Source organism: Oncorhynchus keta, chromosome 10, assembly GCF_023373465.1.
Source record: "Oncorhynchus keta strain PuntledgeMale-10-30-2019 chromosome 10, Oket_V2, whole genome shotgun sequence".
In the NCBI taxonomy this organism is placed as follows: Eukaryota; Metazoa; Chordata; class Actinopteri; order Salmoniformes; family Salmonidae; genus Oncorhynchus; species Oncorhynchus keta.
Genome location: NC_068430.1, coordinates 82,028,341 through 82,156,939, shown reverse-complemented (window position 1 = coordinate 82,156,939; position 128,599 = coordinate 82,028,341). Strand labels below are relative to the sequence as shown.

The window sequence follows — 128,599 nt, the reverse complement described above, 5'->3', positions numbered from 1 at the left end:
TCAGGCCCCCAGACAGCATACGAACACATAAGTCTTTCCTTCAATCATTATTTATGACAAGAAACAGTAGCTACTCAGCCTCATGGCAAAATGTGTAGAACATGGATTCTTGAAAGTTGAGACAAACTGAAAACGTGTGAAATGTTATAAAGGCAAAACATTTGCTTTGGGAATGTTCCTATTACTTTCAATATTATTCATTTCCATTTTGGTTCTTATTCCTGGAAATTATATTTTTTGGTGCAAAGGATCTCAATTTCAAATGCTCCCAATAAAATGTTTAAAATTCAAAAAAACAGGCAATAATGAATATTAACTGATAAAATATTGTATGTAGTTTCTTGCAATAGCCCTAAAATAATATTTCTCTTAAAACTGATTCCTAAAAGATTTGTCCAGAGACTTAGTCAACTCCGTCAGATTATTCTAAAATCGAAAAATGAGTCAGGAATACGCAGGGCAGCTATACTATAAGGACCCTGTTTTTAACCTCTTCAACCTATGGGGGCGCTATGTCATTATTGGATAAAAAACGTGTCCGTTTTAAGCGCAATATTTTGTCACAAAAAGATGCTCGACTATGCATATAATTGGCAGCTTTGGAAAGAAAACACTCTTGACGTTTCCAAAACTGCAAAGATATTATCTGTGAGTGCCCCAGAACTGATGCTACAGGCGAAACCAAGATCAAACTTCAAACAGGAAATGAGCAGGATTTGACGCTCTGTTTTTCATTGTCTCCTTATATGGCTGTGAAAGCACCACGAATTAGCCTGCCCTTTCTATCGTTTCTCCAAGTTGTCTGCAGCATTGTGACGTATGTGTAGGCATATCATTGGAAGATTGGCCATAAGAGACTACATTTACCAGGGGTCCGCCCGGTGTCCTTTGTTGAAATTGTTGCGTAATCTCCAAGCTGCTCGCATTCATCCATGTGATTGAGACAGAGAGAGACTTCCAGGAATGATATATCATGAAGAGATATGTGAAAAACACCTTGAGGATTGATTCTAAACAATGTTTACCATGTTTCAGTCGATATTATGGAGTTAATGTGGAAGAAAGTTTGACGTTTGGATGAATGAATTTTCGGTTTTTTTTGGTAGCCAAACATGACGCAGAAAACGGACCGATTTCTCCTGCACAAATAATCTTTCAGGAAAAACTGAACATTTGCTATCTAACTGAGAGTCTCCTCATTGAAAACATCCGAAGTTCTTCAAAGGTAAATTATTTTATTTGAATGGTTTCCTGGTTTTTGTGAAAATGTTGCCTGCTGAATGCTAACGCTAAATGCTAACGCTAAATGCTAACGCTAGCTATCAATATTGTTACACAAATGCTTGTTTTGCTATGGTTGAGAAGCATATTTTTGAAAATCTGAGATGACAGTGTTGTTAACAAAAGGCTAAGCTTGAGAGCTAGCATATTGATTTCATTTCATTTGCGATTTTCATGAATAGTTAACGTTGTGTTATGGTAATGAGCTTGAGGCTGTATTCACGATCCCGGATGGCTCGACGCAAGAAGTTAACGACCTCAGTACATGCAGAGCAGCAAGACCACTCATGGTCTGTAAAGTTCATCATGTTCTGTACACTCAGTGTGTGTATGTATGTATGTATGTATATATATATATATATCCAATTAATATTCAGACAAATATTTGTGGGGAAAAAGTTGACATTGCCCCATCTTTCAAGAATCTCCGAGCTCTAAAACGGCAAAATTCTCTCCCAGCCTCATGTCAAAATGTGTAAAATAGCCATGAGACTAGCGTATAAAACGACAGTTCTTCCTGCACCATGGCAACAACCCCCCTCCCAGGGGACTGCACTACCCCACTGTGTTGTATTGAAGGGAGGTAAATACTGCTGACCGAGTCTTTAGTGAGTGTCTTGTCTGTCTTCAGCTGGGTCAAGACGCTGTCCTGGTCTCCATACGACCTTACATTGACTCTACAGAAGAGAGGAGGACACAAACAGTTTGTTTTTGACACACACACACACACACACACACACACACACACACACACACACAGCTAATTTGATCTCTCTCAGACAACCGTACCTGAGGTTGTTGGTGTCAATGAGGAAGAGGAAGAAGGGCTCCACACCGCTGTGTTTGCTGAGCGGACACACCGCAGTCTCCTCCGCCTGGAGAACAAACATTAAAACACAACCTTGCCACAACCTTTGAGAAACATTACATTAGGCCTATATGAATCCTACCCTGAAAGAACATCTCAAGAACAGCAGACCCTTTTCCTTTCTTCCTGAGCCAATCAAAATTCACCTAGACCTATCGTCAAGTTGCTAGGTAACATGACTGAACAACATTGTTTGTTATCAAAACAATAACAAGCGACCCGGGGAAAGGTTTAAAACGCCCCGTGACACGGTTTGTGAAATTATATCAAATGTGAGCAAAAATCACACAGTAATAGAAGTCATTTAGTCCTTTTCCGTTTCATCTCGAAAAGCTGTTTTCTTTGCTGTAAAACTGTTCTCTCTCTGGTATTGCTGCTCGACAGCAAACGTGCAAAGCCTATCAGACTGGCGTGTGTGGCCTGTGTGCTCTTGGTTATACCAGGGATTAAATGTTAACCAACTTTACTCACTCTGCTCCAATGTATCAAATGTATCAAGTGTAAGAGCAGAAGACTGATCAGGGTCTGCATCCCTCACTCGCCATCACGGCTACAAACTGATGGAGGAATAGATGAGCAGGAAGAGCTGACGGAGAGGAGCAGGTGAGTGAGGTCAGGTACGGGATGAGACCGGCGGATGACAGCACACGTGATATGAAAGTGAAGTGAACATTGTTGGACCGGCGCATATAAGAGACTAGTTGCTGTTCCTCCCCCCTCGTGTAATACCTCGCGCTGCTCCTCCCCCCTCGTGTAATACCTCGCGCTGCTCCTCCCCCCTCGTGTAATACCTCGCGCTGCTCCTCCCCCCTCGTGTAATACCTCGCGCTGCTCCTCCCCCCTCGTGTAATACCTCGCGCTGCTCCTCCCCCCTCGTGTAATACCTCGCGCTGCTCCTCCCCCCTCGTGTAATACCTCACGCTGCTCCTCCCCCCTCGTGTAATACCTCACGTTTCTCTTCCCCGTTCACTGAACCTTCTCCCAGCCAGGACAATGGCAACAATAGAAACCAAACAACATATATACAAAGCAAAAGTCTTACTTCCTAATTATCCGCTAGCTATATGTGAAACGTAATAATGTAGTTAGCTAGTTTAACAGGCAAAAATGACCTAAGACTAATGTTAAGTAAGGTAGATTCAAGTCTTTGTGGCTAGCTAGCCAACAGTAGTAGCTAGCTAGCCAACAGTAGAAGCTAGCTAGCCAACAGTAGTAGCTAGCTAGCCAACAGTAGTAGCTAGCTAGCCAACAGTAGTAGCTAGCTAGCCAACAGTAGTAGCTAGCTAGCCAACAGTAGTAGCTAGCTAGCCAACAGTAGTAGCTAGCTAGCCAACAGTAGTAGCTAGTTAGCCAACAGTAGTAGCTAGCTAGCCAACAGTAGTAGTTAATTAGCTACAGTAGTAGCTAGCTAACAGTAGTAGCTAAAGTTAGCCCTATTGAATAACTATGGGCTTGCGATCTACGCTCACTACAGTGGGTATCGTGGGCCGGCAAACATGCCAAAAAGAACACATGTATTTATTAAACGTATTAAGACAAAATATTGTATTCTGGGAACATAGAGGTGAATAGGCAACATTTGCTTCAGATCAAATCATTTTTATACTTTTTTTTTTTTACCAACGTTTTTTTCATGGGTTACTTCATATTTCTGTTCATACTTTCCATCGACGCGTGATATTTTGATATGTCAAAATACGAACAAAAAATATGGAACAAATGGAATACACATCGGAGAAGTGCCCTTCACGCCCTGTTTCACTTTGATTTGGACTCATGCTTGACCCTCCAGTGCTCGGAGCGCAGTAGATTGCATTTTGAGAAACACCAAATGTCTCACATAGTAGTCTATATCTCACCTTATCTACTTGATAGTGAAACCAATACCATGGTATTGTTGAACAGTCGATTTTGATTGGCTGGCGGGTCGTTCTAGAGAGTGCATTCATTTCAGATAACGGAAGAGTTGCAAAAGAGATTTGGTTTGATGAGATCTACTCACTGTGTAGGACAGCACTCCATTAACACGAGACTTGGAGAGACTGAATCCCACCTATATGGAGAGAGAAAACAATGATACAATTCACTAACTGGAGACAATATAGCCAGAGATGAAGCTGCACACACATCAGATGTTCTTACAGGGTGCTTGCTGTTGTCCTCGGGCAGTCTCAGGGAGAGAACCTTGACGTCCAGGGTTCCGTTGGCAAAGAAACCAAAGGTGTTGAGATGAACCACAAACCTAGAGTCATTCTGAGAGAGAGAGGTGGAGGGAGAGAGAGGAGGAGGGGAGGGAGAGAGTGGGAGGTGGAGGGGAGAGAGAAAGAGGTGGAGGGGAGAGAGAAAGAGGTGGAGGGGAGAGAGAAAGAGGTGGAGGGGAGAGAGAAAGAGGTGGAGGGGAGAGAGAAAGAGGTGGAGGGAAGGATGGGGGAGAGACAGGTTGGAGGGAGGAAGAGAGGGAGGTGGAGGGAGAGATGAAGGGGAGAAATGAAGGGGAGAAATGAAGGGGAGAGACGGGTTGGAGGGAGGAAGAGAGTTGGGGGAGGGAGAGATGGAGGGGAGAGATGAAGGGGAGAGACGGGTTGGAGGGAGGAAGAGAGTTGGGGGGAGGCCGATGAGGGGAGAAAGAATGAGGGTGAGAGGGGGCATTTGTTATCCAAGTATGACAAATATCAATGTGAAAAATGTATCAATTTATTTTTTTACCTTTATTTAACTAGGCATGTCAGTTAAGAACTATTTCTTATTTTCAGGGGCAGGATGACAGATTTGTACCTAGTCCACTAGGCTACCCTGCCTCCCCATCACGGGAACATCGAGGGTGTAGACAGTGTATCTAGCTGAAGGCGTTAACATCTCAGCTGATGTAACGTTAGCCAGCCAGCTAACTAACCAACCATTTTCTAGTTGTTTAGCTGCAACGTTTCTTTGACAGTCAAGTGGAAAAATCAGAGACACATTAAAAGGTTGCCTAGTTAGCCAGCCAACTAAATAGCTGGCTAAGTTAAGTGATTAGTAGCAAACAGTTGCAGAAATCCCCTGACGTAGGTGCTACACGTTAGCCAGCTAGCTTAGCTATGGCTGAAAAGGGAAAAAAACATTGCTACCACTATCCCAAGTTTGCATATTATTGGCTATAAGTGCACATTACCTGAGAACACACAGTATATGAAGTAACGTTAAAGCAAGGTTGGTGTTTATTTTACCTTTAGGGCGAGTTTGTGTCTTCTTGCTTCGCAAAAGACCAGCACGAGTACGAAAACCGCTAAACCAACGCCCCCATGTCCTCCCATGGTAGCTCACTAGACGGCTGGTAACGAATAAAGAATAAAGAATAAATTATATTCCTTGATAACGAGTGAAAAATATTCAATTTACCCAAACTATTTTGCTTCCCTAGTTCACACTTCCTGGTATCATCGCTACCTACACGTCACCAGAGTAACCGGTGCCCACTCTGCTGCGGTGCTCCCAGGCGGAGGGAGGGTGCAGGACAACACAAAACACCAGCTAAGGTTTTAAACAAGTCTTCTCCAAAGACTGAATATCGTTTCCTGAGAAATAACTACTGTTGTAAATGTTTGTGCTCAATGCATCAGTCAGGTTTAGACTAAAATAAGTCAGTCCAATATGATTATGATGGTGACTGCACTTTGTGACCTGTGACCACAATAATCTCCTAATAACAGTTTTTCTTAATTCAATTAAATATTTGATGAATGAATCAGATAAATGTGTTTGTGTAGGGATAATGACATAGAAATATTAAAAGCTTAAAAATATATACAAATACCTTTATATACAGTGTAGTCTACTATTAATCAAATCAAACGTTTATTAATCACATGCACAGAATACAGCGGGTGTAAATGGCACAGTGAAATGCAAGCTCCTATACACAAAACATATCTCCCTTAAAGCTCTGAGGAAGGCCGTGAGGCCGAAATGTAAAGCTTACTAAAGAGCAGTGATACTATCAAGAGCAGTGATACTATCAAGAGCAGTGATTCTATCAAGAGCAGTGATTCTATCAAGAGCAGTGATTCTATCAAGAGCAGTGATTCTATCGAGAGCAGTGATTCTATCGAGAGCAGTGATTCTATCAAGAGCAGTGATTCTATCAAGAGCAGTGATTCTATCAAGAGCAGTGATTCTATCGAGAGCAGTGATTCTATCGAGAGTGATTCTATCGAGAGCAGTGATTCTATCGAGAGCAGTGATTCTATCAAGAGCAGTGATACTATCAAGAGCAGTGATTCTATCAAGAGCAGTGATTCTATCAAGAGCAGTGATTCTATCAAGAGCAGTGATTCTATCAAGAGCAGTGATTCTATCAAGAGCAGTGATTCTATCGAGAGCAGTGATTCTATCGAGAGCAGTGATTCTATCGAGAGCAGTGATTCTATCGAGAGCAGTGATTCTATCAAGAGCAGTGATTCTATCAAGAGCAGTGATTCTATCAAGAGCAGTGCACGGGTTCTTTCTTTTTTTCTCTCTCATCTTATTCAACCATTAAAAAGCAAAGTCCCTGAGCAGTGACCACCTGAGACATGAAGCTAATTCAAGACAGTTAAAGGGAATATCTGGTACTTCTGTATACTTTTCAGCCAGTAGTTCTGAAAGTAGGCCCCAGGGCCAAAAGTGGTCCTCAAAACTGTCATAATACCTCACATATGTGCAGATATGTTCACCACGTCATTACTCTCTCGCTCTGCTGTGTGTGATTCTTGCTAGTTGTCAGTCAAATGGTGAGGCTGAATCTCATTGTCTGGAACTCAAATTGCTAGAGGTTGGCCCACATGAGGGGGGGAAATGTAGGGAAAATGGCACAACACAGCTTCCAGAAAACAGTGGCTTTCAAAGCAGGCATTTCACACGTTGACACACCCAGCCCAAAGCGGGAGGTTTAAGAAATACTAACTAGTTCCCAAAGTACCGAAGCATGTCTTTAAACATTCATAATGTTGCAGCTCGATAGCCTCTTGTTTATGATAATACATCCTTCATTTACATTGGACATTTTTAGTTGTTTAGCTATTATCCAGAGTCCAGACATCCAGAGCATTTCAACTGAGGTAACATACATTACAGATATTACACATTACAGTCACAGTGATGTCTTTTGTAAACGCTACACGATGTGCATTAGAAAAGCTCTTCGTTCTTTGGCACAAACCCCCTGAGTGAACTGTTGTTGAGGCTGTGCATTCAGACCTTTAGATCAGCTTTCATATTGCAGATAGATTGTCACTTCCATCAATGTAATTGTCTGCATCATTTCCAATCCCCCATATTTATTTTTTGTAAATATACATATATATAAAATCTGTATATTTTTTAAAATATATTTTCTCCAAACCCTCCCATCCTTCAGCTCCACTCAAACCCTCCCATCCTTCAGCTCCACTCAAACCCTCCCATCCTTCAGCTCCACTCAAACCCTCCCATCCTTCAGCTCCACTCAACCCCTCCCATCCTTCAGCTCCACTCAAACCCTCCCATCCTTCAGCTCCACTCAAACCCTCCCATCCTTCAGCTCCACTCAAACCCTCCCATCCTTCAGCTCCACTCAAACCCTCCCATCCTTCAGCTCCACTCAAACCCTCCCATCCTTCAGCTCCACTCAAACCCTCCCATCCTTCTGCTCCACTCAAACCCTCCCATCCTTCAGCTCCACTCAACCCCTCCCATCCTTCAGCTCCACTCAACCCCTCCCATCCTTCAGCTCCACTCAACCCCTCCCATCCTTCAGCTCCACTCAACCCCTCCCATCCTTCAGCTCCACTCAAACCCTCCCATCCTTCAGCTCCACTCAAACCCTCCCATCCTTATATATTACCTTTATTTTACTAGGCAAGTCAGTTAAGAACACATTCTTATTTTCAATGACGGCCTAGGAACAGTGGGTTAACTGCCTGTTCAGAAGGCAGAACGACAGATTTGTACCTTGTCAGCTCGGGGATTTGAACTTGCAACCTTTCGGTTACTAGTCCAATGCTCTAACCACTAACCCTCCCATCCTTCAGCTCCACTCAACCCCTCCCATCCTTCAGCTCCACTCAACCCCTCCAATCCTTCAGCTCCACTCAAACCCTCCAATCCTTCAGCTCCACTCAACCCCTCCCATCCTTCAGCTCCACTCAACCCCTCCCATCCTTCAGCTCCACTCAACCCCTCCCATCCTTCAGCTCTACTCAACCCCTCCCATCCTTCAGCTCCACTCAAACCCTCCCATCCTTCAGCTCCACTCAAACCCTCCAATCCTTCAGCTCCACTCAACCCCTCCCATCCTTCAGCTCCACTCAACCCCTCCCATCCTTCAGCTCCACTCAACCCCTCCCATCCTTCAGCTCCACTCAAACCCTCCAATCCTTCAGCTCCACTCAAACTCTCCAATCCTTCAGCTCCACTCAAACCCTCCCATCCTTCAGCTCCACTCAAACCCTCCCATCTATCTCTGAACACCACCATTTCTATTTGCCAGATATTTTTCAACTGTGCTGTAATGTTTCACAAAAGTTCTGAACCTTTCTATTCTCACATTTTTGGCAAATAATTATTGTGATTCATCCTACATTGTCCCTAAAACCATTACCCCGTAGCAACATATGTGGGATACATACACACACCCACAGTCATACACACTATCCACCCTTCCCCCACAAACAACCACACCCACAGTCACACACACTATCCACCCTTCCCCCACAAACAACCACAGATGTTCAATAGTTGTTCCATCCCTGAGCCCATCTCAAGAGAAGACTTGATGTGCGAATGCATACAGAGTTGTAGTCATACTGTATACAGTTCAGACATTGTTTGGGAACTTTATCTCTAACTCATCAGCCAGATTGTTCTGGTCCATCTTCCTCAGGATCTCCAGTGTGATCTTCACAGCTCCCTCATCACAGTAGTTCTGTACCATCCTATCCACTGTGACCAGCCTGTCAGCATCCTCCAGCTGGCCCTCTGAGATGGAAGAGAAGCCCTCCACACCCTTAATCAGGTACCACTGAAATTTCTTCAGGTCGCTTCGACTCAGCTTTTCCATAGTGTCCAACAGCAGAAAATGAACCTTTGTTGTCCCTAGACACAGAAATAAAAATATGAAACATAACTAAAATATGTAAACAACAGGTTCCCTATTGTGTACTGAGTCTACCTTTAATTATTGTATTTAAGTGGAAGGCGCTTAACCACAGGAGTCGAGGTGCGACCAAACTATTAAATCCTAGTTAAAAGGAAAAGGTGTAACACTCACTAAACATTAAGTAACTAATTAGTAACTCATGTTTTCTACCTTTTATCTTTGGGATTCTAAAAAGCTAGGTTATTGTGTTTGCTGCAAAAATGTGATATTAAGGAACACAATTAAATCTCTTGGGGGAAGACGAGAAATTATATCTACCTGATGTAGCGCCACCTGGTGGTGTAACTGTGGATAAAAATAAACTGATTACAAGGGCTCCTCAAGACATTATTTCATTTGACAGACTATCCATATCATTAACAAGCGGGTATATAGTATTAAACATGAGCTAGGTTACAACGAAGGCAAGATCCAATGTCTCTGTACACCATCATTAATTTTACAACTCAGAACCACAAGGATAATTAGAGTTCTTCACATTTGATTTCCTCATAGTATCATTGTTTATGATGAGGAAACCATCGGTGATGAGACTAAGACAAGTAGAAGGTTTGATGAGAACCGTTACCTGAAGAGGGAACTTCTGTTGCGGAGACTGTGGATGAGAAAGAGAAGGTGTTGTACTATGTAGTAAAATAACGATGGATCATAATTGAATTGAATCTAATTGAATATCCGTATACCGGCATACTAGATTAGTAAGGGTTTTGATTCAATAACCTTCAGCCAACTACTAAGTGAAAACCTTGTTGTAAACCATTTCCCTGCTGAGTTATCCCCTGGGGGCGTGGCTGTAAGAGAAAACCAATGAAATGACAACACATTTCCCTGCTGAGTTATCCCCTGGGGGCGTGGCTGTAAGAGAAAACCAATGAAATGACAATACATTTCCCTGCTGAGTTATCCCCTGGGGGCGTGGCTGTAAGAGAAAACCAATGAAATGACAATACATTTCCCTGCTGAGTTATCCCCTGGGGGCGTGGCTGTAAGAGAAAACCAATGAAATGACAACACATTTACCTTTAACCAGACATTGTTAATGCTAAATAGGTCATATCAGGGTCTTGTACTGATGCTCTAAGTAAGGATACAGTATTATTCAGCAGTTTAAGGACCAGACATGAAATGGGTCTAGAATATTTATTGAGGAAATGGAATGGAAGTGAGAACGTGCATTCAGTCGGGAAATGAGAATGAACCGGATGAAGTAGAGGGATTCAGGAGGGAAATGAGACTGGACCGGATGAAGTAGAGGGATTCAGGAGGGGAGTGAGAATGGACCGGGTGAAGCAGAGGGATTCAGGAGGGGAGTGAGAATGGACCGGATGAAGTAGAGGGATTCAGGAGGGAAATGAGAATGGACCGGATGAAGTAGAGGGATTCAGGAGGGAAATGAGAATGGACCGGATGAAGCAGAGGGCTGTAGAGAAGGGATTCAGGAGGGAAATGAGAATGGACCGGATGAAGCAGAGGGATTCAGGAGGGAAATGAGAATGGACCGGATGAAGTAGAGGGCTGTAGAGAAGGGATTCAGGAGGGAAATGAGAATGGACCGGATGAAGTAGAGGGCTGTAGAGGAGGGATTCAGGAGGGAAATGAGAATGGACCGGATGAAGTAGAGGGATTCAGGAGGGGAGTGAGAATGGACCGGATGAAGTAGAGGGATTCAGGAGGGGAGTGAGAATGGACCGGATGAAGCAGAGGGATTCAGGAGGGGAGTGAGAATGGACCGGATGAAGCAGAGGGATTCAGGAGGGAAATGAGAATGGACCGGATGAAGCAGAGGGATTCAGGAGGGGAGTGAGAATGGACCGGATGAAGCAGAGGGATTCAGGAGGGAAATGAGAATGGACCGGATGAAGCAGAGGGATTCAGGAGGGAAATGAGAATGGACCGGATGAAGCAGAGGGATTCAGGAGGGAAATGAGAATGGACCGGATGAAGCAGAGGGATTCAGGAGGGGAGTGAGAATGGACCGGATGAAGCAGAGGGATTCAGGAGGGGAGTGAGAATGGACCGGATGAAGCAGAGGGATTCAGGAGGGGAGTGAGAATGGACCGGATGAAGTAGAGGGATTCAGGAGGGAAATGAGAATGGACCGGATGAAGTAGAGGGATTCAGGAGGGGAGTGAGAATGGACCGGGTGAAGCAGAGGGATTCAGGAGGGGAGTGAGAATGGACCGGGTGAAGTAGAGGGATTCAGGAGGGAAATGAGACTGGACCGGATGAAGCAGAGGGCTGTAGAGGAGGGATTCAGGAGGGGAGTGAGAATGGACCGGATGAAGCAGAGGGCTGTAGAGGAGGGATTCAGGAGGGGAGTGAGAATGGACCGGATGAAGCAGAGGGATTCAGGAGGGAAATGAGAATGGACCGGATGAAGCAGAGGGCTGTAGAGGAGGGATTCAGGAGGGAAATGAGAATGGACCGGATGAAGCAGAGGGCTGTAGAGGAGGGATTCAGGAGGGGTTCACTCTGTAGGGTTTGGCTAGGAGCCTCAGGTAGACTTCACCATCAGGCTGTGGTAGTTAGGCTACTGTGGTAAAGGCAATCACCAAAAAGAGAACTCCAAGTTAGTCGGACCCTGGAGAGGAAGTGAGACGTTTTGTACTGCAGGTGCTGAATGGTTGGCGGTGTCGCTTGATGTAGTCAAGGTGTCTGGACGAAATGCCCACAGAGTGAGCCAACCTTTGACCCCAGGACAGTAAGCAGAAGTGATGGTGGCAAAAAAAAATGAAAAAAAGTCCCTTGAAGAGAAGCTTTAAGAGGAACCAAGAAGCCAATCCCACAAGATAGAACTGCCAAAGGGATCGGAGTTGCAATCCACTGCAGGGAGAGCCTGCAGAGTTCTGTCTTACTATCCAGGTCTGTTCCCAAACAATTTGAGCTTCTACTTTTAAAAATCCACCTTTCCAGAAACAAGTCTCTCACCACTGCCACTTGTTATAGATCCCCTTCAGCCCCCAGCTGTGCCCTGGACACCATATGTGAATTGATTGCCCCCCATTATCTTCAGAGCTCGTGCTGCTAGGTTACCTAAACTGGGACATGCTTAACACCCCGGCCATTCTACAATCTATGCTTGATGCCCTCAATCTTACACAAATTATCAGTGAACCTACCAGGTACAACCCCAAATCCGTAAACACGGGCCCCCTCATAGAAATCATCCTAACCAACATGCCCTCCAAATACACCTCTGCTATCTTCAACCAGGATCTCAGCAATCACTGCCTTATTGCCGGCGTCCGTAATGGGTCTGCAGTCAAACGACCACCCTTCATCACTGTCAAACACTCCCTAAAACCCTTCCGCGAGCAGGCCTTTCTAATCGACCTGGCCCGGTTATCCTGGTAGGATATTGACCTCATTCCGTCAGTAGAGGATGCCTGGTTATTCTTTAAAAAGTGCTTTCCTCAAAATCTTAAATAAGCATGCCCCATTCAAAAATGTAGAACCAGGAACAGATATAGACCTCGGTTCACTCCAGACCTGACTGCCCTCGACCAGCACAAAAACATCCTGTGGCGTACTGCATTAGCATCGAAAAGCCCCTGCGATATTTAACTTTTCAGGGAAGTTAGGAACCAATATACACAGGCAGTTATGAAAGCAAAGGCTAGCTTTTCCAAACAGAAATGGTCCATGGAGAATAAGAGCACCTCCTCCCAGCTGCCCACTGCACTGAGGCTAGGAAACACTGTCACCACTGATAAATCCTCAATAATTTAGAATTTCAAGAAGCATTTTTCTATGGCTGGCCATGCTTTCCACCTGGCCACCCCTACCCCGGTCAACAGCCCTGCACCCCCCACAGAAACTTGCCCAAGCCTCCCCCATTTCTCCTTCACCCAAATCCAGATAGCTGATGTTCTGAAAGAGCGGCAAAATCTGGACCCCTACAAATCAGCCGGGCTAGACAATCTGGACCCTCTCTTCCAAAAATGATCCACAGAAATTGTTGCAACCCTTATTACTAGCCTGTTCAACCTCTCTTTCGTATCGTCTGATATCCCCAAAGATTGGAAAGCTGCCGCGGTCATTCCCCTCTTCAAAGGGGGAGACACTCTAGACCCAAACTGCTACAGACCTATATCTATCCTGCCATGCCTTTCCAAGGTCTTCGAAAGCCAAGTTAACAAACAGATCACCGTCCATTTCGAATCCCACCGCACCTTCTCCGCTATGCAATCTGGTTTCCGAGCTGGTCATGGGTGCACCTCAGCCACACTCAAGGTCCTAAACGATATCATAACCGCCATCGATAAGAGACAATACTGTGCAGCTGTATTCGTCAACTTGGCCAAGGCTTTCAACTCTATCAATCACCACATTCTTATCAGCAGACTCAACAGCCTTGGTTTCTCAATGGTTCACCAACTACTTCTCAGATAGACTTCAGTGTGTCAAATCGGAGGGCCTGTTCTCCAGACCTCTGACAGACTCTCTATGGGGGTGCCACAGGGTTCAATCTTCGGTCCAACTCTTTCCTCTGTATACATCAATGATGTAGCTCTTGCTGCTGGTGATTTGCTGATCCACCTCTACGCAGACGACACCATTCTGTATACTTTTGGCCCTTCTTTGGACACTGTGTTAACTAACCTTCAGACAAGCTTCAATGCCAAACAACTCTCCTTCCGTGGCCTCCAACTGCTCTTAAATGCAAGTGAAACTAAATGCATGCTCTTCAACCGATCTTCAACCACTACTCTGTACGGTTCTGACTCTCCTTCTAGCCTTACATTAAGATATGTTTGGCATTTTATTTACAAGATGTATATTTTTATAGACTACAACTATAGAATCGAATAGGCATTTGAGTTGTGACAAAAAGGGATCCCTCTACATGGGAAGACAACTCTGCTACAGGACATCCATGGGCCCTCATGGAACCATGGGCTGCACCTACTAATACTGGACACCAGGGGGAGACAGAGGAGATACTAATCATAGACTCCTCTCAGCTGAGACTTGAAACACCACCCCCAACAGTGGAAACAACAAGTTGGTATCACCAAGTGGAATCTGCTCCTCAGAACACGGAAGCAGAGCTATGGGCGTCAGTACTCTGTGACTTAGACTTAGAAGGGTGAATCAGAAGGATGTAATAAGAGAGCCATCATTGTACAGCAAATAGAGCTAACATTGTGCAGTGTGGTTGGTGGTTTCCTTTGCGAACCTCCCCTGTAAAAAGGTATATGAAGAGAGCGAAGCTCATAAAGGAGGCATGATTTCTCAGCAGCATATGAGACAAAATTCATATCGAGAATCATCGTAGGTAAATTTACTATTGCACTATACGCCTTTTGTTGGACTAATTTTGCCTAAGTACTTATAAAAGGAAACAGCCAAATACCAGTTACAATATATTGAGTCTATACACAGAGCTGGAAGTGAATAGTATTAGAATAGTGGAATTCGGATCTTAGTAGTAGTACGGAGAGAATACCAATTATGGGAGAGTGACCAAGGGACTGAGCATTTAAGGTAATTTTTTTTGTTGCTATTTAATTAATATTGTTAGAAGTGTTAACGCATTTAATATTTGCAATATTAGCTGGAATTAATATAAAGTGTATTAAGGATTGATAGAGGTGGTCCTTCTGTAGCTCAGTTGGTAGAGCATGGCGCTTGTAACGCCAGGGTAGTGGGGTTGATTCCCGGGACCACCCATACGTAGAATGTGTGCACACATGACTGTAAGTCGCTTTGGATAAAAGCGTCTGCTAAATGGCATATATTATTACATTATTATTATTATTATTATTATAGAGCACTATTGTTGTATTAAAGGAATCTGTATAACCATTGAAGTGTGATAACGTGTATAAGACAAAAAACAGAGTGATTTAATAAAAGCTAGAAACTTTGACAACTAGGCCAGTTTAACAATCTGAAGAGCAAACGCCTTTGACACTCTCACTGAACAGAAAGTGACACTGGTTATAGGCTATAGCACTAAAGAATACTTGATTGTGTGGACAATAAAAAGTATATATTTTTTATTTATTTCACCTTTATTTAACCAGGTAGGCAAGTTGAGAACAAGTTCTCATTTACAATTGCGACCTGGCAATATCAGGGATTAGAAGTTACATCCCACATATAACAATACTAGTTTCCAAGTGACTACGAGCTGACGAGCATAATAATCAATAAGAGATTACTAGGTATTGATATATAAATAATAAAAAGGACAGGTGGTTAATAAAGGAGATTTTAGTATTGAACTTGAGTAGTTAGAAGGAATATAATACTCTAAAGAACCCACGATAGACCTATAAAGGGAGTAACAACGTGAACGAAGGGACAAATCCAACTCACGCGAAGGGCCATTACGAATACATAGAAGAGTTGGTGGGGCCGCACGGCAAGGCCCTTGTTACACCGAAGTGACTAAAATCCTACAGTACTCTGCGCAGCCAGAGGCCCTTGTTACACCGAAGTGACTAAAATCCTACAGTACTCTGCCCAGCCAGAGGCCCTTGTTACACCGAAGTGACTAAAATCCTACAGTACTCTGCCCAGCCAGAGGCCCTTGTTACACCGAAGTGACTAAAATCCTACAGTACTCTGCCCAGCCAGAGGCCCTTGTTACACCGAAGTGACTAAAATCCTACAGTACTCTGCGCAGCCAGAGGCCCTTGTTACACCGAAGTGACTAAAATCCTACAGTACTCTGCCCAGCCAGAGGCCCTTGTTACACCGAAGTGACTAAAATCCTACAGTACTCTGCCCAGCCAGAGGACGGGATAGAGGCTTTTGCTGCAGGCGACGGGCAAAAGTCCGCACCGTGACAGAATATTACTGAATTCAACTCTATCAGAACATGAGTTTCATTGAATCTGACAGGTCACACTTCCAGAAACCAAAGAATATATCACTTTTCTCTGGAAACAATGTTCATTATACTCTATTAACCTTACTGCTTAGAATAAACCATTATATTTCCACCAACCATTTCATTTGTTTGGCTTTGTCTTGAAGGCTTTAGGGTAAATTTGTGCATTAAACTAATGCATTGTGGGAACTGGCGTATTTTCCCTATATTGAACAACATTTAAGTGATTAATTAAATATAACTACAGGTTTTGTTTTCCTTGTTTTCATTCATTTTAAGAGTTTGTCCTGAAAATCAATTGTTTCATCAATATTTTATATGCATGTATATAACATGTTTGGTATTTTATTTACAAGATGTATATTTGTATAGACTACAACTATAGAATCGAATAGGCATTTGAATATTACTGAATTCAACTCTATTTCCTTGAATTGCAATTCGGTATCCTGCTTATTAATTCAAATTCATGAGCCATTCTAAATTCAATTCTGAATTGACCACAGTGAAATGACTCCCTGACATTCAGGCTGATTAAAGCTGGAATCCTTAATGGTTAAACAGCCACGTCCATTTGCAATATTACAAACAAGCTACTGTAAACAACAACAATGTTTTGCCCTTGAACGTCCTTTTATGCTCAATAGAGGAGCACAATATTCACTTTAATGATGTTTACCATGCTACGCGACGCTCCGTTGCTAGGCAACAGAAACAACTGGTGGGACGGACAGTGAGTCTGCTTCCCCCTACTGCTGATATACAGTATTTGTAATCTCAATTGAATTGAGGGAGATGAAATAGATTCATGCAATTACAAAACACTATAACAGATATTTAAACACTACACAATATGACATCTTTCCCTGAGAGTGAAATGAGTCCCTGAGATTCAGGCTGATTAAGTCTGTAATGGCAGCAAAGTCAAACATAAAGGACACAGTCCTTATCTCAAGAGTTGCTCCTATTTCTCCTGATCAATCACAAAAGGAGACTAGTCCCTATTGTTGGAAAATGTCATTCATTTTAAAAGATGCTCTTAAAAATGCTGTTATATAAACATATACTCTATATCTAAACAGAGATATATCTGGTGTTCAGCCAGTACAGCTGTCCAATACAAGTCAGTTGTCTGGTAGATGTTAAGTCCAAGATGATGATTCAACATTCACCATGTTACAAATAGAAATTCAATCATCTTGTAGTCTGTAGCCAGTGTACCAGAGTATCACAGGTAGGTTGTCTGGTAGACAGTAGTCCTGATCTTGTAGTCTGTAGCCAGTGTACCAGAGTAACACAGGTAGGTTGTCTGGTAGACAGTAGCCTCACAGTGATGTCACCTTGCCTGAGTCCTGGGGCTTGTATAATAAACTACAGACTGATGGGAGTGCTGGTGAGAATGCTGTCCAATCACGTTACACACCAACCACCTCTGGTCAGGATGGCTCCTCCTCAAAGTTGCTCTCTGTCTCTTATGAATGTTTTGATATATTCTGAGGTTGTGAGGTTGTATCCATGGCTACCTGTCTCAGGTCATTTATTAGTAGTATAGTGAAATATCTCCATATGTTGTTGTATCCATGGTAACCTCTCAGGCTTTCTTCTTCTCCAGGTCTCTGACCAGGAAGTGGTCTGCTTCTCTCAGGACCTGGTAGAACTTCTCCTGGGCTTCATCCCCTTTCCTCACCACCATGCCCAGCAGGGCTTGGTTCTGTAGTGTCTTGGTGGATTTACTGACCACCTCCTCCCTCTCCTCAGCATTCAGAACCTTGTGATCCTCCAGATGCAAGAGAATGGGCTGCAAGAGTCCCAGGCGAGTTTCTAGAGCAATCCTGTGTTTTGGAATGAAGTCTTGTCCTGGGAAAGTAGGGGGTTTGGTAGGAGTGGCTGCAGGGAGAGGGGCTTGGACAGAGAGAGGAGAAAAAGGGTCTATAACCTCAAGTGTATATATTACAAATTTTAAAAGTGTGATCAACTTATATCAGACAAATATATCACAAAAATAGTATAATTCAGTTGTATTGCTCTTATAATACAGGACATCAGTAATAATCTCAGTCATTAATTATGCTCCTCTGCCCAGAGGTAGGCCTGTCTCTCCTTGGGAGTTAGGAGTTTACATTACACTGAGTAGTGCTTTACAAAACATGGACTGTTTTATCGGAACTGTTACCTTGATGTCTGTAGAAACCCTTCCACGGATATTCATGATTCACAAATAGACTGGACAGTAGGTCTAATATGGACCAGGCTATATTCTTCTTCTTCTTCAATGTCAGTTCAGCTTTTTTAATTTTGGCAGGTAAGAATACCGCAAACGTTGTGGTGTAGTTTTCGTAGTCTTTATCATTATCAAACTTTTTGTTCTGGATCAAAAAATGGACAAACATAAAACAGTGTCAGTTGAACAACATTAACTTCCTCTTGAAGTCTTTGATTCAGTCAGATCCAGCACTAACCCAGGCTACCTGACACCTGCACAGCAGATCATTGGTTTTATTTAGGTGTCGGAGGTGGAACCGCGTTGGAGTTCACATCGCTGAGCGGCTGCTCTTGTCATTGTCACAAAACCAGACCTGTATCATCCTAATCAAGGTGTATATTACAACATGTTCCATTGTTCCAACTTGTAACAAGGCTATATGGGATTATTACTAATGTCCCTCAGTGCATCTAATGGTTTTACCTCTCTGACATCATCTAAATCAAAACGATGAAGCTGCTATGCAGTTGTTGGTTATCAGGAGTTAAGGTGGATCTGATTGAGTCCAGCTGTTTTTCCTGTTATTCAGTGGATGTTGAACTATTAAACATCACTACCTTAGGTGTCACCTTATGATACCCATCAGTGGAGAGGCTGTAAATCTGATCAGGGGTCAGTTCACAGTCAGAGGTGGTTTCAATGAAGGTTTCTCTCATGCCATTCCTCCTCGCCCTCTCCTCTTGCACCTAGAGTAGAGTAGTAGATTATCTTGATGAGAGCAAAATATCTTCACAATAACAATAACTAGGATTCAGAATTCATTTCAAATCCCCGATAGGACAATAAGTCAAATGTCCGTTATGGCATTACAGTTGTCACCTTCATTAGGACAACGTTCCGCGGCAGCAACAACACATGCAGTACAGGTTCCAGTTCAGGGTCATCTGATGGATGGTAGAACAACAACACCTGGGCTTTGATAGGGAAGACAGGAGCATCCTTATCCTTGATGAGGCCATAAGCACAGAATCCATAGATGTTTATTATGACGTGTGTTTCTGTTATCTTATGAGGAGGGATAAACTCAATGTTGTCATCAGTCACATGGGCTACAGACAGGAAGTCACATCCACCACCTGGGAAATAAAAATAAAACAGCATTATTGGTTAGAAAGTAACAAGAGATAGAAAACACTACAATCACTTTTCTTATTAACTGTGTAGTTACCAGGGCAGATCTCACAGTGTGTTTGAGGTGTAGTTACCAGGGCAGATCTCACAGTGTGTTTGAGGTGTAGTTACCAGGGCAGATCTCACAGTGTGTTTGAGGTGTAGTTACCAGGGCAGATCTCACAGTGTGTTTGAGGTGTAGTTACCAGGGCAGATCTCACAGTGTGTTTGAGGTGTAGTTACCAGGGCAGATCTCACAGTGTGTTTGAGGTGTAGTTACCCGGGCAGATCTCACAGTGTGTTTGAGGTGTAGTTACCAGGGCAGATCTCACAGTGTGTTTGAGGTGTAGTTACCAGGGCAGATCTCACAGTGTGTTTGAGGTGTAGTTACCAGGGCAGATCTCACAGTGTGTTTGAGGTGTAGTTACCAGGGCAGATCTCACAGTGTGTTTGAGGTGTAGTTACCAGGGCAGATCTCACAGTGTGTTTGAGGTGTAGTTACCAGGGCAGATCTCACAGTGTGGAAGGTGTAGTTGACAGACAGACCCCTTAAGGCATCTAAACTTGAACAGAGGTCCTGCAGGTCTCTTGACACACTGGGCTAGAAGCTTCCTGTCCCAGGGGACTGTCATATAGAGCACCTCTCCTTCTCCCTCCATCCTGAACACCAGGCCTGTTATACTGCACTGGAACAGACCTGCACTGGGGCACTGGAACCTGTAGTGTATAACAAATGTATGAAATACAATGCATTTAAAATAGGAAAAGTACATCTGAGTTTGCTTGTTGTTGGTGTGTGGGAATAATTAAATATCTTAAAAGCTAAATAAATACCTGCACACTGCCAGTATCACGTTGTGTATGGAAGTTGTTTAATTAGATCTTAAATAATTGATTCTGGCAAGAGCAGTGTTGGTGTTTCTATTAAAATGACAAATGGCTTGAACTGTTCTTTAAGACTTCATATTCTTAAAGTTAAATAAGTTACATTTAAATGTATCTATTATCCTTTCATAAATGGAAAACTATAACTGTAAAAACAAGGAAGAGAAGACCAAGTTACCGGTATGTTCTATTGTCCTCCTGATCATAGTCCTCTGGTTCAAAGTCCTCAGGAAACCTCTAAAATGTCAAAACAATATATACTGAACAAATCTGTTATTATAAACTGGGTGGTTTGAGCCCTGAATGCTGATTGGCTGACAGCCGGGGTATGACAAAACATTTATTTTTACTTCTCTAATTATGTTGGTAACCAGTGTATAATAGCAGTAAGGTACCTCTGGTGTTTGTGGTATATGGCCAATATACCACGGCTAAGGGTTGTATGCAGGCTGTTTACTCCGTATCGCCTCATGTCTAAGAACAGCCCTTAGCCGTGGTATATTGGCCATATACCACACCCTTTCGGGCCTTATTGCTTAAATATTCAACTGGTCGGTCGGTGTCGAACTGTCTGTCTGTCTTTACAGCGAAGGTCTTACCTGGTGAGGGTCAGTAGTACACAGGCCCTGGTCCACTGTTCTACACTCTGTGATGTTTAACTTCTCCATGGCATTAGGGAAGCCTTATAAACTCTGTGTTGTTTAACTTCTCCATGGCATTAGGGAAGCCTTATAAACTCTGTCATGTTTAACTTCTCCATGGCATTAGGGAAGCCTTATAAACTCTGTCATGTTTAACTTCTCCATGGCATTAGGGAAGCCTTATAATCTCTGTGATGTTTAACTTCTTCATGGCATTAGGGAAGCCTTATAAACTCTGTCATGTTTAACTTCTCCATGGCATTAGGGAAGCCTTATAAACTCTGTCATGTTTAACTTCTCCATGGCATTAGGGAAGCCTTATAAACTCTGTCATGTTTAACTTCTCCATGGCATTAGGGAAGCCTTATAAACTCTGTCATGTTTAACTTCTCCATGGCATTAGGGAAGCCTTATAAACTCTGTCATGTTTAACTCCTACATGGGAATTAAGCAAGTTGTCAGTACTCTGACTTGTTCCTCACTCCAATTGAACCCTTGCTAGATGAAAGCCAACTAGAAGAGGATTTCATTTGGTGACTCTCTTTCTGTTGGTCATTGTTAGTCAGCTTGTCTCCATGTCTTTTAGCAGGTATTGTTGTTGTGAACCCAAACATTCCCTCTCCTCCTCACCTCTCTCTCTATCTTCTTTGACAGATCGTCCCAGTTCATCTTCTTCAGGATCTCCGGTGTGATCTCCACAGCTTCCTCAGGGCCGGAGGGTTCTCATTGTGTGAAGTAAAGATGCACTCAATCAATGTAGCTATAAACAACTAATGGAACTTTTAAAGAACAGATTCATGTTGTTTTACCTGTGTGATCACTCTGTAACTTCTCAGTGAGATCATGGTCATTCATCCACCTCAGGATGCTCAGTGTGATCTTCACAGCTCTCTCAGGGTCGTATATCTTCATCATCAGATCCACTGTGACCTGTCTGTCAGTGTTCTCCAGCTGGCTCTTTGGCATGGGAGGAAAGCCAAGCCGCTTGCCACTAGTCAGGTGGTTTTGAAATGTCTTCAGCTCGTTTATGTTCAGCTCCTCCAGAGAGTTCAGCAGCCAAGCTGGAAAATATATAGAGAGAGATGTCCTACATGTCAGATGGAGAGAGAGAGATGTCCTACATGTCAGATAGAGAGAGAGAGAGATGTCCTACATGTCAGATAGAGAGAGAGAGAGATGTCCTACATGTCAGATAGAGAGAGAGATGTCCTACATGTCAGATAGAGAGAGAGAGAGATGTCCTACATGTCAGATAGAGAGAGAGAGAGAGATGTCCTACATGTCAGATAGAGAGAGAGAGATGTCCTACATGTCAGATAGAGAGAGAGATGTCCTACATGTCAGATAGAGAGAGAGAGAGATGTCCTACATGTCAGATAGAGAGAGAGAGAGAGATGTCCTACATGTCAGATAGAGAGAGATGTTCTACATGTCAGATAGAGAGAGAGAGATGTCCTACATGTCAGATAGAGAGAGAGAGATGTCCTACATGTCAGATAGAGAGAGAGATGTCCTACATGTCAGATAGAGAGAGAGAGAGATGTCCTACATGTCAGATAGAGAGAGAGAGAGATGTCCTACATGTCAGATAGAGAGAGAGAGATGTCCTACATGTCAGATAGAGAGAGAGAGATGTCCTACATGTCAGATAGAGAGAGAGATGTCCTACATGTCAGAGAGAGAGAGAGAGAGAGATGTCCTACATGTCAGATAGAGAGAGATGTCCTACATGTCAGATAGAGAGAGAGATATGTCCTACATGTCAGATAGAGAGAGAGATGTCCTACATGTCAGATAGAGAGAGAGATGTCCTACATGTCAGAGAGAGAGATGTCCTACATGTCAGATAGAGAGAGAGAGATGTCCTACATGTCAGATAGAGAGAGAGATGTCCTACATGTCAGATAGAGAGAGAGATGTCCTACATGTCAGATGGAGAGAGAGATGTCCTACATGTCAGAGAGAGAGAGATGTCCTACATGTCAGAGAGAGAGAGATGTCCTACATGTCAGATGGAGAGAGATGTCCTACTTGTCAGATAGAGAGAGAGATGTCCTACATGTCAGATAGAGAGAGAGAGATGTCCTACATGTCAGATAGAGAGAGAGATGTCCTACATGTCAGATAGAGAGAGAGATGTCCTACATGTCAGATAGAGAGAGAGAGAGAGATGTCCTACATGTCAGATGGAGAGAGAGAGAGATGTCCTACATGTCAGATAGAGAGAGAGAGATGTCCTACATGTCAGATAAAGAGAGAGAGATGTCCTACATGTCAGATAGAGAGAGAGAGAGATGTCCTACATGTCAGATAGAGAGAGAGAGAGATGTCCTACATGTCAGATAGAGAGAGAGAGATGTCCTACATGTCAGATAGAGAGAGAGATGTCCTACATGTCAGAGAGAGAGAGAGAGAGATGTCCTACATGTCAGATAGAGAGAGAGATGTCCTACATGTCAGAGAGAGAGAGAGAGAGATGTCCTACATGTCAGATGGAGAGAGAGATGTCCTACATGTCAGAGAGAGAGATGTACTACATGTCAGAGAGAGAGAGAGAGAGAGATGTCCTACATGTCAGATGGAGAGAGAGATGTCCTACATGTCAGATAGAGAGAGAGAGATGTCCTACATGTCAGATAGAGAGAGAGAGAGAGAGATGTCCTACATGTCAGATAGAGAGAGAGAGAGAGATGTCCTACATGTCAGATAGAGAGAGAGAGAGAGATGTCCTACATGTCAGATAGAGAGAGAGATGTCCTACATGTCAGATAGAGAGAGAGAGATGTCCTACATGTCAGATAGAGAGAGAGAGAGATGTCCTACATGTCAGATAGAGAGAGAGAGATGTCCTACATGTCAGATAGAGAGAGAGAGAGAGAGAGATGTCCTACATGTCAGATAGAGAGAGAGAGAGAGATGTCCTACATGTCAGATAGAGAGAGAGAGAGAGAGATGTCCTACATGTCAGATAGAGAGAGAGATGTCCTACATGTCAGATAGAGAGAGAGAGAGATGTCCTACATGTCAGATAGAGAGAGAGAGAGATGTCCTACATGTCAGATAGAGAGAGAGATGTCCTACATGTCAGATAGAGAGAGAGAGATGTCCTACATGTCAGATAGAGAGAGAGAGATGTCCTACATGTCAGATAGAGAGAGATGTCCTACATGTCAGATAGAGAGAGAGAGATGTCCTACATGTCAGACAGAGAGAGAGAGAGATGTCCTACATGTCAGATAGAGAGAGAGAGAGATGTCCTACATGTCAGATAGAGAGAGAGAGATGTCCTACATGTCAGATAGAGAGAGAGAGAGATGTCCTACATGTCAGATAGAGAGAGAGAGAGAGAGAGATGTCCTACATGTCAGATAGAGAGAGAGAGAGATGTCCTACATGTCAGATAGAGAGAGAGATGTCCTACATGTCAGATAGAGAGATGTCCTACATGTCAGATAGAGAGAGAGAGATGTCCTACATGTCAGATAGAGAGAGAGAGAGAGAGATGTCCTACATGTCAGATAGAGAGAGAGAGATGTCCTACATGTCAGATAGAGAGAGAGAGATGTCCTACATGTCAGATAGAGAGAGAGAGATGTCCTACATGTCAGATAGAGAGAGAGAGATGTCCTACATGTCAGATAGAGAGAGAGAGAGATGTCCTACATGTCAGATAGAGAGAGAGAGAGATGTCCTACATGTCAGATAGAGAGAGAGAGATGTCCTACATGTCAGATAGAGAGAGAGATGTCCTACATGTCAGAGAGAGAGAGAGAGAGATGTCCTACATGTCAGATAGAGAGAGATGTCCTACATGTCAGATAGAGAGAGAGATATGTCCTACATGTCAGATAGAGAGAGAGATGTCCTACATGTCAGATAGAGAGAGAGATGTCCTACATGTCAGAGAGAGAGATGTCCTACATGTCAGATAGAGAGAGAGAGATGTCCTACATGTCAGATAGAGAGAGAGATGTCCTACATGTCAGATAGAGAGAGAGATGTCCTACATGTCAGATGGAGAGAGAGATGTCCTACATGTCAGAGAGAGAGATGTCCTACATGTCAGAGAGAGAGAGATGTCCTACATGTCAGAGAGAGAGAGATGTCCTACATGTCAGATGGAGAGAGATGTCCTACTTGTCAGATAGAGAGAGAGATGTCCTACATGTCAGATAGAGAGAGAGAGATGTCCTACATGTCAGATAGAGAGAGAGATGTCCTACATGTCAGATAGAGAGAGAGATGTCCTACATGTCAGATAGAGAGAGAGAGATGTCCTACATGTCAGATGGAGAGAGAGATGTCCTACATGTCAGATAGAGAGAGATGTCCTACATGTCAGATAGAGAGAGAGAGATGTCCTACATGTCAGATAGAGAGAGAGAGATGTCCTACATGTCAGATAGAGAGAGAGAGAGATGTCCTACATGTCAGATAGAGAGAGAGAGATGTTCTACATGTCAGATAGAGAGAGAGAGATGTCCTACATGTCAGATAGAGAGAGAGAGATGTCCTACATGTCAGATAGAGAGAGAGAGATGTCCTACATGTCAGATAGAGAGAGAGATGTCCTACATGTCAGATAGAGAGAGAGATGTCCTACATGTCAGATAGAGAGAGAGAGATGTCCTACATGTCAGATAGAGAGAGAGAGATGTCCTACATGTCAGATAGAGAGAGAGAGATGTCCTACATGTCAGAGAGAGAGAGAGATGTCCTACATGTCAGATAGAGAGAGAGATGTCCTACATGTCAGATAGAGAGAGAGATATGTCCTACATGTCAGATAGAGAGAGAGATGTCCTACATGTCAGATAGAGAGAGAGATGTCCTACATGTCAGAGAGAGAGATGTCCTACATGTCAGATAGAGAGAGAGAGATGTCCTACATGTCAGATAGAGAGAGAGAGAGAGATGTCCTACATGTCAGATAGAGAGAGAGATGTCCTACATGTCAGATAGAGAGAGAGAGATGTCCTACATGTCAGATGGAGAGAGAGATGTCCTACATGTCAGAGAGAGAGATGTACTACATGTCAGAGAGAGAGAGAGAGAGATGTCCTACATGTCAGATGGAGAGAGAGATGTCCTACATGTCAGAGAGAGAGAGATGTCCTACATGTCAGATAGAGAGAGAGATGTCCTACATGTCAGATAGAGAGAGAGAGAGATGTCCTACATGTCAGATAGAGAGAGAGAGATGTCCTACATGTCAGATAGAGAGAGAGATGTCCTACATGTCAGATAGAGAGAGAGATGTCCTACATGTCAGATAGAGAGAGAGAGAGATGTCCTACATGTCAGATAGAGAGAGAGAGAGATGTCCTACATGTCAGATAGAGAGAGAGAGAGATGTCCTACATGTCAGATAGAGAGAGAGAGATGTCCTACATGTCAGACAGAGAGAGAGAGAGATGTCCTACATGTCAGATAGAGAGAGAGAGAGATGTCCTACATGTCAGATAGAGAGAGAGAGATGTCCTACATGTCAGATAGAGAGAGAGAGAGATGTCCTACATGTCAGATAGAGAGAGAGAGATGTTCTACATGTCAGATAGAGAGAGAGAGATGTCCTACATGTCAGATAGAGAGAGAGATGTCCTACATGTCAGATAGAGAGAGAGAGATGTCCTACATGTCAGATAGAGAGAGAGAGAGATGTCCTACATGTCAGATAGAGAGAGAGAGATGTCCTACATGTCAGATAGAGAGAGAGATGTCCTACATGTCAGAGAGAGAGAGAGAGAGATGTCCTACATGTCAGATAGAGAGAGAGATGTCCTACATGTCAGATAGAGAGAGAGATATGTCCTACATGTCAGATAGAGAGAGAGATGTCCTACATGTCAGATAGAGAGAGAGATGTCCTACATGTCAGAGAGAGAGATGTCCTACATGTCAGATAGAGAGAGAGAGATGTCCTACATGTCAGATAGAGAGAGAGAGAGAGATGTCCTACATGTCAGATAGAGAGAGAGATGTCCTACATGTCAGATAGAGAGAGAGAGATGTCCTACATGTCAGATGGAGAGAGAGATGTCCTACATGTCAGAGAGAGAGATGTACTACATGTCAGAGAGAGAGAGAGAGAGAGATGTCCTACATGTCAGATGGAGAGAGAGATGTCCTACATGTCAGATAGAGAGAGAGAGATGTCCTACATGTCAGATAGAGAGAGAGAGAGAGAGATGTCCTACATGTCAGATAGAGAGAGAGAGAGAGATGTCCTACATGTCAGATAGAGAGAGAGATGTCCTACATGTCAGATAGAGAGAGAGATGTCCTACATGTCAGATAGAGAGAGAGATGTCCTACATGTCAGATAGAGAGAGAGAGATGTCCTACATGTCAGATAGAGAGAGAGAGATGTCCTACATGTCAGATAGAGAGAGAGAGATGTCCTACATGTCAGATAGAGAGATGTCCTACATGTCAGATAGAGAGAGAGAGATGTCCTACATGTCAGACAGAGAGAGAGAGAGATGTCCTACATGTCAGATAGAGAGAGAGAGAGATGTCCTACATGTCAGATAGAGAGAGAGAGATGTCCTACATGTCAGATAGAGAGAGAGAGAGATGTCCTACATGTCAGAGAGAGAGAGAGATGTTCTACATGTCAGATAGAGAGAGAGAGATGTCCTACATGTCAGATAGAGAGAGAGAGATGTCCTACATGTCAGATAGAGAGAGAGAGATGTCCTACATGTCAGATAGAGAGAGAGAGAGATGTCCTACATGTCAGATAGAGAGAGAGAGATGTCCTACATGTCAGATAGAGAGAGAGATGTCCTACATGTCAGAGAGAGAGAGAGAGAGATGTCCTACATGTCAGATAGAGAGAGAGATGTCCTACATGTCAGATAGAGAGAGAGATATGTCCTACATGTCAGATAGAGAGAGAGATGTCCTACATGTCAGATAGAGAGAGAGATGTCCTACATGTCAGAGAGAGAGATGTCCTACATGTCAGATAGAGAGAGAGAGATGTCCTACATGTCAGATAGAGAGAGAGATGTCCTACATGTCAGATAGAGAGAGAGATGTCCTACATGTCAGATGGAGAGAGAGATGTCCTACATGTCAGAGAGAGAGATGTCCTACATGTCAGAGAGAGAGATGTCCTACATGTCAGAGAGAGAGAGATGTCCTACATGTCAGATGGAGAGAGATGTCCTACTTGTCAGATAGAGAGAGAGATGTCCTACATGTCAGATAGAGAGAGAGAGATGTCCTACATGTCAGATAGAGAGAGAGATGTCCTACATGTCAGATAGAGAGAGAGAGATGTCCTACATGTCAGATAGAGAGAGAGAGATGTCCTACATGTCAGATAGAGAGAGAGAGATGTCCTACATGTCAGATAGAGAGAGAGATGTCCTACATGTCAGATAGAGAGAGAGAGATGTCCTACATGTCAGATAGAGAGAGATGTCCTACATGTCAGATAGAGAGAGAGAGATGTCCTACATGTCAGATAGAGAGAGAGAGATGTCCTACATGTCAGATAGAGAGAGAGAGATGTCCTACATGTCAGATAGAGAGAGAGAGATGTCCTACATGTCAGATAGAGAGAGAGAGAGAGATGTCCTACATGTCAGATAGAGAGAGAGAGAGATGTCCTACATGTCAGATAGAGAGAGAGATGTCCTACATGTCAGATAGAGAGAGAGAGATGTCCTACATGTCAGATAGAGAGAGAGAGATGTCCTACATGTCAGATAGAGAGAGAGATGTCCTACATGTCAGAGAGAGAGAGAGAGATGTCCTACATGTCAGATAGAGAGAGAGATGTCCTACATGTCAGATAGAGAGAGAGATATGTCCTACATGTCAGATAGAGAGAGAGATGTCCTACATGTCAGATAGAGAGAGAGATATGTCCTACATGTCAGAGAGAGAGATGTCCTACATGTCAGATAGAGAGAGAGATGTCCTACATGTCAGATAGAGAGAGAGATGTCCTACATGTCAGATAGAGAGAGAGAGATGTTCTACATGTCAGATAGAGAGAGAGAGATGTCCTACATGTCAGATAGAGAGAGAGAGATGTCCTACATGTCAGATAGAGAGAGAGAGATGTCCTACATGTCAGATAGAGAGAGAGAGAGATGTCCTACATGTCAGATAGAGAGAGAGAGAGATGTTCTACATGTCAGATAGAGAGAGAGATGTCCTACATGTCAGATAGAGAGAGAGAGATGTCCTACATGTCAGATAGAGAGAGAGATGTCCTACATGTCAGAGAGAGAGAGAGATGTCCTACATGTGAGATAGAGAGAGAGATGTCCTACATGTCAGATAGAGAGAGAGATATGTCCTACATGTCAGATAGAGAGAGAGATGTCCTACATGTCAGATAGAGAGAGAGATGTCCTACATGTCAGAGAGAGAGATGTCCTACATGTCAGATAGAGAGAGAGAGATGTCCTACATGTCAGATAGAGAGAGAGATGTCCTACATGTCAGATAGAGAGAGAGATGTCCTACATGTCAGATGGAGAGAGAGATGTCCTACATGTCAGAGAGAGAGAGATGTCCTACATGTCAGAGAGAGAGAGATGTCCTACATGTCAGAGAGAGAGATGTCCTACATGTCAGATGGAGAGAGATGTCCTACTTGTCAGATAGAGAGAGAGATGTCCTACATGTCAGATAGAGAGAGAGAGATGTCCTACATGTCAGATAGAGAGAGAGATGTCCTACATGTCAGATAGAGAGAGAGATGTCCTACATGTCAGATAGAGAGAGAGATGTCCTACATGTCAGATAGAGAGAGAGAGAGATGTCCTACATGTCAGATAGAGAGAGAGAGATGTCCTACATGTCAGATAGAGAGAGAGAGATGTCCTACATGTCAGATAGAGAGAGAGAGATGTCCTACATGTCAGATAGAGAGAGAGATGTCCTACATGTCAGATAGAGAGAGAGAGATGTCCTACATGTCAGATAGAGAGAGAGATGTCCTACATGTCAGATAGAGAGAGAGAGATGTCCTACATGTCAGATAGAGAGAGAGATGTCCTACATGTCAGATAGAGAGAGAGAGATGTCCTACATGTCAGATAGAGAGAGAGAGATGTCCTACATGTCAGATAGAGAGAGAGATGTCCTACATGTCAGATAGAGAGAGAGATGTCCTACATGTCAGATAGAGAGAGAGATGTCCTACATGTCAGAGAGAGAGATGTCCTACATGTCAGATAGAGAGAGAGAGATGTCCTACATGTCAGATAGAGAGAGAGATGTCCTACATGTCAGATGGAGAGAGAGATGTCCTACATGTCAGAGAGAGAGATGTCCTACATGTCAGAGAGAGAGAGATGTCCTACATGTCAGATGGAGAGAGATGTCCTACTTGTCAGATAGAGAGAGATGTCCTACATGTGAGAGAGAGAGATGTCCTACATGTCAGATAGAGAGAGAGATGTCCTACATGTCAGATAGAGAGAGAGATGTCCTACATGTCAGAGAGAGAGATGTCCTACATGTCAGATAGAGAGAGAGAGATGTCCTACATGTCAGATAGAGAGAGAGATGTCCTACATGTCAGATAGAGAGAGAGATGTCCTACATGTCAGATAGAGAGAGAGAGATGTCCTACATGTCAGATAGAGAGAGAGAGATGTCCTACATGTCAGATAGAGAGAGATGTCCTACATGTCAGATAGAGAGAGAGAGATGTCCTACATGTCAGATAGAGAGAGAGATGTCCTACATGTCAGATAGAGAGAGAGATGTCCTACATGTCAGATAGAGAGAGAGAGATGTCCTACATGTCAGATAGAGAGAGAGATGTCCTACATGTCAGATAGAGAGAGAGAGATGTCCTACATGTCAGATAGAGAGAGAGAGATGTCCTACATGTCAGATAGAGAGAGAGATGTCCTACATGTCAGATAGAGAGAGAGAGATGTCCTACATGTCAGATAGAGAGAGAGATGTCCTACACATGTCAGATAGAGAGAGAGAGATGTCCTACATGTCAGATAGAGAGAGAGATGTCCTACATGTCAGATAGAGAGAGAGATGTCCTACATGTCAGATAGAGAGAGAGAGATGTCCTACATGTCAGATAGAGAGAGAGATGTCCTACATGTCAGATAGAGAGAGAGATGTCCTACATGTCAGATAGAGAGAGAGAGATGTCCTACATGTCAGATAGAGAGAGAGAGATGTCCTACATGTCAGATAGAGAGAGATGTCCTACATGTCAGATAGAGAGAGAGATGTCCTACATGTCAGATAGAGAGAGAGAGATGTCCTACATGTCAGATAGAGAGAGAGAGAGATGTCCTACATGTCAGATAGAGAGAGAGAGATGTCCTACATGTCAGATGATGTCAGATAGAGAGAGAGATGTCCTACATGTCAGATAGAGAGAGAGAGATGTCCTACATGTCAGATAGAGAGAGAGAGATGTCCTACATGTCAGATAGAGAGAGAGAGATGTCCTACATGTCAGATAGAGAGAGAGATGTCCTACATGTCAGATAGAGAGATGTAGAGAGAGATGTCCTACATGTCAGATAGAGAGAGAGAGATGTCCTACATGTCAGATAGAGAGAGAGATGTCCTACATGTCAGATAGAGAGAGAGATGTCCTACATGTCAGAGAGAGAGAGATGTCCTACATGTCAGATAGAGAGAGAGAGATGTCCTACATGTCAGATAGAGAGAGAGAGATGTCCTACATGTCAGAGAGAGAGAGATGTCCTACATGTCAGAGAGAGAGATGTCCTACATGTCAGATAGAGAGAGAGATGTCCTACATGTCAGAGAGAGAGAGATGTCCTACATGTCAGATATGTCAGAGAGAGAGAGATGTCCTACATGTCAGATAGAGAGAGAGAGATGTCCTACATGTCAGATAGAGAGAGAGAGATGTCCTACATGTCAGATAGAGAGAGATGTCCTACATGTCAGATAGAGAGAGAGAGATGTCCTACATGTCAGATAGAGAGAGAGATGTCCTACATGTCAGATAGAGAGAGAGATGTCCTACATGTCAGATAGAGAGAGAGAGATGTCCTACATGTCAGATAGAGAGAGAGAGATGTCCTACATGTCAGATAGAGAGAGAGATGTCCTACATGTCAGATAGAGAGAGAGATGTCCTACATGTCAGAGAGAGAGAGAGATGTCCTACATGTCAGAGAGAGAGAGATGTCCTACATGTCAGAGAGAGAGATGTCCTACATGTCAGATAGAGAGAGAGAGAGATGTCCTACATGTCAGATAGAGAGAGAGAGATGTCCTACATGTCAGAGAGAGATGTCCTACATGTCAGAGAGATGTCCTACATGTCAGATAGAGAGAGAGAGATGTCCTACATGTCAGATGGAGAGAGAGATGTCCTACATGTCAGATAGAGAGAGAGAGATGTCCTACATGTCAGATAGAGAGAGAGAGATGTCCTACATGTCAGATAGAGATGTCCTACATGTCAGATGGAGAGAGAGATGTCCTACATGTCAGATGGAGAGAGAGATGTCCTACATGTCAGAGAGAGAGATGTCCTACATGTCAGATGGAGAGAGAGATGTCCTACATGTCAGAGAGAGAGATGTCCTACATGTCAGATAGAGAGAGAGAGAGATGTCCTACATGTCAGATAGAGAGAGAGAGATGTCCTACATGTCAGATAGAGAGAGAGATGTCCTACATGTCAGATAGAGAGAGAGAGATGTCCTACATGTCAGATAGAGAGAGAGAGATGTCCTACATGTCAGATAGAGAGAGAGATGTCCTACATGTCAGATAGAGAGAGAGAGATGTCCTACATGTCAGATAGAGAGAGAGAGAGATGTCCTACATGTCAGATAGAGAGAGAGAGAGATGTCCTACATGTCAGATAGAGAGAGAGAGAGATGTCCTACATGTCAGATAGAGAGAGAGAGATGTCCTACATGTCAGATAGAGAGAGAGAGATGTCCTACATGTCAGATAGAGAGAGAGAGATGTCCTACATGTCAGATAGAGAGAGAGATATGTCCTACATGTCAGATGGAGAGAGAGATGTCCTACATGTCAGATGGAGAGAGAGATGTCCTACATGTCAGATAGAGAGAGAGATGTCCTACATGTCAGATGGAGAGAGAGATGTCCTACATGTCAGATAGAGATGTCCTACATGTCAGATGGAGAGAGAGATGTCCTACATGTCAGATGGAGAGAGAGATGTCCTACATGTCAGAGAGAGAGATGTCCTACATGTCAGATAGAGAGAGAGAGATGTCCTACATGTCAGATAGAGAGAGAGAGATGTCCTACATGTCAGATGGAGAGAGAGAGAGAGAGATGTCCTACATGTCAGAGAGAGAGAGATGTCCTACATGTCAGATAGAGAAAGATGTCCTACATGTCAGAGAGAGAGAGATGTCCTACATGTCAGATAGAGAAAGATGTCCTACATGTCAGATGGAGAGAGAGATGTCCTACATGTCAGAGAGAGAGAGATGTCCTACATGTCAGATAGAGAAAGATGTCCTACATGTCAGAGAGAGAGAGATGTCCTACATGTCAGAGAGAGAGAGATGTCCTACATGTCAGATAGAGAAAGATGTCCTACATGTCAGATGGAGAGAGAGATGTCCTACATGTCAGATGGAGAGAGAGATGTCCTACATGTCAGATGGAGAGAGAGATGTCCTACATGTCAGAGAGAGAGATGTCCTACATGTCAGATAGAGAGAGAGATGTCCTACATGTCAGATAGAGAGAGAGAGATGTCCTACATGTCAGATGGAGAGAGAGAGAGAGATGTCCTACATGTCAGAGAGAGAGAGATGTCCTACATGTCAGATAGAGAAAGATGTCCTACATGTCAGAGAGAGAGAGATGTCCTACATGTCAGATAGAGAAAGATGTCCTACATGTCAGATGGAGAGAGAGATGTCCTACATGTCAGAGAGAGAGAGATGTCCTACATGTCAGATAGAGAAAGATGTCCTACATGTCAGAGAGAGAGAGATGTCCTACATGTCAGAGAGAGAGAGATGTCCTACATGTCAGATAGAGAAAGATGTCCTACATGTCAGATGGAGAGAGAGATGTCCTACATGTCAGAGAGAGAGAGAGAGATGTCCTACATGTCAGATAGAGAGAGAGAGATGTCCTACATGTCAGAGAGAGAGATGTCCTACATGTCAGATAGAGAGAGAGAGATGTCCTACATGTCAGATAGAGAGAGAGATGTCCTACATGTCAGATAGAGAGAGAGAGAGATGTCCTACATGTCAGATAGAGAGAGAGATGTCCTACATGTCAGATAGAGAGAGAGATGTCCTACATGTCAGATAGAGAGAGAGAGATGTCCTACATGTCAGATAGAGAGAGAGATGTCCTACATGTCAGATAGAGAGAGAGATGTCCTACATGTCAGATAGAGAGAGAGAGAGATGTCCTACATGTCAGATAGAGAGAGAGAGAGATGTCCTACATGTCAGATAGAGAGAGAGAGAGATGTCCTACATGTCAGATAGAGAGAGAGATATGTCCTACATGTCAGATGGAGAGAGAGATGTCCTACATGTCAGATGGAGAGAGAGATGTCCTACATGTCAGATAGAGAGAGAGATGTCCTACATGTCAGATGGAGAGAGAGATGTCCTACATGTCAGATAGAGATGTCCTACATGTCAGATGGAGAGAGAGATGTCCTACATGTCAGATGGAGAGAGAGATGTCCTACATGTCAGAGAGAGAGATGTCCTACATGTCAGATAGAGAGAGAGAGATGTCCTACATGTCAGATAGAGAGAGAGAGATGTCCTACATGTCAGATGGAGAGAGAGAGAGAGAGATGTCCTACATGTCAGAGAGAGAGAGATGTCCTACATGTCAGATAGAGAAAGATGTCCTACATGTCAGAGAGAGAGAGATGTCCTACATGTCAGATAGAGAAAGATGTCCTACATGTCAGATGGAGAGAGAGATGTCCTACATGTCAGAGAGAGAGATGTCCTACATGTCAGATAGAGAAAGATGTCCTACATGTCAGAGAGAGAGAGATGTCCTACATGTCAGAGAGAGAGAGATGTCCTACATGTCAGATAGAGAAAGATGTCCTACATGTCAGATGGAGAGAGAGATGTCCTACATGTCAGATGGAGAGAGAGATGTCCTACATGTCAGATGGAGAGAGAGATGTCCTACATGTCAGAGAGAGAGATGTCCTACATGTCAGATAGAGAGAGAGAGATGTCCTACATGTCAGATAGAGAGAGAGAGAGATGTCCTACATGTCAGATGGAGAGAGAGAGAGAGAGATGTCCTACATGTCAGAGAGAGAGAGAGATGTCCTACATGTCAGATAGAGAAAGATGTCCTACATGTCAGAGAGAGAGAGATGTCCTACATGTCAGATAGAGAAAGATGTCCTACATGTCAGATGGAGAGAGAGATGTCCTACATGTCAGAGAGAGAGAGATGTCCTACATGTCAGATAGAGAGAAAGATGTCCTACATGTCAGAGAGAGAGAGATGTCCTACATGTCAGAGAGAGAGAGATGTCCTACATGTCAGATAGAGAAAGATGTCCTACATGTCAGATGGAGAGAGAGATGTCCTACATGTCAGAGAGAGAGAGAGATGTCCTACATGTCAGATAGAGAGAGAGATGTCCTACATGTCAGAGAGAGAGATGTCCTACATGTCAGATAGAGAGAGAGAGATGTCCTACATGTCAGATAGAGAGAGAGATGTCCTACATGTCAGATAGAGAGAGAGAGAGATGTCCTACATGTCAGATAGAGAGAGAGAGATGTCCTACATGTCAGATAGAGAGAGAGAGATGTCCTACATGTCAGATAGAGAGAGAGATGTCCTACATGTCAGATAGAGAGAGAGATGTCCTACATGTCAGATAGAGAGAGAGATGTCCTACATGTCAGATAGAGAGAGAGAGATGTCCTACATGTCAGATAGAGAGAGAGAGAGATGTCCTACATGTCAGATAGAGAGAGAGAGATGTCCTACATGTCAGATAGAGAGAGAGAGAGATGTCCTACATGTCAGATAGAGAGAGAGAGATGTCCTACATGTCAGATAGAGAGAGAGATATGTCCTACATGTCAGATGGAGAGAGAGATGTCCTACATGTCAGATAGAGAGAGAGATGTCCTACATGTCAGATGGAGAGAGAGATGTCCTACATGTCAGATGGAGAGAGAGATGTCCTACATGTCAGATAGAGAGAGAGAGAGAGATGTCCTACATGTCAGATAGAGAGAGAGAGATGTCCTACATGTCAGATGGAGAGAGAGATGTCCTACATGTCAGATGTCAGATGAGAGAGAGAGAGAGATGTCCTACATGTCAGATGGAGAGAGATGTCCTACATGTCAGAAAGAGAGAGAGATGTCCTACATGTCAGATAGAGAGAGAGAGATGTCCTACATGTCAGATAGAGAGAGAGAGATGTCCTACATGTCAGATAGAGAGAGAGATGTCCTACATGTCAGATAGAGAGAGAGATGTCCTACATGTCAGATAGAGAGAGAGATGTCCTACATGTCAGATGTCAGAGAGAGAGATGTCCTACATGTCAGATAGAGAGAGAGAGAGAGATGTCCTACATGTCAGATAGAGAGAGAGAGATGTCCTACATGTCAGATAGAGAGAGAGATGTCCTACATGTCAGAGAGAGAGATGTCCTACATGTCAGAGAGAGAGAGAGAGAGATGTCCTACATGTCAGATGGAGAGAGAGATGTCCTACATGTCAGAGAGAGAGATGTCCTACATGTCAGAGAGAGAGATGTCCTACATGTCAGATAGAGAGAGAGAGATGTCCTACATGTCAGATAGAGAGAGATGTCCTACATGTCAGATAGAGAGAGAGAGAGATGTCCTACATGTCAGATAGAGAGAGAGAGAGATGTCCTACATGTCAGATAGAGAGAGAGAGAGATGTCCTACATGTCAGAGAGAGAGATGTCCTACATGTCAGATAGAGAGAGAGAGAGATGTCCTACATGTCAGATAGAGAGAGAGAGATGTCCTACATGTCAGAGAGAGAGATGTCCTACATGTCAGAGAGAGAGATGTCCTACATGTCAGAGAGAGAGAGAGAGAGATGTCCTACATGTCAGATGGAGAGAGAGATGTCCTACATGTCAGAGAGAGAGATGTCCTACATGTCAGAGAGAGAGATGTCCTACATGTCAGATAGAGAGAGAGAGATGTCCTACATGTCAGATAGAGAGAGATGTCCTACATGTCAGAGAGAGAGATGTCCTACATGTCAGATAGAGAGAGAGAGATGTCCTACATGTCAGATAGAGAGAGAGAGAGAGATGTCCTACATGTCAGATAGAGAGAGAGAGAGATGTCCTACATGTCAGATAGAGAGAGAGATGTCCTACGTGTCAGATAGAGAGAGAGATGTCCTACATGTCAGATAGAGAGAGAGAGATGTCCTACATGTCAGATGGAGAGAGAGATGTCCTACATGTCAGAGAGAGAGATGTCCTACATGTCAGAGAGAGAGAGAGAGAGAGATGTCCTACATGTCAGATGGAGAGAGATGTCCTACTTGTCAGAAAGAGAGAGAGATGTCCTACATGTCAGATAGAGAGAGAGAGAGATGTCCTACATGTCAGATAGAGAGAGAGAGATGTCCTACATGTCAGATAGAGAGAGAGAGATGTCCTACATGTCAGATAGAGAGAGAGAGATGTCCTACATGTCAGATAGAGAGAGATGTCCTACATGTCAGAGAGAGATGTCCTACATGTCAGAGAGAGAGATGTCCTACATGTCAGATAGAGAGAGAGAGAGAGATGTCCTACATGTCAGATAGAGAGAGAGAGATGTCCTACATGTCAGAGAGAGAGATGTCCTACATGTCAGAGAGAGAGATGTCCTACATGTCAGAGAGAGAGAGAGAGAGAGATGTCCTACATGTCAGATGGAGAGAGAGATGTCCTACATGTCAGAGAGAGAGATGTCCTACATGTCAGAGAGAGAGATGTCCTACATGTCAGATAGAGAGAGAGAGATGTCCTACATGTCAGATAGAGAGAGATGTCCTACATGTCAGATAGAGAGAGAGAGATGTCCTACATGTCAGATAGAGAGAGAGAGAGATGTCCTACATGTCAGATAGAGAGAGAGAGATGTCCTACATGTCAGATAGAGAGAGAGATGTCCTACATGTCAGATAGAGAGAGAGAGAGAGATGTCCTACATGTCAGATAGAGAGAGAGATGTCCTACATGTCAGAGAGAGAGATGATGTCAGAGAGAGAGATGATGTCAGAGAGAGAGAGAGAGAGATGTCCTACATGTCAGATGGAGAGAGAGATGTCCTACATGTCAGAGAGAGAGATGTCCTACATGTCAGAGAGAGAGATGTCCTACATGTCAGATAGAGAGAGAGAGATGTCCTACATGTCAGATAGAGAGAGAGATGTCCTACATGTCAGATAGAGAGAGAGAGAGATGTCCTACATGTCAGATAGAGAGAGAGAGAGATGTCCTACATGTCAGATAGAGAGAGAGAGAGATGTCCTACATGTCAGATAGAGAGAGAGAGAGAGATGTCCTACATGTCAGATAGAGAGAGAGATGTCCTACGTGTCAGATAGAGAGAGAGATGTCCTACATGTCAGATAGAGAGAGAGAGATGTCCTACATGTCAGATAGAGAGAGAGAGATGTCCTACATGTCAGATAGAGAGAGAGATGTCCTACATGTCAGATAGAGAGAGAGATATGTCCTACATGTCAGATGGAGAGAGAGATGTCCTACATGTCAGAGAGAGAGATGTCCTACATGTCAGATAGAGAGAGAGAGATGTCCTACATGTCAGATGGAGAGAGAGATGTCCTACATGTCAGATAGAGAGAGAGATGTCCTACATGTCAGATAGAGAGAGAGATGTCCTACATGTCAGATGGAGAGAGAGATGTCCTACATGTCAGAGAGAGAGATGTCCTACATGTCAGAGAGAGAGAGAGAGAGAGATGTCCTACATGTCAGATGGAGAGAGATGTCCTACTTGTCAGAAAGAGAGAGAGATGTCCTACATGTCAGATAGAGAGAGAGAGATGTCCTACATGTCAGATAGAGAGAGAGAGATGTCCTACATGTCAGATAGAGAGAGAGAGATGTCCTACATGTCAGATAGAGAGAGAGAGATGTCCTACATGTCAGATAGAGAGATGTCCTACATGTCAGAGAGAGAGATGTCCTACATGTCAGAGAGAGAGATGTCCTACATGTCAGATAGAGAGAGAGAGAGAGATGTCCTACATGTCAGATAGAGAGAGAGAGATGTCCTACATGTCAGAGAGAGAGATGTCCTACATGTCAGAGAGAGAGATGTCCTACATGTCAGAGAGAGAGAGAGAGAGATGTCCTACATGTCAGATGGAGAGAGAGATGTCCTACATGTCAGAGAGAGAGATGTCCTACATGTCAGAGAGAGAGATGTCCTACATGTCAGATAGAGAGAGAGAGATGTCCTACATGTCAGATAGAGAGAGATGTCCTACATGTCAGATAGAGAGAGAGATGTCCTACATGTCAGATAGAGAGAGAGAGAGAGATGTCCTACATGTCAGATAGAGAGAGAGAGAGAGAGATGTCCTACATGTCAGATAGAGAGAGAGATGTCCTACGTGTCAGATAGAGAGAGAGATGTCCTACATGTCAGATAGAGAGAGAGAGATGTCCTACATGTCAGATAGAGAGAGAGAGAGATGTCCTACATGTCAGATAGAGAGAGATGTCCTACATGTCAGATAGAGAGAGAGATATGTCCTACATGTCAGATGGAGAGAGAGATGTCCTACATGTCAGAGAGAGAGATGTCCTACATGTCAGATAGAGAGAGAGAGATGTCCTACATGTCAGATGGAGAGAGAGATGTCCTACATGTCAGATAGAGAGAGAGATGTCCTACATGTCAGATAGAGAGAGAGAGATGTCCTACATGTCAGATGGAGAGAGAGATGTCCTACATGTCAGAGAGAGAGATGTCCTACATGTCAGAGAGAGAGAGATGTCCTACATGTCAGAGAGAGAGATGTCCTACATGTCAGAGAGAGAGAGAGAGATGTCCTACATGTCAGATGGAGAGAGATGTCCTACTTGTCAGATAGAGAGAGAGATGTCCTACATGTCAGATAGAGAGAGAGAGATGTCCTACATGTCAGATAGAGAGAGAGAGATGTCCTACATGTCAGATAGAGAGAGAGAGATGTCCTACATGTCAGATAGAGAGAGAGAGATGTCCTACATGTCAGATGAGAGAGAGATGTCCTACATGTCAGATGGAGAGAGAGATGTCCTACATGTCAGAGAGAGAGAGATGTCCTACATGTCAGATGGAGAGAGAGATGTCCTACATGTCAGAGAGAGAGATGTCCTACATGTCAGAGAGAGAGAGATGTCCTACATGTCAGATGGAGAGAGAGATGTCCTACATGTCAGAGAGAGAGATGTCCTACATGTCAGATGGAGAGAGAGATGTCCTACATGTCAGAGAGAGAGATGTCCTACATGTCAGAGAGAGAGAGAGAGAGATGTCCTACATGTCAGAGAGAGAGATGTCCTACATGTCAGAGAGAGAGAGAGAGAGATGTCCTACATGTCAGATGGAGAGAGAGATGTCCTACATGTCAGAGAGAGAGATGTCCTACATGTCAGAGAGAGAGAGATGTCCTACATGTCAGATAGAGAGAGAGAGATGTCCTACATGTCAGATAGAGAGAGAGAGAGATGTCCTACATGTCAGATAGAGAGAGAGATGTCCTACATGTCAGATAGAGAGAGATGTCCTACATGTCAGATAGAGAGAGAGATGTCCTACATGTCAGATAGAGAGAGAGAGAGAGATGTCCTACATGTCAGATAGAGAGAGAGAGAGATGTCCTACGTGTCAGATAGAGAGAGATGTCCTACATGTCAGATAGAGAGAGAGAGAGATGTCCTACATGTCAGATAGAGAGAGAGAGAGATGTCCTACATGTCAGATAGAGAGAGAGAGAGATGTCCTACATGTCAGATAGAGAGAGAGAGATGTCCTACATGTCAGATGGAGAGAGAGAGAGATGTCCTACATGTCAGATAGAGAGAGAGAGATGTCCTACATGTCAGATAGAGAGAGAGAGATGTCCTACATGTCAGATGGAGAGAGAGAGAGATGTCCTACATGTCAGATAGAGAGAGAGAGATGTCCTACATGTCAGATAGAGAGAGAGAGATGTCCTACATGTAAGATAGAGATGTCCTACATGTAAGATAGAGAGAGAGAGAGATGTCCTACATGTCAGATAGAGAGAGAGATGTCCTACATGTCAGATAGAGAGAGAGATGTCCTACATGTCAGATATATATTAATGTATTGTTTAGCCTCGCCTCCAGTCTTCTTTTTCTTATATCAGTATTGAATGTAGTGTCAATAAGCTTGTCCCCTACAAACATTACTCTTACTAACTGACTCTTCTGTTGATTGGTTAGAATTTAGGTAGCTCAAGAAGAGATGTACAGCCATGATTTGTAAGAACCAACGCTGGAGAAGAGAAGCAGGTACGGGGAGTTGAACATTAAATAAGGGACAGACGCCCTCAGAATCCGGTATGCAACGACAAACTAACATTATTCCTGAAGCAGGGAACATATATTTGGAACAGACAGATATAGGGGAGGATATGGCACAGGTGATTGAGTCCAGGTGAGTCCAATAATCGCTGATGCGCGTGCTGGGGGAAGGCAGGAGTGCGTAATGCTGGCGAGCCTGGTGCCTTCGAGGGCCAGAGAGGGGGAGCAGGCGTGACATGATTAGACAGTGCAATCTGTAATATCCTGTAATATCTTACCTACTGAGCCATTGTACTGTTGATTTGATGTATTATATGGAATGAATGATTGCTTTCTGTTTAATCTTAATGAGATCACCTGGATTCACACAATCACTCCTCGGCTGCAGTCACCTATCCGGACCCGTTTTACTGTCGACGTTATCTACCCGAAGGAGATCCGGCTGGCTCCTCCGTCGCGACGTTACCTGAATGCCCATCTGCGGCCTGCTAACCATTAGCTGTCTTACCGGCTGCTATCTGAATAGACAATCGGACAATTTATTTATTTTTATTATTATTATGTTTCTTCTTGGGCCTCTATAACTATATCTATTGTTTTTATTTTTGTTGTTGTTGTGTGATTTGGACTAATCCCCTCTACCACACGGAACCCCACTAATCTACTGACGGAACGCAAGAGGTGGCTAACAACAGACCTCCATCCTATGCTAGCTTGCTACCGATGTCCTGGCTAGCTGTCTAAATCGCCGTGACCCCCAAACCAACCACTCCACTCACTGGACCCTATTGATCACTCGACTAAGGATGCCTCTCCTTAATGTCAATATGTCTTGTCCATTGCTGTTCTGGTTAGTGTTTATTGGCTTATTTCACTGTAGAGCCTTTAGTCCTGCTCACTATACCTTATCCAACTTATTAGTTCCACCACCCACACATGCAATGACATCTCCTGGTTTCAATGATGTTTCTAGAGACAATATCTCTCTCTTCATCTCTCAATACCTAGGTTTACCTCCACTGTATTCACATCCTACCATAGCTTTGTCTGTACATTATACCTTGATGCTATTTTATCGCCCCCAGAAACCTCCTTTTACTCTCTGTTCCAGACGTTGTAGACGACCAATTCTTATTGCTTTTAGCCGTACCCTTATTCTTCTCCTCCTATGTTCCTCTGGCGATGTAGAGGTGAATCAAATCAAATCAAATCAAATTTATTTATATAGCCCTTCGTACATCAGCTGATATCTCAAAGTGCTGTACAGAAATCCAGGCCCTGCAGTGCCTAGCTCCTCTCCTATTCCCCAGGCGCTCTCTTTTGATGACTTCTGTAACCGTAATAGCCTTGGTTTCATGCATGTTAACATTAGAAGCCTCCTTCCTAAGTTTGTTCTATTCACTGCTTTAGCACACTCTGCCAACCCGGATGTTCTAGCTGTGTCTGAATCCTGGCTTAGGAAGACCACCAAAAATTCTGAAATTTTAATTCCAAACTACAACATTTTCAGAAAGACAGAACTGCCAAAGGGGGCGGTGTTGCAATCTACCTGCAGAGTTCTGTCCTACTATCCAGGTCTGTACCCAAACAATTTGAACTTCTACTTTTAAAAATCCACCTCTCTAAAAACAAGTCTCTCACCGTTGCCGCCTGCTATAGACCCCCCTCTGCCCCCAGCTGTGCTCTGGACACCATATGTGAACTGATTGCCCCCCATCTATCTTCAGAGCTCGTGCTGCTAGGCGACCTAAACTGGAACATGCTTAACACCCCAGCCATCCTACAATCGACACTTGATGCCATCAATCTCACACAAATTATCAATGAACCTACCAGGTACCCCCCCAAAGCCTTAAACACGGGCACCCTCATAGATATCATCCTAACCAACTTCCCCTCTAAATACACCTCTGCTGTCTTCAACCAAGATCTCAGCGATCACTGCCTCATTGCCTGCATCCGTAATGGGTCAGCGGTCAAACGACCTCCACTCATCACTGTCAAACGCTCCCTGAAACACTTCAGCGAGCAGGCCTTTCTAAATCGCCCAAGCCTTCCCCATTTCTCCTTCTCCAAAATCCATTCAGCTGATGTTCTGAAAGAGCTGCAAAATCTGGACCCCTACAAATCAGCCGGGCTAGACAATCTGGACCCTTTCTTTCTAAAATAATCTGCCGAAATTGTTGCCACCCCTATTACTAGCCTGTTCAACCTCTCTTTTCTGAGATTCCCAAAGATTGGAAAGCAGCTGCGGTCATCCCCCTCTTCAAAGGGGGGGACACTCTTGACCCAAACTGCTACAAACTGCTACAGACCTATATCTATCCTACCATGCCTTTCTAAGGTCTTCGAAAGCCAAGTCAACAAACAGATTACCGACCATTTCGAATCTCACCATACCTTCTCTGCTATGCAATCTGGTTTCAGAGCTGGTCATGGGTGCACCTCAGCCACGCTCAAGGTCCTAAACGATATCTTAACCGCCATCGATAAGAAACATTACTGTGCAGCCGTATTCATTGATCTGGCCAAGGCTTTCGACTCTGTCAATCACCACATCCTCATCGGCAGACTCGACAGCCTTGGTTTCTCAAATGATTGCCTCGCCTGGTTCAACAACTACTTCTCTAAATGCATGCTCTTCAACCGATCGCTACCTGCACCTGCCCGCCTGTCCAACATCACTACTTTGGACGGCTCTGACTTAGAATACGTGGACAACTACAAATACTTAGGTGTCTGGTTAGACTGTAAACTCTCCTTCCAGACCCATATCAAACATCTCCAATCCAAAGTTAAATCTAGAATTGGCTTCCTATTTCGCAACAAAGCATCCTTCACTCATGCTGCCAAACATACCCTTGTAAAACTGACCATCCTACCAATCCTCGACTTTGGCGATGTCATTTACAAAATAGCCTCCAATACCCTACTCAACAAATTGGATGCAGTCTATCGCAGTGCAATCCGTTTTGTCACCAAAGCCCCATATACTACCCACCATTGCGACCTGTACGCTCTCGTTGGCTGGCCCTCGCTTCATACTCGTCGGCAAACCCACTGGCTCCATGTCATCTACAAGACCCGGCTAGGTAAAGTCCCCCCTTATCTCAGCTCGCTGGTCACCATAGCATCTCCCACCTGTAGCACACGCTCCAGCAGGTATAACTCTCTAGTCACCCCCAAAACCAATTCTTTCTTTGGCCGCCTCTTCTTCCAGTTCTCTGCTGCCAATGACTGGAACGAACTACAAAAATCTCTGAAACTGGAAACACTTATCTCCCTCACTAGCTTTAAGCACCAGCTGTCAGAGCATCTTACAGATTACTGCACCTGTACATAGCACACCTATAATTTAGCCCAAACAACTACCTCTTTCCCTACTGTATTTATTTAATTTATTTATTTAGCTCCTTTGCACCCCATTATTTTTATTTCTACTTTGCACATTCTTCCACTGCAAATCTACCATTCCAGTGTTTTACTTGCTATATTGTATTTACTTTGCCACCATGGCCTTTTTTGCCTTTACCTCCCTTCTCACCTCATTTGCTCACATTGTATATAGACTTGTTTATACTGTATTATTGACTGTATGTTTTGTTTATTCCATGTGTAACTCTGTGTCGTTGTATCTGTCAAACTGCTTTGCTTTATCTTGGCCAGGTCGCAATTGTAAATGAGAACTTGTTCTCAACTTGCCTACCTGGTTAAATAAAGGTGAAATAAAAATAAATAAGAGGGGTCTGTTGAATGTTATTATGGAGTCAGTTGAATGTTAGTTCTGGTTAAACCTACACTGAACTGTGATGGTGATGTATATAGAATGATAGACAGAATGTACATTTTACCTCTAGTGTGATCTCTCTCTAACTTCTCTGCCAGATCATCCAGATTCATCCTCCTCAGGATCCAGATTGTGTTCCTCACAGCTCCCTCAGGGGCGTATCTCTTCACCATCTGATCCACTGTGTCCTGTCTGTCAGTGTTCTCCAGCTGGCTCTCTGGGATGGGAGGAAAGCCTAACATCCAGCCACTAGTGTCAGGTAAGACTGAAATATCTTCAGCTGTTCTTCAGTGAGCTCCTCCAGACTGGTCAGCAGCAGAGCTGGAACATCCAACATGGAGCGTCTCTAAAATAACAAAGAAGATAAGATATAAGAGAATAGAAATACTGACTACTGATATAAAGAACATGAACATCGCCACACACAACGTGGTACAGGAATATACTCCGATGTTTTGGTGTGTTGAAATGAACGGACTATGACAGTGAGTACAGGTGATGTAACATATGAGGGTAGAACTGACTATGACAGTGAGTACAGGTGATGTAACATATGAGGGTAGAACTGACTATGACAGTGAGTACAGGTGATGTAACATATGAGGTAGAACTGACTATGACAGTGAGTACAGGTGATGTAACATATGAGGGTAGAACTGTAGAACTGACTATGACAGTGAGTACAGGTGATGTAACATATGAGGGTAGAACTGACTATGACAGTGAGTACAGGTGATGTAACATATGAGGTAGAACTGACTATGACAGTGAGTACAGGTGATGTAACATATGAGGTAGAACTGACTATGACAGTGAGTACAGGTGATGTAACATATGAGGTAGAACTGTAGAACTGACTATGACAGTGAGTACAGGTGATGTAACATATGAGGGTAGAACTGACTATGACAGTGAGTACAGGTGATGTAACACATGAGGTAGAACTGACTATGACAGTGAGTACAGGTGATGTAACATATGAGGTAGAACTGTAGAACTGACTATGACAGTGAGTACAGGTGATGTAACATATGAGGGTAGAACTGACTATGACAGTGAGTACAGGTGATGTAACATATGAGGTAGAACTGACTATGACAGTGAGTACAGGTGATGTAACATATGAGGTAGAACTGTAGAACTGACTATGACAGTGAGTACAGGTGATGTAACATATGAGGTACAGGTGAGAACTGAGGTAGAACTGACTATGACAGTGAGTACAGGTGATGTAACATATGAGGGTAGAACTGACTATGACAGTGAGTACAGGTGATGTAACATATGAGGGTAGAACTGACTATGACAGTGAGTACAGGTGATGTAACATATGAGGGTAGAACTGACTATGACAGTGAGTACAGGTGATGTAACATATGAGGGTAGAACTGACTATGACAGTGAGTACAGGTGATGTAACATATGAGGGTAGAACTGACATGACAGTGAGTACAGGTGACAGTGTACAGGTGATGTAACATATGAGGGTAGAACTGACTATGACAGTGAGTACAGGTGATGTAACATATGAGGTAGAACTGTAGAACTGACTATGACAGTGAGTACAGGTGATGTAACATATGAGGTTAGAACTGTCTATGACAGTGAGTACAGGTGATGTAACATGAGGGTAGAACTGTAGAACTGACTATGACAGTGAGTACAGGTGATGTAACATATGAGGGTAGAACTGTAGAACTGACTATGACAGTGAGTACAGGTGATGTAACATATGAGGGTAGAACTGTAGAACTGACTATGACAGTGAGTACAGGTGATGTAACATATGAGGGTAGAACTGTAGAACTGACTATGACAGTGAGTACAGGTGATGTAACATATGAGGTTAGAACTGTCTATGACAGTGAGTACAGGTGATGTAACATATGAGGGTAGAACTGTAGAACTGTCTATGACAGTGAGTACAGGTGATGTAACATATGAGGTAGAACTGTAGAACTGACTATGACAGTGAGTACAGGTGATGTAACATATGAGGGTAGAACTGTAGAACTCACTGTTAACTGTAGCACACACATTTCAGACAGCATGTGGTTTGTCCGCAATGACATTTGACCTCTGACATGGCCACTAGTCTTACCCTCATTACTAGACCCTCCTTCCTCCTTCTCCATTTATCACTGTCTGATGAGTCTCTCCACCATGTTGTTGCTGTGGTAGATACAGGTATAGAAGAGAAGTGAAGAGAGGTAATGGTATATTTGTTTTATTACATGATCAATTATTAATTTAAATCATGTTGTCTTTTGTTTGAAGGAACGTTTGACACATTTTCTTAACAGTGTTACCTCTAGTGTGATCTCTCTCTAACTTCTCTGCTACATCATGTCGGTCCATCTCCATCAGGATCCAGATTGTGTTCCTCACAGCTCCCTCAGGGCCGTAACTCATCACCATCTGATCCACTGTGTCCTGTCTGTCAGTGTTCTCCAGCTGGCTCTCTGGGATGAGAGGAAAGCCTAACATCCTGCCACTAGACTGAAATGTCTTCAGCTGATCTTCAGTGAGCTCTTGCAGAGTGGTCAGCAGTAGAACTGGAAAGAGAGAAACAGGGAAACAGAGGGGAAGACAGGAGGGGGATAGAGTCAGTTAGGGTCCTTGTCTACAGTCCTACTTCTCTGATCTCTAACTTCTCTAACGTGATTATTCTGGTTCATCTTCCAGATCAGGAAGCTCAGGAAGAGATATACAGTCATGATTAGAAAGTGTCATCTGTTTGTGAAATCTTCCCTATTGTATTGGTGACTGTATGGAATGTAATGAATGTTGTATTGTTGTTTAATCATCATGGGGTCACCTGGATACATCATGAATAAACATTATAAAAGAGGGGTCACCTGGATACATCATGAATAAACATTATAAAAGAGGGGTCACCTGGATACATCATGAATAAACATTATAAAAGAGGGGTCACCTGGATACATCATGAATAAACATTATAAAAGAGGGGTCACCTGGACACATCATGAATAAACATTATAAAAGAGGGGTCACCTGGATACATCATGAATAAACATTATAAAAGAGGGTCACCTGGATACATCATGAATAAACATTATAAAAGAGGGGTCACCTGGATACATCATGAATAAACATTATAAAAGAGGGGTCACCTGGATACATCATGAATAAACATTATAAAGAGGGGTCACCTGGATACATCATGAATGAACATTATAAAAGAGGGGTCACCTGGATACATCATGAATAAACATTATAAAAGAGGGGTCACCTGGATACATCATGAATAAACATTATAAAAGAGGGGTCACCTGGATACATCATGAATAAACATTATAAAAGAGGGGTCACCTGGATACATCATGAATAAACATTATAAAAGAGGGGTCACCTGGATACATCATGAATGAACATTATAAAAGAGGGGTCACCTGGATACATCATGAATAAACATTATAAAAGAGGGGTCACCTGGATACATCATGAATAAACATTATAAAAGAGGGGTCACCTGGATACATCATGAATACACATTATAAAAGAGGGGTCACCTGGATACATCATGAATAAACATTATAAAAGAGGGGTCACCTGGATACATCATGAATAAACATTATAAAAGAGGGGTCACCTGGATACATCATGAATAAACATTATAAAAGAGGGGTCACCTGGATACATCATGAATGAACATTATAAAAGAGGGGTCACCTGGATACATCATGAATGAACATTATAAAAGAGGGGTCACCTGGATACATCATGAATAAACATTATAAAAGAGGGGTCACCTGGATACATCATGAATAAACATGATAAAAGAGGGGTCACCTGGATACATCATGAATGAACATTATAAAAGAGGGGTCACCTGGATACATCATGAATGAACATTATAAAAGAGGGGTCACCTGGATACATCATGAATAAACATGATAAAAGAGGGGTCACCTGGATACATCATGAATGAACATTATAAAAGAGGGGTCACCTGGATACATCATGAATGAACATTATAAAAGAGGGGTCACCTGGATACATCATGAATGAACATTATAAAAGAGGGGTCACCTGGATACATCATGAATGAACATTATAAAAGAGGGGTCACCTGGATACATCATGAATAAACATTATAAAAGAGGGGTCACCTGGATACATCATGAATAAACATTATAAAAGAGGGGTCACCTGGATACATCATGAATAAACATTATAAAAGAGGGGTCACCTGGATACATCATGAATAAACATTATAAAAGAGGGGTCACCTGGATACATCATGAATAAACATTATAAAAGAGGGGTCACCTGGATACATCATGAATAAACATTATAAAAGAGGGGTCACCTGGATACATCATGAATAAACATTATAAAAGAGGGGTCACCTGGATACATCATGAATAAACATTATAAAAGAGGGGTCACCTGGATACATCATGAATAAACATTATAAAAGAGGGGTCACCTGGATACATCATGAATACACATTATAAAAGAGGGGTCACCTGGATACATCATGAATAAACATTATAAAATGATAAAAGAGGGGTCACCTGGATACATCATGAATACACATTATAAAAGAGGGGTCACCTGGATACATCATGAATAAACATTATAAAAGAGGGGTCACCTGGATACATCATGAATACACATTATAAAAGAGGGGTCACCTGGATACATCATGAATAAACATTATAAAAGAGGGGTCACCTGGATACATCATGAATAAACATTATAAAAGAGGGGTCACCTGGATACATCATGAATACACATTATAAAAGAGGGGTCACCTGGATACATCATGAATAAACATTATAAAAGAGGGGTCACCTGGATACATCATGAATAAACATTATAAAAGAGGGGTCACCTGGATACATCATGAATAAACATTATAAAGAGGGTCACCTGGATACATCATGAATAAACATTATAAAAGAGGGTCACCTGGATACATCATGAATAAACATTATAAAAGAGGGGTCACCTGGATACATCATGAATAAACATTATATATAAATGAATGAACATTATAAAAGAGGGGTCACCTGGATACATCATGAATAAACATTATAAAAGAGGGGTCACCTGGATACATCATGAATAAACATTATAAAGAGGGTCACCTGGATACATCATGAATGAACATTATAAAGAGGGGTCACCTGGATACATCATGAATAAACATTATAAAGAGGGTCACCTGGATACATCATGAATAAACATTATAAAGAGGGGTCACCTGGATAAACATTATATTAAAGAGGGGTCACCTGGATACATCATGAATAAACATTATAAAAGAGGGGTCACCTGGATACATCATGAATGAACATTATAAATGAATAAACATTATAAAAGAGGGGGGTCACCTGGATACATCATGAATAAACATTATAAAAGAGGGTCACCTGGATACATCATGAATGAACATTATAAAAGAGGGGTCACCTGGATACATCATGAATAAACATTATAAAAGAGGGGTCACCTGGATACATCATGAATAAACATTATAAAAGAGGGTCACCTGGATACATCATGAATAAACATTATAAAGAGGGTCACCTGGATACATCATGAATAAACATTATAAAAGAGGGGTCACCTGGATACATCATGAATAAACATTATAAAGAGGGTCACCTGGATACATCATGAATAAACATTATAAAGAGGGGTCACCTGGATACATCATGAATAAACATTATAAAAGAGGGGTCACCTGGATACATCATGAATAAACATTATAAAGAGGGGTCACCTGGATACATCATGAATAAACATTATAAAAGAGGGGTCACCTGGATACATCATGAATAAACATTATAAAAGAGGGGTCACCTGGATACATCATGAATAAACATTATAAAAGAGGGGTCACCTGGATACATCATGAATAAACATTATAAAAGAGGGGTCACCTGGATACATCATGAATAAACATTATAAAGAGGGGTCACCTGGATACACCTGGATACATCATGAATAAACATTATAAAAGAGGGGTCACCTGGATACATCATGAATAAACATTATAAAAGAGGGGTCACCTGGATACATCATGAATAAACATTATAAAAGAGGGTCACCTGGATACATCATGAATAAACATTATAAAAGAGGGGTCACCTGGAATAAACATTATACATCATGGATACATCATGAATAAACATTATAAAGAGGGGTCACCTGGATACATCATGAATAAACATTATAAAAGAGGGGTCACCTGGATACATCATGAATAAACATTATAAAAGAGGGGTCACCTGGATACATCATGAATAAACATTATAAAGAGGGGTCACCTGGATACATCATGAATAAACATTATAAAGAGGGGTCACCTGGATACATCATGAATGAACATTATAAAAGAGGGGTCACCTGGATACATCATGAATAAACATTATAAAAGAGGGGTCACCTGGATACATCATGAATAAACATTATAAAAGAGGGGTCACCTGGATACATCATGAATAAACATTATAAAAGAGGGGTCACCTGGATACATCATGAATGAACATTATAAAAGAGGGGTCACCTGGATACATCATGAATGAACATTATAAAGAGGGGTCACCTGGATACATCATGAATAAACATTATAAAAGAGGGGTCACCTGGATACATCATGAATGAACATTATAAAAGAGGGTCACCTGGATACATCATGAATAAACATTATAAAAGAGGGGTCACCTGGATACATCATGAATAAACATTATAAAAGAGGGGTCACCTGGATACATCATGAATAAACATTATAAAAGAGGGGTCACCTGGATACATCATAAAAGAGGGGTCACCTGGATACATCATGAATAAACATTATAAAAGAGGGTCACCTGGATACATCATGAATAAACATTATAAAAGAGGGGTCACCTGGATACATCATGAATAAACATTATAAAGAGGGTCACCTGGATACATCATGAATAAACATTATAAAAGAGGGTCACCTGGATACATCATGAATAAACATTATAAAAAGGGGTCACCTGGATACATCATGAATAAACATTATAAAGAGGGGTCACCTGGATACATCATGAATAAACATTATAAAAAGAGGGTCACCTGGATACATCATGAATAAACATTATAAAGAGGGGTCACCTGGATACATCATGAATACACATTATAAAGAGGGGTCACCTGGATACATCATGAATAAACATTATAAAAGAGGGGTCACCTGGATACATCATGAATACACATTATAAAGAGGGTCACCTGGATACATCATGAATAAACATTATAAAAGAGGGTCACCTGGATACATCATGAATACACATTATAAAAGAGGGTCACCTGGATACATCATGAATAAACATTATAAAGAGGGGTCACCTGGATACATCATGAATACACATTATAAAAAGAGGGTCACCTGGATACATCATGAATAAACATTATAAAAGAGGGGTCACCTGGATACATCATGAATAAACATTATAAAAGAGGGGTCACCTGGATACATCATGAATACACATTATAAAAGAGGGGTCACCTGGATACATCATGAATAAACATGATAAAAGAGGGGTCACCTGGATACATCATGAATAAACATTATAAAAGAGGGGTCACCTGGATACATCATGAATAAACATTATAAAAGAGGGGTCACCTGGATACATCATGAATAAACATTATAAAAGGGGTCACCTGGACACATCATGAATAAACATTATAAAAGAGGGGTCACCTGGATACATCATGAATGAACATTATAAAAGAGGGGTCACCTGGATACATCATGAATAAACATTATAAAAGAGGGGTCACCTGGACACATCATGAATAAACATTATAAAAGAGGGGTCACCTGGATACATCATGAATGAACATTATAAAAGAGGGGTCACCTGGATACATCATGAATAAACATTATAAAAGAGGGGTCACCTGGACACATCATGAATACACATTATAAAAGAGGGGTCACCTGGATACATCATGAATGAACATTATAAAAGAGGGGTCACCTGGATACATCATGAATAAACATTATAAAAGAGGGATCACCTGGATACATCATGAATAAACATTATAAAAGAGGGGTCACCTGGATACATCATGAATAAACATTATAAAAGAGGGGTCACCTGGATACATCATGAATAAACATTATAAAAGAGGGGTCACCTGGATACATCATGAATAAACATTATAAAAGAGGGGTCACCTGGATACATCATGAATAAACATTATAAAAGAGGGGTCACCTGGATACATCATGAATAAACATTATAAAAGAGGGGTCACCTGGATACATCATGAATAAACATTATAAAAGAGGGGTCACCTGGATACATCATGAATGAACATTATAAAAGAGGGGTCACCTGGATACATCATGAATAAACATTATAAAAGAGGGATCACCTGGATACATCATGAATAAACATTATAAAAGAGGGGTCACCTGGATACATCATGAATAAACATTATAAAGAGGGTCACCTGGATACATCATGAATAAACATTATAAAGAGGGGTCACCTGGATACATCATGAATAAACATTATAAAAGAGGGGTCACCTGGATACATCATGAATGAACATTATAAAAGAGGGGTCACCTGGATACATCATGAATGAACATTATAAAAGAGGGGTCACCTGGATACATCATGAATGAACATTATAAAAGAGGGGTCACCTGGATACATCATGAATAAACATTATAAAAGAGGGGTCACCTGGATACATCATGAATACACATTATAAAAGAGGGGTCACCTGGATACATCATGAATAAACATTATAAAAGAGGGGTCACCTGGATACATCATGAATACACATTATAAAAGAGGGGTCACCTGGATACATCATGAATAAACATTATAAAAGAGGGGTCACCTGGATACATCATGAATACACATTATAAAAGAGGGGTCACCTGGATACATCATGAATAAACATTATAAAAGAGGGGTCACCTGGATACATCATGAATACACATTATAAAAGAGGGGTCACCTGGATACATCATGAATAAACATTATAAAAGAGGGGTCACCTGGATACATCATGAATAAACATTATAAAAGAGGGGTCACCTGGATACATCATGAATACACATTATAAAAGAGGGGTCACCTGGATACATCATGAATAAACATTATAAAAGAGGGGTCACCTGGATACATCATGAATAAACATTATAAAAGAGGGGTCACCTGGATACATCATGAATAAACATTATAAAAGAGGGGTCACCTGGATACATCATGAATAAACATTATAAAAGAGGGGTCACCTGGATACATCATGAATAAACATTATAAAAGAGGGGTCACCTGGATACATCATGAATAAACATTATAAAGAGGGTCACCTGGATACATCATGAATAAACATTATAAAAGAGGGGTCACCTGGATACATCATGAATGAACATTATAAAAGAGGGGTCACCTGGATACATCATGAATGAACATTATAAAGAGGGGTCACCTGGATACATCATGAATAAACATTATAAAAGAGGGGTCACCTGGATACATCATGAATAAACATTATAAAAGAGGGTCACCTGGATACATCATGAATAAACATTATAAAAGAGGGGTCACCTGGATACATCATGAATGAACATTATAAAAGAGGGGTCACCTGGATACATCATGAATGAACATTATAAAAGAGGGGTCACCTGGATACATCATGAATAAACATTATAAAAGAGGGGTCACCTGGATACATCATGAATAAACATTATAAAGAGGGGTCACCTGGATACATCATGAATGAACATTATAAAAGAGGGGTCACCTGGATACATCATGAATAAACATTATAAAAGAGGGGTCACCTGGATACATCATGAATAAACATTATAAAAGAGGGTCACCTGGATACATCATGAATAAACATTATAAAAGAGGGGTCACCTGGATACATCATGAATAAACATTATAAAAGAGGGGTCACCTGGATACATCATGAATGAACATTATAAAAGAGGGGTCACCTGGATACATCATGAATGAACATTATAAAAGAGGGTCACCTGGATACATCATGAATAAACATTATAAAAGAGGGTCACCTGGATACATCATGAATAAACATTATAAAAGAGGGATCACCTGGATACATCATGAATAAACATTATAAAAGAGGGGTCACCTGGATACATCATGAATAAACATTATAAAAGAGGGTCACCTGGATACATCATGAATAAACATTATAAAAGAGGGGTCACCTGGATACATCATGAATAAACATTATAAAAGAGGGGTCACCTGGATACATCATGAATGAACATTATAAAAGAGGGGTCACCTGGTTACATCATGAATAAACATTATAAAAGAGGGTCACCTGGATACATCATGAATAAACATGATAAAGAGGGTCACCTGGATACATCATGAATGAACATTATAAAAGAGGGGTCACCTGGATACATCATGAATGAACATTATAAAAGAGGGTCACCTGGATACATCATGAATAAACATTATAAAAGAGGGGTCACCTGGATACATCATGAATAAACATTATAAAGAGGGTCACCTGGATACATCATGAATGAACATTATAAAAGAGGGGTCACCTGGATACATCATGAATGAACATTATAAAGAGGGGTCACCTGGATACATCATGAATGAACATTATAAAAGAGGGGTCACCTGGATACATCATGAATGAACATTATAAAAGAGGGGTCACCTGGATACATCATGAATAAACATTATAAAAGAGGGTCACCTGGATACATCATGAATAAACATTATAAAAGAGGGTCACCTGGATACATCATGAATAAACATTATAAAGAGGGTCACCTGGATACATCATGAATAAACATTATAAAAGAGGGTCACCTGGATACATCATGAATGAACATTATAAAAGAGGGGTCACCTGGATACATCATGAATAAACATTATAAAAGAGGGGTCACCTGGATACATCATGAATAAACATTATAAAAGAGGGGTCACCTGGATACATCATGAATAAACATGATAAAGAGGGGTCACCTGGATACATCATGAATGAACATTATAAAGAGGGGTCACCTGGATACATCATGAATGAACATTATAAAAGAGGGGTCACCTGGATACATCATGAATGAACATTATAAAAGAGGGGTCACCTGGATACATCATGAATGAACATTATAAAGAGGGGTCACCTGGATACATCATGAATAAACATTATAAAAGAGGGGTCACCTGGATACATCATGAATAAACATTATAAAAGAGGGATCACCTGGATACATCATGAATAAACATTATAAAAGAGGGGTCACCTGGATACATCATGAATAAACATATAAAAGAGGGGTCACCTGGATACATCATGAATAAACATTATAAAAGAGGGGTCACCTGGATACATCATGAATAAACATTATAAAAGAGGGTCACCTGGATACATCATGAATAAACATTATAAAAGAGGGGTCACCTGGATACATCATGAATAAACATTATAAAAGAGGGGTCACCTGGATACATCATGAATAAACATTATAAAAGAGGGGTCACCTGGATACATCATGAATGAACATTATAAAAGAGGGGTCACCTGGATACATCATGAATAAACATTATAAAAGAGGGGTCACCTGGATACATCATGAATAAACATTATAAAAGAGGGGTCACCTGGATACATCATGAATAAACATTATAAAAGAGGGGTCACCTGGATACATCATGAATAAACATTATAAAAGAGGGGTCACCTGGATACATCATGAATGAACATTATAAAAGAGGGGTCACCTGGATACATCATGAATAAACATTATAAAAGAGGGTCACCTGGATACATCATGAATAAACATTATAAAGAGGGGTCACCTGGATACATCATGAATAAACATTATAAAAGAGGGGTCACCTGGATACATCATGAATAAACATTATAAAAGAGGGTCACCTGGATACATCATGAATAAACATTATAAAAGAGGGGTCACCTGGATACATCATGAATGAACATTATAAAGAGGGGTCACCTGGATACATCATGAATGAACATTATAAAAGAGGGTCACCTGGATACATCATGAATAAACATTATAAAAGAGGGGTCACCTGGATACATCATGAATAAACATTATAAAAGAGGGTCACCTGGATACATCATGAATGAACATTATAAAAGAGGGGTCACCTGGATACATCATGAATAAACATTATAAAAGAGGGGTCACCTGGATACATCATGAATAAACATTATAAAAGAGGGGTCACCTGGATACATCATGAATAAACATTATAAAAGAGGGGTCACCTGGATACATCATGAATAAACATTATAAAAGAGGGGTCACCTGGATACATCATGAATAAACATTATAAAAGAGGGTCACCTGGATACATCATGAATAAACATTATAAAAGAGGGGTCACCTGGATACATCATGAATAAACATTATAAAAGAGGGTCACCTGGATACATCATGAATAAACATTATAAAAGAGGGGTCACCTGGATACATCATGAATAAACATTATAAAAGAGGGGTCACCTGGATACATCATGAATAAACATTATAAAAGAGGGGTCACCTGGATACATCATGAATAAACATTATAAAAGAGGGGTCACCTGGATACATCATGAATAAACATTATAAAAGAGGGGTCACCTGGATACATCATGAATAAACATTATAAAAGAGGGGTCACCTGGATACATCATGAATAAACATTATAAAAGACCTGGTCACCTGGATACATCATGAATAAACATTATAAAGAGGGTCACCTGGATACATCATGAATAAACATTATAAAAGAGGGGTCACCTGGATACATCATGAATACACATTATAAAAGAGGGGTCACCTGGATACATCATGAATAAACATTATAAAAGAGGGGTCACCTGGATACATCATGAATAAACATTATAAAAGAGGGGTCACCTGGATACATCATGAATAAACATTATAAAGAGGGGTCACCTGGATACATCATGAATAAACATTATAAAAAGGGGTCACCTGGATACATCATGAATAAACATTATAAAAGAGGGGTCACCTGGATACATCATGAATAAACATTATAAAAGAGGGGTCACCTGGATACATCATGAATAAACATTATAAAAGAGGGGGTCACCTGGATACATCATGAATAAACATTATAAAAGAGGGGTCACCTGGATACATCATGAATAAACATTATAAAAGAGGGGTCACCTGGATACATCATGAATGAACATTATAAAGAGGGGTCACCTGGATACATCATGAATACACATTATAAAGAGGGGTCACCTGGATACATCATGAAGAACATTATAAAAGAGGGGTCACCTGGATACATCATGAATAAACATTATAAAAGAGGGATCACCTGGATACATCATGAATAAACATTATAAAAGAGGGGTCACCTGGATACATCATGAATAAACATTATAAAAGAGGGGTCACCTGGATACATCATGAATAAACATTATAAAAGAGGGGTCACCTGGATACATCATGAATAAACATTATAAAAGAGGGGTCACCTGGATACATCATGAATAAACATTATAAAAGAGGGGTCACCTGGATACATCATGAATAAACATTATAAAAGAGGGGTCACCTGGATACATCATGAATAAACATTATAAAAGAGGGGTCACCTGGATACAGCATGAATGAACATTATAAAGAGGGGTCACCTGGATACATCATGAATAAACATTATAAAAGAGGGGTCACCTGGATACATCATGAATAAACATTATAAAGAGGGGGTCACCTGGATACATCATGAATACACATTATAAAAGAGGGGTCACCTGGATACATCATGAATAAACATTATAAAAGAGGGGTCACCTGGACACATCATGAATAAACATTATAAAAGAGGGGTCACCTGGACACATCATGAATAAACATTATAAAAGAGGGGTCACCTGGACACATCATGAATAAACAGTATAAAAGAGGGGTCACCTGGATACATCATGAATAAACATTATAAAAGAGGGGTCACCTGGATACATCATGAATAAACATTATAAAAGAGGGGTCACCTGGATACATCATGAATAAACATGATAAAAGAGGGGTCACCTGGATACATCATGAATAAACGTTATAAAAGAGGGTCACCTGGATACATCATGAATACACATTATAAAGAGGGTCACCTGGATACATCATGAATAAACATTATAAAAGAGGGGTCACCTGGATACATCATGAATAAACATTATAAAAGAGGGGTCACCTGGATACATCATGAATAAACATTATAAAAGAGGGGTCACCTGGATACATCATGAATAAACATTATAAAAGAGGGGTCACCTGGATACATCATGAATAAACATTATAAAAGAGGGGTCACCTGGATACATCATGAATAAACATTATAAAAGAGGGGTCACCTGGATACATCATGAATAAACATTATAAAAAGAGGGGTCACCTGGATACATCATGAATGAACATTATAAAGAGGGGTCACCTGGATACATCATGAATAAACATTATAAAAGAGGGGTCACCTGGATACATCACGAATAAACATTATAAAAGAGGGGTCACCTGGATACATCATGAATACACATTATAAAAGAGGGGTCACCTGGATACATCATGAATAAACATTATAAAAGAGGGGTCACCTGGACACATCATGAATAAACATTATAAAGAGGGTCACCTGGACACATCATGAATAAACATTATAAAAGAGGGGTCACCTGGACACATCATGAATAAACAGTATAAAAGAGGGGTCACCTGGATACATCATGAATAAACATTATAAAAGAGGGGTCACCTGGATACATCATGAATAAACATTATAAAAGAGGGGTCACCTGGATACATCATGAATAAACATGATAAAAGAGGGTTCACCTGGATACATCATGAATAAACGTTATAAAGAGGGGTCACCTGGATACATCATGAATACACATTATAAAAGAGGGGTCACCTGGATACATCATGAATAAACATTATAAAAGAGGGGTCACCTGGACACATCATGAATAAACATTATAAAAGAGGGGTCACCTGGATACATCATGAATAAACATTATAAAAGAGGGGTCACCTGGATACATCATGAATACACATTATAAAAGAGGGGTCACCTGGATACATCATGAATAAACATTATAAAAGAGGGGTCACCTGGACACATCATGAATAAACATTATAAAAGAGGGGTCACCTGGATACATCATGAATAAACATTATAAAAGAGGGGTCACCTGGACACATCATGAATAAACATTATAAAAGAGGGGTCACCTGGACACATCATGAATAAACATTATAAAAGAGGGGTCTGCTGAATGTTATTATGAAGTCAGTGGAATGTTATTTCTGGTTAGACCTACACTGAACTGTGATGTATATATTGATGTACATTGTTGTTATGTTACCTCTAGTGTGATCTCTCTCTAACTTCTCTGCCAGATCATCTCGGTCCATCTCCCTCAGGATCCAGATTGTGTTCCTCACAGCTCCCTCAGGGTCGTATCTCTTCACCATCTGATCCACTGTGTCCTGTCTGTCAGTGTTCTCCAGCTGACTCTCTGGGATGGGAGGAAAGCCTAACATCCTGCCACTAGTCAGGTAAGACTGAAATGTCTTCAGCTGTTCTTCAGTGAGCTCCTCCAGACTGGTCAGCAGCAGAGCTGGAACATCCAACATGGAGCGTCTCTAAAATAACAAAGAAGATAAGATATAAGAGAATAGAAATACTGACTACTGATATAAAGAACATGAACATCGCCACACACAACGTGGTACAGGAATATACTCCGATGTTTTGGTGTGTTGAAATGAACGGACTATGACAGTGAGTACAGGTGATGTAACATATGAGGGTAGAACTGACTATGACAGTGAGTACAGGTGATGTAACATATGAGGTAGAACTGACTATGACAGTGAGTACAGGTGATGTAACATATGAGGGTAGAACTGACTATGACAGTGAGTACAGGTGATGTAACATATGAGGGTACAGGTGAGCTGAGAACTGACTATGACAGTGAGTACAGGTGATGTAACATATGAGGGTAGAACTGACTATGACAGTGAGTACAGGTGATGTAACACATGAGGTAGAACTGACTATGACAGTGAGTACAGGTGATGTAACATATGAGGTAGAACTGTAGAACTGACTATGACAGTGAGTACAGGTGATGTAACATATGAGGGTAGAACTGACTATGACAGTGAGTACAGGTGATGTAACATATGAGGGTAGAACTGACTATGACAGTGAGTACAGGTGATGTAACACATGAGGGTAGAACTGACTATGACAGTGAGTACAGGTGATGTAACATATGAGGGTAGAACTGACTATGACAGTGAGTACAGGTGTTGTAACATATGAGGGTAGAACTGACTATGACAGTGAGTACAGGTGATGTAACATATGAGGGTAGAACTGACTATGACAGTGAGTACAGGTGATGTAACATATGAGGTAGAACTGTAGAACTGACTATGACAGTGAGTACAGGTGATGTAACATATGAGGTTAGAACTGTCTATGACAGTGAGTACAGGTGATGTAACATATGAGGGTAGAACTGTAGAACTGTCTATGACAGTGAGTACAGGTGATGTAACATATGAGGTAGAACTGTAGAACTGACTATGACAGTGAGTACAGGTGATGTAACATATGAGGGTAGAACTGTAGAACTGACTATGACAGTGAGTACAGGTGATGTAACATATGAGGGTAGAACTGTAGAACTGACTATGACAGTGAGTACAGGTGATGTAACATATGAGGTTAGAACTGTCTATGACAGTGAGTACAGGTGATGTAACATATGAGGGTAGAACTGTAGAACTGTCTATGACAGTGAGTACAGGTGATGTAACATATGAGGTAGAACTGTAGAACTGACTATGACAGTGAGTACAGGTGATGTAACATATGAGGGTAGAACTGTAGAACTCACTGTTAACTGTAGCACACACATTTCAGACAGCATGTGGTTTGTCCGCAATGACATTTGACCTCTGACATGGCCACTAGTCTTACCCTCATTACTGCACCCTCCTTCCTCCTTCTCCATTTATCACTGTCTGATGAGTCTCTCCACCATGTTGTTGCTGTGGTAGATACAGGTATAGAAGAGAAGTGAAGAGAGGTAATGGTATATTTGTTGTATTACATGATCAATTATTAATTTAAATCATGTTGTCTTTTGTTTGAAGGAACGTTTGACACATTTTCTTAACAGTGTTACCTCTAGTGTGATCTCTCTCTAACTTCTCTGCTACATCATGTCGGTCCATCTCCATCAGGATCCAGATTGTGTTGCTCACAGCTCCCTCAGGGCCGTAACTCATCACCATCTGATCCACTGTGTCCTGTCTGTCAGTGTTCTCCAGCTGGCTCTCTGGGATGAGAGGAAAGCCTAACATCCTGCCACTAGACTGAAATGTCTTCAGCTGATCTTCAGTGAGCTCTTGCAGAGTGGTCAGCAGTAGAACTGGAAAGAGAGAAACAGGGAAACAGAGGGGAAGACAGGAGGGGGATAGAGTCAGTTAGGGTCCTTGTCTACAGTCCTACTTCTCTGATCTCTAACTTCTCTGGCAGATTATTCATGAATAAACATTATAAAAGAGGGGTCTGCTGAATGTTATTATGAAGTCAGTGGAATGTTATTTCTGGTTAGACCTACACTGAACTGTGATGTATATATTGATGTACATTGTTGTTATGTTACCTCTAGTGTGATCTCTCTCTAACTTCTCTGCCAGATCATCTCGGTCCATCTCCCTCAGGATCCAGATTGTGTTCCTCACAGCTCCCTCAGGGTCGTATCTCTTCACCATCTGATCCACTGTGACCTGTCTGTCAGTGTTCTCCAGCTGTCTCTCTGGGATGAGAGGACAGCCAGGCAGCCAGGCCCTATACAGATACCACTGAAATGTCTTCAGCTCGTGTGGGTTCATCTCCTCCAGAGTGGTCAGCAGCAGAGCTGGAATATCCAACATGAAGGATCTCTAAAACAACAAAGATAACAACAGTGAGGAAGGAATATAAAACCTGACAACTGAAAAAAAATAAAGAATATTAATATATTAATATTGTTAAGACGTACTAGAATATTTCTACTGGTCTCTCAATATCTCATATCATCATGAAATAGATGACATTAGGAACTTAACACACACACACACACACACACACACTTACCTAGTAACCTACCTACCTACCTTTCCCACATTCAGCACCTCCAGCAAAGAGATCACAGTCTCCAGACTACGACACTTCTCTCCAGACGGGGTCAACCTGGACACAGGAAACAGTCACCACCACTACATGCTGTGGTCACTACACTGTTCTGTTCCCCTACACCACCACTACATGCTGTGGTCACTACACTGTTCTGTTCCCCTACACCACCACTACATGCTGTGGTCACTACACTGTTCTGTTCCCCTACACCACCACTACATGCTGTGGTCACTACACTGTTCTGTTCCCCTACACCACCACTACATGCTGTGGTCACTACACTGTTCTGTTCCCCTACACCACCACTACATGCTGTGGTCACTACACTGTTCTGTTCCCCTACACCACCACTACATGCTGTGGTCACTACACTGTTCTGTTCCCCTACACCACCACTACATGCTGTGGTCACTACACTGTTCTGTTCCCCTACACCACCACTACATGCTGTGGTCACTACACTGTTCTGTTCCCTACACCACCACTACATGCTGTGGTCACTACACTGTTCTGTTCCCCTACACCACCACTACATGCTGTGGTCACTACACTGTTCTGTTCCCCTACACCACCACTACATGCTGTGGTCACTACACTGTTCTGTTCCCCTACACCACCACCACATGCTGTGGTCACTACCCTGTTCTGTTCCCCTACACCACCACTACATGCTGTGGTCACTACACTGTTCTGTTACCCTACACCACCACTACATGCTGTGGTCACTACACTGTTCTGTTCCCCTACACCACCACTACATGCTGTGGTCACTACCCTGTTCTGTTCCCCTACACCACCACTACATGCTGTGGTCACTACACTATTCTGTTCCCCTACACCACCACTACATGCTGTGGTCACTACACTGTTCTGTTCCCCTACACCACCACTACATGCTGTGGTCACTACACTGTTATGTTCCCCTACACCACCACTACATGCTGTGGTCACTACACTGTTCTGTTCCCCTACACCACCACTACATGCTGTGGTCACTACACTGTTCTGTTCCCCTACACCACCACTACATGCTGTGGTCACTACACTGTTCTGTTCCCTACACCACCACTACATGCTGTGGTCACTACACTGTTCTGTTCCCCTACACCACCACTACATGCTGTGGTCACTACACTGTTCTGTTCCCCTACACCACCACTACATGCTGTGGTCACTACACTGTTCTGTTCCCCTACACCACCACTACATGCTGTGGTCACTACACTGTTCTGTTCCCTACACCACCACTACATGCTGTGGTCACTACACTGTTCTGTTCCCTACACCACCACTACATGCTGTGGTCACTACACTGTTCTGTTCCCTACACCACCACCACAACATGCTGTGGTCACTACACTGTTCTGTTCCCTACACCACCACTACATGCTGTGGTCACTACACTGTTCTGTTCCCCTACACCACCACTACATGCTGTGGTCACTACACTGTTCTGTTCCCCTACACCACCACTACATGCTGTGGTCACTACACTGTTCTGTTCCCTACACCACCACAACATGCTGTGGTCACTACACTGTTCTGTTCCCCTACACCACCACCACTACATGCTGTGGTCACTACACTGTTCTGTTCCCTACACCACCACCACTACATGCTGTGGTCACTACACTGTTCTGTTCCCCTACACCACCACAACATGCTGTGGTCACTACACTGTTCTGTTCCCCTACACCACCACCACTACATGCTGTGGTCACTACACTGTTCTGTTCCCTACACCACCACCACTACATGCTGTGGTCACTACACTGTTCTGTTCCCTACACCACCACTACATGCTGTGGTCACTACCCTGTTCTGTTCCCCTACACCACCACTACATGCTGTGGTCACTACACTGTTCTGTTCCCCTACACCACCACTACATGCTGTGGTCACTACACTGTTCTGTTACCCTACACCACCACCACCACCACATGCTACCAAAAGTAGACTAACTGTACATGTTCATCACTCCAACATAATTACACCATCTAAACAGTGGACTGCATGTATACTGACACCATCTAAACAGTGGACTGCATGTATACTGACACCATCTAAACAGTGGACTGCATGTATACTGACACCATCTAAACAGCATGTATACTGGCACCATCTAAACAGCATGTATACTGACACCATCTAAACAGCATGTATACTGACACCATCTAAACAGTGGACTGCATGTACACTGACACCATCTAAACAGTGGACTGCATGTATACTGACACCATCTAAACAGCATGTATACTGACACCATCTAAACAGTGGACTGCATGTATACTGACACCATCTAAACAGTGGACTGCATGTACACTGACACCATCTAAACAGTGGACTGCATGTATACTGACACCATCTAAACAGCATGTATACTGACACCATCTAAACAGTGGACTGCATGTATACTGACACCATCTAAACAGTGGACTGCACGTATACTGACACCATCTAAACAGCATGTATACTGACACCATCTAAACAGTGGAATGCATGTATACTGACACCATCTAAACAGTGGACTGCATGTACACTGACACCATCTAAACAGTGGACTGCATGTATACTGACACCATCTAAACCGTGGACTGCATGTACACTGACACCATCTAAACAGTGGACTGCATGTATACTGACACCATCTAAACAGTGGACTGCATGTATATTGACACCATCTAAACAGTGGACTGCATGTATACTGACACCATCTAAACAGTGGACTGCATGTATACTGACACCATTGAAACAATGGACTGCATGTATACTGACACCATCTAAACAGTGGACTGCATGTATACTGACACCATCTAAACAGTGGACTGCATGTACACTGACACCATCTAAACAGCATGTACACTGACACCATCTAAACAGTGGACTGCATGTATACTGACACCATCTAAACAGTGGACTGCATGTATACTGACACCATCTAAACAGTGGACTGCATGTATACTGACACCATCTAAACAGTGGACTGCATGTATACTGACACCATCTAAACAGTGGACTGCATGTACACTGACACCATCTAAACAGTGGACTGCATGTATACTGACACCATCTAAACCGTGGACTGCATGTACACTGACACCATCTAAACAGTGGACTGCATGTATACTGACACCATCTAAACAGTGGACTGCATGTATACTGACACCATCTAAACAGTGGACTGCATGTACACTGACACCATCGAAACAATGGACTGCATGTATACTGACACCATCTAAACAGTGGACTGCATGTACACTGACACCATCTAAACAGCATGTACACTGACACCATCTAAACAGTGGACTGCATGTATACTGACACCATCTAAACAGTGGACTGCATGTATACTGACACCATCTAAACAGTGGACTGCATGTATACTGACACCATCTAAACAGTGGACTGCATGTATACTGACACCATCTAAACAGTGGACTGCATGTATACTGACACCATCTAAACAGTGGACTGCATGTATACTGACACCATCTAAACAGTGGACTGCACGTATACTGACACCATCTAAACAGCATGTATACTGACACCATCTAAACAGTGGACTGCATGTATATTGGTACCATCTAAACAGTGGACTGCATGTATACTGACACCATCTAAACAGTGGACTGCATGTATATTGACACCATCTAAACAGTGGACTGCATGTATACTGACACCATCTAAACAGTGGACTGCATGTATACTGACACCATCGAAACAATGGACTGCATGTATACTGACACCATCTAAACAGTGGACTGCATGTATACTGACACCATCTAAACAGTGGACTGCATGTACACTGACACCATCTAAACAGCATGTACACTGACACCATCTAAACAGTGGACTGCATGTATACTGACACCATCTAAACAGTGGACTGCATGTATACTGACACCATCTAAACAGTGGACTGCATGTATACTGACACCATCTAAACAGGGGACTGGATGTACACTGACACCATCTAAACAGTGGACTGCATGTATACTCACACCATCTAAATAGTGGACTGCATGTACACTGACACCATCTAAACAGTGGACTGCATGTATACTGACACCATCTAAACCGTGGACTGCATGTACACTGACACCATCTAAACAGTGGACTGCATGTACACTGACACCATCTAAACAGTGGACTGCATGTACACTGACACCATCTAAACAGTGGACTGCATGTATACTGACACCATCTAAACAGTGGACTGCATGTATACTGACACCATCTAAACAGTGGACTGCATGTATAATGACACCATCTAAACAGTGGACTGCATGTATACTGACACCATCTAAACAGTGGACTGCATGTATACTGACACCATCGAAACAATGGACTGCGTGTATACTGACACCATCGAAACAATGGACTGCATGTATACTGACACCATCTAAACAGTGGACTGCATGTACACTGACACCATCTAAACAGCATGTACACTGACACCATCTAAACAGTGGACTGCATGTATACTGACACCATCTAAACAGTGGACTGCATGTATACTGACACCATCTAAACAGTGGACTGCATGTATACTGACACCATCTAAACAGTGGACTGCATGTATACTGACACCATCTAAACAGTGGACTGCATGTACACTGACACCATCTAAACAGTGGACTGCATGTACACTGACACCATCTAAACAGTGGACTGCATGTACACTGACACCATCTAAACAGTGGACTGCATGTACACTGACACCATCTAAACAGGGGACTGGATGTACACTGACACCATCTAAACAGTGGACTGCATGTACACTGATACCATCTAAACAGTGGACTGCATGTACACTGACACCATCTAAACAGTGGACTGCATGTACACTGACACCATCTAAACAGTGGACTGCATGTACACTGACACCATCTAAACAGTGGACTGCATGTACACTGACACCATCTAAACAGTGGACTGCATGTACACTGACACCATCTAAACACGGGACTGGATGTACACTGACACCATCTAAACAGTGGACTGCATGTACACTGACACCATCTAAATAGTGGACTGCGTGTACACTGACACCATCTAAACAGTGGACTGCATGTATACTGACACCATCTAAACAGTGGACTGCATGTATACTGACACCATCTAAACAGTGGACTGCACGTATACTGACACCATCTAAACAGCATGTATACTGACACCATCTAAACAGTGGACTGCATGTATACTGACACCATCTAAACAGTGGACTGCATGTATACTGACACCATCTAAACAGTGGACTGCATGTATACTGACACCATCTAAACAGGGGACTGGATGTACACTGACACCATCTAAACAGTGGACTGCATGTATACTCACACCATCTAAATAGTGGACTGCATGTACACTGACACCATCTAAACAGTGGACTGCATGTATACTGACACCATCTAAACCGTGGACTGCATGTACACTGACACCATCTAAACAGTGGACTGCATGTACACTGACACCATCTAAACAGTGGACTGCATGTACACTGACACCATCTAAACAGTGGACTGCATGTATACTGACACCATCTAAACAGTGGACTGCATGTATACTGACACCATCTAAACAGTGGACTGCATGTATAATGACACCATCTAAACAGTGGACTGCATGTATACTGACACCATCTAAACAGTGGACTGCATGTATACTGACACCATCGAAACAATGGACTGCATGTATACTGACACCATCGAAACAATGGACTGCATGTATACTGACACCATCTAAACAGTGGACTGCATGTACACTGACACCATCTAAACAGCATGTACACTGACACCATCTAAACAGTGGACTGCATGTATACTGACACCATCTAAACAGTGGACTGCATGTATACTGACACCATCTAAACAGTGGACTGCATGTATACTGACACCATCTAAACAGTGGACTGCATGTATACTGACACCATCTAAACAGTGGACTGCATGTACACTGACACCATCTAAACAGTGGACTGCATGTACACTGACACCATCTAAACAGTGGACTGCATGTACACTGACACCATCTAAACAGTGGACTGCATGTACACTGACACCATCTAAACAGGGGACTGGATGTACACTGACACCATCTAAACAGTGGACTGCATGTACACTGATACCATCTAAACAGTGGACTGCATGTACACTGACACCATCTAAACAGTGGACTGCATGTACACTGACACCATCTAAACACGGGACTGGATGTACACTGACACCATCTAAACAGTGGACTGCATGTACACTGACACCATCTAAATAGTGGACTGCGTGTACACTGACACCATCTAAACAGTGGACTGCATGTATACTGACACCATCTAAACAGTGGACTGCATGTATACTGACACCATCTAAACAGTGGACTGCACGTATACTGACACCATCTAAACAGCATGTATACTGACACCATCTAAACAGTGGACTGCATGTATACTGGTACCATCTAAACAGTGGACTGCATGTATACTGACACCATCTAAACAGTGGACTGCATGTATATTGACACCATCTAAACAGTGGACTGCATGTATACTGACACCATCTAAACAGTGGACTGCATGTATACTGACACCATCGAAACAATGGACTGCATGTATACTGACACCATCTAAACAGTGGACTGCATGTATACTGACACCATCTAAACAGTGGACTGCATGTACACTGACACCATCTAAACAGCATGTACACTGACACCATCTAAACAGTGGACTGCATGTATACTGACACCATCTAAACAGTGGACTGCATGTATACTGACACCATCTAAACAGTGGACTGCATGTATACTGACACCATCTAAACAGTGGACTGCATGTATACTGACACCATCTAAACAGGGGACTGGATGTACACTGACACCATCTAAACAGTGGACTGCATGTATACTCACACCATCTAAACAGTGGACTGCATGTACACTGACACCATCTAAACAGTGGACTGCATGTATACTGACACCATCTAAACCGTGGACTGCATGTACACTGACACCATCTAAACAGTGGACTGCATGTATACTGACACCATCTAAACAGTGGACTGCATGTATAATGACACCATCTAAACAGTGGACTGCATGTATACTGACACCATCTAAACAGTGGACTGCATGTATACTGACACCATCGAAACAATGGACTGCATGTATACTGACACCATCGAAACAATGGACTGCATGTATACTGACACCATCTAAACAGTGGACTGCATGTACACTGACACCATCTAAACAGCATGTACACTGACACCATCTAAACAGTGGACTGCATGTATACTGACACCATCTAAACAGTGGACTGCATGTATACTGACACCATCTAAACAGTGGACTGCATGTATACTGACACCATCTAAACAGTGGACTGCATGTACACTGACACCATCTAAACAGTGGACTGCATGTACACTGACACCATCTAAACAGTGGACTGCATGTACACTGACACCATCTAAACAGTGGACTGCATGTACACTGACACCATCTAAACAGGGGACTGGATGTACACTGACACCATCTAAACAGTGGACTGCATGTACACTGATACCATCTAAACAGTGGACTGCATGTACACTGACACCATCTAAACAGTGGACTGCATGTACACTGACACCATCTAAACAGTGGACTGCATGTACACTGACACCATCTAAACAGTGGACTGCATGTACACTGACACCATCTAAACAGTGGACTGCATGTACACTGACACCATCTAAACAGGGGACTGGATGTACACTGACACCATCTAAACAGTGGACTGCATGTACACTGACACCATCTAAACAGTGGACTGCATGTATATTGACACCATCTAAACAGTGGACTGCATGTATATTGACACCATCTAAACAGTGGACTGCATGTATACTGACACCATCTAAACAGTGGACTGCATGTATATTGACACCATCTAAACAGTGGACTGCATGTATAATGACACCATCTAAACAGTGGACTGCATGTATACTGACACCATCTAAACAGTGGACTGCATGTATACTGACACCATCGAAACAATGGACTGCATGTATACTGACACCATCAAAACAATGGACTGCATGTATACTGACACCATCTAAACAGCATGTACACTGACACCATCTAAACAGTGGACTGCATGTATACTGACACCATCTAAACAGTGGACTGCATGTATACTGACACCATCTAAACAGTGGACTGCATGTATAATGACACCATCTAAACAGTGGACTCCATGTATACTGACACCATCTAAACAGTGGACTGCATGTACACTGACACCATCTAAACAGTGGACTGCATGTACACTGACACCATCTAAACAGTGGACTGCATGTACACTGACACCATCTAAACAGTGGACTGCATGTACACTGACACCATCTAAACAGGGGACTGGATGTACACTGACACCATCTAAACAGTGGACTGCATGTACACTGACACCATCTAAACAGTGGACTGCATGTACACTGACACCATCTAAACAGTGGACTGCATTTATATGACACCATCTAAACAGTGGACTGCATGTATACTGACACCATCTAAACAGTGGACTGCATGTATATTGACACCATCTAAACAGTGGACTGCATGTACATTGACACCATCTTATGTATAGATTAATACATGTATTATATGTGTTCTGCGTGTGTTCTGCGTGTTTTGATTCAACTCATGTATTATATTGAATGTAGGCTTCCTGTTCTGCGTGTGTTCCAGTGTGTTCCAGTGTGTTCCAGTGTGTTCCAGTGTGTAAAATTGCCTCGTCTGAGAGTGTAGGCCACCAGCAGTGGTGTAGGTCTAGTGGAGGGTAAACACAAGTAAACACAGTTGGCCCACTTTTTTCAGACAAATGCATTGAAGTATTGGGAGCGTTACTCTTTTCAAAACATGTTTACATCCTAGGTCATGAGTTGTCCATAATTCATGAATGTTTGGAGTCTTTACAGATCATGTGACATAAAACACTCCCTTTCTTTCCTTACATTCATTACATTTATGACAGTTTTATTTGTCATCACCAAATGTGTTTGATGGATCGTGGGGAAAGAGCAGGAATAGGCAGACTACAGTCTATGTCTTCCAATGGTGCGACTGCTGTCGGTATCAAACTTGAATACGGATATCACTTAATATTGATCTACATAGCTCATTGATGTGAAACACACTGCTGCTCTCTCATTTAGCTTATGGATTGTGGTGGTTGTGGATGGCTGATCACAAATCTAAATGTGTATTTGAACCCAATAATGGTTGAATTCAAGAAGTTTAAGCTGAGAAAATGCGCTCTTGCAACAGCTGCATAGTGTGGATCCCAGCCTATAGAATAACAGCTGCATAGTGTGGATCCCAGCCTATAGAATAACAGCTGCATAGTGTGGATCCCAGCCTATAGAATAACAGCTGCATAGTGTGGATCCCAGCCTATAGAATATCAGCTGCATAGTGTGGATCCCAGCCTATAGAATAACAGCTGCATAGTGTGGATCCCAGCCTATAGAATAACAGCTGCATAGTGTGGATCCCAGCCTATAGAATAACAGCTGCATAGTGTGGATCCCAGCCTATAGAATAACAGCTGCATAGTGTGGATCCCAGCCTATAGAATAAAAGTGAGGCTTTTTTTCCTAAAACTTTTGATAGGCTTAAAGGGCCAATCTGTAGTTGCTACATCCATTTTTGGACTTATAAATTATAAATACAGAACCAGTCAACAGTTTGGGCACTCCTCATTCAAGGGTTTTTCTTTATTTGTACTATTTTCTACATTGTTGAATAATAGTGAAGACATCAAAACTATGAAATAACACATAAGGAATCATGTAGTAACCAAACAAAGTGTTGAACAAATCAAAATATATGTTGTATTTGAGATTCTTCAAAGTAGCGACCCTTTGCCTTGATGACAGCTTTGCACACTCTTGGCAAAGCGCCATTCCATGAGAACAGCATTTACTTTTCAACTCGAATCAATGATGCGAATCAGTCCTCCATGACAACAAAATCATAGAGTAGACTGGCTAACTCCATAGTTTTGGGGTCATGCTCAGGTTAAACACTTTGGCTAATCTATACTTCCATATTTCCAAGTCCTGTTCTTGAAGATCAAGGGGTATAACATTATTGGAATGACTGGAAATCTGATAGACTTTGGTTTTTAATGTAAATATATAATTGAATCATATTATTATATGAAGTGGAAAGTGATGGTTAAGAAGAAGCCTACATAACCAACCCATAAAGTCAAATTTTCCATCCATATATAGCCAGCTATGCCAACATTAACATAGATTTATCCTGCAATAGATGTCGTTCAAATGTTAAGATACATTATTGTCTTCTTCTAATGGCTCTTCAGGGGAAAGTAATCTAAACGTTACGGAATGTAATCAGATTACATTACTGAGTTTGGGGGTAATCCAAAAGTTACGTTACCGACAGATAACTTGTAACTGTAACGGATCACATTTAGAAAGTAACCTTCCCAACCCCGACGGTTTATTTGAGCCCCCCATAATTCGCACCCTGGACTAATATCCTCTATGTCTACTCACATTCCAGAAGAGGTGCTGAACGGTTCGCTGGACGTCTCTTCACTCTCCTTCCCTGCTGGCTTCTGTTCCTTCTCAGAGGCAGCTACCCCCTACACACACGCACACACACACACACACACACACATACACAGTCTGTCTTGTCTGAAGTCTTTTGTACTGAGGACTACACCAGGTTAGGGTCTAGGCGTGTAATGGATGAGAGAGTCATTGTTGAGAACACTAGTTCTCTTGACAACATTACTTGATTGTACATCGCAACAGTTTACCCTTTAACGTTACAAAGTACATTCTAAACTATTTCCGCTTTCTTCACTCGTTCGAATGACGTGCCAAGTACTAGCTATGAATTACTATGATATTACTGCGAGATTAGCAAGATTAGAATATATAGTTCATAGGCCTACATTAATATCTATTACATCACATGTTATTGCATTTCATCATGTAAATCCCCTTTTCTGTTACTTTGATCGAGTTGATCTCGCACTTCCATGTTGCTGTAAATCAAATATGAAACGGATACAATGTAGCTACTTAACTGTATCAACAACCTTTTTCAGGGACGTTTACAGATCAAATAGTAACATACTAAGTTTTCCTTTCCGAACTATATTGTCTTACTTTTGATGAGTCCATTTTCAGACACTCCAGGCGCAGCCAGACGACTGGAAAACAATGAAGCCCGATGGCAGAGCGCTACAGTTTCCTTTCGTTTTGAGCAGCCAAGCTCATCCCATGACACATCCTACCAAAGGTCTCTAGTAGTGCGTCGCCCTCTTGTGGACAAACTGACAACAAACCAAAATAGGTGTGAGAGTCAGTCAAGAGACCATGGTTAAACAATTCTAATCTAGCTGCGAAGTCGATATAACATCTCTGATTATACCCTCCTGATTCAGGGAATCCTCCAACAGTGATTTTGGGAAAACTAGGGAATTTATTAAATTATTCAGCAATTTTGCAACCCTATCTCTAGGGCCCCTTGGTGGTTCAGCAGGACATGTAATGTGGGGGAAGAGGAAGAGGAGGAGCCATGGGCATGTGATGCTGTGAGGGAGGAATGTGAGAGAGATATAGACACAATATGACATTTGAAATGTCTTTATTCTTTTGGAACTTCTGTGAGTGTAATGTTTTCTCTTAATTTTTATTCTTTATTTACTTAACATGTGTTTCCCACGCAGAGAGAGAGAGAGAGAGAGAGAGAGAGAGAGAGAGAGAGAGAGAGAGAGAGAGAGAGAGAGAGAGAGTGTATATATATAATATATTCATACCTGTTGTCATGTTATCATCAGACAGGTCAATTCATACATGTTGTCATTAATATTATTATCATCAGACAGGTCAATTCATACATGTTGTCATTAATATTATTATCATCAGACAGGTCAATTCATACATGTTGTCATTAATATTATTATCATCAGACAGGTCAATTCATACATGTTGTCATTAATATTATTATCATCAGACAGGTCAATTCATACATGTTGTCATTAATATTATTATCATCAGACAGGTCAATTCATACATGTTGTCATTAATATTATTATCATCAGACAGGTCAATTCATACATGTTGTCATTAATATTATTATCATCAGACAGGTCAATTCATACATGTTGTCATTAATATTATTATCATCAGACAGGTCAATTGTAGAAATTAATGATAGTATAAATGTAAATGAATGAATGATGCATTTGTAGCATGAAGTGAGTTGATGACCATGTTTGTGGGGTGGATATGAATTTTGATGTGAAAATACACTGAACAAAAATATAAATGCAACATGTAAAGTGTTGCCTCCATGTTTCATGAGCTGAAATAAAAGATCCCAGAAATGATCCATACACACAAAAAGCTTATTTCTCTCAAATGTTGTGTACAAATTTGTTAATATCCCTGTTAGTGAAACTTTATCCTTTGCCAAGATAATCCCTCCACCTGACAGGTGTGGCATATCAAGAGGCTGATTAAACAGCATGATCATTACACAGGTGCACCTTGTGCTGGGAACAATAAAAGGCCACTCTAAAATGTGTAGTTGTCACAAAACATAATGCAACAAATGTCCCAAGTTTTGAGGGACCATGCAATTGACATGCTGACTGCAGGTGTGTCCACCAGAGCTGTTGCCAGATAATTGAATGTTAACTTCTCTACCATAAGCCGCCTCCAACGTCGTTTTAGAGAATTTGGCAGTACGTCCAACCGGCCTCACAACTGCCGACCACATGTAACCACGCCAGCCCAGGACTTCCACATCCGGCTTTTCACCTGCGGGATCATCTGAGACCGGCCACCCGGGCAGCACATGAAACTGAGGAGTATTTCTGTCTGTAATTAAGCCCTTTTGTGGTGAAAAACTCATTCTGATTGGCTGGGCCTGGCTCCCAAGTGGGTGGGCCTATGCCCTCCCATGGCTGCTCCCCTGCCCAATCGTGAAATCCATAGATTAGAGTCTAATTTATTGATTTAAATTGACCGATTCCCTAATATGAACTGTAACTCAGTAAATTTGTTGAAATTGTTGCATGTTGCGTTTATATTTTTGTTCAGTATAGAATAATGCAATCGAAAAAATTATATATTTTATACACCAGGGTTGTGCTCAAATCTGAATTTTAGAATAGACTCCCATTCAACTCATGAGTTGAAATTATAATTAAATTGGCAACACTGCACAGGATGTAGAATAAGAATTTAAGTGACAGGAAGTATGATTTAATTCAGTGCAATTCAAAAGTCACTTTGTCACAGAACATGAGAGTTTAATTGAATCTGACAGGTCACACTTCCAGATACCAAAGAATATATCACTTTTCCCTGGAAACAATGTTCATATAATCTATTAACCTTAGTGCTTATTTATAATAGACCAGGGTTTCCCAAACTCGGTCCTGGGCTGAGAATATGTACATATAAGTATATGGATGAGCAATGGCCGAGTGGCACAGTCAAGGTGCAGTAGATGGTATAAAACACAGTATATACATGTGATATGAGTAATGTAAGATATGTAAACATTATTAAAGTGGCATTGTTTAAAGTGACTAGTGATCCATTTATTAAAGTGTCTAGTGATTGGGTCGCAATGTACAGTAGGCAGCAGCCTTTCTGAGTTTGCTGTCATTGAGAGAGTGGGAATTGGAACCAGGTGCGTGTAATGTGACGAGACCAGTCCGGGGTTGATGAGTAAAGGGCGTTTGCCAGCAGCAGGTTCGGCAGCAACTGGAAGGCCGGCGACGCTGAACGCCTGAGCTGGACAGGAGGGGGAGCCAAAGAGAAGGCTGGTGTGACAGGTATTTATGAGAGATTGGACAGGAGGGGGAGCCAAAGAGAAGGCTGGTGTGACAGGTATTTATGAGAGATTGGACAGGAGGGGGAGCCAAAGAGAAGGCTGGTGTGACAGGTATTTATGAGAGATTGGACAGGAGGGGGAGCCAAAGAGAAGGCTGGTGTGACAGGTATTTATGAGAGATTGGACAGGAGGGGGAGCCAAAGAGAAGGCTGGTGTGACAGGTATTTATGAGAGATTGGACAGGAGGAGGAGCCAAAGAGAAGGCTGGTGTGACAGGTATTTATGAGAGATTGGACAGGAGGGGGAGCCAAAGAGAAGGCTGGTGTGACAGGTATTTATGAGAGATTGGACAGGAGGGGGAGCCAAAGAGAAGGCTGGTGTGACAGGTATTTATGAGAGATTGGACAGGAGGGGGAGCCAAAGAGAAGGCTGGTGTGACAGGTATTTATGAGAGATTGGACAGGAGGGGGAGCCAAAGAGAAGGCTGGTGTGACAGGTATTTATGAGAGATTGGACAGGAGGGGGAGCCAAAGAGAAGGCTGGTGTGACAGGTATTTATGAGAGATTATTAAATGCCTTTAAAGAGAAAAACAATGAAAAGACAGAAAAAGACGATTCGCTCTTGAGAGAATGTTGAATAAAGATAATTGAGAAAACCTTTGAAAGAGAAGCCACATTCTCCTGTTTACTCATTTATTCTGTGTTACAGGAAGTATTATCTGGTGCTGGGAACGCCCCCATTCATCGAGGAGACTCTCGCCATGCAGACACACTATTGTTTTTGGTTGTGGCGTACTTGTTTTGGCACCGCTTAACATCCCTCATTATCACCATCTATGCAAGAAACAACTCACTTACACTATTGATTACAAAACACCATTGTTAATTGTATATAGTTTACTTTAGTTAAGAAATATATTTGAGTTATTCCTTGATCTCTGCATGGTCTCCCTCTTTGTTATGGGCTTTGAGCCAGTTCGTGACAAGTGGGGGCTCATCTGGGATCTTCAGGTTGGTTCCTGGACATTTTGGAGTATAGTATTTTGTTGCATTGTGATGGGCTAATGCTAATTGGGATGTGCTTTGGTTGGTATTCACTACATAGTCTAATAAGTGTTCTGTATAGTGCCTTAGACAAAGTTGTGGTTGTCTGGTGATGTCATCAAATGTTGTGTTGCATGGAGAAGTAGGCCACTAGGCCTAATACCAGTTAGGCTAACTGATCTGAGTAATGTGTTGGATGAACTCTGTAGGTGCTTTGTTTATCTTTTGTTACAGATTTGACTTCTGCTGTTTGGTGCCCAGGGTTGGTTGCCTTTCATTTGTTTGGTGAACTTGCCACTGTGGTGGATAGTTGGTTGTGTGCTGTGTTGGAGAGTAATATTGGTTAGTTTCCAGGCCCCTGCCCAGGCTGGACACTCTTGTTTTACTTGCTGTTGGGACATTGGTCTGAGGAGGTGAGTACATTCAGCTGTGTACCTCCGTGGGAGATTTGGGTAGGGTAGTGCTATTTGCTACCCGGAGCTATAGCCTTTCTTTTCCCCTGTTAGGTTTAGTGATGTGTTCCACTTTGGAATACGTTGAGCATGGTATTTTGTTTGTTATTTTTGTGTGGTGTCTGTGGACGGAGCAGTCGTCTCGGGGGCACATCCGTGGCTTGGGGGGAATCTGCCAGTGTGCTGTTGTTTTTCTCCATGCCAGTGGGTTACAGTGCGTAAATACCCACCGCGAATCCACACGAAGACTAGGGTTGAGTTTTTGTATAATTTGGCGAAGCTCCTTATATTTCATCTCTCCCCTGTGGTGCCCAGTGTGATTGACGCTTCTCTTGTTGTGGTCTGGTCTGATGTGATCAGCAGAGAGGAAGATGCTTTTTAGCAGTTACTTGTGACTATGGCGTTTAATGTAGATGAGTTAATTTGCGTTTCATCAGAGGAACTGTTAGAATGATGTACTAAAGAACAGCTGTTGAAGATCGCTGAACACGACCAGGTTGAAATTGGTGATAAACATCTACAATTCTGTTAGGTTGATATTGAAGGCCAATCTGACGGAGAGACGTGAAGTTACCACTGGGGCAGCCTCTGCCGAGGACTCACCACCTCCACAGCCGTCTCCCCATTCCGTTACAATGGCCGCCTCATCTGTTAGCCCTAGTCTTCCTTTAGAAAGAACTGCTTCTGTTATACAGCTAGAACAGGAACAAGCTGAACTGGAGCATGAATGTTCAGTATGAAAAGGAATTTAAACAGGATTTGGAGCTAAAATCAAGCTGCAAGAAGAGCGGCTGGAATTGGTTATGGAAGGAAAGCTCTCGGGTCGCTCCTCCCTCGGTCGTGCCCCGGACACATTTGATATTGTTGTAAACTTACGGCTGTTGCCAACATTTTATGAGAAGGACCCTGAGACGTTGTTTGAGTGCGTTGCTGATGCTAGGAGTTGGCCTGTTTCACTTTAATGTTGCAGTGTGTGTTGACTAGTAAATCACAGGAAGCATATTCAGCTCTTAGTGTAGCCGACAGTGTCAGTTATGAGGTTAAAATGGCTGTTACAGATTTACGATTTGGTTCCTGAGGCTTACCGCCAAGGATTTAGAACTTTATAAGGCTGATAAACAGAGTCATGTTGTTTGTACTAGAGTTTACTTTAAACGCTGGTGTTCCCCCTCTGCGGCTACAACTTTCCAGGGGCTGTGTGATCTGATGAGCAATTTAAGGACACAATCCCTGATCGAATAGCCACGTACATTAACAAACGAAAAGTGAAGACTCTCTGAAGCTGAGGTTTTGACGGACGAGTAGGTTTTGTCTCAGAAGTGGCTTTGCAGATCCCCAGAGTAAGTGGGGGGTGTTCGGAGAGATTTGGGCCTCGCCCACAGAGATGCTCTGGTTCACATGCAGAGCTTCATTCATCTAGGGTAGAGCCTGGCTCCTGTGGTAAACCTGACTTCAGTCAAGTCACTACTGTCATGGTTCAGGTCATTGGGAAAACAAATGTCCTGTTCTTATGGCTAAGGGTAAATTCAGTTCTCGCGCTAATGTTAAACCTAAGCCGATGGTGTTGGTAGTGCCTGTCCCACATCTGTTCACTCCGTCTCATGCCCAGGTACATGTGAAAGTCCTAATTGACGCAGATTGTGAACCTTTCGTTACAGAGGGTTGTGTCTCTGTTAAGTAATGACCCAGTGCCAGTGAAGATCCTGAGTGACTCTGGTGCCTCTGAGTTGTTTGTGTTAGTCTGTGTTACCCTTCTCTACTGAGACTGATTCAGGGAATGACTTGGCTGCAGAGCGTGTATGGCCTGTCGTGTCTCTACCTCCAATGGTTTCCACTAAGCCGTTGTTTGAAGTGATTCCTGAGGAGAGCGCAGACTTCCCCAGAGATATTCTCTGCGTGTGTGGTGCCGTGTTCCATGAGCCGTGGCGATCTGGTCACTGCGCCGGCTAACAATAATGTTCCAAATGAATCTGTCAATACTTTCCCTGTTATCTGTGTCCCGCTCTGATCTAATGAAGAACCAGAGGGCTGATACCACCTTAGAAGAGTCATGTGACTGGCCACTGGTTATTTAGTGTTTTCCTCTCATTTCTGTCTTCTGTTCTCATTTTCTTCCCTCTGTTAAAGCTTCCTGTTGCTGAGGTTGCTGAGGTCTGGGGAGGACGAGGTTGGCTGGGGGATGGTGTTAATCCGGGCAGTAGTTTGTTTGTTTGGTTGGGGTGGTGTTAATCTGGGCAGTAGTTTGTTTGTTTGGTTGGGGTGGTGTTAATCCGGGCAGTAGTTTGTTTGTTTGGTTGGGGTGGTGTTCCGGGGTACTTGGTGGTCCCTGGTTTTATGGGGGGAGTGGGTTTGACAACCCTACCACTATACACACACCATTGTTAATTGTGTATAGTTTACGTTATATATTTGTTATTCCTTGATCTCTGCATTGTCACGGGCTACGAGCCGGTTCGTGACAAAATGGGACCAACACTTTACATATTGCGTTCATATTTTTGTTCAGTATAGTCATGAGAATCGCAATACACATGGTTTGGGCATCTAAGTATCGTGATGATATTGAATTGTGAGGTCCCTGGTAATTTCCAGCTCGACTAATGCAGTGAAGCCTACTATAAATACAATGAAATTAAACTTTTATTTGTCACATGCATAGGATACATGGGGTGTAAAGGATGCAGAAAAAACGCTTACAAGCTCTTTCCTACACAAAGATATACAAATATCATAGGATACATGGGGTGTAGAGGATGCAGAGAAACACTTACAAGCTCTTTCCTACACAAAGATATACAAATATTTACCGCATCTGACCATTACTGAATTTGGCATGTCAAGGGTCAATCTGTAGTTCAAAAAGTAACCAATCACGTTAACTCTAATTCATAGAGGACTGACCATCCATGATATCAACATGATGGTTGTTTTGAGGCTTAAGAGTTTATTTAAACAATTCCATTGTTTACAAAGAATTCAGTAAAACAAGCTTATTTTGGCCTCTAATGGGGAAAGGCAGTTGAACTAAGCTCTACTAACTACTGTTATCACTACTACTACTACTATCACTACTACTACTACTACTACTACTACTACTGTTATCACTACTACTACTACTACTATCACTACTACTACTACTACTACTGTTATCACTACTACTACTACTACTATCACTACTACTACTACTACTACTGTTATCACTACTACTACTACTGTTATCACTACTACTACTACTGTTATCACTACTACTACTACTGTTATCACTACTACTACTACTGTTATCACTACTACTACTATTGTTATCACTACTACTGTTATCACTACTACTGTTATCACTACTACTGTTATCACTACTACTGCTATCACTACTACTACTGTTATCACTACTACTACTGTTATCACTACTACTACTACTGTTATCACTACTACTACTACTGTTATCACTACTACTACTACTGTTATCACTACTACTACTACTGTTATCACTACTACTACTACTGTTATCACTACTACTGTTATCACTACTACTACTACTGTTATCACTACTACTACTACTGTTATCACTACTACTACTAATATCACTACTACTACTACTAATATGACTACTACTACTGTTATCACTACTACTACTACTACTGCAATCACTACTACTACTGTTATCACTACTACTACTACTACTGCAATCACTACTACTACTGTTATCACTACTACTACTACAATGACTGTTAATAATGTAATGTAAAATGCTACTATTACTATTAGTTCTATTGTAACTCCTACTCTCTGAGTTTCAGTTACCTGGTAGTGAAACAAGGCGGTCCCATATACTTTAATTTATTACCACTACTACTAATATTACTACTACTACTAATATTACTACTACTACTGCAATCACTACTGTTATCACTACTACTACTGTTATTACTACTACTACTAATATTACTACTACTGCAATCACTACTACTACTGTTATTACTACTACTACTAATATCACTACTACTACTGTTATTACTACTACTACTACTACAATCTCTACTACTACTGTTATCACTACTACTACTACTGTTATCACTACTACTACTACTGTTATCACTACTACTACTACTGTTATCATTTACATTTACATTTACGTCATTTCACTACTACTACTACTACTACTACTGTTATCACTACTACTACTACTGTTATCACTACTACTACTACTGTTATCACTACTACTACTGTTATTACTACTACTACTACTAATATTACTACTACTGCAATCACTACTACTACTGTTATTACTACTACTACTAATATCACTACTACTACTGTTATTACTACTACTACTACTAATATTACTACTACAATCTCTACTACTACTGTTATCACTACTACTACTACTGTTATCATTTACATTTACATTTACGTCATTTCACTACTACTACTACTACTACTACTACTGTTATCACTACTACTACTACTGTTATCACTACTACTACTACTGTTATCACTACTACTACTACTGTTATCACTACTACTGTTATCACTACTACTACTGCTATCACTACTACTACTGCTATCACTACTACTACTGTTATCACTACTACTACTGTTATCACTACTACTGTTATCACTACTACTACTACTGTTATCACTACTACTACTACTGTTATCACTACTACTGTTATCACTACTACTACTACTGTTATCACTACTACTACTACTGTTATCACTACTACTACTACTACTAATATCACTACTACTACTAATATCACTACTACTACTACTAATATGACTACTACTACTGTTATCACTACTACTACTACTACTGCAATCACTACTACTACTGTTATCACTACTACTACTACTACTGCAATCACTACTACTACTGTTATCACTACTACTACTACAATGACTGTTAATAATGTAATGTAAAATGCTACTATTACTATTAGTTCTATTGTAACTCCTACTCTCTCTGAGTTTCAGTTACCTGGTAGTGAAACAAGGCGGTCCCATATACTTTAATTTATTACCACTACTACTAATATTACTACTACTACTAATATTACTACTACTACTGCAATCACTACTACTACTGTTATTACTACTACTACTAATATCACTACTACTACTGTTATTACTACTACTACTGTTATCACTACTACTACTACTACTGTTATCACTACTACTACTGTTATCACTACTACTACTGTTATCACTACTACTACTACTGTTATCACTACTACTACTACTACTGTTATCACTACTACTACTACTACTGTTATCACTACTACTACTACTACTGTTATCACTACTACTACTACTACTGTTATCACTACTACTACTACTACTGTTATCACTACTACTGTTATCACTACTACTGTTATCACTACTACTGTTATCACTACTACTACTACTGTTATCACTACTACTGTTGTCACTACTACTACTACTACTACTGTTATCACTACTACTACTGTTATCACTACTACTACTGCTATCACTACTACTACTGTTATCACTACTACTACTACTGTTATCACTACTACTACTACTGTTATCACTACTACTACTACTGTTATCACTACCACTACTACTGTTATCACTACTACTGTTATCACTACTACTGTTATCACTACTACTACTGTTATCACTACTACTACTGTTATCACTACTACTACTGTTATCACTACTACTACTACTGTTATCACTACTACTACTGTTGTTATCACTACTACTACTACTGTTATCACTACTACTACTGTTGTTATCACTACTACTACTGTTGTTATCACTACCACTACTACTGTTATCACTACTACTGTTATCACTACTACTGTTATCACTACTACTGTTATCACTACTACTGTTATCACTACTACTACTGTTATCACTACTACTACTGCTATCACTACTACTACTACTGTTATCACTACTACTGTTATCACTACTACTGTTATCACTACTACTGTTATCACTACTACTACTGTTATCACTACTACTACTGTTATCACTACTACTACTGTTATCACTACTACTACTGTTATCACTACTACTACTGTTATCACTACTACTACTGTTATCACTACTACTACTACTACTGTTATCACTACTACTACTACTGTTATCACTACTACTGTTATCACTACTACTGTTATCACTACTACTACTACTGTTATCACTACTACTACTAATATCACTACTACTACTAATATCACTACTACTACTAATATCACTACTACTACTAATATCACTACTACTACTACTAATATGACTACTACTACTGTTATCACTACTACTACTACAATCACTACTACTACTGTTATCACTACTACTACTACTACTGCAATCACTACTACTACTGTTATCACTACTACTACTACAATGACTGTTAATAATGTAATGTAAAATGCTACTATTACTATTAGTTCTATTGTAACTCCTACTCTCTCTGAGTTTCAGTTACCTGGTAGTGAAACAAGGCGGTCCCATATACTTTAATTTATTACCACTACTACTAATATTACTACTACTACTAATATTACTACTACTACTGCAATCACTACTGTTATCACTACTACTACTGTTATTACTACTACTACTAATATTACTACTACTGCAATCACTACTACTACTGTTATTACTACTACTACTAATATCACTACTACTACTGTTATTACTACTACTACTGTTATCACTACTACTACTACTACTGTTATCACTACTACTACTGTTATCACTACTACTACTGTTATCACTACTACTACTGTTATCACTACTACTACTACTACTGTTATCACTACTACTACTACTACTGTTATCACTACTACTACTGTTATCACTACTACTGTTATCACTACTACTGTTATCACTACTACTGTTATCACTACTACTACTACTGTTATCACTACTACTGTTGTCACTACTACTACTACTACTACTGTTATCACTACTACTACTGTTATCACTACTACTACTGCTATCACTACTACTACTGTTATCACTACTACTACTACTGTTATCACTACTACTACTACTGTTATCACTACTACTACTGTTATCACTACTACTACTACTGTTATCACTACTACTGTTATCACTACTACTGTTATCACTACTACTGTTATCACTACTACTACTGTTATCACTACTACTACTGCTATCACTACTACTACTGTTATCACTACTACTACTACTGTTATCACTACTACTACTGTTGTTATCACTACTACTACTGTTATCACTACCACTACTACTGTTATCACTACTACTGTTATCACTACTACTGTTATCACTACTACTACTGTTATCACTACTACTACTGTTATCACTACTACTACTGCTATCACTACTACTACTACTGTTATCACTACTACTGTTATCACTACTACTGTTATCACTACTACTACTGTTATCACTACTACTACTGTTATCACTACTACTACTGTTATCACTACTACTACTGTTATCACTACTACTACTGTTATCACTACTACTACTGTTATCACTACTACTACTACTACTGTTATCACTACTACTACTACTGTTATCACTACTACTGTTATCACTACTACTGTTATCACTACTACTGTTATCACTACTACTACTGTTATCACTACTACTACTGTTATCACTACTACTGTTGTCACTACTACTGTTGTCACTACTACTACTGTTATCACTACTACTACTGTTATCACTACTACTACTGTTATCACTACTACTACTGTTATCACTACTACTACTGTTATCACTACTACTACTACTACTGTTATCACTACTACTACTACTGTTATCACTACTACTGTTATCACTACTACTGTTATCACTACTACTGTTATCACTACTACTGTTATCACTACTACTGTTATCACTACTACTACTGTTATCACTACTACTACTGTTATCACTACTACTGTTGTCACTACTACTACTGTTATCACTACTACTGTTGTCACTACTACTACTGTTATCACTACTACTGTTGTCACTACTACTACTACTACTGTTATCACTACTACTACTACTACTGTTATCACTACTACTACTACTACTGTTATCACTACTACTACTACTACTGTTATCACTACTACTACTACTACTGTTATCACTACTACTGTTATCACTACTACTACTGTTATCACTACTACTACTGTTATCACTACTACTACTACTGCTATCACTACTACTACTGCTATCACTACTACTACTACTGTTATCACTACTACTACTACTACTGTTATCACTACTACTACTACTACTGTTATCACTACTACTACTACTACTGTTATCACTACTACTACTACTACTGTTATCACTACTACTACTACTACTGTTATCACTACTACTACTACTACTGTTATCACTACTACTACTACTGTTATCACTACTACTACTACTGTTATCACTACTACTACTACTGTTATCACTACTACTACTACTGTTATCACTACTACTACTACTGTTATCACTACTACTGTTATCACTACTACTGTTATCACTACTACTGTTATCACTACTACTGTTATCACTACTACTGTTATCACTACTACTGTTATCACTACTACTGTTATCACTACTACTACTACTGTTATCACTACTACTACTACTACTGTTATCACTACTACTACTACTACTGTTATCACTACTACTACTAATATCACTACTACTACTACTACTAATATCACTACTACTACTACTAATATCACTACTACTACTACTAATATCACTACTACTACTACTAATATCACTACTACTACTACTAATATCACTACTACTAATATCACTACTACTACTGTTATCACTACTACTACTACTACTACTGCAATCACTACTACTACTGTTATCACTACTACTACAATGACTGTTAATAATGTAATGTAAAATGCTACTATTACTATTAGTTCTATTGTAACTCCTACTCTCTGAGTTTCAGTTACCTGGTAGTGAAACAAGGCGGTCCCATATACTTTAATTTACTACAACTACTAATTACAACTAGTTATATTGTAACTCCTACTCTCTCTGAGTTTCAGTTACCTGGTAGTGAAACAAGGCGGTCCCATACACGTTCATTTTCAGGACCACCATGTTCTTCCAGAAGAAGATCCACTTCTTCAACAACAGTTTTTAAATACAACTGAAATGTCGGCATGTAGTTTGTATAGGAATCATAATCCACAAACTCTGCTTCCTGGAGAGAAAAAAAAGAACAAATATCAAGCCGAACAGAATTGTATGTGATTTCTATATCTTATCAAGGTAGCATCACAAAAATGACTGACATGTCATATCAGCACATTTCCTCTCTCTCTCTCATGTAATATTTATTAGACTACCTGTGGATCTATGTGATGTTCATCTGTTAGATCGGTGGAGAGGGTGTATTTTTGGTCTGGGGTTAGTCTACAGTTAGGATTTTTTTCAATGTAGATTTCTCTGTCTCCATTCCTTGTCCTCCTGGTCTTACACACCTTGAGAGGATTGAAAATGGTTTGGAACACACTGTCATGATTTATTAGCAGTGCCTGAAACATGGAAGCCCAAATGTCGCCCTCGGATCTTGAGGGTATCATCTTGATGTAATGGTTAAGATGTTGGGTTGGTGAGTGAGAGACCCGCAGGTCTGGATTCACCATTTAGAATTACATTACACCCAAAAATATTGTCAGGAAAGCAAAGGCCAGCTTTATCAAGCAGAAATTTGCATCCTGTAGCTCCAACTCCAAAAAGTTCTGGGACACTGTAGAGTCCATGGAGAACAAGAGCACCTCCTCCCAGCTGCCCACTGCACTGAGGCTAGGCAATACGGTCACCACCGATAAATCCATGATAGTCAAAAACTTCAACAAGCATTTCTCAACGGCTGGCCATGCCTTCCTCCTGGCTACTCCAACCTCTCGGCCAACAGCCACGCCCCGCAGCTACTCGCCCAAGCCTCCCCAGCTTCTCCTTTACCCAAATCCAGATAGCAGATGTTCTGAAAGAGCTGCAAAACCTGGACCCGTACAAATCAGCTGGGCTTGACAATCTGGACCCTCTATTTCTGAAACTGTCCGCCGCCATTGTCGCACCCCTATTACCAGCCTGTTCAAGCTCTCCTTCGTATCATCTGAGATCCGCAAGGATTGAAAGCTGCCGCGGTCATCCCCCTCTTCAAAGGGGGAGACACCCTGGACCCAAACTGTTACAGACCCATATCCATCCTGCCCTGCATATCTAAGGTCTTCGAAAGCCAAGTCAACAAACAGATCACTGACCATCTTGAAGGACCATGCCCCAGGACTACCTGACATGATGACTCCTTGCTGTCCCCAGTCCACCTGGCCATGCTGCTGTTCCAGTTTCAACTGACCTGAGCACTAGGACCATGCCCCAGGACTACCTGACATGATGACTCCTTGCTGTCCCCAGTCCACCTGGCCATGCTGCTGCTCCAGTTTCAACTTCCACCTGACTGTGCTGCTGCTCCAGTTTCAACTGTTCTGCCTTATTATTATTCGACCATGCTGGTCATTTATGAACATTTGAACATCTTGGCCATGTTCTGTTATAATCTCCACCCAGCACAGCCAGAAGAGGACTGGCCACCCCACATAGCCTGGTTCCTCTCTAGGTTTCTTCCTAGGTTTTGGCCTTTCTAGGGAGTTTTTCCTAGCCACCGTGCTTCTACACCTGCATTGCTTGCTGTTTGGGGTTTTAGGCTGGGTTTCTGTACAGCACTTTGAGATATCAGCTGATGTACGAAGTGCTATATAAATAAATTTGATTTGAATCCCACCGTACCTTCTCCGCTGTGCAATCCGGTTTCCGAGCCGGTCACGGGTGCACCTCAGCCACGCTCAAGGTCCTAAACGATATCATAACCGCCATTGATAAAAGACAGTACTGTGTAGCCGTCTTCATCGACCTGGCCAAGGCTTTCGACTCAGTCAATCACCATATTCTTATCGGCAGACTCAGTAGCCATCTGTTTTTCTAATGACTGCCTTGCCTGGTTCACCAACTACTTTGCAGACAGAGTTCAGTGTGTCAAATCGGAGGGCATGTTGTCCGGTCCTCTGGCAGTCTCTATGGGGGTACCATAGGATTCAATACTCAGGCCGACCCTTTTCTCTGTATATATCAATGATGTTGCTCTTGCTGCGGGCGATTCCCTGATCCACCTCTATGCAGACGACACCATTCTGTATACTTCTGGCCCTTCCGTGGACACTGTGCTATCTAACCTCCAAACGAGCTTCAATGCCATACAACACTCCTTCCGTGGCCTCCAACTGCTCTTAATCACTAGTAAAACCAAATGCATGCTTTTCAACCATTCGCTGCATCACCACCCTGAATGGTTCCGACCTAGAATATGTGGACATCTATAAGTACCTGGGTGTCTGGCTAGACTGCAAACTCTCCTTCCAGACTCATATCAAACATCTTCAATCCAAAATCAAATCTAGAGTCGGCTTTCTATTTCGCAACAAAGCCTCCTTCACTCACGCCGCCAAACTTACCCTAGTAAAACTGACTATCCTACCGATCCTCGACTTCGACGATGTCATCTACAAAATAGATTCCAATACTCTACTCAGCAAGCTGGATGCAGTTTATCACAGTGCCATCCGTTTTGTTACTAAAGCACCTTATACCTCCCACCACTGCGACCTGTATGCTCTAGTCGGCTGGCCCTCGCTACATATTCGTCGCCAAATTAAAAATAATTCTGTGAGTTCAACCATATGAGTTTGATAGAATTCCAACCAAAGAGGTGTTTTTAACAACTCTGATCTACTAACCTCATCAATGTCAACATTTCTGGGCAGCAACAACACATTTAGGGTGGAACTATTGTTATCATCTGGGAGTTGGTAAAATAGTAGCACCAGAGCACGGATAGGAGAGACAGGAGCTTCCTGCTCCTTGGTGATGCCATATTTGCTGAATCCAGTGATGTTTAATATGACGTGAGATTCTGTTGCCTCATGGGGAAGGAGAAACTCCATACTGTCATCATCAGTCACATGGGCTACAGACAGGAAGTCACATCCACCCTCTAGGAGAGAAAGAGAACATTAGTCTTCTGTTCAGATGACGATGACAACCCAGTAGTGGAGTAGTGATGCTACTGATGGTGATTAAGAAACATAGTCTATAACCTCCCTGGAAATGTATTACTTACCAGAATGAATCTCACAGTGTGGAAGGTATAGTTGATTGACAGACCCCTTAAGGCATCTAAACATGAACAGAGGTCCTGCAGGTCTCTTTCCTCTCTGGAATAGAAGCCTCCTGTCCCAGTGGACTGTCCTATAGAGCACCTCTCCTTCTCCCTCCATCCTGAACACCAGGCCTGTTATACTGCACTGGAACAGACCTGCATTGGGGCACTGGAACCTAGAGGAAACAATGGTGAAGAATGACATTTAATTACATTCCCTGAATATGACTTGAAAAATGAGGCATTGTCCTTACAAACTATTGATGAGAAAACAAGTAAAATAATACTGAGTTACCTGTATGCTCCCTTGCCCTCATGATCGTAGATTTCTGCTTCAAAGTTTTCAAGAGACCTCTAAAATGGAAAAACAATAGATTTGAAAGATTATGAAGAGAAATGTAATAGAAACATAGTCAACTTGTATTTCCTTCCAGTGAGGGTCTTACCATGGGAGGATCAGTAGTACACAGGCTCTGGTCTACTACTCTACACTCTGTGATGCTTAACTCCTCCATGGCCTCAGCTGAGCTGTCAGACACTCTGACACAGTCCTGGCTCTCTTCTTCCATTGTCCCAGTCGATGATGACAAGTTGAAGGCCTGTCCAACAAAGGGATCATTGGGTTCCAGGAGGAGAGAAGAATCTGCACAAAAATAGTGTAAACATCAAATGTTGTTAGTTACTGGTTTGAAGTGGTCTTTGTATTACATACAGATGTAGGATCTTAATTTGAGCCATGTTTGTTTTAGCAGGAAAATAATCCTGCAGCAACAGGAAATGTGAACTATTTTTCATTTAACTATGCAAATAAGTTCCTACAAATTCCTATATACAATGACGCCCTACCCCGACCAAACCCGGACGACGCTGGGCCAATTGTACACAGCCCTATTGGACTCCAATTACGGCCGGTTGTGATACAGCCTGGAAATCGAACCAGGGACTGTAGTGACGCCTCTTGCACTGAGACGCAGTGCCATAGACCGCTACGCCCCTTGGTAGCACATTGTGTATTATAATTAACTGACATTTTTTAGGGATTGATACATTTTTTATTAGGGCAAATCAAGTGGTAAATACAAACTTCAGAGAACTTAAACTCCAATACATTACAAGTTTGCATTGTCTGCTGTGTAGTAAAATTATTTTCCACAAGAGTGATCAAATTAAGATCCTACATCTGTACGTCCATCTCCTTCACTCTTACCTGGGGTTCTAGGAGGATTAGGAGATGAGGAGCTTGGCATTTCCTTCAATGTTTTTTGAGGGGCCTGGAGGACTGAGAACAGTTGAAATTAAACTCTATAGTGACCATTTATAGAGACGCTACCTGCGGTTCTGAGATGAGGTCTCAAAGGGGACAGGCACATAGATGCTATATCGTCATTTATATGTTACAAAAATAAACAGTAAAAGCTGGGACTCTTTTTGTTGTTGTTGAAACACTCAACATCCTGACTATGAACAACACCTGTAATTACCTCCTATGTGATCTCTCTCTAACTTCTCAACAAGATCACCCAGGTCCATCCTCCTCATTGTGTTCAGTGTGATCATCACAGCTCCCTCAGGGGCGTATCTCTTCACCATCTGATCCACTGTGACCTGTCTGTCAGTGTTCTCCAGCTGACTCTCTGGGATGGGAGGAAAGTCTAACATCCTGCCAATAGTCAGGTGAGACTGAAATGTCTTCAGCTGTTCTTCAGTGAGCTCCTCCAGACCGGTCAGCAGCAGAGCTGGAACATCCAACATGGAGCGTCTCTAAAATAACAAAGATGATAAGATATAAGAGAATAGAAATACTGACTACTGATTTAAAACAAAGACCATGAATATATTCATATTGGTAGGAAATACTAGAATGCTACATGCTACTACATGCTGTGGTCACTACACTGTTCTGTTCCCCTACACCACCACCACATGCTGTGGTCACTACACTGTTCTGTTCCCTACACCACCACTACATGCTGTGGTCACTACACTGTTCTGTTCCCCTACACCACCACCACCACATGCTGTGGTCACTACACTGTTCTGTTCCCTACACCATCACTACATGCTGTGGTCACTACATTGTTCTGTTCCCTACACCATCACTACATGCTGTGGTCACTACACTGTTCTGTTCCCTACACCATCACTACATGCTGTGGTCACTACACTGTTCTGTTCCCCTACACCACCACTACATGCTGTGGTCACTACACTGTTCTGTTCCCTACACCACCACTACATGCTGTGGTCACTACACTGTTCTGTTCCCTACACCACCACTACATGCTGTGGTCACTACACTGTTCTGTTCCCCTACACCACCACCACCACATGCTGTGGTCACTACACTGTTCTGTTACCCTACACCACCACTACATGCTGTGGTCACTACACTGTTCTGTTCCCCTACACCACCACTACCACACATGCTGTGGTCACTACACTGTTCTGTACACTGTTCCCTACACCACCACTACATGCTGTGGTCACTACACTGTTCTGTTCCCTACACCACCACTACATGCTGTGGTCACTACACTGTTCTGTTCTACACCACCACCACCACTACATGCTGTGGTCACTACACTGTTCTGTTCCCTACACCACCACTACATGCTGTGGTCACTACACTGTTCTGTTCTACACCACCACTACATGCTGTGGTCACTACACTGTTCTGTTCCCCTACACCACCACTACATGCTGTGGTCACTACACTGTTCTGTTCCCCTACACCACCACTACATGCTGTGGTCACTACACTGTTCTGTTCCCCACACCACCACTACATGCTGTGGTCACTACACTGTTCTGTTCCCCTACACCACCACTACATGCTGTGGTCACTCCCCTACACCACCACACATGCTGTTCTGTTCCCCTACACCACCACCACTACATGCTGTGGTCACTACACTGTTCTGTTCCCTACACCACCACTACATGCTGTGGTCACTACACTGTTCTGTTCCCCTACACCACCACCACTACATGCTGTGGTCACTACACTGTTCTGTTCCCCTACACCACCACTACATGCTGTGGTCACTACACTGTTCTGTTCCCCTACACCACCACTACATGCTGTGGTCACTACACTGTTCTGTTCCCCTACACCACCACTACATGCTGTGGTCACTACACTGTTCTGTTCCCTACACCACCACTACATGCTGTGGTCACTACACTGTTCTGTTCCCCTACACCACCACTACATGCTGTGGTCACTACACTGTTCTGTTCCCCTACACCACCACTACATGCTGTGGTCACTACACTGTTCTGTTCCCCTACACCACCACTACATGCTGTGGTCACTACACTGTTCTGTTCCCCTACACCACCACCACTACATGCTGTGGTCACTACACTGTTCTGTTCCCCTACACCACCACTACATGCTGTGGTCACTACACTGTTCTGTTCCCCTACACCACCACCACTACATGCTGTGGTCACTACACTGTTCTGTTCCCCTACACCACCACTACATGCTGTGGTCACTACACTGTTCTGTTCCCCTACATGCTGTGGTCACCACCACCACCACATGCTGTGGTCACTACACTGTTCTGTTCCCCTACACCACCACCACTACATGCTGTGGTCACTACACTGTTCCCCTACACCACCACTACATGCTGTGGTCACTACACTGTTCTGTTCCCCTACACCACCACTACATGCTGTGGTCACTACACTGTTCTGTTCCCCTACACCACCACTACATGCTGTGGTCACTACACTGTTCTGTTCCCTACACCACCATGCTGTGGTCACTACATGCTGTGGTCACTACACTGTTCTGTTCCCTACACCACCACTACATGCTGTGGTCACTACACTGTTCTGTTCCCCTACACCACCACCATGCTGTGGTCACTACACATGCTGTGGTCACTACACTGTTCTGTTCCCTACACCACCACTACATGCTGTGGTCACTACACTGTTCTGTTCCCCTACACCACCACCACTACATGCTGTGGTCACTACACTGTTCTGTTCCCCTACACCACCACTACATGCTGTGGTCACTACACTGTTCTGTTCCCCTACACCACCACTACATGCTGTGGTCACTACACTGTTCTGTTCCCCTACACCACCACTACATGCTGTGGTCACTACACTGTTCTGTTCCCTACACCCACCACTACATGCTGTGGTCACTACACCCACCACCACCACTACATGCTGTGGTCACTACACTGTTCTGTTCCCTACACCACCACTACATGCTGTGGTCACTACACTGTTCTGTTCCCCTACACCACCACTACATGCTGTGGTCACTACACTGTTCTGTTCCCCTACACCACCACCACTACATGCTGTGGTCACTACACTGTTCTGTTCCCCTACACCACCACCACTACATGCTGTGGTCACTACACTGTTCTGTTCCCCTACACCACCACTACATGCTGTGGTCACTACACTGTTCTGTTCCCCTACACCACCACACATGCTGTGGTCACTACACTGTTCTGTTCCCCTACACCACCACTACATGCTGTGGTCACTACACTGTTCTGTTCCCTACACCACCACTACATGCTGTGGTCACTACACTGTTCTGTTCCCCTACACCACCACTACATGCTGTGGTCACTACACTGTTCTGTTCCCCTACACCACCACCACTACATGCTGTGGTCACTACACTGTTCTGTTCCCCTACACCACCACTACATGCTGTGGTCACTACATGCTGGTTCTGTTCCCCTACACCACCACCACCACATGCTGTGGTCACTACACTGTTCTGTTCCCCTACACCACCACTACATGCTGTGGTCACTACACTGTTCTGTTCCCCTACACCACCACTACATGCTGTGGTCACTACACTGTTCTGTTCCCTACACCACCACCACTACATGCTGTGGTCACTACACTGTTCTGTTCCCCTACTCCACCACCACTACATGCTGTGGTCACTACACTGTTCTGTTCCCCTCCACCACCACTACATGCTGTGGTCACTACACTGTTCTGTTCCCTACACCACCACTACATGCTGTGGTCACTACACTGTTCTGTTCCCCTACACCACCACTACATGCTGTGGTCACTACACTGTTCTGTTCCCTACACCACCACTACATGCTGTGGTCACTACACTGTTCTGTTCCCTACACCACACCACCACCACCACCACATGCTGTGGTCACTACACTGTTCTGTTCCCTACACCACCACCACTACATGCTGTGGTCACTACACTGTTCTGTTCCCTACACCACACCACCACTACCATGCTGTGGTCACTACACTGTTCTGTTCCCTACACCACCACTACATGCTGTGGTCACTACACTGTTCTGTTCCCCTACACCACCACCACTACATGCTGTGGTCACTACACTGTTCTGTTCCCTACACCATCACTACATGCTGTGGTCACTACACTGTTCTGTTCCCTACACCACCACTACATGCTGTGGTCACTACACTGTTCTGTTCCCCTACACCACCACTACATGCTGTGGTCACTACACTGTTCTGTTCCCCTACACCACCACTACATGCTGTGGTCACTACACTGTTCTGTTCCCCTACACCACCACTACATGCTGTGGTCACTACACTGTTCTGTTCCCCTACACCACCACTACATGCTGTGGTCACTACACTGTTCTGTTCCCCTACACCACCACTACATGCTGTGGTCACTACACTGTTCTGTTCCCCTACACCACCACCACTACATGCTGTGGTCACTACACTGTTCTGTTCCCCTACACCACCACCACTACATGCTGTGGTCACTACACTGTTCTGTTCCCCTACACCACCACTACATGCTGTGGTCACTACACTGTTCTGTACACCACCACCCTCACACCATCACCACTACATGCTGTGGTCACTACACTGTTCTGTTCCCCTACACCACCACTACATGCTGTGGTCACTACACTGTTCTGTTCCCCTACACCACCACTACATGCTGTGGTCACTACACTGTTCTGTTCCCCTGGTCACACCACCACCACCACCACTACATGCTGTGGTCACTACACTGTTCTGTTCTCCTACACCACCACTACATGCTGTGGTCACTACACTGTTCTGTTCCCCTACACCACCACTACATGCTGTGGTCACTACACTGTTCTGTTCCCCTACACCACCACCACTACATGCTGTGGTCACTACACTGTTCTGTTCCCCTACACCACCACCACTACATGCTGTGGTCACTACACTGTTCTGTTCCCCTACACCACCACCACTACATGCTGTGGTCACTACACTGTTCTGTTCCCCTACACCACCACTACATGCTGTGGTCACTACACTGTTCTGTTCCCTACACCACCACCACTACATGCTGTGGTCACTACACTGTTCTGTTCCCCTACACCACCACCACTACATGCTGTGGTCACTACACTGTTCTGTTCCCCTACACCACCACTACATGCTGTGGTCACTACACTGTTCTGTTCCCCTACACCACCACTACATGCTGTGGTCACTACACTGTTCTGTTCCCCTACACCACCACTACATGCTGTGGTCACTACACTGTTCTCCTACACCACCACTACATGCTGTGGTCACTACACTGTTCTGTTCCCCTACACCACCACTACATGCTGTGGTCACTACACTGTTCTGTTCCCCTACACCACCACTACATGCTGTGGTCACTACACTGTTCTAAATTAATTTCCATCAGTTCATGAGGATGATGTTTTACATTCTAATAGAGTGGTTAAAGGGGAAATCCACTGCTTTTAAAGTTGATTATCTCTCCACCACCACACCAGTAGACTCATATAATCAATCTCACCAGTGACTACCTAGTTTGGAGTTGGTCCCCCCGCAGAGGGGCAGGTAGCGTTCCCCTGGCATCCGCCAAAGCCAGATTTGTCCGTCGGACTGCCAGATGGTGAAGGTTAATTCATCACTACAGAGAACGCGTTTCCACTGCTCCAGAGTACAATGGCAGCTAGCTTTACACCACTCCAGCCGACGCGTGGCATTGAGCATGGTGATGTTGGGCTTGTGTGCGGCTGCTCGGCCGTGAAACCCATTCCATGAAGCTCACGACCAACAGTTCTTGTGCTGACGTTGCTTCCAGAGGCAGTTTGGAACTCGGTAATGAGTGTTGCAATTGAGGACAGATGAACTGACTTGTAGGAAAGGTGACATCCTATGATAGTGGCACATTGAAAGTCACTGATATCTTCAATAAGGCCATTCTACTGCCAATGTTTGTTTATGGAGATTGCATGGCTGTGTGCTCGACCCGTCTGCAACAAGTGTGGCTGAAATAGCCGAATAATGTAAAGAGGTGTCCACATAATTTTGTATATATAGTGTATGGTCAATGTCCACTCACATTCCAGAGGGGATGATGGCCGGCTCGTACCTCTCTGCCGCTGCTTCTGTTCCATCTCTGAAGCAGCTACCTCCTACGAACAAAAACACACACAGTCTGTGTCCTGTCTTTTCCGTTTAGGATCACATTAGAAAGTGATTTTTAAACCCCCACCACACACACACACGTCACTATAACTGGTTGATATCACAGTAGGCTAGGGTCTGGGAACGTAATAAAGCGTTATGGATGACATCATCATTGTTGAAAATACAATTTTGTCTCTCGATGGAGAAATGTTATGTGATTGAAATCGCTAAAGTTGACCAGCTACAATGTAGATTAACCAAGTTCAGCCTTTTTCTCTCCTTAGAACGACATGCAAAGTGACGCCGATGAATTAATAGGATATTAATACGCTATGAATTCATAGTAATATTATAATTTATACATTTTAATGTAGGCCTAAGAACTATAACGTCACATATTATTGCATTGCATCAGGCAACCCGCTAGGCAACAACCATAGACATTAAAACCAGGCAAAAACTGGTTGAATCAACATCATTTCCATTACATTTCAACCAAACAAATCCATGTGATGCTCAAAGTAGAAAAGGTATTGAGTTTGCTAAAAGACAACATAAGGAAATTACGTATTTTTTTTTCAACCAACTGTTAAAACCCATAAGAGTCTGAGCCCAGTCGGGGTGTCCACATGTTTATGGAAGTACACTATATATACAAAAGTGTTTTGGACTGGTCCCGGGAGACCTTCAAACGAGTCTTGTGAGGCCTGTGGGCGTCCAAGATCAAAACAACCGACATATACTTGTTCATGAGTCTCACCTTTCCATAGGGGTCATATTCGTGTGTAGCTCAAACTGTTCAGGCACTACAGACAGAAGTTAGCAGATCGGCTGTACCGACCTCAAACAAGTCCCAAGACGCTTGTAGAGGAAAAAGGAGACACCATATTTGTCAGTCTCGTCTTTCCATAGAGGGAAAGACGCCATTTCCATAGAGGGAAAGACGCCACAGACAATTTTGTGAGAAGACAGATTTTCAGGATGTCATGACAAATACCGCTCTGTCACCTTTCAACAGGCCGATGCGGTGGATGGAGACGCATCTAATGCAAAAAAACAGATACTGTATCTTTGGGTTAAACGGACGGATTTTTTTGTTAAAAAATATATATGTTATGCTAATTAGACTTCCGCGGGGGGCGCACATGGACCCCCGTCACATTGTGACATTTGTCTGTATAATGTTATTATTTCTCCTTTATTTAACTAGGCAAATCTGTTAAATACACATGTTTATTTACGACGGCCTATGAACAGCGGGTTAGCTGCCTTGTTCAGGGGCAGAACGACAGATTTGTACCTTATCAGGTCGGGGATTCGATATAGCAACCTTCCGGTTACTGGTCCAATGCTCTACTGTGGAACGTTCCAACAGGAATCTGTTCCAAAAACTTAATAAAGTTCAAGGTTGACAACGAACAACGCATACAAAGTGGTTTGATCAATTAATCTAGCTAACTAGCTGCGGAATAGGCATCAACTCACCGCGTAGTTTATCCTTAAAAACGTTTGTCCACAGCACAATCGATACGACTGAGTCTCATGTTTTCTCTTTGTTCGTGTCGTATTTCCGGTATTGACGTTGTGTTGTTGGCGACGTTTTCTTCTTCTTCATGGCGGTCCGCAAACAAACGTTTAAAGAGCCGCCAACTCCTGTCCTGGATACAATCAATATCTGACCAATTCTGTACTACCACGAAAATACAATTCAAAACCGAATAAATCCTTAACTTCTACCACACCCTCCCCCTCTCCCCAACCCTATTAAGCTTTATCTTTAAAACTCCTGCTTTAGGATTGTTCAGCATGTCAACAACGGTTTGTTACCACCAATATATATTTTTCCATGTTCACAATAACCTTCAACCTGTCATTTTCTTTCCACATCCAGAGTCGTATTGATAAAAACTATGAAGTCAACTTTATTCATTATCAAAGTGTCCATTTATGAGCACAATATTTCTGAACAGACCTCCAAACCATGCCAGGACCAGCAGAAACACAAGACCCGACAGACAGTAGGTCCACTTACTACAGGTACATCCATCTCAGCTCCATCAGTCTGACAGTAGGTCAACTTAATACAGATACATCCATCTCAGCTCCATCAGTCTGACAGTAGGTCCACTTACTACAGATACATCCATCTCAGCTCCATCAGTCTGACAGTAGGTCCACTTACTACAGATACATCCATCTCAGCTCCATCAGTCTGACAGTAGGTCAACTTAATACAGATACATCCATCTCAGCTCCATCAGTCTGACAGTAGGTCCACTTACTACAGATACATCCATCTCAGCTCCATCAGTCTGACAGTAGGTCCACTTACTACAGATACATCCATCTCAGCTCCATCAGTCTGACAGTAGGTCCACTTACTACAGATACATCCATCTCAGCTCCATCAGTCTGACAGTAGGTCCACTTACTACAGGAACATCCATCTCAGCTCCATCAGTCTGACAGTAGGTCCACTTACTACAGATACATCCATCTCAGCTCCATCAGTCTGACAGTAGGTCCACTTACTACAGGAACATCCATCTCAGCTCCATCAGTCTGACAGTAGGTCCACTTACTACAGATACATCCATCTCAGCTCCATCAGTCTGACAGTAGGTCCACTTACTACAGATACATCCATCTCAGCTCCATCAGTCTGACAGTAGGTCCACTTACTACAGATACATCCATCTCAGCTCCATCAGTCTGACAGTAGGTCCACTTACTACAGATACATCCATCTCAGCTCCATCAGTCTGACAGTAGGTCCACTTACTACAGGAACATCCATCTCAGCTCCATCAGTCTGACAGTAGGTCCACTTACTACAGATACATCCATCTCAGCTCCATCAGTCTGACAGTAGGTCCACGTACTACAGATACATCCATCTCAGCTCCATCAGTCTGACAGTAGGTCCACTTACTACAGATACATCCATCTCAGCTCCATCAGTCTGACAGTAGGTCCACTTACTACAGGTACATCCATCTCAGCTCCATCAGTCTGACAGTAGGTCCACTTACTACAGATACATCCATCTCAGCTCCATCAGTCTGACAGTAGGTCCACTTACTACAGATACATCCATCTCAGCTCCATCAGTCTGACAGTAGGTCCACTTACTACAGGTACATCCATCTCAGCTCCATCAGTCTGACAGTAGGTCCACTTACTACAGATACATCCATCTCAGCTCCATCAGTCTGACAGTAGGTCCACTTACTACAGATACATCCATCTCAGCTCCATCAGTCTGACAGTAGGTCCACTTACTACAGATACATCCATCTCAGCTCCATCAGTCTGACAGTAGGTCTACTTACTACAGGAACATCCATCTCAGCTCCATCAGTCTGACAGTAGGTCCACTTACTACAGATACATCCATCTCAGCTCCATCAGTCTGACAGTAGGTCCACTTACTACAGATACATCCATCTCAGCTCCACCAGTCTGACAGTAGGTCCACTTACTACAGATACATCCATCTCAGCTCCATCAGTCTGACAGTAGGTCCACTTACTACAGATACATCCATGTCAGCTCCATCAGTCCTCACTGTAGTTCTACCAATCTGTTTTACAGCCTCTGCATATGATACATCATGACTGATCCTGTATCTCTGAGCCTCTCTATCCTCTCTCTGTACCTGGCATCCACTGTGTTCTCCCCCACAATTACAGCACTTAACCTTCACATTGCTTCCACATCCACCGTCATCATGTTCTTCTCCACACTTGGCACATCTTTTCTTTACACTGAGCAGCTACATGTCTCATTCTTTGGTATTTAAAACACTGCAGTGCATATGGGACCAATTCTCTAACATTGAAACTAAGGAATCCTAGACGTACATTTCCCAGGAAAACCTTCAAAGCCTTTGACATCCATCTCATCCTTGTTCTGACTGGATATTCTGTAGTGGTGACTACCGATTTATTTTTACATTCATGGTCCTTTCATTCTCTACAACTCAATCTATTTTTCAGCATTAGTTAGTCAGATAAGGTGTAAGTGAGGCCCTGTGGTCTCATTAAACACCATCACCACTTTCTACTCCAACACATCACTGCTCTTGCTTCCTACCTCGGCCCTCTTTATGCTTTCTTTACTAGACGCTCCACTGCTTTCTGTATCAACTCTCTTCTTCTTCTTTCTTTACTAGACGCTCCACTGCTTTCTGTATCATCTCTCTTCTTCTTCTTTCTTTACTAGACGCTCCACTGCTTTCTGTATCGTCTCTCTTCTTCCTGTCTTTCCACTACAGACCGTTCCTGTCCTTGACCCTCATCCTCCTGCTCCACACCATCTCAACTGACACCCATATTGTTCTCATTCAGCTGTTGCTTCACCAACTTTCCCCCTGTTTCCTCCATTTCGTCCTCACTACTCGCAGCCATTTCTGACCTCTTCCCGCTGCCAACTAAGATTTTGTCCCCCCAAGGGAAATTAGTTAATGAATTGCCTGGTTGCAGGACAATTCCAATGGAATTGTTGAACTGCCAAATCACCACACGTAGAGCACTAGGGGTGATGTGTTATAACCTGTTATTACACTTTGGCTATTGACATAACTGACCGTAGGCCTGCTAGAGATTGTGACGTTTTGTTCATATTAGGCATATCTGTAAAATAGGAACGGAATAGTTTATATCTTCAGACTGTGTTCATTCTGTTAGTAGAGGTGCTGGTACTGTTTTCATTATGTTAGTAGTGGTGCTGGTCCTGTTTTCATTATGTTAGTAGTGGTGCTGGTACTGTTTTCATTATGCTAGTAGTGGTGCTGGTACTGTTTTCATTATGTTAGTAGTGGTGCTGGTTCTGTTTTCATTATGTTAGTAGTGGTGCTGGTACTGTTTTCATTATGCTAGTAGTGGTGCTGGTACTGTTTTCATTATGTTAGTAGTGGTGCTGGTCCTGTTTTCATTATGTTAGTAGTGGTGCTGGTTCTGTTTTCATTATGTTAGTAGTGGTGCTGGTACTGTTTTCATTATGTTAGTAGAGGTGCTGGTACTGTTTTCATTATGTTAGTAGTGGTGCTGGTACTGTTTTCATTATGTTAGTAGAGGTGCTGGTACTGTTTTCATTATGTTAGTAGTGGTGCTGGTACTGTTTTCATTATGTTAGTAGTGGTGCTGGTACTGTTTTCAGTATGTTAGTAGGGGTGCTGGTACTGTTTTCATTATGGTAGTAGTGGTGCTGGTACTGTTCATTATGTTAGTAGTGGTGCTGGTACTGTTTTCATTGTTAGTAGTGGTGCTGGTACTGTTTTCATTATGTTAGTAGTGGTGCTGGTACTGTTTTCATTGTTAGTAGTGGTGCTGGTACTGTTTTCATTGTTAGTAGTGGTGCTGGTCCTGTTTTCATTATGTTAGTAGTGGTGCTGGTACTGTTTTCATTATGTTAGTAGTGGTGCTGGTACTGTTTTCATTGTTAGTAGTGGTGCTGGTACTGTTTTCATTATGTTAGTAGTGGTGCTGGTTCTGTTTTCATTATGTTAGTAGTGGTGCTGGTCCTGTGTTTTGTCCACTGGGTGTCATCAGAGTGTTAATAATGTATTTTTGTCTGCAGCAGAGTGTTAAGACATGGTTTCCTTCATCATGGCATTGTAAGCACTAAGCACCATGCTCTACCAGCTGAGCTAGAGGACTCCTCTAGGTCCTACCAGTTTTAGTTCATAGAGTTGAGCTTCGAGCTAGAGGACTCCTCTAGGTCCTTGTAGTTGTAGTTCATGGAGTTGAGCTTAAAGCTAGAGGACTCCTCTATGTCCTTGCAGTTGTAGTTCATGGAGTTGAGCTTAAAGCTAGAGGACTCCTCTAGGTCCTTGCAGTTTTAGTTCATGGAGTTGAGCTTCGAGCTAGAGGACTCCTCTAGGTCCTTGCAGTTGTAGTTCATGGAGTTGAGCTTAAAGCTAGAGGACTCCTCTATGTCCTTGCAGTTGTAGTTCATGGAGTTGAGCTTAAAGCTAGAGGACTCCTCTAGGTCCTACCAGTTTTAGTTCATGGAGTTGAGCTTCGAGCTAGAGGACTCCTCTAGGTCCTTGCAGGTTTAGTTCATGGAGTTGAGCTTCGAGCTAGAGGACTCCTCTAGGTCCTACCAGTTTTAGTTCATGGAGTTGAGCTTAAAGCTAGAGGACTCCACTAGGTCCTACCAGTTTTAGTTCATGGAGTTGAGCTTCGAGCTAGAGGACTCCTCTAGGTCCTTGCAGGTTTAGTTCATGGAGTTGAGCTTAAAGCTAGAGGACTCCTCTAGGTCCTACCAGTTTTAGTTCATGGAGTTGAGCTTCGAGCTAGAGGACTCCTCTAGGTCCTACCAGTTTTAGTTCATGGAGTTGAGCTTAAAGCTAGAGGACTCCTCTAGGTCCTACCAGTTTTAGTTCATGGAGTTGAGCTTAAAGCTAGAGGACTCCTCTAGGTCCTACCAGTTTTAGTTCATGGAGTTGAGCTTCGAGCTAGAGGACTCCTCTAGTTCTTTGCAGGTTTAGTTCATGGAGTTGAGCTTAAAGCTAGAGGACTCCCCTAGGTCCTACCAGTTTTAGTTCATGGAGTTGAGCTTTGAGCTAGAGGACTCCTCTAGGTCCTACCAGTTTTAGTTCATGGAGTTGAGCTTAAAGCTAGAGGACTCCTCTAGGTCCTACCAGTTTTAGTTCATGGAGTTGAGCTTCGAGCTAGAGGACTCCTCTAGGTCCTACCAGTTTTAGTTCATGGAGTTGAGCTTAAAGCTAGAGGACTCCTCTAGGTCCTACCAGTTTTAGTTCATGGAGTTGAGCTTCGATGGCCAATCTGACGTTCAAACTACAACCACAAAGCAGTTACCCACCTCTGTTTTGTTAAACAGGGTGGAGAAATGTAAACACTCACATTCATAAACAGAGAGATGGATGCAACGACTAACCATCCATGAGTTCAACGTCGTATGTATTGGAGGCTTTATGGTGTTTGTTTACAATTACATTATTTTGAAACAATGTGGTAAAATCCGCTTATGTTTTGGGTTACGATGGGGTGTGACAGTTGAACTATGATCATGAAGCATTTTTCAGTAATATTCTTCTTTTAAAACCTATGCGGTGCTCCCATTTGGGTCCAGCGACTGTCAAGCCAAAACCGTTATGCTAAGAGTTCCCGACCACCTTGACGAGGTCGCTAGTGGTCGGGTTAAGGTTGCTAAAATTGGCCTTACCGAGGCTTCTTTAAAACATGACAACGTTCAGTTTGAAGATGCTAAAAGGTATTGGTGTCTGAAAACGATTCAAATGAAATGTTATTTGTCACATGCTTGGTAAACAACAAGTATAGACTAACAGGGAAATGCTTACTAACGGCTCCTCCCAACAATGCAGAGAAATCAAATAGAAACAGTCATAACAGGTAATTACAGTGTATTCAGAAAGTATTCAGACCCCTTGACTTTTTCCACATTTTGTTACGTTACAGCCTTATTCTAAAATGGATTAAATACTTTCCCGCCTCATCAATCTACACACAATATCTATAATGACAAAGCATAACAGGTTTTTGTAAATGTTTGCAAATGTATCAAAAATAAAACCCCAAAATGCCTTATTTACATAAGTATTCCGACCTTTTGCTATGGAAGGAATTGTCCGTAGAGCTCCGAGACAGGATTGTGTAAAAGCACAGATCTGAGGAAGGGAACCGAAACATAACTACAGTGCACTGTAGCAGTTCTATTCTCTATTCACTTCTTGAAACTGTTGGTTTAAGAGCTGCTGTTTTGATATTTTAGGATCTTTTAAATTAATTTACTCCAGACATCTTGGATCATGGGAACTTACCGGTAACATATATTTATCGGAGATAGGAAATATTACTACATTATATTCATCATACTGTTTCCTCTAGGTTCCAGTGCCCCAGTGCAGGTCTGTTCCAGTGCAGTATAACAGGCCTGGTGTTCAGGATGGAGGGAGAGGGAGAGGTGCTCTATAGGACAGTCCCCTGGGACAGGAATCTTCTATTCCAGAGAGGCAAGAGACCTGCAGGACCTCTGTTCATGTTTACATGCCTTAAGGGGTCTGTCTGTCAACTACACCTCCCACACTGTCAGATGCATTCTGGTAAGTATTCATATCAAGAAACATTCAGGAGTGAAAGAGTCATTTCAATTTCAAAACCGCTCTAAAAAAAGATTACTCTTCAAATATGCAACATTGTCTTCATTTTCATTTCAATTGTAGTTCAGTGTATTCTGAAAGTATTCAGACCCCTTGACTTTTTAGTTACAGTCTTATTCTAAAAATGATTAAATTTATTTTTTCCCCTCATCAATCTAAACACAGTAAGCCATAATGACAAAGCAAAAATAGGTTTTTAGAATATTTTGCAACTGTATTAAAAATAAAAGCACCTTTAGTCAGTGCTTTGTTGACAGACCTTTGGCAGCGATTACAGCCTTGAGTCTTCTTAGGTATGACACTACAAGCTTGTCACACCTGCATTTACGGAGCTTCTCCCATTCTTCTCTGCAGATCCTCTCAAGTTCTGCCAGGTTGGATGGGCAGAGTCGCTGCACAGCTACTTTCAGGTCTCTCCAGAGATGTTCGATCGGGTTCAAGTTGGGCCACTGAAGGACATTCAGAGATTGAAGCCACTCCTGTGTTATCTTAGCTGTGTGCTTAGGGTCATTGTCCTGTCGGAAGGTGAACTTTCGCCCCGGTCTGAATTCCTGAGTGCTCTGGAGCAGGTTTTCATCAAGGATCTCTCAGTACTTTGCTCCATTCATCTTTCCCTCGATCCTGACTAGTCTCCCAGTCCCTGCCGCTGAAAAACATCCCCACATCATGATTCTGCCACCACCATGTTTCACGGTAGGGATGGTGCCAGGTTTCCTCCAGACGTGATGCTTGGCATTCAGGCCAAAGAGTTCAATCTTGGTTTCATCCGACCAGAGAATCTTGTTTCTCATGGTCCTTTCGAGCCTTTGGCAAACTCAAGCAGGCTGTCATGTGCCTTTTACTGAGGTGTGGCTTCCGTCTGGCCACTCTACCATAAAGGCCTGTGCTGCAGAGATGGTTGTCTTTCTGGAAGGTTCTCCCATCTCCACAGAGAAACTCTGGAGCTCTTTCAGAGTGACCATCGGGTTCTTGGTCACCTCCTGACCAAGGCCCTTCTCCCCTGATTGCTCAGTTTGGCCAGGCGTGTCACAGGAAACTAGGTGAGTGAGGGAAGAATCAGACGCAGAGAGCATAGAGTTCCACAGGAAGAAGTGCACTTTAATAACGCACCGAACACAATGCCCACAACACAGGGCGCGGAAATGTGGACCAACCCAACACACAGGGTACCAGGTCCGGAGCACAAACACCAAAATCATACACACGTAACATAAGAATAATCCCGCACAAAACAAGGGCGGGGAGCCTAGTTATAAATAAGGAAGCCCATCAAGTAAACACAAAAGACACAGGTGCAACTAATAAGACAAAACAAGCAAAAAACGAAAAAGGCTAGTAGGCCGGTGACGACGACCGCCGAGCACCGCCCGAACAGAACTAGTATAGAACTAGAAAACCAGTTTACAACTATGAAATGGCGTCACTAAGCCAAATGTTATATTGTATATCTGAGAAATCTCTAAATGTTCTCTTTCTTTCCCAGGTGGTGGATGTGACTTCCTGTCTGTAGCCCATGTGACTGATGACATCATTGAGTTTCTCCCTCCTCTTGAGACAACAGACACACATGTCATAATATACATCACTGGATTCTGTCTCGGTAGGTTCCTTGTTCCTTGTCAATCATTGGCTTAGTGTCTGACTGCTGATTTCACCAATATCATCTTTAAGTGAACCAGTCACACCTTTATTAATGCAACTGCAGACAGAAGTTGACAATGGAAACACAGGTTGTATGCAGCCCACCTAAGGGCACAGCTGATTATATACATGTGATCACTCCCTAGTGGTGTGATCACCTACATCAATGTATGTGTGTATCAAAAAGCTGACGTTACCTTATAAGGCAACCTAGTACAATAGTTTCTCTGAATTCATTAGCATTGTCCACTGTTACACAAAATGTCAACACCAGACAGTGGTAACTTCTCTTTATCTAGTTTCAGTTTGACTCAGACCTGACATGCAAGCACACTCTTGCAACAGCTGGAGCATAACCACATAGATGGCTTGTGCAATGTAGAGGAAACCACTTCTATCTGGCTGGAATTCAATCAAACACACAATGGGGAATGTAATGCTAGCATAACGGCTAAACATGTAATCAAACACACAATGGGGAATGTAATGCTAGCATAACGGCTAAACATGTAATCAAACACACAATGGGGAATGTAATGCTAGCATAACGGCTAAACATGTAATCAAACACACAATGGGGAATGTAATGCTAGCATAACGGCTAAACATGTAGTCAAACACACAATGGGGAATGTAATGCTAGCATAACGGCTAAACATGTAATCAAACACACAATGGGGAATGTAATGCTAGCATAACGGCTAAACATGTAATCAAACACACAATGGGGAATGTAATGCTAGCATAACGGCTAAACATGTAATCAAACACACAATGGGGAATGTAATGCTAGCATAACGGCTAAACATGTAATCAAACACACAATGGGGAATGTAATGCTAGCATAACGGCTAAACATGCAATCAAACCATTATGGAGAGTAGCAATGAACAAGTATCAGGTTTGACTGAATTCCATCTGCTGACCTTTTTCATCATATTGCTTTATTCTCAAACTTTATGTATTTTTTTACCCATATAAATTAAATATTTAAAAAAAGTCATTTTGAAGCACAACTAACCTGTTTATAGTTGGTCCTTTCAAGGTGCGGGAGGTGATTGAAAGGGATGGAATTAGAGAAATTCTAACAACTTCTCAGTGTAAACTAACCCTGAAAAAAGAATACACCCTCTCCACTTATTCTGCAGATGGACATCGAATACAACCAAAAGTAAATCTGGGATATTTTTCAATAACAATTTTTTATATTCCTATGTAACTTTGAATTTCATTCTCACTTATCATTTCACTGACAACAAAGGTCTCTTGATTTCAGGAAGCAGAGTTTGTGAAATGTGATTCCTATGAAAACTACTACTACCCCACATTTCAGTTGTTCTTACAAACTATAGTTAAAGAAGTTGATCTGCTTCTGAAAGAAAAGGAAGGTGATGAACTTGTATGGAACAGACTTGTCTGGCTGCCAGGTAACAGACATTCAGAGATCAAATCAAATGAAGTCAGACCAGGAGCAGCAGAACTAGTACATGTTGTAGTTCTCTGATAGTATTACTGTTACATGTTGTAGTTCTCTGATAGTAGTACTGTTACATGTTGTAGTTCTCTGATAGTATCACTGTTACATGTTGTAGTTCTCTGATAGTAGTACTGTTACATGTTGTAGTTCTCTGATAGTAGTACTGTTACATGTTGTAGTTCTCTGATAGTAGTACTGTTACATGTTGTAGTTCTCTGATAGTATTACTGTTACATGTTGTAGTTCTCTGATAGTATCACTGTTACATGTTGTAGTTCTCTGATAGTATTACTGTTACATGTTGTAGTTCTCTGATAGTAGTACTGTTACATGTTGTAGTTCTCTGATAGTATCACTGTTACATGTTGTAGTTCTCTGATAGTATTACTGTTACATGTTGTAGTTCTCTGATAGTATCACTGTTACATGTTGTAGTTCTCTGATAGTATTACTGTTACATGTTGTAGTTCTCTGATAGTAGTACTGTTACATGTTGTAGTACTGTTACAATTTGTAGTTCTCTGATAGTATCACTGTTACATGTTGTAGTTCTCTGATAGCAGTACTGTTACATGTTGTAGTTCTCTAATAGTATCACTGTTACATGTTGTAGTTCTATGATAGTATCACTGTTACACGTTGTAGTTCTCTGATAGTATCACTGTTACATGTTGTAGTTCTCTGATAGTATTACTGTTACATGTTGTAGTTCTCTGATAGTAGTACTGTTACAATTTGTAGTTCTCTGATAGTATCACTGTTACATGTTGTAGTTCTCTGATAGCAGTACTGTTACATGTTGTACTTCGCTCTGCAGGTTGTATAACTTTTTCATTACATTTCATTATAGTACAACGGTTGATTTGTCTAATCTTAGCAATTCTTCTTAGCTAGCTACATAGCCGTCCTTGTATCAGAGATAATTGCATAATTATCGTATTTCGTCGCCCTAACGTAGCCTTCACTGCTATTCGCTCAGGAGCTAGCTAACGCTAGCTAACGCACACAGATTAGCATCACTGTAGTGCTATTCACTCAACTGTACGACTTGATTAGTTTACTGTTAGCTAGCTACATAATCTTAGCCATTCTTCTTAGCTAGCTACATAGCCGTCCTTGTATCAGAGATAATTGCATAATTATCGTATTTCGTATTTCGTCGCCCTAACGTAGCCTTCACTGCTATTCGCCCAGGAGCTAGCAACGCTAGCTAACGCACACAGATTAGCATCACTGTAGTGCTATTCACTCAACTGTACGACTTGATTAGTTCAGTGTTAGCTAGCTACATAGCTGTCTTTGTTTCCAAGATAATTGTGTAGTTTAGTGTGTGTAGCCTTGGAGTGATTATCTTAATTCACTGAGGTTCGCTAGCCAGCTATTTGTCGTCCTTAACGTAGGAGACTCTGCTAGCTAGCCAACAGCTAACAGCTAACAGCTAGCCAACGTCACCACACGTCTACTGATTCGAATTCAATCACCGGTCAGGGAGTATCACATTTTCACTTCATTACAGTACAACGGTTTGATTTGTTTGATCGTAGCTAGCTACATAGCTAGCTACATAGCCGTCTTTGTTTCAAAGATAATTGTGTAGTCTAGACCGATTTCCTAGGTTAGCTAGCCAGCTATTGTCGTTCATTTAACTCAACGTAACGTAAACAACACTGCTAGCTAGCCAGCTAGCCCCCGAATAGCAGCACTGTAATAATATAATAATATATGCCATTTAGCAGACGCTTTTATCCAAAGCGACTTACAGTCATGTGTGCATACATTCTACTGTAGAAATTATTACACTCAACGGAACGACTTGATTAGTGTAGTGCCAACAACGCAGCTACTGCCAGCTAGCCTACTTCAGCAGTACTGTATCATTTTAATCATTTTAGTCAATAAGATTCTTGCTACGTAAGTTTAACTTTCTGAACATTCGAGACGTGTAGTCCACTTGTCATTCCAATTTCCTTGCATTAGCGTAGCCTTTTCTGTAGCCTGTCAACTATGTGTCTGTCTATCCCTGTTCTCTCCTCTCTGCACAGACCATACAAACGCTCCACACCGCATGGCCGCGACCACCCTAACCTGGTGGTCCCAGCGCGTACGACCCACGTGGAGTTCCAGGTCTCCGGTAGCCTCTGGAACTGCCGATCTGCGGCCAACAAGGCAGAGTTCATCTCAGCCTATGCCTCCCTCCAGTCCCTTGACTTCTTGGCACTGACGGAAACATGGATCACCACAGATAACACTGCTACTCCTACTGCTCTCTCCTCGTCCGCCCACGTGTTCTCGCACACCCCGAGAGCTTCTGGTCAGCGGGGTGGTGGCACCGGGATCCTCATCTCTCCCAAGTGGTCTTTCTCTCTTTCTCCCCTTACCCATCTGTCTATTGCCTCCTTTGAATTCCATGCTGTCACAGTTACCAGCCCTTTCAAGCTTAACATCCTTATCATTTATCGCCCTCCAGGTTCCTCGGAGAGTTCATCAATGAGCTTGATGCCTTGATAAGCTCCTTTCCTGAGGACGGCTCACCTCTCACAGTTCTGGGCGACTTTAACCTCCCCACGTCTACCTTTGACTCATTCCTCTCTGCCTCCTTCTTTCCACTCCTCTCCTCTTTTGACCTCACCCTCTCACCTTCCCCCCTACTCACAAGGCAGGCAATACGCTTGACCTCATCTTTACTAGATGCTGTTCTTCCACTAACCTCATTGCAACTCCCCTCCAAGTCTCCGACCACTACCTTGTATCCTTTTCCCTCTCGCTCTCATCCAACACTTCCCACACTGCCCCTACTCGGATGGTATCGCGCCGTCCCAACCTTCGCTCTCTCTCCCCCGCTACTCTCTCCTCTTCCATCCTATCATCTCTTCCCTCTGCTCAAACTTTCTCCAACCTATCTCCTGATTCTGCCTCCTCAACCCTCCTCTCCTCCCTTACTGCATCCTTTGACTCCCTATGTCCCCTATCCTCCAGGCCGGCTCGGTCCTCCCCTCCCGCTCCGTGGCTCGACGACTCATTGCGAGCTCACAGAACAGGGCTCCGGGCAGCCGAGCGGAAATGGAGGAAAACTCGCCTCCCTGCGGACCTGGCATCCTTTCACTCCCTCCTCTCTACATTTTCCTCCTCTGTCTCTGCTGCTAAAGCCACTTTCTACCATTCTAAATTCCAAGCATCTGCCTCTAACCCTAGGAAGCTCTTTGCCACCTTCTCCTCCCTCCTGAATCCTCCCCCCTCCCTCCTCCCTCTCTGCAGATGACTTCGTCAACCATTTTGAAAAGAAGGTCGATGACATCCGATCCTCGTTTGCTAAGTCAAACGACACCGCTGGTTCTGCTCACACTGCCCTACCCTATGCTCTGACCTCTTTCTCCCTCTCTCTCCAGATGAAATCTCGCGTCTTGTGACGGCCGGCCGCCCAACAACCTGCCCGCTTGACCCTATCCCCTCCTCTCTTCTCCAGACCATTTCCGGAGACCTTCTCCCTTACCTCACCTCGCTCATCAACTCATCCCTGACCGCTGGCTACGTCCCTCCCGTCTTCAAGAGAGCGAGAGTTGCACCCCTTCTGAAAAAACCTACACTCGATCCCTCCGATGTCAACAACTACAGACCAGTATCCCTTCTCTCTTTTCTCTCCAAAACTCTTGAGCGTGCCGTCCTTGGCCAGCTCTACCGCTATCTCTCTCAGAATGACCTTCTTGATCCAAATCAGTCAGGTTTCAAGACTAGTCATTCAACTGAGACTGCTCTTCTCTGTATCACGGAGGCGCTCCGCACTGCTAAAGCTAACTCTCTCTCCTCTGCTCTCATCCTTCTAGACCTATCGGCTGCCTTCGATACTGTGAACCATCAGATCCTCCTCTCCACCCTCTCCGAGTTGGGCATCTCCGGCGCGGCCCACGCTTGGATTGCGTCCTACCTGACAGGTCGCTCCTACCAGGTGGCGTGGCGAGAATCTGTCTCCTCACCACGCGCTCTCACCACTGGTGTCCCCCAGGGCTCTGTTCTAGGCCCTCTCTTATTCTCGCTATACACCAAGTCACTTGGCTCTGTCATAACCTCACATGGTCTCTCCTATCATTGCTATGCAGACGACACACAATTAATCTTCTCCTTTCCCCCTTCTGATGACCAGGTGGCGAATCGCATCTCTGCATGTCTGGCAGACATATCAGTGTGGATGACGGATCACCACCTCAAGCTGAACCTCAGCAAGACGGAGCTCCTCTTCCTCCCGGGGGAAGGACTGCCCGTTCCATGATCTCGCCATCACGGTTGACAACTCCATTGTGTCCTCCTCCCAGAGCGCTAAGAACCTTGGCGTGATCCTGGACAACACCCTGACGTTCTCAACTAACATCAAGGCGGTGTCCCGTTCCTGTAGGTTCATGCTCTACAACATCCGCAGAGTACGACCCTGCCTCACACAGGAAGCGGCGCAGGTCCTAATCCAGGCACTTGTCATCTCCCGTCTTGATTATTGCAACTCGCTGTTGGTTGGGCTCCCTGCCTGTGCCATTAAACCCCTACAACTCATCCAGAACGCCGCAGCCCGTCTGGTGTTCAACCTTCCCAAGTTCTCTCACGTCACCCCGCTCCTCCGCTCTCTCCACTGGCTTCCAGTTGAAGCTCGCATCCGCTACAAGACCATGGTGCTCGCCACGGAGCTGTGAGGGGAACGGCACCTCAGTACCTCCAGGCTCTGATCAGGCCCTACACCCAAACAAGGGCACTGCGTTCATCCACCTCTGGCCTGCTCGCCTCCCTACCACTGAGGAAGTACAGTTCCCGCTCAGCCCAGTCAAAACTGTTCGCTGCTCTGGCCCCCAATGGTGGAACAAACTCCCTCACGACGCCAGGACAGCGGAGTCAATCACCACCTTCCGGAGACACCTGAAACCCCACCTCTTCAAGGAATACCTAGGATAGGGTAAGTAAGGGTAAGTAATCCTTCTCATCCCCCCCAACAAGATTTAGATGCAAGTGGCTGTTCCACTGGTTGTCATAAGGTGTATGCACCAATTTGTAAGTCGCTCTGGATAAGAGCGTCTGCTAAATGACTTAAATGTAATGTAAATGTTGTAGTTCTCTAATAGTATCACTGTTACATGTTGTAGTTCTATGATAGTATCACTGTTACATGTTGTAGTTCTCTGATAGTAGTACTGTTACATGTTGTAGTTCTCTGATAGTAGTACTGTTACATGTTGTAGTACTGTTACATGTTGTAGTTCTCTGATAGTATCACTGTTACATGTTGTAGTTCTCTGATAGTAGTACTGTTACATGTTGTAGTACTGTTACATGTTTTAGTTCTCTGATAGTATCACTGTTACATGTTGTAGTTCTCTGATAGTAGTACTGTTACATGTTGTAGTTCTCTGATAGTAGTATTGTTACATGTTGTAGTTCTCTGATAGTAGTACTGTTACATGTTGTAGTTCTCTGATAGTAGTACTGTACATGTTGTAGTTCTCTGATAGTATCACTGTTACATGTTGTAGTTCTATGATAGTATCACTGTTACATGTTGTAGTTCTCTGATAGTAGTATTGTTACATGTTGTAGTTCTCTGATAGTAGTACTGTTACATGTTGTAGTTCTCTGATAGTAGTACTGTACATGTTGTAGTTCTCTGATAGTAGTACTGTTACATGTTGTAGTTCTCTGATAGTATTATTGTTACATGTTGTAGTTCTCTGATAGTAGTACTGTTACATGTTGTAGTTCTCTGATAGTAGTACTGTACATGTTGTAGTTCTCTGATAGTAGTACTGTTACATGTTGTAGTTCTCTGATAGTAGTACTGTTACATGTTGTAGTTCTCTGATAGTAGTACTGTTACATGTTGTAGTTCTCTGATAGTAGAACTGGGGTACTGTTACATGTTGTAGTTCTCTGATAGTAGTACTGTTACATGTTGTAGTTCTCTGATAGTAGTACTGTTACATGTTGTAGTTCTCTGATAGTAGTACTGTTACATGTTGTAGTTCTCTGATAGTAGTACTGTTACATGTTGTAGTTCTCTGATAGTAGTACTGTTACATGTTGTAGTTCTCTGATAGTAGTACTGTTACATGTTGTAGTTCTCTGATAGTAGTACTGTTACATGTTGTAGTTCTCTGATAGTAGTACTGTTACATGTTGTAGTTCTCTGATAGTAGTACTGTTACATGTTGTAGTTCTCTGATAGTAGTACTGTTACATGTTGTAGTTATCTGATAGTAGTACTGTTACATGTTGTAGATAGTAGTACTGTTACATGTTGTAGTTCTCTGATAGTAGTACTGTTACATGTTGTAGTTCTCTGATAGTAGTACTGTTACATGTTGTAGTTCTCTGATAGTAGTACTGTTACATGTTGTAGTTCTCTGATAGTAGTACTGTTACATGTTGTAGTTCTCTGATAGTAGTACTGTTACATGTTGTAGTTCTCTGATAGTAGTACTGTTACATGTTGTAGTTCTCTGATAGTAGTACTGTTACATGTTGTAGTTCTCTGATAGTAGTACTGTTACATGTTGTAGTTATCTGATAGTAGTGTTACATGTTGTAGTTCTCTGATAGTAGTACTGTTACATGTTGTAGTTCTCTGATAGTAGTACTGTTACATGTTGTAGTTCTCTGATAGTAGTACTGTTACATGTTGTAGTTCTCTGATAGTAGTACTGTTACATGTTGTAGTTCTCTGATAGTAGTACTGTTACATGTTGTAGTTCTCTGATAGTAGTACTGTTACATGTTGTAGTTCTCTGATAGTAGTACTTATCTGATAGTAGTACTGTTACATGTTGTAGTTCTCTGATAGTAGTACTGTTACATGTTGTAGTTCTCTGATAGTAGTACTGTTACATGTTGTAGTTCTCTGATAGTAGTACTGTTACATGTTGTAGTTCTCTGATAGTAGTACTGTTACATGTTGTAGTTCTCTGATAGTAGTACTGTTACATGTTGTAGTTCTCTGATAGTAGTACTGTTACATGTTGTAGTTCTCTGTAGTATTATTGTTATTGAACTATGATTGCAGCCATAACAAGTTAACTTGTTTGCAGTGTGAACATGTTACAATGACTTTTCTTGACTTGTCATGCATGTTGGGACCAGGGGATTTCATTGTTGTATATACTATGTGAGGCTGTGTAGACTCGCTATGTGCAACTTAGAGGATGGCCGTCGGCATCAACGATACACATTTAGAGCCAAACACAACAAGGCAGACATTGAAGAAACACAGAAATTCAACGATCAAATCGATTACATAACTGTACATGTAAACCTAGGCATACTGCTCAAATTTGTCCAACTAAGATTCCCTCATTGTGAGCGATTAGCTTTGCTCACGTGCAAATGGGTGCTAATTAATGCTATGCTATTAATTGGTGCGGTAGTTGGTCATATAGAAATATACCACTGCACTGGTATAACGTGAATATTACATTAAAAAAAGTACATTATGGATAATGACAGTCTCACTTTCTTCCATGGTTTATAGTTTTATCTATGTAGGTTAGGCTTGATTGAGATTCGCTTTCATTGGCGCGTTGATACCTTCGACGTGAACCTCAACTTGGGTGACCTTGAAGGCGACGGGAAGGGTTCGGGTTAAACGCGTTTGACTCCGCCCACATTGAGGTCGGCCCCAACTTCTGACTCCGCCCACATTGAGCCCGGCCCCGAACTGCACACTGCAGTCACATGCTTCTCTCCCTAGAGGTCTCTAGTAGTACATCACCCTCTTGCGGACAAACTGACACCAAAACAAAATAGGTGTGAGAGAGAAGCCCTTCTTATCTAGCGATGAAGTCGATACAACATCTCTGATATGATCTTGTTCTTTATCTTTCCAGTTGACTCACAGGTTGTATTTGTAATGATACAAAATTCAGACTCCTTAAGTGGGGTTATTGAATTCATTTAACATGTGAAGAATACTTACAAATATATGTTATTAATTCATAATAAAGTAACAAGTGATAACTTCGGAGTCAATCACCACCTTCCGGAGACACCTGAAACCCCACCTCTTTAAGGAATACCTAGGATAGGATAAGTAATCCTTCTCACCCCCCCTTTAAGATTTAGATGCACTATTTTAAAGTGACTATTCTACTGGATGTCATAAGGTGAATGCACCATTTGTAAGTCGCTCTGGATAAGAGCGTCTGCTAAATGACTTAAATGTAAATGTAAATGTTCTAGGCTCCAATCCATTACATTATAATGTGACCTTTCTGAGTATATATCAAACAGCAGGGCTGGTTTTAAGATGACATTTATGGGCTGGTTCTAGGATGACATTTCTGGGCTGGTTCTATGATGATGTTTCTGGGCTGGTTCTAGGATGACATTTCTGGGCTGGTTCTAGGATGACATTTCTGGGCTGGTTCTAGGATGACATTTCTGGGCTGGTTCTAGGATGACAATTCTGGGCTGGTTCTAGGATGACATTTCTGGGCTGGTTCTAGGGTGATATTTCTGGGCTGGTTCTAGGGGTATTTCTGGGATGGTTCTAGGATGTCATTTCTGGGATGGTTCCAGGATGACATTTCTGGGATGGTTCTAGGATGTAATTTCTGGGCTGGTTCTAGGATGACATTTCTGGGATGGTTCTAGGATGACATTTCTGGGCTGGTTCTCGGGTGATATTTATTGGCTGGCTCTAGAATTACATTTCTGGGCTGGTTCTCGGGTGATATTTATTGGCTGGCTCTAGAATGACATTTCTGGGCTGGTTAAAGGGTGATATTTCTGGGTTGGTTCTAGGATGATATTTCTGGGCTGGTTCTAGGATGATGTTCATGGGCTGGTTTTATAATGATATTTATGGACTGGTCCTAGAATGATATTTATGGACTGGTTATAGGATGACACTTCTAGGCTGGTTCTAGGATGATATTTCTGGGCTGGTTCTAGAATGAAATTTCTGGGCTAGTTCTAGGATGATATTTATGGGCTGGATCTAAGGTGATATTTCTGGGCTGGTTCTAGGATGATATTTATGGGCTGGTTCTAAGGTGATATTTCTGGGCTGGTTCTAGGATGATATTTCTGGGCTGGTTCAGGATTATATTTATGGGCTGGTTCAGGATTATATTTATGGGCTGGTTCTAGGATAATATTCATCAGCTGGTTTTAGAATGATATTTATGGGCTGGTTCTAGAATGATATTTCAGGGATGGTTCTACAATGATATTCATGGCCTGGTTCTAGAATGACATTTATTGTCTGGTTCTAGAATTACATTTATTGTCTGGTTCTAGGATGATTTTTCTATGCTGGTTCTATGTTGGGGGGGGGGCAGACATTTCTTCTCTGTTTCTGAGCTAATACTCCTGCAACTGACTGCCAGTCTGTCTGTCTAACTGTCTGTCTGCCTGCCTATCTGGGTAAGCTGAACACACAAATAAGTAAGGAGGGAGAGAGGGGGAGGAGAGAAAGAGAGAGAGAGAGAGAGAGATACAGAGAGAGAGATACAGACAGAGAGAGACAGAGAGAGAGACAGAGAGAGAGAGACAGAGAGAGAGAGAGAGAGAGAGAGAGAGAGAGAGAGAGAGAGAGAGAGAGAGAGAGAGGTTGTAGGACAGGAGAGAGAGAGAGATAGAGGCAGAGAGAGATAGAGGCAGAGAGAGAGAAAGAGAGAGAGAGAGAGGGGCAGAGAGAGAGAGAGGTTGTGGGACAGGAGAGAGAGAGGCAGTGAGATAGAGAGATAGAGGCAGAGAGAGAGAAAGAGAGAGAGAGAGAGTGGCAGAGAGAGAGAAAGAGAAAGAGAGAGAGAGAGAGTGGCATAGAGAGAGAGAGGCTGTAGGACAGGAGAGAGGGATATCTTTGCTCTATGCACCATGGATTCCTCCACAACAGCACTGCTCCTCTGTTCTCTACTCTGGACAGGTAAACTACTACTGCTGCTTCTCTCTACACTACAATACAGAACACGTTATTAAATCATTTACGGGGATAGTTCAGAGATTTTTTAAATTTTTCATTTTTGTTTCCCAATCTTGAAAGCAGTCTACAGACAAGGCCAGGAAATACATATCTACATATGTTAAATTGCTGCACTATCCCTTTTAAGTAGATATTATTAGCTCTAAACTGCTTTAAACATTCTACTTTCTAAAAAAAGTTTTGGGATTATGAATAAACTAATAAACGAATGTTGCGATGGTTTAGAATTCTTAATCTTATCATAAAATCTTTCTCAGAAATGTAAATACACGGTGATACATTTCCTTTTTTTTTTACTGTAGATGTGAATTTATAATACCGTGTTAATATCATGTCCCAATGGTCTAGTCTTGCTGAGTCATGGTCCTATTGGATGTTTGCTCTGGGGTGGCATTTGTTTGCTGTTCTCCCCACAGACCAGACTGAAAGCTCACAGTCTGCCCCTGTGTGTGTGTTTTATGTGAGTGTGTGTATGTGTGTGTGTGTGTGTGTGTGTGTTTGTGTGTGAGTGTACGTGTTTGTGTGTGTGAGTGTACGTGCGTGCCTGCATGCCTTTAGATGTATACAATTAAATTTGGACATGGTCTATATTACTCTCTACATGTGAATCCTGTATATGCAAGAATAGCGTGTGAGTGTGTGTGTGTACGTGCTTGTGTGTGAGTGTGAGTGTGTGTGTGTGTACGTGCTTGTGTGTGAGTGTGAGTGTGAGTGTGTGTGTGTGTGTCTCTCTCTGTGTGTGAGTGTGTGTACGTGCTTGTGTGTGTGAGTGTGTGAGTGAGTGTGAGTCAACTCATTGAACCCCCCCTTTGGGTGGAACCCTGAACTCTCTCTTGCATCGGAGGATGTCAATAACTAGTGTGTGTCTCTCTTAGTGTCTATTTCTGTGTGTGTGTGTGTGTGTGTGTGTGTGTGTGTGTGTGTGTGTGTGTGTGTGTGTGTGTGTGTGTGTGTGTGTGTGTGTGTGTGTGTGTGTGTGTGTGTGTGTGTGTGTGTGCGTGTCTCTCTCTCGCTCTGTGTGTGTGTGTGTGTGTGCTATAACCTTGTCTCTTCTCTCCTACAGTGTGTGTTTGTGTTATATGTGTGTGTGTTACTAACCTATCTCTCCTACAGTGTGTGTGTGTGTGTGTGTCTTACTAACCGATCTCTCCTCATTTTTACATTTTACATTGAGTCATTTAGCAGAGTGCCTGACAGAGCATTCGCCTGAAGATAGCTAGCATTCATGCATTCCAAGATGGCGTAGCAGTCAGAAGTCTGTTTTGTCTTTGTCTTGTCGTATATATCGTTTTCTTTGTATATTTAAAAAAAAAATATATTTAATCTCAATATCCATCTACGGACTGAACATACTCTCCTGCATCCCGCCTCACCCAATGTGGATCTGCTATTTTTATACTTTAGAACCGGAACCCCCATCAGACGCTAGCCAGCTAACTAGCTACTAGCTAGTAGTCAGTTAGCCACTGCTAGCGGACCTTACCGGTAACCCAGGCATCAGCCGGCCTCGGTCCTGCCGGTCTGCACAGCGTGATGTCAACCCAGAGCATATCGGACTGCTTTTTCTCTACCACATCTCCGGACTCCTACCGCAAGCTCTGAACCTTTACACCGGATCATCGCAGCTAGCTAGCTGCTATCCAAGTGTCTACTCATGGCTAACGTCTCTGTCCTGAAGAAAGCACCAGTTAGCCTGGAGATAGCCTTGAGCTAGGCCCATGTTCAGGCTAGCCCAAGAGATCCATCAGACAATTCCTGGGCTTCAATACCTCTTTTGCTAATTGGCCTGGACCCTTCGCTGCCGAAATGGAGCCCTGCCGATCCATCACGTCTGGTCTGCCGACGTGACCAAGGGGTTTCAATAGGCTCTTCCATTGCGACATCCCCTGAGGCCCATCTGCTAGCCTGCTAGCCCTGGTCTGCCGACGTGACCGTCCAAGGGGTTTCAACAGGCTCTTCCATTGCGATGTCCCCCTGAGGCCCATCTGCTAGCCTGCTCGCCCTGGTCTGACAGCTGTCTGAATCGTCGTGTCTCCAGCTCGTCTGGCTGCTCACTGGACCCTATGATTCCTCTGCAACACATGCCACTCCCTAATGTCAATATACCTTGTCTAGTGCTGTTTTGGTTAGTGATTGTCTTATTTCACTGTAGAGCCTCCAGCCCAGCTCAATATGCCTTGGCTAGCCCCTTTGTTCCACCCCCCACACATGCGGTGACCTCACCTGTCTTAAATGGTGCCTCTAGAGACAAAACATCTCTCATCGTCACTAAATGCCTAGGTTTACCTCCACTGTACTCACATCCTACCATACCCTTGTCTGTACATTAGGCCTTGAATCTATTTTTCCGCGCCCAGAAATCTTATCCTACCATTATCCCACTCCTCCTCTTTTCCTCTGGTGATGTAGAAATTAACCCAGGCCCTGCAGCCCCCAGCATCACTCCCCAGGCACTCTCATTTGTTGAATTCTGTAACCGTAAAAGCTTTGGTTTCATGCATGTTAACATTAAAAGCCTCCTCCCTAGGTTTGTTTTACTCACTGCTTTAGCATACTCTGCCAACCCGGATGTCCTAGCCGTGTCTGAATCCTGGCTTAGGAAGGCCATCAAATATCCTGAAATTTCCATCCATAACTATAACATTTCCCCACAAGATAGATCTGCCAAAGGGGCGGAGTTGCAATCTACTGCTGAGATAGCCTGTAGAGTTCTGTCACACTATCCAAGACTGTGCCCTATCAATTCGAGCTATTACTTCTAAAAATCCACCTTTCCAGAAACAAGTCTCTCATCGTTGCCGCTTGTTATACACCCCCTTCAGCCCTCAGCTGTGCCCTGGACATCATATGTGAATTGATCGCCCCCATCTGTCTTCAGAGTTCGTACTGTTAGGTGACCTAAACTGGGACATGCATAATGCCCTCAATCTCACACAAATGATCAAGGAACCTACCAGGTACAACCCTAAATCCGTAACCATGGGCACCCTCTTAGATATCATCCTGACCAACTTGCCCTCTAAATACGCCTCTGCTGTCTTCAACCACTATCTCAGCAATCATTGCCTCATTGCCTGCGTGTGTAATGGGTCCGCGGTCAAACGACCACCCCTCATCACTGTCAAACGCTCCCTAAAACACTTAGGGGGTAGGCCTTTCTAATCAACCTGGCCCGGGTATCCTGGAAGGATATTGGCCTCATCCCATCAGTAGAGGATGTCTGGTTGCTCTTAAAAAGTGCTTTCCTCACCATCTTAAATAAGCATGCCCCATTCAAAACATTTAGAACTAAGAACAGATATAGCCCTTGGTTCATCCCAAACTTGACTGCCCTTGACCAGCACAAAAGCATCCTGTGGCGTTCTGCATTAGCATCGAATAGCCCCGGCAATTTACACATTTTCAGGGAACTCAGTAACCAATATTCTCAGCCAGTTAGGAAAGCTAAGGCTAGCTTTTTCAAACAGAAACTTGCTTCCTGTAGCACTAATTCCAAAAATTTCTGGGACACTGTAAAGTCCATGGAGAACAAGACCACCTCCCCCCAGCAGCCCACTGCACTGAGGCTAGGAAACACTGTCACCACCGATAAATCTACAATAATCAACAATTTCAGTAAGCATTTTTCCATGGCTGGCCATGCTTTGGCCATGCTTTCCACCTGGCTACCCTTACCCCGGCCAACATTTCAGCACCCCCTGCAGCAACTTGCCCACGCCCCCCAGTTCTCCTTCATCCAAATCCAGGCAGCTGATGTTCGGAAAGAACTGCAAAATCTGGATCCCTACAAATCAGCTGGGCTAGACAATCTGGACCCTCTCTTTCTAAAATTATCCATCGAAATTGTTGCAACCCCTATTACTAGCCTATTCAACCTCTCTTTCCTATTGTCTGAGATCCCCAAAGATTGAAAGCTGCCGGGGTCATCCCCATCTTCAAAGCGGGAGACACTCTAGACCCAAACTGTTATAGACCTATATCCATCCTGCCCTGCCTTTCTAAAATCTTCGAAAGCCAAGTTAACAAACAGATTACCAACCATTTCGAATCCCAACGTACCTTCTCTGCTATGCAATCTGGTTTCGAGATGGTCATGGGTGCACCTCAGCTACGTTCAAGGTCCAAAACGATATCATAACCACAATCGATAAGAGACATTACTGTGCAGCTGTCTTCATCGACCTGGCCAAGGCTTTCAACTCTGTCAATCACTGCATTCTTATTGGCAGACTCAATAGCCTTGGCTTCTCAAATGACTGCCTCACCTGGTTCACCAACTACTTCTCTGATAGAGTTCAGTGTGTGAAATCGGAGGGCCTGTTGTCCGGACATCTGGCAGTCTATATGAGGGTGCCCCAGGGTTCAATTCTCGGGCCGACTCTTTTCTCTGTATATATCAATGATGTTGCTCTAGCTGCTGGTGATTCCCTGATCCACCTCAACGCAGACGACACCATTCTGTATACATCTGGCCCTTCTTTGGACACTGTGCTAACAAACCTCTAAACGAGCTTCAACGTCATACAACACTCCTTCCGTGGCCTCCAACTGCTTTTATGCTAGTAAAACTAAGTGCATGTTCTTCAACCGATTGCTGTCCACACCCGACTAGCATCACTACTCTGGACGATTCTGACCTAGAATATGTGGATAACTACAAATACCTAGGTGTCTGTTTAGACGGCAAACTCTCCTTACAGACTCACATTAAGCATCTCCAATCCAAAATTAAATCTAGAATCAGCTTCCTATTTCACAACAAAGCCTCCTTTACTCATGCTGCCAAACATACCCTCGTAAAACTGATTATCCTACCGATACTTGACTTCGGCGATGTCATTTATAAATTAGCCTCCAACACTTTACTCAGCAAAGTGAATGTAGTCTATCATAGTGCCATCCGTTTTGTCCCCAAAGCCCCATATACTACCCACCACTGCGACCTGTATGCTCTCGTTGGCTGGCTCTCACTACATATTCGTCGCCAAACCCATTGGCTCCAGTTCATCTATGAGTCTTTGCTAGGTAAAGCCAAGCCTTATCTCAGTTCAATGGTCACCATAGGAACACTCACCCGTAGCACGCGCTCCAGCAGGTATATTTCACTGGTCAACCCCAAAGCCAACACTTCCTTTGGCCGCCTTTCCTTCCAGTTCTCTGCTGCCAATGACTGGAACGAATGACAAAAATCACTCTCTTATATCTCCCTCTCTAACTTTAAGCATCAGCTGTCAGAGCAGCTTACCGATCACTATACCTGTACACAGTCAATCTGTAAATAGTACCCAACTACCTCATCCCCATATTATTACTTACCCTCTTGCTCTTTTGCACCCCAGTATCTCTACTTGCACATCATCATCTGCACATCTGTCACTCCTGTGTTAATACTAAATTGTAATTATTTTGCCATCTCATATGCATATGTATATACTGTCTATGGCCTATGGCCTATTTATTGCCTACATCTCTACTCTTCTACATTTGCACACACTGTGCGTACACTTTTCTATTGAGTCATTGACTGCATGATTGTTTATTCCATGTGTAACTCTGTGATGTTGTTTTTGTCGCACTGCTTTGCTTTATCTTGTGCAGGTCGTAAAAGAGAACTTGTTCTCAAATGGCCAATCTGGTTAGTTAGGACAACCACATATCACAGTCATAGTCATGACATTTTCTTCAATAAAGAAGCTGATAGCAGAGTCAGAGCTAGTGGGGGGGGGGGGGGGTGCTGTGTGATTATTTAAGATACTGTTCGAAGAGGTAGAGTCTCAGATGTTTTCAGAAGATGCTGTCCTAGCTTCAGGGGGAAGCTGGTTCCACCATTGGGGTACCAGGACAGAGAATAGCTTGGAATGGGCTGAGTGAGAGACCAGAGGTGGTAGAACAGAGAGCTTGGGTTTGAGCATAGCCTGAAGGTAGGGAGGGACAGTTTCTCTTGCTGCTCTGTAGGCAAGTACCATGGTCTTGTTTTGGATGCGAGCTTCGACTAGAAGGCAGAGGAGCGGGGTGATGTGGGAGAACATGAGAAGGTCGAACCAGGCGGGCTGCAGCATTCTGGGTAAGTTGCAGGGGTTTGATGGCACAAGCAGGGAGCCCAGCTAACAATGAGTTGCAGTAGTCCAGACGGGAGAGAACAAGTCCCTGGAGTAGGACCTGCGCCACTTCCTGTGTGAGGAAAGGTCGTACTCTGCAGATGTTGTAGAGCATGAACCTGCAGGAGCAAGGCACTGCTTTGATGTTTGCAGAGAACGACAGGGTGTTGTCCAGTGTCATGCCAGGACGGTGTTCCAGGGTCATGCCAGTGTCACAACAGGGTGTTGTCCAGTGTCACGCCAGGGTGTTGTCCAGTGTCACAACAGGGTGTTGTCCAGTGTCACAACAGGGTGTTGTCCAGTGTCACAACAGGGTGTTGTCCAGGGTCACGACAGGGTGTTGTCCAGGGTCATGCCAGGGTGTTGTCCAGGGTCACACAGGGTGTTGTCCAGGGTCACGCCAGGGTGTTGTCCAGGGTCACGCCAGGGTGTTGTCCAGGGTCACGCCAGGGGTGTTGTCACGACAGGGTGTTGTCCAGGGTCATTCCAGGGTGTTGTCCAGGGTCACGCCAGGGTGTTGTCCAGGGTCACGACAGGGTGTTGTGCAGGGTCACGCCAGGGTGTTGTCCAGGGTCACGACAGGGTGTTGTCCAGGGTCACGCCAGGGTGTTGTCCAGGTCACGTCAGGGTGTTGTCCAGGGTTCAGGGTGTTGTCCAGGGTGTTGTCCAGGGTCACGCCAGGGTGTTGTCCAGGGTCATGCCAGGGTGTTGTCCAGGGTCACGCCAGGGTGTTGTCCAGGGTCATTCCAGGGTGTTGTCCAGGGTCAGGGTGTTGTCCAGGGTCCAGGGTGTTGTCCAGGGTCACGCCAGGGTGTTGTCCAGGGTCACGCCAGGGTGTTGTCCAGGGTCACGCCAGGGTGTTGTCCAGGGTCACGCCAGGGTGTTGTCCAGGGTCACGCCAGGGTGTTGTCCAGGGTCACGCCAGGGTGTTGTCCAGGGTCACGACAGGGTGTTGTCCAGGGTCACGCCAGGGTGTTGTCCAGGGTCACGCCAGGGTGTTGTCCAGGGTCACGCCAGGGTGTTGTCCAGGGTCACGCCAGGGTGTTGTCCAGGGTCACGCCAGGGTGTTGTCCAGGGTCAGGGTGTTGTCCAGGGCCAGGGTGTTGTCCAGGGTCACGCCAGGGTGTTGTCCAGGGTCACGCCAGGGTGTTGTCCAGGGTCACGCCAGGGTGTTGTCCAGGGTCACAGGGTGTTGTCCAGGGTCAGGGTGTTGTCCAGGGTCACGTCCAGGGTCACGCCAGGGTGTTGTCACGCCAGGGGGTCAGGGTCAACAGGGTGTTGTCCAGGGTCCAGGGTGTTGGGTCACGCCAGGGTGTTGTCCAGGGTCACGCCAGGGTGTTGTCCAGGGTCACGCCAGGGTGTTGTCCAGGGTCACGCCAGGGTGTTGTCCAGGGTCACGACAGGGTGTTGTCCAGGGTCACGCCAGGGTGTTGTCCAGGGTCACGACGGTGTTGCCCAGGGTCATGCCAGGGTGTTGTCCAGGGTCACGCCAGGGTGTTGTCCAGGGTCACGCCAGGTGTGTTGTCCAGGGTCACGCCAGGGTGTTGTCCAGGGTCACGCCAGGGTGTTGTCCAGGGTCACGCCAGGGTGTTGTCCAGGGTCACGCCAGGGTGTTGTCCAGGGTCACGCCAGGGTGTTGTCCAGGGTCACGCAAAAATTCTTTACACACTGGGCGGGAGACACCTTGGAGTTGTCAACCGTGATGGAGAGGTCTTTGAGTGGGCAGGCCTTCCCCCAGGACAAAATGCAGCTCCATCTTGTCGACGTTGAGCTTGAGATTGTGGGCCGACATCCAAGCTGAGATATCTGCCAGGCACGCAGAGATGTGTGTCACCACCTGGGTGTCAGAAGGAGGGAAGGAGAAAAGTAGTTGAGTGTCATCCGCATAGCAATGATAGGAGAGACCATGAGAGGATATGACAGAGCCATGTGACTTGGCATAAAGAGAAAAGAGGAGAGGGCCTAGATCTGAGCCCTGGGGGACACCTATAGAGTGTATGGCAGTGTGTGTGTTACTTACTTATCTCTCCCTCCTATACAGTATGTGCCCAGGCCCCAGTAGTGTCAGTTGAGCCCAGGTCAGCAGGGGTCCGGCAGGGGGAGTCGGTCAGTTTTCGCTGCCGGGTGGTTAGTGGGTCACAGCCCGTCCATCTGGAGTGGAAGAGAACCAACAACCATCCACTGGCAGGTAGGGCTCTGACCACACATATGCACACAGGCAGACAGACACACACAGCCCTTGAATGGTACTCAACTACACAATAGCTGTGACACAATGTTAAATGGACAGTTTATAAAAATGTGATGATTGAACTGGTTTTAACTGGTCCTAACCGGTCATAAGTGGTTAGATGGTTCTAACTCATTCTAACCGATCCTATCTACTCTGTCCTTAGATAACGTGAAGATTGGTCCGGATGGTTCCGTGCTCACCATCGCTAACACCAGGAATGGTAACCAGGGGCAGTACCGTTGCGTGGCAACTAACTCTGCGGGCCGAAGCACCATGATGGCCTCACTGACCATCAAACGTGAGTGACCATCCCTAACCTAGAGATATAGCTCCAGGGAGAGACAGGGCTGAGGGGAGAAGAGGCCCAGAGATAGAGCTCCAGGGAGAGACAGGGCTGAGGGGAGAAGAGGCCCAGAGATAGAGCTCCAGGGAGGGACAGGGCTGAGGGGAGAAGAGGCCCAGAGATAGAGC

General features: G+C 42.9%; 4 protein-coding genes and 1 long non-coding RNA gene across 11 annotated transcripts in view; 2 read left to right on the top strand and 3 right to left on the bottom strand.

The window, feature by feature from the left end:
* Positions 1-1,747: 1,747 nt before the first annotated feature.
* LOC127931970 (protein GPR108-like) lies at positions 1,748-5,626 on the bottom strand. Its single transcript, XM_052526127.1, has 5 exons — positions 5,356-5,626; positions 4,292-4,402; positions 4,152-4,202; positions 2,071-2,156; positions 1,748-1,958 (listed from the first exon to the last, which is right to left on the bottom strand). Exons 1-5 carry the CDS (start codon positions 5,440-5,442, stop codon positions 1,748-1,750), a joined length of 546 nt encoding a protein of 181 aa, XP_052382087.1. The 5' UTR covers positions 5,443-5,626.
* Positions 5,627-9,056: 3,430 nt separating this feature from the next.
* On the bottom strand, positions 9,057-98,583 carry LOC118378724 (uncharacterized). Of its 6 annotated transcripts, XM_052528522.1 has the most exons (17): positions 74,788-74,944; positions 74,167-74,255; positions 63,589-63,664; positions 63,096-63,375; positions 62,613-62,858; positions 62,405-62,475; positions 60,774-61,053; positions 47,684-47,929; positions 21,852-22,103; positions 21,673-21,764; positions 20,580-20,638; positions 20,019-20,233; positions 19,226-19,482; positions 18,964-19,092; positions 9,871-9,897; positions 9,561-9,587; positions 9,057-9,238 (listed from the first exon to the last, which is right to left on the bottom strand). In XM_052528522.1, exons 1-17 carry the CDS (start codon positions 74,800-74,802, stop codon positions 9,191-9,193), a joined length of 2,409 nt encoding a protein of 802 aa, XP_052384482.1. In that variant the 5' UTR covers positions 74,803-74,944; the 3' UTR covers positions 9,057-9,190. The 6 variants fall into 6 exon arrangements, with proteins under 6 accessions (XP_052384482.1, XP_052384476.1, XP_052384477.1 ...); XM_052528516.1 differs by lacking the exons at positions 9,057-9,238; positions 9,561-9,587; positions 9,871-9,897 and adding exons at positions 10,429-18,045; positions 18,317-18,509; XM_052528517.1 differs by lacking the exons at positions 9,057-9,238; positions 9,561-9,587; positions 9,871-9,897; ... (1 more) ...; positions 74,167-74,255; positions 74,788-74,944 and adding exons at positions 10,429-18,045; positions 18,317-18,509; positions 92,768-92,923; positions 98,517-98,583 and having other exon boundaries at positions 63,096-63,219.
* On the bottom strand, positions 86,945-92,764 carry LOC118379222 (NACHT, LRR and PYD domains-containing protein 1b allele 5-like). Its single transcript, XM_052528523.1, has 8 exons — positions 92,644-92,764; positions 92,370-92,441; positions 91,609-91,805; positions 91,458-91,516; positions 91,124-91,338; positions 90,741-90,997; positions 88,290-88,424; positions 86,945-88,144 (listed from the first exon to the last, which is right to left on the bottom strand). The coding sequence occupies exons 1-8, from the start codon at positions 92,750-92,752 to the stop codon at positions 87,983-87,985; spliced, it is 1,206 nt and encodes a 401-aa protein (XP_052384483.1). The 5' UTR covers positions 92,753-92,764; the 3' UTR covers positions 86,945-87,982.
* A 7,743-nt stretch (positions 98,584-106,326) lies between the features above and the next one.
* On the top strand, positions 106,327-109,772 carry LOC127932556 (uncharacterized). Of its 2 annotated transcripts, XR_008145950.1 has the most exons (4): positions 106,327-106,673; positions 108,214-108,330; positions 109,417-109,542; positions 109,648-109,772. It is a non-coding gene; the product is annotated as an uncharacterized LOC127932556 (long non-coding RNA). The 2 variants fall into 2 exon arrangements; XR_008145949.1 differs by having other exon boundaries at positions 109,417-109,748.
* A 9,729-nt stretch (positions 109,773-119,501) lies between these two features.
* The window catches only part of LOC118383536 (basement membrane-specific heparan sulfate proteoglycan core protein-like), a 14,305-nt gene continuing 5,207 nt past the window's right edge, over positions 119,502-128,599 (top strand). Inside the window, exons 1-3 of the mRNA XM_052528527.1 lie at positions 119,502-119,740; positions 127,937-128,083; positions 128,292-128,426. Coding sequence (XP_052384487.1) covers positions 119,692-119,740; positions 127,937-128,083; positions 128,292-128,426 — 331 coding nt within the window. The 5' untranslated portion in view covers positions 119,502-119,691. The remainder of the gene's footprint in view (positions 119,741-127,936; positions 128,084-128,291; positions 128,427-128,599) is intronic.

Bases quoted from the DNA above. Each gene is read 5' to 3' on its own strand.
- LOC127931970 (XM_052526127.1), bottom strand. From the start codon at position 5,442: ATGGGAGGACATGGGGGCGTTGGTTTAGCGGTTTTCGTACTCGTGCTG. The intron at 4,403-5,355 runs GTAAAATAAACA...TCTCTCTCTCAG, and splicing joins GACACAAACTCGCCCTAAAG to AATGACTCTAGGTTTGTGGT. The intron at 2,157-4,151 runs GTGAGTAGATCT...TTTGTTCTCCAG, and splicing joins ATGGAGTGCTGTCCTACACA to GCGGAGGAGACTGCGGTGTG.
- LOC118378724 (XM_052528516.1), bottom strand. The intron at 63,376-63,588 runs GTAGGTAGGTAG...TTGTTGTTTTAG, and splicing joins AGGTGCTGAATGTGGGAAAG to AGATCCTTCATGTTGGATAT. The intron at 18,046-18,316 runs GTAACAGTTCCG...TCTCTGTCCAAG, and splicing joins GGGTTTCTACAGACATCAAG to CCCCTCTCCCTGCAGCCACT.
- LOC118379222 (XM_052528523.1), bottom strand. From the start codon at position 92,752: ATGGTGAAGAGATACGCCCCTGAGGGAGCTGTGATGATCACACTGAAC. The intron at 91,339-91,457 runs GTAACTCAGTAT...TGTTTCCTCTAG, and splicing joins GAGGGCAAGGGAGCATACAG to GTTCCAGTGCCCCAATGCAG. The intron at 88,145-88,289 runs GTAGTCTAATAA...TTTTCTCTCCAG, and splicing joins AACATCACATAGATCCACAG to GAAGCAGAGTTTGTGGATTA.